The 123,214-nt window shown below is 43.5% G+C and overlaps 3 protein-coding genes across 5 annotated transcripts; all 3 read right to left on the bottom strand.

Moving 5' to 3' along the window:
* Positions 1–2,175: 2,175 nt before the first annotated feature.
* Positions 2,176–20,196, bottom strand: QRFPR (pyroglutamylated RFamide peptide receptor). Its single transcript, XM_038769192.1, is given in 8 exon segments — positions 2,176–2,495; positions 4,194–4,291; positions 8,752–8,955; positions 8,957–8,985; positions 9,183–9,195; positions 12,087–12,129; positions 17,630–17,682; positions 20,183–20,196. Coding segments are annotated over 8 exon segments (774 nt in total).
* Positions 20,197–28,533: 8,337 nt separating this feature from the next.
* ANXA5 (annexin A5) lies at positions 28,534–99,717 on the bottom strand. 3 transcript variants are annotated; one of them, XM_038769182.1, is made up of 13 exons: positions 99,647–99,717; positions 61,291–61,329; positions 54,415–54,499; positions 51,571–51,665; positions 49,108–49,221; positions 46,930–47,023; positions 44,800–44,879; positions 44,209–44,268; positions 37,122–37,215; positions 36,112–36,207; positions 33,857–33,915; positions 30,278–30,400; positions 28,534–29,123 (listed from the first exon to the last, which is right to left on the bottom strand). In XM_038769182.1, the coding sequence occupies exons 2-13, from the start codon at positions 61,297–61,299 to the stop codon at positions 29,061–29,063; spliced, it is 972 nt and encodes a 323-aa protein (XP_038625110.1). In that variant the 5' UTR covers positions 61,300–61,329; positions 99,647–99,717; the 3' UTR covers positions 28,534–29,060. The 3 variants fall into 3 exon arrangements, with proteins under 3 accessions (XP_038625110.1, XP_038625109.1, XP_038625111.1); XM_038769181.1 differs by lacking the exon at positions 99,647–99,717 and adding an exon at positions 62,629–62,793; XM_038769183.1 differs by lacking the exon at positions 99,647–99,717 and adding an exon at positions 62,629–62,793 and having other exon boundaries at positions 46,930–47,020.
* Positions 99,718–103,890: 4,173 nt separating this feature from the next.
* Positions 103,891–104,170, bottom strand: SMIM43 (small integral membrane protein 43). The gene has a single exon (XM_038769184.1). It carries the CDS (start codon positions 104,132–104,134, stop codon positions 103,943–103,945), a length of 192 nt encoding a protein of 63 aa, XP_038625112.1. The 5' UTR covers positions 104,135–104,170; the 3' UTR covers positions 103,891–103,942.
* Between the last annotated feature and the right edge of the window lie 19,044 nt (positions 104,171–123,214).

Below are 123,214 nucleotides of genomic sequence, written 5' to 3'. Positions count from 1 at the left end.
GGACAGGTGTCAAGTCATCAGAATGGAGTAAAGCTAGATACACATCATTAACAAAATAAATAGAATAGTAAATATGTACAAGTAAAATAGAGTAATAAATCTGTACAAACAAATATATAGGTGTTGTGGGGAGGGGAAGAGGAAAAAGGGGACTCAGTCTGGGAAGGCCTCCTGGAGGAGGTGAGCTCTCAGTAGGGCTTTGGAGGGAGGAAGAGAGCTAGCTTGGCGGATGTGCGGAATGAGGGCATTTCAGGCCAAGGGGAGGACGTGGGCCGGGGGTCGACGGCGGGACAGGCGAGAAGGAGGCACAGTGAGGTTAGAGGCAGAGGAGCGGAGGGTGCGGGCTGGGCTGTAGAAGGAGAGAAGGGAGGTGAGGTAGGAGGGGGCGAGGTGATGGACAGCCTTGAAGCCGAGAGTGAGGAGTTTTTGCTTGATGCGTAGGTTGACTGGCAGCCACTGGAGATTTTTGAGGAGGCGAGTAACATGCCCAGAGCGTTTCTGCACAGAGATGATCCAGGCAGCACTGTGAAGTACAGACTGAAGTGGGGAGAGACAGGAGGATGGGAGTTCAGAGAGGAGATCGATGTAGTAATCCAGTCGGGATAGGATGACTTGTACTTCCCAAGCGCTTAGTACAGTGCTCTGCACACAGTAAGCGCTCAATAAATACGATTGATTGATTGATGGATGAGAGATTGAACCAGAAAGGTAGCGGTTTGGATGGAGAGGAAAGGGTGGATCTTGGCGACGTTGCGGAGGTGAGACCGGCAGGTTTTAGTGACAGATTGGATATGAGGGGTGAACGAGACAGCAGAGTAGAGGATGACACCAAGGTTGTGGGCTTGTGAGATGGGAAGGAGTTGTTAAATGAAGCAACTCAGACAAACCCTATTCACAGTGTTTCTTCAAGAGCGTACCTCCAAAATGATGAAACAAGCCGGCTAAATAAGCACAACCATTTCTAAAGAATATTTGTTGCTACCAGCCTAAATAACAGTTTAAAAGAATAGATCAAGGACCCATAGGGTTGGAAGAGCAAACTCTGATTCTGAGAAGGTAAGTGGTAGAAGGAAGATAGTTTAATCAAGTTGGACCAGAGGTTTTCCCTGAGTTTTTACCCAAGAAGCCTTCTTGAGGGTCTCACAGGGAATCATACTCTCCAGGTTAAGAAACACTAAATAAACACTACTTTCCAATTGAATACACAAGCAGCGTTTATCATTTCTCTAAGACCACAATCTAAAATTATCATCTACAGAGACATTTTGGGAAATCAATCATTACAGTTTATCATTACTCTCAAGATCATTTCAATATCAAAAAGTTGGAACTTGCAATTATATCTAATGCCCTAATGAAACAAGCCAAATTTGCTTCAATGAAATTAATGTCTTTTTTGTAGTGTGAATTGCTCGGTTTCAAACAGAGGAAAAGACGTACTTTTGTGGGAGTTTGCCATTAGCTGCTAGAACACAAAAAATAATTTTTAAAAAACCAGATCAACCTATTTAGCTCAGAAATTTGCATCCAACTGTGGCACCAAAGGAGCTTGGAGTAACAGTGCGATGGATGCCCTGCTTGAGGGAAGCTTACACTTATGATTCATCCAAATGCTTCCTCAGTATATTCTTTCCCTTATGATTCATCCAAATGCTTCCTCAGTATATTCTTTCCCTGGAAACAAATTCCATATGCTTACCATCTGTGTCAAAAAGTATTTTCTTTTAACTTGAAAACTACCACCTTCAAACTTCAATAGAAGATGTCACGTGAGGGAGCTTGCCCTGTTCACATTCTTTGCAATTTTGTAAACTTCCAACAGGCCCCCACTTTGCCTTTGTATTTCCCAGCTGAAAATTAATAGGTATTTCAGTTCATCCTTAAAGAACAGGCTCCATTTAAAAGCCCTTCTCTACCTTTACCATCTCTATTATTTGCTTTCTACACTATGGCCACTAAACTGCACAAGGTATTCCAGGTGAGGCTATAACATGGTTTTGTGTAGAGGAAAACTATCCTTCATTTCCAACTCCTTTCAGTAGCAATGATTCCCTTCAATATCAATTACACCCAACATTTTATCAGCCTTTTTTCCTACTGACTCCCACTAGGCTAATGGTTTGAAGGAAAATTTGACTGACTCCAAGAGCTCTTTTCTGAATCATAACGGACAGCTCAGAGCTCATCATCCTGCAGTTGTAGTTTGACGTCAGTATTGCCACCACTAAATGTTTCTCTTCTAGTCTCCTCTTCAGAGTTCTGCCTCCTGGAATAGCTAGCCTTCTGTTGCATCCCATTAATTCCCTTATTTCCAAGTCTTGTCGGAAATCGGTCTTCGTTCACAATGCAAAAACATATTGCAGATAGGAAATTTTTTTAAAAGTTTTCATTCATAAATGCATAAACAATGGGATTACAGATGGAATTGGAAAATCCAATGATTTGCACAATGCCAAGAATCATCTTGATTGTATCATATTCATTTTCCAAATTATCTGGAAAAAAGTTGTTTTTAGAACATATGTCTATCTCAAGCACAATATCTTTTCTTCTTTTCTATAAAATTATATGTAAAGCAAAGAGGTGTGAATATTATCTCCTAGAATGATCATTCCGGGCTCACAGAATAAAACACACCCATAGCTAAATTTAAGAGTTGGTAGCACATGTGAGCCTAAATTTACAAACTCTCCTCATTGGATTATAAACTCCTTGAGGGAGATTCCATGTCACTTAATTTTTCTTTCCGATCATTTAGTTCGGTGCTTGCTTAGCGCGCAGTAGGCATTCAAAAAATTCGATTGATTGGCACAGGGAAGGGGACTTATGTGTAGCATAAAAAGATATGAATGTGCTCTAGAAGGAAAAGAACCATCAAGGCATGCCAAATTATAACTATATCAATAGGTCTGCCCCTACTCCCACCCGGGACATGCAATCCCAAGAGGTGTGTATCTCGGGTCATGATAGAGTCAGGCACGAGTACAATGTAGAAAAGGTCCAGAAGGGCAAGTTTCCAAGGCTCACTCTCGGGCTGCCCTCTGGAGAGCAGCGGAAAGGCTAGCTGTGCACCCTTAACAGGAACCTACATTCCTAATAATAATAATAATACTGCTAATTACGGAATTTGTTAAGCACTTCCTATATGCCAAGCTACACTAAGTGTTGGCTTAGATACAAGATAATCAGGCCCCACATGGGGCTCACAGTCTAAGCAAGAGGGAGAACAGGTATCAAATCCCCATTTTCAGGTGAGAACTGAGGGACAGAGAAGTTGTGAGACTTGTGCAAGGTCACACGGTAGGTAAGTGGTGGAGCTGGAATTAGAACTCGGGGCCTTTTACTCCCAGGCTCGGGCTCGCTCCACCAGGCCATGCTTTGCATGTAGGCCTCTGCACCTGGCTGCCTCTCAGGTAGAGGTAGAATCTGGGATAATCTGAGAAGGAGATACTGAGAGTGGATGGAGGGAGGTTCACCCCTCTGCTCGAAAGAAGAGGCCAAATTATCCCAGCCCTGGACCTAAGTGGAAGAATAATAATTGAGGTATTATTAGTTAAACACTTACTATGTGCCAGGCACTGTACTAAGCACTGGGGTGGATACAAGCAAATTGGGTTGGACACAATCCCTGTCCCGCATGGGGCTCACAGAACTGAGCCAAGCATTTCCAACTGCCTGTAGTTAAAGCTGCCACACTTCCCCACTGATAATATCTAGGTTAGTTGCTCTAGTAAATGTTCCGAAACAAGGAAGTTGCTAGGTATCAGGAACACAAGCCCTAACAGAACTATAAAAATCTCAGCATATCAGACATAAAACCCACTCCTACTCCATCCACAAGGACTGTCAGGTGAATGCATCTGGCTCAAACCAGTATTTGTGACAAATAGGATCAGACAGATCTCAGAACTTATATCTTTCCCTGACAGGCTCAGGTAAACAGGCTGAGAAACTCACCCAGATGAAAACACGTGTTTGTTTTTCTTTTGAAATTATTTCTGTCTGGGTTAAGTCTTTAACTAAGTTTTGTCAAAACCTAGATCCTGGGGGACACCCTTCTTGAAAATAATGAGAAAGAGCTATTGTTAAATATTCCAAATTTCATTCCCTACAAACATGTCCTGTATATTAAATCATCTGTTGGTTCACCAAGGAGAGAAACAGATCTGGGAATTAAAGTGGCGACTGCTCACTGTATTCAGTCATCATGTGAAAGACATGGAAAGGAGCCCAGCCCACAGCAAACAGCACCATCACAGTTACCATCATCACAATCACTCGCTTTTTCTTCCTGGAATTACACGGAAAAATTTTAGGGTGACACCTTGTACTGAATGTCTTATTAACACACCAATAACATATGTATATCGATTCCTCAGCAAGATGAAAATGTTAACCCCAAGCTCTCATCTGCACATTTAAAAGCATGCACTGCACAGCTACAGAAACCCAGGTGGCAGCTACATCATTTTCCAGTCTACAGTTACTTCTGATTTCCCTTCTTGGGAGTTCTGATTATTATAATGAAAGTCTAACCTCCACTGGCTTACAGCGAATGAGTTATCTGTTCTAAAAAATTTGATATCAAGAAGAGAATGAACAATGAGTGTTATTTCTAATCGTTCCGATCACCTTCATTAGCCAACATTTGCCATTAAAAAAAATCCAAGAAAAATATGAAAGCCTCCTAGAGGGTAGTTGTAAATGCTGCAAGTCACCTTCTCTGTTTTATTATCTACCAAGGTATTTGGATACTCATGGGCTCACTCCTTTTACCCATTTCAAATAAAAGAGTAAGCTTATTCCTGTAAACGAACTGCTTGAAAGTGTGAGAAATTTCCTTCCAATTCCACTTCATTCAATTTCTCAATTGCTTGTTTCCTTCACTTCAAAAAACAAAAAAAATTCTTCCCCATTACCTTGAGGACCCTCTCCAAGCTTTCTATATTGGGTTTCATTGGTTAGTGCACAAAACAAAGCTCACGACTAATTTCTAAGGGAAAGGTTTGTCTCATGCTTCTTACCTTCTAGCCCATTATTTCTACATCACAGCCCTGTGCTTGTGTCAGTGGCTACTGCACTGCTCTGATCCCTGTGTGGCTTGGGATCCCCTTTGATGCCAAGATTTTTTCTAGTTGTGCCTGCACTATCAGGATGCCCCATTTCATATCTGTGCTGCTATGAAGTACATAATCCTGAACCTGATCCCTATTATAATTGCCAATTTTTCCAACCTGTCATAATAGTTATTTCCTGGGTAATTTACCCCACCCATATTTGTGGTATCATTAGCAAATATTTTCAAAAGTTTTTTATATCCACCTCCTCATTTTTCCCTTTACCTCTCAATATGGCCCTGCTGATTGCCTAATGAAATATTGCCAAACTGACCTGCTTCTCTACCAACTAGCAAATGTCTACAGTGCCTGGAACCTCTACCTTCCCGACTCCAGCTCCCCAGGTCCTTTCAAATTACCCCAGTTCCACTATGGCATTTTGAGAAATGAAGACTAACTACCACCTCTAAATCCAAAGCTTCATATCAACAATTCTCTGGTTCTCAAAGCCTCAACATGAGGTAGAATTGTGAAATAAGAATTCACAGGAACAGAAAGAGGACAGTTAAATGAATTGGCTTGTCCAATGAGGAATGTCAGTGACAAAGCAGGAGACTGAATTTTAGAGACCTTGGTCCAATTCTATTTTCTAAACCACTGAATGTTCATTTTTCCTATTCTGTCCCTGTAGTTTTTGACTCATTGGTCTGATCAACTTTTAGCAGTCCAGCATATGACTAGCCATATGCCACCTGTAATTATATTTATATTAACGTCTGTCTCTCCTTCTAGCTCACTGTGGGCAGGGAATGTATCTATATTGGTATACTGTTCTCTCCCAAGCACTCAGTACATTGCTCTGCACCCAGTAAGCGCTCAAATACGATTGACTGACAGAGATGCAGATATTTAGACCAATCACAGCCCCATTTAGAGTGTCTACAATAGACAAACTGCTAAAAGCTCCAAGAGAACCACTGAGAAAAGTCAACCTGCTGCTGAACAACCACTGTGAACAGCCCTTAGTTCAATCCACTGAAAGGGAAATCACTGGGTTTTGGGGTTATTTGCAATATTCCAGGTCCAGGATTACAATCTGTCCCCTAATGAAATATCAATGAACTAAACCTGCTTCTCACCTAATTAGGTATCTGGGGCTGCTGGAACCTCTACCTCTCCAGTTTCCACCCCCTCTTTCCGTACCAACTGCCTACCTCCATCCTGAGGCTATTCAGGATGTAACAAAGTAGAGAGACAAAAATAAGAGACTCAAAGCATTTCAAGATTTCCAACAGGATGTAAGCTCCTTTAAGGCAGTAATTGCGTTGTACCAACTCTTGTATTGTACTCTCAAGTGCTTATTACAGTGCTCTACACACAATAAGCACTCAAATACCACTAACATTCTTCAGATCTGGCAGTGAAACAGGTGGGCGATCCTCTAGATTGCAAGCCCACTGTGGTCAGGGAAATCATCTACCGTTACAGTGCACTCTCCCAACCACTTTGTACAGTGCTCTGCACACAGTAAGTACTCAAATGATTGATTCTAGCACTGCTGCACATACTCAGCCCAAACACAGTGTTCATGTACATTAGTAGATCTTTCAATCATATTTATTGAGCACTTACTGTGTGTAAAGCACTGTGCTAAGCACTTGGGAGAGTGAAATATAACAATAAAAGACACATTCACTGCCCACAAGGAGGACTGCCCATACAAGATCCTTATCCAAAACAGAGGTTTAATTAGGAATAACGAAAGTTTCTGATGTGGACATAGTAGTTGAGTTGCCTTAGGCAAATTCCATCTTTGCCTTTCCTGTCTATAAATTGGGGATCCTTCCTACAGAGGGATAGTAATTATGAGGATAAATGATGTAACAGGTACAAGTGAGCTTTGAAAGTAAAAGCCCTATTTTAATATGTCATCACAATTCATCTGCTCCTAATATTTGGGGTTACTGCAGGATATAAACTCATTCATGGAAACGGAGCAATAAAATCAGACTGGCCTAGTTTTAAGTGAGCACATGGTAAGAAAAACCCATTTCTACAATTTACTTTTTTTTATAAAATGGTATTTGTTAATTTAGGATAAACTCTTTACATATCATGGTATCAAGTGAGCCTCCCTAAAACTGGAATACCCTTGGGGTCTTCCCCATTCTGTCTCGAGTTTTAATGTGGTGAAGCAGCAGCAGGGGCTTAGTGAATACAGCACAGGTCTGGGAATCAGAAGGACCTGGGTTCTAACCCCAGCTCCGCCACACTGCTGTGTGACCTTGGGCAAGCCACTTCACACCTCTGGGCTTCAGTTACCTCATCTGTAAAATGGTGACTAAGACGGAGTCTTCTGTGGGGCAGGGACCATATCCAACATGATTATCTTGTATCTACTGCACCTATATCTACCTGCCTGGCACATAGTAAACTCTTAACAAATACCACAATTATAATTAGTGCCTGCCCCTAAGCCCCATTTTAATGGTAATCAAACAAAAGCCCAGGGAAGTTCACTAAGCGCTAGGGTAGATACAAGATAATCATTCATTCATTCAATCGCATTAATTGAGCGCTTACTGTGTGCAGAGCATTGTACTAAGCACTTGGGAAGTACAAGTTGGCAACATATAGAGACGGTCCCTACCCAACAGCGGGCTCACAGTCTAGAAGGGGGAGACAGACAACAAAACATATTAACAAAATAAAATAAATAGAATAAATATGTACAAGCAAAATAGAGTAATAAATACGTACAAACATATATACATATATACAGGTGCTGTGGGGAGGAGAAGGAGGTAAGGCAGGGTGGATGGGGAGGGGAATGAGGGTGAGAGGAAGGTGGGGGCTCATCTGTAAAATGGCGATTAAGATTGTGAATCCCACGTGGGAAAGGGACTGCATACAACCTGATTAGCTTGTATCTACACTCAAGTCAGACACAGTAGCAACCCAGCTAAGGGTCCAGTGGAACAAAGCCAGCAGCAATGGGAGGGGTATTGATTGGTTTTTTAATTCAATTCCTTTCCCTTTGAGCTGCCTGACAACAGCCATGGTCGAAACCAAGTTCATTTCTTTTAATGCCAATATGTTAGATCTTCAAGGAATGCCTAGAGCATTTACAGCTCTCCAGAGCTTGGATGACCCCCGATATTGAGTATACAATACTTTCAAAATACAAAATGGACAGTAGGGGACACTGCAGATCAAGAAATAATAAAGGATTTCTTTGCATAACTAAGAAATCCCTAGGCATCCCAAAGAAAATACAGGAATTTAAAAGACCTGACACTATCATTCCTAGATGAGAACAAAAGTGACCACAGATATGAACATTTTTAACCACCTACGGATAGACAGAAAGAGCCTTGGGAAGGTCCAAAAGTTAAAGTAATAAGAACTTAATTTTTTTTTTCAAAATTTCAGATCAGAAGTTCCAATTTCAAAACGGAACTTCTGTTTTGCTTTTTCATGCTCACGGTCCTGTTAGGTTTACTTGTGCAGCTCCTATAATCCTCAAAAGAGTTCCTACGGCAGACAGGTATCAGTCTTTGACCTGAAGTCTGCAGCCTGAATTACTTTTAAATTTAAAACCCTAGACAGAAAACTAGGGACTCTGAGAACATCAGTTTCCTCCCAATTAACCTGAAAGTAATGTAAATGGAGGTGATGATGTTATCATACACACCTGGATATTTTAGACATTTTATTTCCATGAATGGTCTGAAGTACTGAGGCATATCCCACTCTTTTCTTTATCCAGAGTTCATAACCAATTTTACTATACAGCAAAAGCATCAACACAAGAGGAAGGAGGAAGAGTATGACATGGGTAAACGTAGTATAGATCTTCTGATGAACAGGACTGGTCCACTCTTCCAAGCAGCACACATTCTTTTTCATATAAAAAGTCATACTTAATCTTCAAAAAAGTATCAGAAGTCATGAAAACTGTACAATATATGAAGGTTAGAGACCAGAAATGAACCCTATTTCATTACCATAATGATTTAACCACTTGCACATCCCTCTGATGGCAAAAATGATTCAAGCATGACATCCTCCCTCCCCTTCTCAAAAAAACAAAAAAACTCAGTAGAGACATATTTTCCTGGCAACTTCAACAGTCTTACTGTAAGAAAATTGGCCTTCTGAACACTACCCTCTCCAAGTTCCCTACATTGGTGTTTCTCTTTTCTAGTTTTGATGTCTCATTCCTGAAATTATGGACCTTTCTTTTCCTCCAGAGTATTTCATTGGGGAGATCTTTAGATCATATGGGCAGTCCGAAGATAGCCAAGATGTATAGCAGATAACACTGCAGTGCCTGGTTTATTGTATCACTCAGCAGAAGTGAACAGATCTAAGCTTGGCTTATTTTGTTCTCAATAAAATACAAAAATTACAAGCTTGTTTATTCTCTGCAGCAGTAATACATTTAAAGTTTAGCATTAAGTGATACACTACATATAAAATTACTAATACTATTACATCTATGAACACTTTTGCTCCACTCATATGGAGTTTTCGCGACACGAACCCACAGTCTCAAAGTTAGTTGGCACAGGATTAAATCACCAATATTGTTGAGACCAAGCTATAACAAGTTGTCATGAAAACAAGCTCAGTAGGTATCAGAGCCCTACAATTGATAAGAAGCTCATGAACTAGATCACAATGATTGGCTAGTTGAAAAGAAGCTTCTAATCCTAAAATTCCCAGGAAGTCTCAAACTGTGGTCAGATGGGCACTGGTCAGCAAAGAACCAGAGTCATTTTGATATCCTGAACACTGTAAAAATGTTTGTAACAGAGCAACTGATTTGCTAAATGTACTCTTTGAAAGACCTTTCCCATTTTGCATATAATGACTGTGGTATTTGCTAAGTGCTTGTTATGTGGCAGGCACTGTACTAAGCTCTGGGTTGGACACAGTCCCTGCCCAACATGGGGCTCACAGTTAATTCCCACTTTGCAGGTGAGTAGCAGGCATCGTAAAGTGAAGTGATTTGCCCAGGGTCACACAGCAAATAAGTGGTGGAGCCAATATCAGAACACAGGTCCCTCGGGCTCCCAGGACCATGCTCTTTCCACCAGAATATAACATTTACTACATTAAAAGACAATCATAAGTGCTTAATTTTTTAAAAAAAAGCTAAAGCACAAAAGTGTCAAATATTCCCTCTGGGTAATAAGATTAAAAGTTATAAGCATCAACAAAATTGTAGCCATTTCATCTATTCTAACAACAATTTAAAAAAAAAAGGAATCTTTGAGAGCCTTCTCTCACCTTACAGCCCTGGTGCTGTATATATGTATATATGTCCTGTATATATGTTTGTACATATTTATTACTCTATTTATTTATTTATTTTACTTGTACATATCTATTCTATTTATTTTTTTTGTTAGTATGTTTGCTTTTGTTCTCTGTCTCCCCCTTTTAGACTGTGAGCCCAATGTTGGGTAGGGACTGTCTCTATATGTTGCCAATTTGTACTTCCCAAGCGCTTAGTACAGTGCTCTGCACATAGTAAGCGCTCAATAAATACGATTGATGATGATGATGATGATGGTGCTAGTATCTTTATTCAGATAATTCCCAACCCACCATCACCAAATCCTGTACTGTACTAAAAACCTGCATAACATTCTGTGAGGCCCCAAGGAATAATGCAAGGTTAATATTTCATTTCATAAAGAGGGAAGGATGAAATCCAAGGCGTAAAGTGTCTTGCTTTTTCCTTCATCTATAGAAACAGAATAATATTTGGTGGAAAAGATTTAGTTTGAAGATGAAGTCTACCTCTGAGCCAGTGTGTCAGAGTTCTACACAGAGCCCTTATTGGTTGTCTGTCTAGGAGGAAGCCTCAATGGAGGAATTATATGGAGAGAAAACGATTTATGTATGCCTGCATTTGCATGACATGTGAACTACAGCCACTGAAATGTGATGTGTGACACGAGAGAAGTGGACGTAGAAGAAATCTGTAGGAACTCATGTAAAAAGGAAATCAGAAAGAAAGTTTATGTGCCTCAGGAGTAGGCAAGCTAGGGAAAAGTTCTCTAGACAACACAATCCCAAGTGGCCAAAAGACAGGATTTAAATTTAAATGTGGGTCCCATCAGGTTGTAAACTCCTCTTGTGGTCAGGAATAGTATTTTCTACATTTATCATGTTCTTTCAAGCACATATTACAGTGTCCTGGACACAGTACGTGCCCAGTGAATACTACTGATAATTGATTTTAGTGGGTGTGAAAGATGGAATGGAGTGATTAAATACTCCCTTAGTCAGCATCAGTCACGCTCACATGAAGCAAGTTTCATTCTGAAGATAAGGTTTTGGTGAGAAAATCCACTCGGGACCTGAATCTGGCCAAGACAAAGGCCAATCTGGCAAAAGCAGAGACACAAACAAGACTCCCATTTTGGAGAGCCACACACTATCTGAACCCAAAGCCTGTAAGCCCAAGTTTTCCACATCCTGTCCTTGTCCCCACTGCCATCCCAAGAAGTTCCATCCCTGATTTCAGGAAAAGCACTGGGAGAGAAAGGGACCTGTTTATCTCTTTCAGGTAGCATCTCTCAGTCAGGAAGATCCAGACAGTTCGAGGCATCCGCTTGGCCTTATTGCAAAAAAACACCTTATTTGCCCAACTCCATCATGTCGCATGTCAATGCTTACCTGAGAAATCACCACCAGAAGTACAAAAGCAAAATCCCCTATCTACCACTAAGAAGTCAGGCACCATAAGATAAAGACAAGTCTGGTGACTGAATTACGTTAGATAAGAATTTGGGGATTCAGTACTGTACCTTTTTTTTTTTTAACATTAAAGCCTTCAGAGAACTCTAGACTTTTGGGAGATATCTGACCCATCAGAGAGCTACACTAGCACTTAGAAATGTTGGAGAATCCCCTGTGAAATCATTCAATTTACCCAATACTTTTTAGTCTGAATGCAGAAAACTGTGCTGTCAAAATAAGATTTTTCCATCACACTGTATCTCCAACCTCTACACATACCACATGGGAGATCCAACAATAGCTGCCACCAGCCAGACTGCAACCAGAAAGCCAGACGATCATTAGGCAGTGATGCCTCCGTGAAGTCTTTCAATCGTAGTTATTGAGTGCTTACTATGTGAAGAGCCCTGTACTAAGCATTTGGGAGAGTACTATATAATAGAGTGGGTAGGCATGTTCCCTGCCCATAACAAGGGGGAAGACAGACATTAATATAAATAAATTATGGATATGTACATAAGTGCTGTGGGGCTGAGGGAGGGGTGGATATATACCTTGTATAAAAAAAGTAGAGAAGCAGCACGGCTCAGTGGAAAAGAGCCCGGGCTTTGGAGTCAGAGGTCATGGGTTCCAATCCTGGCTCCGCCACTTGTCAGCTGGGTGACTTTGGGTAAGTCACTTCACCTCAGTTCCCTCATTTGGAAAATGGGGATGAAGTCTGTGAGCCCCCCATGGGACGACTTGATTACCTTGTCTCTACCCCAGCACTTAGAACAGTGCTTTGCACATAGTAAGTGCGTAATAAATGCCATCATTATTATTATTGTCACTTCACTTCTCTGGGCCTCAGTTCCCTCATCTGGAAAATGGGGATTAAGTCTGTGAGCCCCCCATGGGACAACTTGATTACCTTGTCTCTACCCCAGCACTTAGAACAGTGCTTTGCACATAGCAAGTGCTTAATAAATGCCATCATTATTAAGTCACTTCACTTCACTGGGCCTCAGTTCCCTCATCTGGAAAATGGGGATTAAGTCTGTGAGCCCCCCATGGGACAACTTGATTACCTCGTCTCTACCCCAGCGCTTAGAACAGTGCTTTGCACATAGCAAGTGCTTAATAAATGCCATCATTATTATTATTAAGTCACTTCTCTGGGCCTCAGTTCCCTCATCTGGAAAATGGGGATTAAGTCTGTGAGCCCCCCATGGGACGACTTGATTACCTTGTCTCTACCCCAGCACTTAGAACAGTGCTTTGCACATAGCAAGTGCTTAATAAATGCCATCATTATTAAGTCACTTCACTTCTCTGGGCCTCAGTTCCCTCATCTGGAAAATGGGGATTAAGTCTGTGAGCCCCCCATGGGACAACTTGATTACCTTGTCTCTACCCCAGCACTTAGAACAGTGCTTTGCACATAGCAAGTGCTTAATAAATGCCATCATTATTATTATTAAGTCACTTCTCTGGGCCTCAGTTCCCTCATCTGGAAAATGGGGATGAAGACTGTGAGCCCCCCATGGGACAACTTGATTACCTCGTCTCTACCCCAGCACTTAGAACAGTGCTTTGCACATAGCAAGTGCTTAATAAATGCCATCATTATTAAGTCACTTCACTGGGCCTCAGTTCCCTCATCTGGAAAATGGGGATGAAGTCTGTGAGCCCCCCATGGGACAACTTGATTACCTTGTCTCCACCCTAGCACTTAGAACAGTGCTTTGCACATAGCAAGTGCTTAATAAATGCCATCATTATTATTATTAAGTCACTTCACTGGGCCTCAGTTCCCTCATCTGGAAAATGGGGATGAAGACTGTGAGCCCCCCATGGGACAACTTGATTACCTTGTCTCTACCCCAGCACTTAGAACAGTGCTTTGCACATAGCAAGTGCTTAATAAATGCCATCATTATTATTATTAAGTCACTTCACTGGGCCTCAGTTCCCTCATCTGGAAAATGGGGATGAAGACTGTGAGCCCCCCATGGGACAACTTGATTACCTCGTCTCCACCCCAGCACTTAGAACAGTGCTTTGCACATAGCAAGTGCTTAATAAATGCCATCATTATTATTATTAAGTCACTTCACTGGGCCTCAGTTCCCTCATCTGGAAAATGGGGATTAAGTCTGTGAGCCCCCCATGGGACAACTTGATTACCTTGTCTCTACCCCAGCACTTAGAACAGTGCTTTGCACATAGCAAGTGCTTAATAAATGCCATCATTATTAAGTCACTTCACTGGGCCTCAGTTCCCTCATCTGGAAAATGGGGATGAAGACTGTGAGCCCCACGTGGGACAACCTGATCACCTTGGGTCCCCCCAGCGCTTAGAACAGTGCTTTGCACATAGTAAGCGCTTAACAAATACCAATATTCTTCTTATTATTATTATTATTGTTAGGAGGAGGGGTCTCCTTCCAGGAACTAACTTTCCTGTCAGCCTGGGCCTTCTCAGGAGGAAGCGCCTTATATGGAGCGGGCCGGCGAGGGGGCGGGGCTTGGGTCGGCCGCAGGCCAATCAGAGAGCGTGGTTCGGCGGCCGTCGCGAGGCCACGCCCCCTCGTCCCCCGCCTCGCGGCTTCCCGCGCGAGGGCCCGTCATTCATTCATTCATTCATTCATTCCATCGTATTGATTGAGCGCTTACTGTGTGCGGAGCACTGTACTAAGCGCTTGGGAACATATAGAGCCGGTCCCTACCCGACAGTGGGCTCACAGTCTAGAAGGGGGAGACAGAGAACAAAACCAAACATACTAACAAGGTAAAATAAGTAAATAGAGTAATAAATACGTGCAAACATATATACATATGTACAGGTGCTGTGGGGAGGGGATGGAGAGGGGGAGGAGGGGGGAGGAAGGAGGGGGCTCAGTGTGGGAAGGCCTCCTGGAGGAGGTGAGCTCTCAGTAGGGCCTTGAAGGGAGGAAAAGAGCTGGCTTGGCGGATCAATCAATCAATCAATCGTATTTATTGAGCGCTTACTGTGTGCGGAGCACTGGACTAAGCGCTTGGGAAGTCCAAGTTGGCAACATATAGAGACAGTCCCTACCCAACATCATCATCATCAGTCGTATTTATTGAGCGCTTACTGTGTGCAGAGCACTGTACTAAGCGCTTGGGAAGTCCAAGTTGGCAACATAGAGAGACGGTCCCTACCCAACAGTGGACTCCCAGTCTAGAAGGGGGAGACAGAGAACAAAACCAAACGTACTAACAAAATAAATAGAATAGGTATGTACAAGTAAAATAAATAGAGTAATAAATATGTACAAACATATATGCATATATACAGGTGCTGTGGGAAAGGGAAGGAGGTAAGATGGGGGGATGGAGAGGGGGACGAGGGGGAGAGGAAGGAAGGGGCTTAGTCTGGGAAGGCCTCCTGGAGGAGGTGAGCTCTCAGTAGGGCCTTGAAGGGAGGAAGAGAGCTAGCTTGGCAGATGGGCAGAGGAAGGGCATTCCAGGCCATTCCCCCTTTTAGACTGTGAGCCCACTATTGGGTAGGGACTGTCTCTATATGTTGCCAACTTGTACTTCCCAAGCGCTTAGTACAGTGCTCTGCACACAGTAAGTGCTCAATAAATACGATTGATGATGATAATGATGATGATGAGGGCCAGGGGTCGACGGCGGGACAGGTGAGAACGAGGCACGGTGAGGAGATTAGCGTTAGAGGAGCGGAGGGTGAGGGCTGGGCAGCAGAAGGAGAGAAGGGAGGTGAGGTAGGAGGGGGCCAGGGGATGGACAGCCTTGAAGCCCAGGGTGAGGAGTTTCTGCCTCGTCGTTTATCCCATCGTATTTAATAATAATAATGATGGTATCTGTTAAGCGCTTACTGTGTGCAAAGCACTGTTCTAAGCGCTGATGACAACGATTCATCCATTCAATCGTATTTATTGAGTGCTTACTGTGTGCGGAGCACTGTACTAAGCGCTTGGGAAGTCCAAGTTGGCAACATATAGAGACGGTCATTCATTCAACCGTATTTATTGAGTGCTTACTGTGTGCAGAGCAGTGGACTAAGCACTTAATACGTTCGGCTCAATCATTCTCCAGCTGATAAGTGGCGGAGCCAGGATTAGAACCCATAACCTCTGCCTCCCAAGCTTACTATGTGCAGGGCACTATACTAAGCTCTTGGGAGAATACAATACAACAGAGTTGGCAGACATGTTCCCTGCACACAATGAGCTATTTTCCATTAGCTGCTAGGTTTTGCTACTAGAGCTTGTAAATAATGGCATTTATTAAGCACTCACTGTGTGTCAAACTGTTCTAAATGCTGGGGTAGATAGAAGTTAATCAGATTGAACACAAACCCTGTCCCACATGGGGCTCACAGTCTAAGTAGGAGGGAGAACATGCATTTAATCCCCATTTTACAGTTGAGGAACTGAGCCACGGAGAACTTGAAGGATTTGCCCGTGGGCCCACAGCGGACAAGTGGTAGATCCTGGATTAGAACCCAGGTCCTCTGACACCTAGGCCCTTGCACTTCTTACTAGGCCACACTGCTTCTCCAAATGAGCGAGACTGTCAGGTGAGGGTCTATAGAAAGGTGGCATTTTTTTAAAAATTAGGCAGTCATGTCTTCTAAAGTAGCTTCTGATGAGTCCAGAAGTCTCCCTGAATGAGACCTTCAAGTTCCTCAACTGTAAAATGGGGATTAAATGCATGTTCTCCCTCCTACTTAGACTGTAAACCCCATGTGGGACAGGGTTTGTGTTCAATCTGATTAACTTCTATCAACCCCAGCATTTAGAACAGTGTTTGACACACAGTAAGTGCTTAATAAATGCCATTATTTACAATCTCTAGTAGCAAAGTCAAGTCACTTAACTTCTCTGTGCCTGTTACCTCATCTGCAAAATGGGAATTAAGACTGTGAGTCCCATGTGGGACATGGACCGTGTCCAACCTATCTCATATCTACCCCAGCGCTTAGTGCTTGGCACATAGTAAGCCTTTAACAGATACCATAAAAAAAGGAAAAAGGTGTTGACCGATCAATCAATCGTATTCATAAATAAAAATTATTTATTTATTTATTTTACTTGTACTTATCTATTCTATTTATTTTATTTTGTTAGTATGTTTGGTTTTTTTTTTCCTCTGTCTCCCCCTTTTAGACTGTGAGCCCAATGTTGGGTAGGGACTGTCTCTATATGTTGCCAATTTGTACTTCCCAAGCGCTTAGTACAGTGCTGTGCACATAGTAAGCGCTCAATAAATATGATTGATTGATTGATTGAGAGCTTACTGTGTGCAGATCATTGGACCAAGTACTTGGGAGAGCACAATATAACAGTCGGCAGAAACTTCCCTGCCCACAATGAACTTACAGTCTGGAGGGAGCTAATTCTGCTGTCTTAGGCTAAGGATTTGCGATGTAGATTTTTTTGGCTTAGTGGCAGCCCGAACAAGGGAAACGCTAGGGAAGCTTTTAGTTCTTCTTGTTTTGCAAAAGGAAAAAGAGCAGAAGGCACAACAACAGCTGCTGCCACATAATCCTGCCAGATCTCTCCGAATCCGAGCCACCAGAATCAAGACACTCACCCGGACTCCCAGCCTCTCTCTAGCCCATGCATCCTTTGGGGACTCCCTGCAGCCATCTGAGCAAGGGCAGGGCTGAGGGTTTGTTTGTTTGTTTTTTTAAATGGCATTTATTAAGCGCTTACTATGTGCAAAGCACTGTTCTAAGCGCTGGGGAGGTTACAAGGTGATCAGGTGTTCTACTTGTGGAAAGTTGCAAACACAGTTTATGAATCAACTGTCATTAATTTCTTGAGGTAGACAGGGGTGATTGCCAATCGATTCCTTTCGTCTGTAAGGTGCAGGTGTTATTATCAACAGCTGGGCCCTGGAGGCAAAATTTTCTCAGTGCGGTTTCAGTTCCAGAAATTTTGGAAAATTTCTCATCTGCCCCAAGGAGAATTGGCCTCTGGCAATGTATCCTTGAGTTCCCTTCATCATCATCATCATCAGTCGTATTTATTGAGCGCTTACTATGTGCAGAGCACTGGACTAAGCGCTTGGGAAGTACAAATTGGCAACATATAGAGACAGTCCCTACCCAACAGTGGGCTCACAGTCTAAAAGGGGGAGACAGAGAACAAAACCAAACATACTAACAAAATAAAATAAATAGAATAGATATGTACAAGTAAAATAAATAGAGTAATAAATATGTACAAACATATATACATATATACAGGTGCTGTGGGGAAGGGAAGGAGGTATCCTATTTATTTTATTTTGTTGGTATGTTTGGTTTTGTTCTCTGTCTCCCCCTTTTAGACTGTGAGCCCACTGTTGGGTAGGGACTGTCTCTATGTGTTGCCAATTTGTACTTCCCAAGCGCTTAGTACAGTGCTGTGCACATAGTAAGCGCTCAATAAATACGATTGATGATGATGATGATGAAGGAGGTAAGATGGGGGGATGGAGAGGGGGACGAGGGGGAGAGGAAGGGGCTCAGTCTGGGAAGGCCTCCTGGAGGAGGTGAGCTCTCAGCAGGGCCTTGAAGGGAGGAAGAGAGCTAGCGATTCTTTCATTATAGACTAGCTTCCATTTTCAATAATTCTATTTATTTATACTGATGCCTGTTTACTTGTTTTGATGTCTGTCTCCCCGCTTCTCGACTTTAAGCCTGGTGTGGGCAGGGACTGTCTCTCTGCTAAATTGTACTTTCCAAACATGTAGTTCAGTACTCTGCACACAGTAAGCGGTTAATAAATACAATTGAATGAATGAATAGCAGGTGCAGATAATGGGTAATCTTAGTTGTGATAGTTTTCAGGCTGAAAAACAAACCCATCACAGGAAATGATGAATTTCACCCAGGAATTTGTGTTGATGACTGAACTGGTCCTTGGAGTAAACTTCCAAATCAAGAGTGTAAGCTACCCAGTAGATTGTAAAATTCTCCACTAGGTTGTGAGCTTCTTGAGGGCAGGGATCATGTTTACCAATTCCACTGTATTTTCCCAAGTATTTAGTAAGGTGCTCTGCTCTCAAAAAGCACTCAATAAATCATTAATCATTAATCATTTTTTTTTACTCTTTATTTATTTACTTAATTTATTTGTACATATCTATTCTACTTATTTTATTTTGTTAGTATGTTTGGTTTTGTTCTCTGTCTCCCCCTTTTAGACTGTGAGCCCACTGTTGGGTAGGGACTGTCTCTATATGTTGCCAATTTGTACCTTCCAAGCGCTTAGTACAGTGCTCTGCACATAGTAAGCGCTCAATAAATACGATTGATGATGATGATTAAATCCTGTCTGTTCTACTTTCACATCGCTAAAATCAACCCATTCATCACCATCCAAACTGCTTCTTTGCTGATCCCAGCACTTATTAACACTAACTGGACTACTGCATCAGCCTCTCGCTGATCTCCCTGCCTCCTGTTTCTTCCCACTCTAGTCCATACTTCATTTTGCTGTCTGAATCATTTTTCTAATAAATGGTACAGCCCTCATCTCCCCACTCCTCAAGAACCTCCAATGGTTGCCTATCTACCTCGGCATCAAATAGGAACGGCTTACCGCTGGCTTTAAAGCACTCAATCAGCTCACCCCCTCCTATGTTACCGCGCTGATTTTCTACTACAACCCAGCCTGCACGCTTAGCTCCTCTAACACCCACTTACTCACTCTACCTTGATCTTTTCTAGGTCACCGCTGGTCCCCTGCCCAAGTCTTACCTCTGGCCTGAAACTCCCTCCCCCTTCACTTACAACAAACCACCACTCTCCTCACCTTCACAGTGTTATTAAAATCACATGTCCTCCGAGAGACCTTCCCCACCTAAGCCCTCCTTTCCTTTATTCCCTCTCCCTTCTCCAAGGACTATGCACTTTGGATTTGTCCCCTTAAGCACTTGATATGTATCCCACCCTCAGCCCCACTGCACTTATGAATGTATCAGTACTTTATTTTAATGGCCATCTTCCCCTCTAGTCTGTAAATTCCTTGTAAGCAGGGCACATGCCTACCAGCTCTTATGTCTTGTACTCCCCTGAGTGCTTAGTACAGTGTTGTGTACACAGTAAGTGCTCAAGAAATAAATACGAGTGATTGATCTTCGCTGGACAGTTAGAGATTGTTGTCCTTCCATCATCATCATCATCATCAATTGTATTGAGTGCTTACTATGTGCAAAGCACTGTACTAAGCACTTGGGAAGTGCAAATTGGAAACATATAGAGACAGTCCCTACCCAACAGTGGGCTCACAGAGAACAAAACCAAACATACTAACAAAATAAAATAAATAGAATAGCTATGTACAAGTAAAATAAATAAATAAATAAATAAAGAGTAATAAGTAAGAGTTCCATCACTTCTGCTTTACCTTCGTATGCCCATTTCGACCGCTTGCAATGTACCCTGTGCCATCTAAATGCTCACTCTGACGAGATGAAATCAAGGCCACAGCCCTTCCACAATGGGTAACCCGATTTAACCAATAGTGCAATTTCTGAAAACACCTTCTCGATGGACAGTTCCCACTGGATGAAGATCTTAGACAGACGGGCTAAAGGCTGGCCGATAAAGAAGCCCAGCGCCCACCACTTTTGACCGCTCCGAGAAAGCGTCCGCTCTGGCGCTTCAGTGAGGAACAGAAATTCCCCGGGAAGACTCAACACTGACTCTTCAGGGGAACAAGGACAGATGGTCGGTAGTGACCTAATGGAACAAGCCAGGAAACAGGAAGTGAAAACCTAGGCTTCTTTGGAGAAACAGAGTAAATGAAGATCCTGAAGTCCAAATCTGGATTATGTATTGAAGTGACTTTTGCCGCCTTCGCTGCTGTACCGAGAAAAGCTTAAGACGACAGCACCACCTCCTGGATTTAGAGCTCCTGGAAAAGTTAATTCAATGAATCAGGTAATAATAATGATGGTATTTGTCAAGCTCTTACTATGTGCCAAGCACTGTCACAGTTCCTGGATCCCAGGCAGAAAAACTCCTTTCTCCCCCCAGACTCGAGAACAGTAAACTCGGCCCCTTAGGTTTGATCACGATGGGCTCTTTGAACCCAACCCATGTCTCCCCCTTCTAAACTCTGGGCCCATTGTTGGGGGTCCGTCTCTATATGTTGCCGACTTGTGCTTCCCAAGCTCTTAGTACAGCGCACTGCGCACAGTAAGCGCTCAATAAATACGATTGAATGAACAATGAGGCAATGTGGTCTGGGGCAAGGTTTTCAATCTGTTTTCTAAAATGCACCCAGGTGATCTCATGGCTTTTCAATCATATTTATTGAGTACATAGTATGTGCATAATACTGTACTAAGCGCTTTGGAGAATGCACTACAACATCATTGGCAGACATGTTCCTTGACCACAACGAGCTTACAGTCTAGAAGGGGGAACTGACATAAGTCTTTCTGTGTTTCTGGGCATTTCTGTAAGCTTGCTGTGAGCCGGGAATGTGTCTACCAACTGTTATATTGTATCTCCCGGACACATAGAACAGTGCTCTGCACACAGTAAGCACTCACAAATAAAATTGATTTTCCTCCCTTTCCCTACAGCATTTATGTACGTAACCATCTGTATTTTATTTTAAATAATAATGATGGTATTTGTTAAGCACTTACTATATGCCAAGGACAATTCTAAGTGCTAGGGTAGGTACAATGATGATGATGATGGCATTTATTAAGCGCTTACTATGTGCAAAGCACTGTTCTAAACGCTGGGGAGGTTACAAAGTGATCAGGTTGTCCCACGGGGGGCTCACAGTCTTAATCTCCATTTTACAGATGAAGTAACTGAAACACATAGAGGTTAAGTGACTTGCCCAAGGTCACATGGCAGACAAGAGGCGAAGTGGGATTAGAACCCAGGTCCTTTGTCTCACAAACCCGTGTTCTTTCCATTATGCCATGCTGCTTCTCCAGTTGTCTCCCCTTCTAGTCTGTAAGACCCCATTGGGCAGGGACCGTGTCTATAGACTCTAACATATTGTACTCTCCCAAGCACTTTGTTCAGTGCTCTGCAAACAGAAAGCACTCAATATATACCATTGATGGATGGATTACAATCGATTGCTGTGAATTAAAATAACCACCCAAACTAGAAAATCATTTCTATAATTCATTCCCCCAAGATGGTCGTTATCAGCCATGCTGTACTGAATGCTCAAAATTTGAAGGGAAAAAAGCACCCAAGCATCTTAATGAAATTGATTTTTTCTTCCAGCAGATGCAGTTTCAACCATCACCAACTACGATTCTGTTAAACCTCTCCCATCCATACCAAACTTTTGAAAGAACATGTTTAGAATAGGAAAGAAATGAGTCTCCTTTCTTCCTAACTCTCGGTATGTGTCACGAAAGTAAACAGTAAGTGACTCATCTAGCCTTAATCTGATTAATCTCAGCCTTCAGATTGAGATTCTTATAATGATAATAATAATAATGATGATGATGGTGGTATTTGTTAAGTGCTTACTATGTGCCAGGCACTGTGTTAAGCATTGGGGTAGATACAAGATAATAGGGTTGGATGCAGTCCCTGTCCCACACTGGGCTCACAGCCTGAATCCCCATTTTGCAGATGAGGTGACTGAGGCACAGAGAAGTGATTTGCCCAAGGTCACACAGCAGACAAATGGTGAAGGCAGGATTAGAACCCAGGACCTTTCAACTCCCAAGCCTGTGATCTATCCATTAGGCCATGCAGCTTCTTACTGACTGTATATATGTTTGTACATCTATACATGTATGTATATATGTGTATATATATAAACATACATGTATGTATATATGTTTGTACATATTTATTACTCTATTTTACTTGTACATATCTATTCTATTTATTTTATTTTGTTAGTATGTTTGGTTTTGTTCTCTGTCTCCCCCGTTTAGACTGTGAGTCCACTGTTGGGTAGGGACTGTCTCTATATGTTGCCAACTTGTACTTCCCAAGTGCATAGTACAGTGTTCTGCACACAGTAAGCGCTCAATAAATACGATTGATTGATTGATTGATTGGCTGGGGCCAAATGAGAGGGAGAAAGAGAAAGACAGTGTTGAGTGTGGGGCTCAGAACAGCTTTGTATAGTTTGGATGGGCGGGGGTCTTTTACACTTTAAGAAAATCAGACTAGTGATGCTGCTCTCTTTTTTATGGTGTGTGTTAAGCGCTTACTGTGTGTCAAACATTGTTTTAAGTGCTGGGGTAGGTACAAGTTAATTAGGTAGACAGTCTGCATGGAGATCACAATCTAAGTAGAAGGTAGAAGAGATTCATTCATTCATTCATTCAATCGTAGTTATTGAGCGCTTACTGTGTGCAGAGCACTGTACTAAGCGCTTGGGAAGTACAAGTTGGCAACATATAGAGGCGGTCCCTACCCAACAGCGGGCTCACAGTCTAGAAGATGAGATAAGAGATATCTAGAAGATAAGAGATATTTAATCCCCATTTTACAAATGAGGAAACTGAGGCACAGAGAAGTGATTTGCCCGAGGTCACACAGCAAGCAGTCAGCAGAGCCAGGTTTAGAACCCAGGTCCTCTGAGTTCCGGGCCCGAGCTCTTTTCACTACCCGACGTGCTGCTTCTGGGTGATTTTTGTGATCGTTTCTGGGTGCTCACTTTTCTCATCGTCTTCCAGTGCTCTAATCAAAAGAGGCATGATATGGAAGTAACAAGTGTTAAATTAATTGCATTTATTGAGCACTTTCTGTGTGCAGAGCACTGTACTAAGCACTTAGGCGAGTACAAGATAACAGAGTTAGTAGACGCGTCCCCTCCCCACAATGAACTTACAGTCAAGAGACCGACATTCATATAAATTATGGATAACGTACATAAGTGCTATGTGGCTGAGGGAGAGGTGAATAAAGGGAGCAAATCGAAATACAAGGGTGACGCAGAAGGGAGTGGGAGGAGAGCAAATGAGGGCTTAGACGGGGAAGGCCTCTTGGAGATGTGCTTTTAATAAGGCTTTGAAGGTGAGGAGGGCCATTCATTGTCAAATATGAAAAGGGAGGGTGTTCCAGGCCAGAGGTGGGACATGGGCTAAAGGTCTGTGGCGAGATAGACAAGATCAAAGTGAGTAGGTTGTCATTAGAGGAGTGAAGGGTGTGTGTACTTACGGTGAACGCATGGAATAGAGAAAGTTTAAAGACCACACTCTACACATTACATTCATTCATTCATTCATTGTCGTATTTATTGAGCGCTTACTGTGTGCAGAGCACTGTACTAAGCGCTTGGGAAGTACAAGTTGGCACCATCTAGAGATGGTCCCTACCCAACAGCGGGCTCACAGTCTAGAAGGGGGAGATGGACAAGAAGACAAAACATATTAACAAAATAAAATAAATAGACTAAATATGTGCAAATAAAACAAATAAATATTCATTCATTCATTCAATCGTATTTATTGAGCGCTTACCGTGTGCAGAGCGCTGGACTAAGCGCTTGGGAAGCACAAGTTGGCAACATGTAGAGACGGTCCCTACCCAACAGCGGGCTCACAGTCTAGAAGGGGGAGACGGACAAAAGACAAGACAGATTAACAAAATAAATAGAATAAATATGTACAAATAAAACAAATAAATATTCATTCATTAATTCAATCGTATTTATTGAGCGCTTACTGTGTGCAGAGCACTGGACTAAGCGCTTGGGAAGCACGAGTTGGCAACATATAGAGACGGTCCCTACCCAACAGCGGGCTCACAGTCTAGAAGGGGGAGACGGACAACAAGACAAGACAGATTAACAAAATAAATAGAATAAATATGTACAAATAAAACAAATAAATATTCATTCATTCATTCAATCGTATTTATTGAGCGCTTACTGTGTGCAGAGCACTGGACTAAGCGCTTGGGAAGCACAAGTTGGCAACATATAGAGACGGTCCCTACCCAACAGCGGGCTCACAGTCTAGAAGGGGGAGACGGACAAGAAGACAAGACATATTAACATATTACATCCTACGGGCAAGAGAATTAGGCTTCTCCAGAAGCTCCCTTTCCTAAGCCAGGACAATCAAAGGACACACCCAAAAAAGAGAGACTGCTTACATTGCTTGCTGCCCTTCTGCATCCCAGATCTGTGAGAGGGGAAAGTTGTGCTCAAACGGGAGAGGCAACGTGGCCTAGAGGAACAACATGAGCCTCAGTGTCAGGAGACCCAGGTTTTAATCCCTGCTCTGCCTACTGTGTGACCTTGGGCAAGTCGCTTAGTTACTTTGGGCCTCGCCATCCTCATTCTGGCATTGGAGATGAGATTGTGAGCCCTTTGTGAGACAGTGACGGTATCCAACCTCATAACCTGTATACCTGTATATATGTTTGTACATATTTATTACTCTATTTATTTTACTTGTACATATCTATTCTATTTATTTTGTTAGCATGTTTGGTTTTGTTCTCCGTCTCCCCCTTTTAGACTGTGAGCCCACTGTTGGGTAGGGACTGTCTCTATATGTTGCCAACTTGTACTTCCCAAGCGCTTAGTACAGTGCTCTGCGCACAGTAAGCGCTCAATAAATACAATTGACTGATTGATTGATAACCTTATAGCTTCCCTAGGGCTTAGCAAATAGTATTCACTTACTAAATGCCATGATTGTTATAAAATCATCATCATCATCAATGGTATTTATTGAGCGCTTACTGTGTGCAGAGCACTGTACTAAGCGCTTGGGAAGTACAAATTGGCAACATATAGAGACAGTCCCTGCCCAACAGTGGGCTCACAGTCTAAAAGGGGGAGACAGAGAACAAAACCAAACATACTAACAAAATAAATAGAATAGATCTGTAAAATAAATAGAATAGATATGTAAAATAGAATAGATATGTATTCTTAGGTAGTACTTTGTACAGAGTAGATGCTTTGTAATTGCTGTTACCTCTCCTAGTACTGCTTCTCTAATTAATCATTGTAATCCTGGTATTCGTTAAGTGCTTACTATCTGGCAGACACTGTATTAAGCACTGGGGTAGATACAGGCTAGTCAGGTTGGACACAGTCCCTGTCCCACATAGGGCTCACAGTCTTCATCCCCATTTTCCGGATGAGGGAACTGAGGCAGAGAGAAATGAAGTGAGTTGCCCAAGGTCACCCAGCAAGCATTTGGCAGAGCCAGGATTAAAAACCAGGTCCTCTGATTCCCAGGCCCGGGCTTTTTCCATGGCTCTAAAATGGCTCTAACCTTGCACAAGACAGGCCAAATGGCCCCTGCCATTCAAACTGGAAAGCTGTGCACAAGAGCCAGAAAAGCCTGTCTGAAACCTCATTTCGAGGAATACTGAAAACTGAACCGTAATAACAATAATAATAAAAGCACCATACGAAACGCTGGGGTGGATACAAGAAAATCAGGTTGGACACAGTCCCCGTCCCACATGGGGCTCACAATCTCAATCCCCGTTTTACAGATGAGGTAACTGAGGCCCAGAGAAGTGACTTACCCAAGGTCACACAGCGGACCTGTGTCAGGGTCAGGATTAGAACCCATGACCTTCTCACTCCCAGGCCCGTGCTGCTTCTCTCAACCTGTTTCACTTCAACCAAAGTGGACCGAAGATTGGAGGAAGCGTATTCCTTTAACTTTCTAGGAACTCCATTTCCCGGAATCCTCCAGAAAAGGGAACTTTATGAAAGAAGCTGGGTCTGGCCAACAGGAGCCTAGAAAGAGTTTAGCCAGTCAACAAGGCAGAGTGTGCTTTTAAATCAGAGGTATTTAACCTTCTTTTTCCACTTGGCTCTCTGCTTCCTCAACATCACTGAATTGAGTTTAAGCCAGAGCACGTGTGCTCCAGCCCACGCAACCTTTGTAATCACCATCATTTTTATGAGCAAGAAAGCTTGTGTGATTTTTGAAGTGTGATTACCAAAGCTTTGGCAAATAGTGAAGAAATCAAGTTTGGATTTAATTTTCCTCTCCCCTGTTGCCTTCTCTGCATAAATCTAAATTCCCATGTGGCTTGAGAATGTCTGAAGCCACCATGAATTCTTTGATTCCCTCCCCAATTAACCCAGTTTGACCCGCTTCGCAAAACACCACCTGAATTACAGCCCTAATCCTGTAGTTTGGAAACATGAAGCATTTTAAAAAGAGTCCGCAATTTAACAAACTGGCATGCAGTGTAATGAAAGAACCTGGTAAGGCAGAACTCAGGCCCAAGAGAATTGAAAAGGAAAATATGACTGGGACTTGATGTGTGTGAGCTAGGCAAAAAAAATGTGTATACCAACCCTGTTGAACTGAACTCTCCCAAGCATTTAGTACAGTGCTCTGCATACAGTAAGCACTCAAAAAATATGATTGATTGATGAAGAATAGCTAATCTTTTAACAGTGGGAAGTCCCAAATGCTCTTCCGAGAGAGCTAAAGCTGGCATAGTTTCTGGCCAGCCCACAAGCTACCACTCCAATGTAGGCACATAGGGTGGTGTGGAAATATGAAACAAAAGATTTTTAAAAGCCCAAAATAACAGTAGTTATTTTTGCAAGAGGAAAATGGAATGATGCAAGCAAACGGAAAGAGGAAAAAGCCAACTAGAATGGGAAAGTTCAAAGCCAGGAAGTTGGGAAATACTGAAAAGGTAAATTGGAGATGAAAGAAGGCTAGTTCTTCCAGGAAAACGATTTTCCCCAGGCACTGATAAAACAGAAAAAAACCCAGAACAGAGGGAACAATAAAGATGGGAAATATAGCAAAACCAGAAAACAGAATAGGGACAGGTACTTTTCTTGTCAAAGGATTAGCCCCTGGTATTGCTGACTGAGCCTGCTCTAAAAGCACTGACCCAATTCTCTGCCATCTTACCCTTTAAAGAAATCCCCACATCTCCACCCCCAGCTCAAGACTAGTGATTTGCTTTGGCTGTCAATCAATCAATCAATCAATCGTATTTACTGAGCGCTTACTATGTGCAGAGCACTGTACTAAGCGCTTGGGAAGTACAAGTCGGCAACACATAGAGACAGTCCCTACCCAACAGCGGGCTCACAGTCTAGAAGAGGGAGACAGAGAACAAAACCAACCATACTAACAAAATAAAATAAATAGAATAGATATGTACAAGATAAATAAATAAATAAACATAGTAATAATGTCAGTGGTGCATTTTCAACTCCCTATCCCAAAGATTGCCAAAAAACAATCTGCCCTTTAGTTTGTAAGTACTCTAGCCTGCTGCTCCTCAGGCAGAAAGAGCTCAGCAATGGGAATCAGGAAACCAAGGTTCAAATTCTAACTTTGCTAGTTGGGGAATGCTTACAGCGGGCCGGGCCATTAGTGGTGAGGGTATCTCACCACCTAGCATGTTCCCCAAGGTGAACAAGCCCAAGTAGGAATCCTGATAAAGAACTGGCTAATGTGGGTGGCGAGTTAAGGAATGGTGGATGGGGCGACTACATCCCGGGTTAGGATGCTACAGCACAGCACTGGCAGTATCCTGTGGTCCCGATATATGAAATTGTCCCACGATGTGGTAGCCCCCCCACCCATACACGGACTCACTGTCCTCGGTGCCTCAGCGAGAGCATAACTGGGGGGGATGAGGGGTGTAAGCTGGGCTCTGCAAACCATTAAGACGAAACTCTTTTCCTCGCTTGACATAAGGTCTCAGGCTTGAGGCTTATCTGTTGTTCCAGACCTCAGCTTGAAAGAGACATCACCGTCGATCCCATTGCTTGGGGAATCAAAGCGCAGACAACTGAGGGTGAGGAAAGTGTCTATTTTTATTTACACTTCTGGCTGTATCCGTTGTCCTTCTGCACACAACTTGACTAAGGGCACAGCCAGGAGGTCACGATTTTAAAGCTATATCTTCATGGTTAGTGATTTAACATAAATGAAGTAAAAAAAAAAAAGGTTGAAGCCAATAAGGATTATTTTTTACACGGAGTTTCTTCCGCTCGCTTTCATGAGCCGAACCATGAACGTGCCCCTCTTCCAGGCATGCCTGTAAGTGTCAAGGATTATTTCAGATTCCACGGACAGCGGGGCAGACAGACCTCAACACGGAGGGGAGTTGGAGCCGGGAGATTGACATGATTTCGACCACACGTTCTCGCTTTTCCTTTGAATCATTGACATGCTAGTGTGAGTGTAATTTAAGGCAGGTCAGGGCGCACTAACATACAAAAACGGCAGCTAATCATGCTGGAAGGCAGCAACGCGGGGATGGGAGGTTGGCGGGGGTGGGAAGGGGAGGACCAGAGGGGACCCTTCCGTTTGTGGGCAGCGTTAGTCATCATCTCCGCCACACAGCAGCAGGAGGGCCTTCTTGTAGTCACCAGATGTATCATTCTGCAAATCCAATCCAGAGCATTAGCCACTGTGACTCACAGCTCCACTGGCCACAAGAAACTCCCCATGACCAGTTACACATACCTGACCTGTTTAGTCTCCAAACAGGAAATCCAAATGGATGACTCAGGTCGGGAGTTTATTGAAGAAATTTCGCTCCAAGTGATTTATTTATAGCCTTCCGCTCCCCTACCACACCCTCCCAAAGGGGCAGTGCCAACACAGGCCCCGCCTAACCCGCGTAACTTGGTCTTCCTCGTAACGGCAGGAAAAAATCAGGTAACCCACTTATCTTCCAACTTCATACTAAATTCAGTCTGGTTTTCTGGGCTAAGATATGGGTCTCCTACCTCTCTGCCTTCTCTCTAATAGATAGGAGAAAGCCATGATAATCAGTGTGGGCTTCAACCAAAGAAAGCTAAGTAGACCTTATACATGGAACCTCAAGAAAAGAAATTCGAAATATTGGGCGTGGGCACGACAAAACCACAACTTTTTTTCCCTACAATATATAGGAATTCTGTTTAAAGTGGACTGCCTTTTTTCCTCCTATAACAATTCATCCTGAATAATAAGTTTGTTCCTTGGCCCTTGGATGAAATAGGATGTATTCAAAAAGCAAGCATACTTTTCCCTATAAATTAAAGTTCAAGGTGATTTAATTCCACAGACAAAAAAGCACTCTAGAAATTATTTAATGCAGGGGAGGGAGGATGAAGAGGGAAAATCCCCCACTCAACTTCAAGACTATTTAGCATTTCGTATCTTTGAAAAATGTCCCTTCCCCTTAAATTTTGTAATAAAATGTAAAATATGTTTATTCAATAATACAGTGCCACATGACACTCCTTCTTAAGAGTTTACCTGCCTGACACTTATGAGGAGGGGGACTATTGTTGTTCCAAGGGAACCCAGGGAGCAGCCCCCATCTAACCCCAACAGAGCCATAAAGGAAAAGGGGTGACTTCAGGCAAGATGCTATTTTCAGGGTGGCTTTAACAAATATTTCTTTTTGAGCTACGTTATCTTAACCAGAAATCTAAAGCTTTTCTAGGAATGAAATTTGGGAGGAAAAAAAGAACAGATGACCATCCCCCTCTAGTCACATAGACTTGGAGGTTTTAGCAAATCAGATTAAGGGGAGATTCTGTTACCTGAATCATAGAATGAAGGGAGGTTGCAAAGTTCTTTCTGAATTCGTGTCTAATGTTAAAGAGATCAATTTCACTTCTGGAAACCATGATTCTCATGAGAGTATGATCATCCGTGCCGGCTCCCTTCAAAAGAAAAATGCAAATTAAACAGTTTGGATTTAATATGGGGGAAAACCAGCGACCAAGAGTCTGTGCACTTAAATGGTTTTTGTTTCTAATGCAAGCAAAGGTTTTTAAAGGTTTTTAGTCGAAATGTTTTGAATCTACTTGCCAGAATAAATGAAGTTTTAAAAGCAGGATTTTTCCACCAGGAGTCTTAAAATTGCCTTGATTAAAACAGAAACTCCATCTTTTCAATAATAATTATTATTATGGTATTTAAGCGCTTATTATGTACCGGGCACTGTACTAAGCACTGGGATGGACGTAAGCAAATCAGGTTGGGTACAGTCCCCGTCCCACATGGGGCTCACAGTCTCAAGCTCCATTTTACAAATGAGGTAACTAAGGCTTAAAGAAGTGAAGTGACTTGCCCAAGGTCACAGAGCAGACAAGTGGCAGAGCTGAGTTTAGAACCCATGACCTTCTGACTCCTAGGCTCATATGCTCTATCCACTACGCCATGCTGCTTCTCTGAAACTGTATGTTCTAGGCTCTTTGAGCAACAGTGGAGCACTGCTCCCTTCAAGGCCCTACTGAGAGCTCACCTCCTCCAGGAGGCCTTCCCAGTCTTTTAGACTGTGAGCCCACTGTTGGGTAGGGACTGTCTCTATATGTTGCCAACTTGTACTTCCCAAGCACTTAGTACAGTGCTGTGCATACAGTAAGCACTCAATACGATTGACTGATTGATTCCCAGACTGAGCCCCTTCCTTCCTCTCCCCCTCGTCCCTCTCCATCCCCATCTTACCTCCTTCCCTTCCCCACAGCACCTGTATATATGTATATATGTTTGTACATATTTATTACTCTATTTATTGATTGACTTATTTTACTTGTACATATCTATTCTATTTATTTTATTTTGTTAGTATGTTTGGTTTTGTTCTCCATCTCCCCCTTCTAGACTGTGAGCCCACTGTTGGGTAGGGACTGTCTCTATATGTTGCCAACTTGTACTTCCCAAGCGCTTAGTACAGTGCTCTGCACACAGTTAGCGCTCAATAAATACGATTGATTGATTGATTGCTGAACCTCCGCTTGACTGTGGTTTAAACTTGAGTACAAACTACATTATCTGCAATAAGTTGAATAGCAATAAAACCAGTGCAACAAATGATGTCTTTATGACTTCTGAGACACCATGTGGTAATATATCTATAAAGCTTTTCAAACCTCCCTTAAGCCATCACAGGGTATACTCCTAGAATTGCTCAGTACCACTATTTTTTTTTAATCAAAATATGGTTTAGGCTTAATCACACTGTACTGTGAGGCCTGTGGTGGCCTAGAGGGAAGGTAACAGCCTTGAAAGGCTGGAGGCCTGGGTTCTAATCCCCTCTCTGCTATGAAAACTAAAAAAAATTGTAAATATACTGGAGTGTTTAAAATAAATCACCTAGGAGGGCTGAGATAAAAATTTCAGCACTTAGAACAATGCTTTGCACATAGTAAGCGCTTAATGCCATCATTATTATTATTACTCACTATTCAAACGTACAAAACCTTGCAGAACAATGCAGTTTGGAGGTTGAAAAAAGTTTTCAAATCTAAGCATATTGTAAAAGTGTACGTGAATGGCAGTAAGTGGATGTGTCATCCTTTGAGCCCTAAGATTGGCAGGGAGGCAGCACACAGGTGCCCTGATTGGTTGCTGAATAAAAGGCACAAAAATTTCCAACCAAATGAAATGTAACTTCTTTAAATATTACACAACTGCATTACACAATTCCATAATTTAATTATATTAACAATGTGAATTGCAGTATTGTTTGTTGTTATTAATAACAACTACCCAAAAGAAGGCTGGCCCTTTAAACTAGAACCTCGGAAAAGCATGATTATATATATTTAGTCAGCAACTGAACAACTGAAGCATTAGAATTACTTGGCACTTTATAGCCATTTTTGTTGTCTAGTCAGAACAGCTGCCTTCTCCATTTGAGTAATTTTACAAAGGCATACCGAGATAAAAGAAAATTCTAAATTACCATTTAAATTTAATGTTATCTGGTTGCATTTTGGCTTCTGTTTCATAGCCAAACTCTTCACGCTACTACAAAAATGTAATGACATCGCATAAATTAAATTTAGCTACATATCTAAAGTGGAAGAAGTGATTATATAAATGCAAAATATCATTACTCTCTTTAATAAAAGTCCTCTAAGAGTAAAAGAGGTATATGGTCACTTTTGTTTCAACGAGGGGATTTTGTTCTTCAACAAACTGGTACTACCGTTAACTATTGATTCAGTGGGAATTAATGGGTTATGGAATAAGCAGTTTGAAGATAACACCACTGACCGTTTTCTAAACAAATTCCTATATTATTATGTCCATCGCTGGTAGAATTCCCTACAGCGTTGTCACTCAGTGTTATTTTACTGTATTAAATACTGTAGAGTTGCAAAATCACCCAGCAACATAAAGTACTGTAAGGTTCAGTACACTAAGCCTGATGCAGAGACTGGAAAGTGTAGCAGCATCAAATGTCGACCGACACCATCTGCCTCAAAATGACATTTCTTCCTACCCTGAACCTGGTGGATTGTGTTATCCCAGAACCGACATCCTGTTGTGGCACGAACAATCCCTAATACTGGTCTCGTCTTAAGACCAAATCGTGTAATGGGACCACAGGTTATTCCAAAATAGACTCACTCTAGCTAGGGAAATGATTTTTCCTCTAATAAAGAAAATATAGGTTGCACATCAAATTCAATGGCACTAACCTCCTCTAAAACTGTCGTCAGAGGGAGAGGACCTCTAATCTCACTAGCAGAAACAAATCCTGCCAGGGCTACTGTGTCTGAGCAGGTGGAAAGAACTTACTGCTGGGAAGAGGCTGGGGCTGTTTGGAAAACAGATAATAATAATGATGGTATTTGTTAAGCGCTTACTATGCACTAGTCGCTGTACTAAGCGTTGGGGTGGATGCAAGCAAATCGAGTTAAACAGTTCCTGTTCCACATGGGGCTCCCAGTCTCAATCCCCATTTTAAAGACGAGGTGACTGAAGCCCAAGAAGGGAAGTGACTTTCCCAAGGTCACACAGCAGACAAGTGGCAGAGTTGGGATTAGAACCCATGACCTTCCGACTCACAGGCCCTTGATCTATCCCCAAAGAGCTCCCCTCTTCGGGAGAGGACTCACAAACTGTAAACCCCTTCCCTAAGAGAGAACAATCAACCACCTCTACCCTCCTTTGGGGCTTGGCTGAACGGCCGGTTTGTAGAGCTGGCATGGTTGGTGAAGGCCAGACAGTAAAGCTTTAGACTGTGAGCCCACTGTTGGGTAGGGACTGTCTCTATATGTTGCCAACTTGTACTTCCCAAGTGCCTAGTACAGTGCTCTGCACACAGTAAACGCTCAATAAATGCGACTGATTGACTGATTGATTATACACAGAAAAATACGTACCTTCATAGCGTAATAGAGCGTTTCCGCAAGGTAGGCAGGTACACTTCGAACCGACTTCACTAGCAAAATAAATAATTCAGTGGTTACTTGCTACTGAAATAAACTTGAGCAAAGCAACTGTATTAACTAGAACCTGGAAGTTTCACTTGAAAAAAGTCAAACCCGTGCCTTGGGACTTTCACTTGCATTCAACTGGAATTCCCCAAAGCTACAGCTCCTGGGAGAGGACAATACAGCAGTTTCGTGTGTGCAAACACAGGTGAGCCCGTTGTTGGGTAGGGACCGTCTCTATATGTTGCCGACTTGTACTTCCCAAGCGCTTAGCACAGTGCTCTGCACACAGTAAGCGCTCAATAAATATGATTGAATCAATCACCCACACAACTGGAGTGTTTAGCGCTTACTATGTGCCAGGCACTTTACTAAGTGCTGGAGGGAATACAAGCAAATCAGGTTGGACCAAGTCCCTGTCCCACATCAGACTCACAATCTTAATCCTCAGTTTTACGGATGAGGTAACTGAGGCACAGAGAAGAGAAAGTGACTTGCCCAAGGTTACACAGTAGACAAGTGGCACAGCCTGTTCCACCCAGTAGGCCATGCTGCTTCTCATAAGGTGGGGTGAGAACCTTAAGTGCCCAGGGAGTGAGGGCTCAAATGCTTAGGTGTCAATTAGAGGGGGGAACAGGGTGGGGAAAGAGCAGGTCAGGGAAGGCTTCATGGTGGAGGTGTAATTTTAGTTGATTTTTGAATCATTTGTATTGAGCGCTTACTGTGGGCAGAGCACTGTACTAAGCACTGAAGATGGGGAGAGTAGTGATCTGCCAGCTGTGATGGAGGACGGAGGTCCAGACAGGAGGGAAGGCGAGAGCAAGGGACTGACACGTCTGACCAGAGCGAAGCACAGGAATTCATCTCTCCTACGAACCTGTAAGACCTCCTGTGGACTCTCAGGTGAGGAGAGGCTTCTTGTCAATGGAGCCTTACGTTCCTGCGGAAATGTCATCAAGCTACGGTACCAGTACTGGGCAGGACACTGTCTTACTTAGGTGGAAGCCCAAGGATAGATATAGAGGGCTAAGCTTTGGCCACCTGGACTCCAACTGAAAAATCCCCTTAAAAAAGAGAAAACCCACAAATTCTGCCTATTGATTTTATCTTTAAATTTCATTTTTGCCTGGATTCCGAAGCAATCTAATCCCCGTCCCTTTTTTGTTCCACGGTATTTGTCAAGTGCTTACTATGTATCAGGCACTGTTCTAAGCACTGCTGTAGATACAAGTTAATGAGGTGGGACACAGTCCTTGTCCTACATAGGATTCATAGTCTAAGTAGGAGGGACTGAATCCCCATTTTGCAGTTGAAGAAACTGGGCCACAAAAAAGTGACTTGCCCTAGGTCATACAGCAGGCAAGTGGGATTAGAACCCAGGTTCTCTGGCTCTCAGGCCCGTGCTCTATTAACTAAGCCTTAAATAAATATCATTACTACTACTGTGAAGAGACCAAAATGAATCAACTCCTGAGTGTCAGACTGGATTCTCAGGGACTCACAGGTTTCTCCAAATGATGGTCTGGATAGCACTTCTGCTTGCTCATCGGAAGGCAGAAGCAAGGAAATCCTGCTGCAGGACAACTATTCAAAGCTCCCACACTGAACTTCTGCTAGATTTTATACCGTTTAATAGCAGGACTCATTTACCTGAATTCACTGCTCTTTATTTCCCTGGCTTGCTCTGACCCCAGAATTCAAATTCTCCAGACCATCCTTCTTTGAAACAGCTACCTTCACGTTATCTTCCCACTTTCCAAAGACATTCTTTCTCCAGTGCCACGGGCAACCAGCCATTATCAGAGCTGGAATAAAGGGAATTTAATAGAAGAAGCAGAAGACTGCAAGGGCAAGGAGCTAGTGGTTTGACAAGGACAGGGTTTAAAAAAATCTGGGATTAGATTTCAAAGCCCCTTGGCAAGAGGGCGACCATTTGAATGCACAATAAAACCTCAATCCAAAATCTGGTTTCAATGGGAAACATTTTGGTTTGCCCTACTTGCAAAGCAGCGTATTAACTAACACCCGCAGTTAATGGTACAGTGTTAGATTGTGGAAAATGAGAACCCAGATGACCCTACTCTTGGTCAGGTTGCCGAGCTATCTTTTTTCTGAAAAGGAAATAACTGTGCTATTTTCCTATGCTTTAGCCTTACTGTTCTTATAAATACTGTACAGCCTGTAAGATTATATCAGATACCTACCAATAGCCAGCAGTAGCTGCTCCAAATTACCAGAGGTTTCCCGGTCAATGGTTTCTTCAATTTGGAATCCCGAAATGGTCATGTATTTGTCAAACACTGAAAAGCAATAAAACTTAGGTTTCAAAAGGGTAAATATGGCTCTTTATCAAAAGAGTGACTCAACGGTTTAAATCACAGGTACGGACTTGATGACTGACCAGAAACATCCTGGACAGTACTGTTTAACGTTGGTTTTGAATTTCATCACTTTTAGCCATATAATGATTGGGAAGGACAGTGCTCTGCAGATAGTAGTGCTTAATACCATTAATACTATTAACTATGACTTTGAAGAAATTATTTTTTTATATAGTATTTAACCACTTATTATGTGTCAAATATTGTTTAAATCACTGGAGAAAACACAAGTTTATCAGGTTAGATACAGTCCCTGTCCCACATGGGGCTCACAGTTTCAGTAGGAAGGAGAATGGGCACCAAACTTTGGGTCTCCTCACTCATGAATTCCTGCGGACAGTTGTGTTTTAGGGACTCAAACTAAAGGTGTCTCCTGATCATGAGGCTTATTTTGCCTAAGGACTGATTCATGCTCATTCACACATATGAAACTTATTTCCAGTCTATTTTTGAGAGTCACTAAGGAACCACCATGACATACACACATTTTAACCATGTCCCATATTCCCACCCAGTTTTCAAAAATATGAAATGTAATTTTCTTCTGTTTACTTTCACCAAGAAGGTAAAAAAAAATTATTGAAAAGAGGCACACTTTGTTTTAACAGAGTAGTAAAAAACCCAAAGGGGAACATTGTTAGGCATTTTTACGAAAAGATGAACTCTTCCGGAGGACTTGTGCAGTATGGATTTAATCAACAGAACAAATTAAAATTACTTGAAAAGTCAAGATTCAATGCAAGCAAGAGAGAGAAGAGAATGTAATGGGTACATTAATCAGTCAAGACTTTATCAAACAGAAGTTTCTGTCCATTTTACACGTCTCTACTTACCCTTTCTTAAGTGAGCCACACTTCGAGTTCCCAAAATAGTGATGAACTTTTCCTCATCTGTTCCCCATTTCAGTTCACCAGCTTGAAACAAATCCTGTTAGAATTCCAGTCAATAATACACCATTATTTCTGTCATATCGTTTGCAGGTTACTTTGACAGCATCTGAGGGGGTTTTTTCCTCCATATTAATTTTTAATTCATCACTTACTAAGTCTCACATTTCCCACTCCCAAAGTTAGCACTCGGGGAGATTGCTAATCCAGGACACGCCACAAAATGGTGGCACAATGGACTGACGTAACAGAGCAATGAGTCTAAGAAAACTGTCCTAAATTCAGTCACACATCATCAGTTTAGCTGTAACACTGTTAAATTCCCCTACCGCCTCCATGCTCCCACCTCCTCAGCCATGGAAGTGGACAGCCAGGGGAGGAAAAGGGGACACAAAGGAAGAGAGATCTCCTAGAATCCCCCTTATGTGCTCCTGGAGGGGGTGAGGGGTGGGTGTTTCTCCACTCCCACCGCCTCAAGCTGCTAGTACGAGAGGCAAGCCAGCAGGAAGGAAGGGGATTTAATGCTTAGGTTTGTGTTGAACATTATCTATACACGGCAGAAAGTGTAAATCCCGTTTACTTTTTCCATCCATTTACATCTGGGTCTTAGAGCAAGGTTAATCACAACAATAATGGCCACATTGAAAATGCTGCTCAAGAATGACTGAATATGAGAGACAATCAATCAATCAATTGTATTTATTGAGCGCTTACTAAGTGCAGAGCATTGTACTAAGCGCTTGGGAAGTACAAATTGGCAACATACAGAGACAGTCCCTACCCAACAGTGGGCTCACAGTCTAAAACAGGGAGACAGAGAACAAAACCAAACATACTAACAAAATAAAATACTAACTACCAATGTTATTATAACCCTGAAGAAAAGGTTAAAGGTAGTCCCAGCTGCCCCGTCTGTCTACCCTCCAAAAACCTCTATGTTGTTGAAGACAAATGATTTATATCCTATAAAAGCTGAGAATGCTGCAAATTTGTGTCAAGCTAGGAGGAGAGTTTTGCTGAAGAAAGAAAAGTAGGAAGAACCTGGTTTCTAATCCTAGCTCCATCACTTGCCTGCTGTGTGACCCTGGGAAAGTCACAATTTCTCTAAGCTCCAGTTAACTCATCTGTAAAATGGGGATTAAGACCGTGAGTCTCACCCTGATCGGCTTATATCTACCCCAATTCCCGGCACATAGTAAGGGTTTATATACCTTTTTTTTTTTTAATTTGAATCAACTGCCTATGCCATATCCGGCTTCAAAGAAACCCTATACAGTCAGTCCTGCCACAACACGTATTATTACCACATTATTTAGCTATGAAGCTATTAGGAGTATTAAGGAGCATTTGTCAACCTGTTTTGATATAGTGTAATGCGGTGTTGCAGGAAAGAGTTGTGCATGTGTGATGTGATGAACCCCATAAATACTACATTGTGATTTTTTGTTATGGTGAGAGTTTTGTGAGACCACAATCCCTGCATTATAAAAGAACTGGGTGCACCTCATTTCTGTGCTCAGTCCCATGTAGCGTTACAGGGAGGGGTATGCAGGAGTAGAGAGAAAAAGTTTAAATAAATTCCTCAGAAAGAGTGTGAAATAAAAACAAAAATGAAACCTTAACCAAGTCTCATGCTATCGGGGTTGTTTTGGGGGAGGAAAGGTTGGCATTGTCAGTCAGTCCACTTCTGAATAAAATCATAAGCTTCTGAAGGCGCCTTAAATTACTATTTTAAACTACTGCCCAAAAAGGTCGAGATATAACACACAGATGGCAATTGCAAAGTGTAATTTCAAAAGGTTGATGCCTTCCTTTGCATTTCTAAAATAAATCTGCCAGATGTTGCCAAAAGATTGAGTGACTATACATATTTTTAATCTAGCAAGGGAAAAGCACCACCTATGATTTCCATTATAATTATGGAAAAAAAATCACCAATACAGAACCTCTCCAATGTCAGGACTAATTTATTACAGCCTGGTGCTATAAACTACAGTTTCATCTTGTAACAGTTTAAATAACTGCACTCATGTTTCACTCTTGATGAACAGACTCTGTAACAGTCACTAATAGCACATATTTACCACGTGGGCACAGCGCATATGTACAATGGCAAAAGGAAACGTCATATGGTCAAGACTTTTGTTGTGAGTAACAAACCACATGGTTTAAAAATAAAAATAAATTTAGACTAAAAAAATCTACAACTGAACCCTTAGTCTAAATTCAAGTGATTTATCTTACAGGGAATGATTTTAAAAAAATCAATTTTTACTATGAATTAAAAAAGGGTTGAGAGCAGCTACCGTGATAATGGATATAATTTTTTACATGTTAAACAGGAAAATTGTTTAATATTGTGGGAATTTGTAAATTGGTTATAAAATAGATTGACTGAGCTAACCCAGTGCTTAGTACTGTTTTGTCAAATACCATAACATAACGAATACCATAATCATTAGAATTATTACTTTCTTGTAAACGTAACAGGGACTTTTAAACTATGACAAGGCCCTTCAATCAATCAATGGCATTTACTGAGTATTTACTTACTGTGTACTGAGAACTCCACTAAGCACTTGGGAGAGTACAGTACAGTAATGTTGACAGACATGGTCCCTGCCCACAAGGAATTTACGTCTAGAGGGGAAGACGGGTATTAAAACACATTGCAGATATGTGCATAAATGCTGTGGGCCTGAGGATGGAGTGAATATGAAGTGCTTAAAGGGAACAGATCCAAGTGCATAGGCTATGCAGAAGGGAGAGGGAGCAGGGGAAGTGAGGGCTTAATCAGGGAAGGCCTTTTAGAGGAAATTTGTGATTTTAACAGGGTTTGAAGGTGGGGAAAATGGTGATCTGTCATATATGAAGGGAGAGGAGGATCCAATTCGCCTCGCGGAATAAATTTTACATAAAACTCAGGCTTTCCACCCCCGGCCTCTCTCTCCTCTCTCAACGCGCCAATTACTGAACGAATCCATCTCCCCAGACGACGGGTGACACCTCCCCACAGCACTTGTGTATATTTGTACATACTTATTACTCTATTTTCTTAATGATGTGTACATAGCTATAATTCTATTTATTCTGATGGTATTGACACCTGTCTACTTGTTTTGTTTTATTGCCTAGACATCTCCCCCTTCTAGACTGTGAGCCCGTTGTTGGGTAGGGTCCGTCTCTATATGTTGCCAATTTGTACTTCCCAAGTGCTTAGTACAGTGCTCTGCACACAGGGAGTGCTCAATAAATACGACTGAATGAATGAAGGAATCCAGGCCAGAGAGAGAATGTGGGCAAGGGGTCGACAACAAAATCAAGGTACAGTAAGCAGGCTGGCATTACAGCAGCCAAGTGTGTGGACCGGGTTTTAGTAGGAAATCAGCAAGGCAAGGTAGGAGGGGGAGGGCTGATTGCCTTAAAGCAGAATCACTACAATATCTTCAATACAAAAACTGCAACTTCAATAACTACAAAGTATGCTTTCTTACGGGTGCTTATCTGAACTGAATGACACACCTCAGCGTACCAAATTACAGAATTAAAATACCTGGTTAAAGCATTCCTCTGTTCAAGAGGATGAAAACCGTTCCTATGAAAGGGTCCCTTTAGTCTTTTGAGTTCACTTTCACAGAAAGAATCTGAAACTCCAGATTGCGATAACATTCCTGCTGGCTTTTCGGCATCACGTTACTTTCCTTTGGGCTATTTCCCCAAACTAGTCTGGCTTTAGTGCAAGAATTTTCAAAAAATGACCCCTTTCCAATGCAGCCGAGTAATCCAAAATAAATTTGAGTGAATTAGGAGGAGTCACAAGTGCTTTTCCAGGAAGACCGTGGCCTGGCTCCGACCTGAGTCTCTGACCTGAATCACAGCAGAGTAATTGGAGCAAAGCGCACGACCCAGGGCAGCAATTCTAGACATCCTCTAGATTGACAGCTCATGGTGGGCAGGGAACATGTCCACTGACTTTTGTTGTACTGCACTCACCCAAGCAGTTGGTACAGTGCTCTACACACAGAAAGCACTCAATAAATACCACCGATTGAACATACGCTTTGGGCAGCTGGGGGAAAGGAAGGATGTTCCAGCCAACGGGAGTTCCGCCTCCCAGTGAGAAGTCTTTCCCAAACCAGAGCAACCTATGGCCCAAAGATGCCAGCGCTGTTCCACGCTCAGTATTCTGGGCCAATGCACCCACTACATCCACGATAGGGTCTTCTTTAGCACAGGTGCCAATGCAGTTTCACTGCTCATCCATTTCAGCTCAGGCTTTTTGCCAGCCTGTAGTAAAGGAGGCTCACTTGGGCCATGTTCCAAACCAAGCAATTTCCCTTTCCTAATTTTTCTGGTGGTCCCTTAAAATGAACTCACAGAACACCACCATCTTGAACGGATTCAAAATGCTGCTTTTTCCACCCAAGAGTCTCATGTTGCCACAGGATCTATGTTCATCCCCTGCTAGCCTGGAAAGTGCCCTCCCTTTCTGTTGGTTCTAGTTTGGCAGCTGCACCTACTCAGAATTATTCTAATGGGGACAACTGCTTTTGATTTGTTGGTACCGAGGCAAATCTGGTGATGTCCTGATCATCTCTGGCAAATTAACTTTGAAAATCAGAGCCGTTAAACCCATTTGCTGAAAAACTGGCCCAAACACTTTCATCTGACAAAGGCTGGACCATGCTGATGAAATGCTAATAAAGTCCAAAAACAGAAAAAGAGAAGCGAGGCGCCTCAGACGATCCTGTTGATAGTGGAAATGTACTAGGTTACCAGCAAAATGACCTAAATCTCATGTAGAGTTACAAGAGCCCGGGGAGACACCGAGAGCAGGACCTTGGCAGCCAGCCCTCCGAGAGGTGGGACTGGAGTGAAAATGGGGGTTGGTTGGGCGACTGATGGGCCTCCTTACCCTTCGGCCTCTTTTTCGTCACAGTCCAGCTTCTCTAGGGGGAAAAGCCCTTCAGCAGTTGGGAGCGGGTTATGTCAGTCGCCACCTCCCAGCCACTCAGAACCCTTGGGAGACGGCAATTTGGAGGTACAATTTTATAGGAAGTGATGACTAGAACTGTGCCAATCTTATTAAGTAATGTCAGACTGTCTGTGCCTCATTTATATAAAACCAGATATGAAGATAGATCAGGGAAAGCACCAGCCTGAACAATCTGGACTCTACCAGTTCAAAATAGGAGTCAGTAATATGAAAATAACCAAGCCGTCCTTCAACATCCAAACCTGCCCGAACTTGCTGCAGAATTTAGGAATACTTATTTGAGCCACTCTCTACCCGTAGACTGGGAGGCAGTGGCAGCCCAGCAATGGATCTCAGGGGCTGCAGGAGAGAAATGCTCACTGCAGTAGGGATACAGACCTCTGTCACTTCCAGACCAAACTAATACAACTGGTTCTTTTTGTGATTTCCCTCAGAAGTCATCTAGAGCTGCTATTCCTGGTGACCCCACCTATGATAGCTGATTTATGGCAGTCAGGGTGAGGACCTGGTAATGTCTAATCCTCAAAATACCTTTAGGCCAAAGGGATTTTTGCAGGGATTTTTCTAGTCCTTCCACCTTTCAAGTGGTTCACCAGGTGGTTCTGTGCTGGAAGTCCATACTTATTAAGTAAAAGCTGCATTAAGCAGAGAAAGGGAGGAAGGCCAGAAAAATAAGGGACCACAACAGTTATAACCTTGGAGTTCCCTCCTCTAGGTATGAAGTGACCATACATGAATCACCTACTGAAAGTACGATGTTGCTTACTCTCACAAAAGCCCAGCTCAATCATTTGAGATCTCTATGCTCTTGGAAAGAAAGGTGTACATGCTATAGATCAACAAGGGAAAAAGGATTACTATTCAAGGGGATATGTGTAGGGAAAGGAAGAGGAATGAATTGAGCTCTGCTTTCTTTAAATTAAGGAGTAAGAATGCTTGTGCCTCCAACAAAAAAATATGATCAGAAAAGTTCCATAAATAATACTCAGGGTGCTCTATTTGGTATTTGTCATTTGAAAGGAGGGTATAACTTTTGACTGCACAGGAAACTTTCAGAGAGAAAGGACCTGGTCTACCCAAAATAGGGAGAAGAGAGAAAAGGAAGAGATGGGGGTAGGGAGAGGAAAATGGGAGGACCAGGAAAGGGGTAAGAAAGAATGGGGAGGAGGAAAAACAAAATAAATCACAAAAATTCCTTGAGTGGTTCCCATGTATCCACTGATTTAACATTAGAAACAGCCCAAAGGACTGTCTGCTGTACTTCCTAGATACCAAAATACCATTCCCTCACTGTTTGCAAATGAATATTTCTAATATTTTTCATATTGTGCTTGAATTTTCAAGGTTTCCTTCCCCCTGAACATGCAAGTGTATTGTTTAGTCCCATATCTTAGCCAAAAACCACTTAAGTACAAAGTTGCATTTCAAAGCAATCAAATGAGAATATAAGCCTCCACTAACAGTTCAATAAAGGAAGTGCAGAGACACTGCCTTCTTCCAGATATAGCTAGAGTGGTCCAATCTGTAATGGGATATCATTTACCCTGCATTACCTTATGCCTACTCCTCCCTTTTTCCTGTTTAGGAAAGGAAATGCAGAGACACCGCCTTCTTCCAGATATAGCTAGAGTGGTCCAATCTGAAATGGGATATCATTTACCCCTGCATTACCTTATTCCAACTCCTCCTTTTTCCTGTTTAGAGAACTGACGCAAGAAATTCCATTGCTTGCATCTCAATATTATTCAGAAACTCCAACATCTGGCTTCTTGGAAACTTTGTGGGCAGTGTAGTAGATCTGCTACATTGTCATTAAGTGATACATTAGGGTGGGGTCCCCTCTGTCAAAATGCCTCTCCCAGCTGGGGAAATGTAGCTCTACGGTGGCCTTGCCAAAGTCTACACAGCTCTATCCCACAAGAAGAAGCCATATGTTGGTAAGACTGTAAAAGAGCTATTTTGAATGAAGAATTTCCATGTTCGTCCCTCCTCAGCCACTTTAATTTGTTCTAAATCAAGAGACTAAGCTCCACCCACCTGAGCATCCTGTTCGACTTGAGCATCGTCATCAACTGCAGAATCGAGGTCTCTGTTAGCCTAAAACCAGTTCACACTGTTAGAGTTGTGGGGACATTTACATTTAAAATAAAGCATCTTCTGGTACTTTTGTTGGGGTATGATTTTCATCAATAAAATGGTCAAATGGTCAATATTTTAATATTTACAAGATCAGTCTCTTCCCTGAAACAACCCCCAGACACACACACACACACACACACACACACACACACACACACACACACACACACACACACACACACACACACACACACACACACACACACACACACACACACACACACACACACACACACACACACACACCCTCCCACCCGCCCGAGCCCCTCTGTTCCAATGGGTATATCTTGAATACTGGGAAGTCATATCACTACAAAACAGCCACAGATTAAGTCAGTACTATTCTTAATTCCTTCTAATAAGCTCTGAAAAATAAATTTATCCAAGGACCTGAAAATAGCCCTTAAAATGAACTTTAGCAAAAATAACTTTATTTTTTCTACAGAGTGGCCATTGTTCTAATTCTCCCCAAAAAACACTAAGTTGTACCTGGAGCAGGACCACCAACATCCTCTGATAATACCCAGAGGTATCTCCTGTGACATCTTCTTCCAAGTTGGAGCCATACTCTACAACAGAATAATCTCATATTAACCCATCATAGTTCTTTTAATTGGAAAGCATCACCACCCTTCTCATTACTAAGGCAGAAGAACAGAGACTTTTCATTGTATGAGAACATGTAACCTGTTCACCCCAGCTTTGGGAAATTTAGACTCCCAAAGGGTGGCTAAATGAGAAGACAAGAGATGAAAACCACATGAGACCCAGATTCAAGTTGAAAATTGATTTCCTTGCTCTCCACCTAGCACACTTAGTGGGTACTGAATGCTGTCTGAAAAAGCTTTCAATCTTTCCCTGATGCTACTGGAATCAGAATGCCCCTTCAATGTAGTGAATCACAAACCTCAATGAGAAACGTTATCCTCAAAACCACTTTCAAAGTCTTTATATTTTTTAATTCCAGTCCTCATCCCTGTGAACTTGCTTCCCTCTGCCCAAGGGTCTCAAAATGCTTTCTAAGACTTTCTAGATGCTTTCTAGACTTTCTAAGCATATCCCACTTCCCGCACAGAAAAGATTGCACGACTCAGAAGCACATAGGGGAAATGGGAATGGCATTGGTTCCCTCTCTACTTCCCTGAGTTGGCTCATGGGCAGTTGCAACGGAAGGGAGGAGGGATACCAGCCAGAGGATGTACTGTCATCAGGATCATCAGAAGTTTTCAACAAGAACAAGAAACAGTAGGGTCATCAAGGTGGCAGCAGCAGCAACACAAACAGCCAAGTGGCTTCTTGCTGAGCTTCCCGTCACAACCAAACCTTCCTGGGATCCCATCAAGAAGCAGAGGACCAGCAGCAACCAGAGCAGATAAAAGAAACTACTTCTGCTGCCGCTACTACCACTGGCTCTCAGCCTCTGCGGTGGAGGCCCTGCAAGAATCAGCCCCACAAGCAATTCCTCCTCCTACCTGCTCTTGCTTCTCCATGACTGGGGTGCGGTTCTTCCAATAACCAATTTTTCTTCTAGTATCCTCTCTCAGTAATACAGCAATAGCCAACCACTGCCTCCTGAAGGATGGATGGCTAGGAGCCTAGATGTAACCACGTGTGTTGAGTCTCAAACCACGGGAGTTAACCAGGTCTTGGAGTTCTGTTCAAATTACTCTTCTTCCTCCCCTGAGGGAAGGGGAGATCAGTTCGGACACTGGGAAAGATGGGGTGGCTAAGGAGATGCAGCAGAGTAGGGGAAGGCTTGGCACTTCCAAAAAGCATTCTTTTGAGGTGGACTAACCTAAGTGCCAACAACCCTTTGCACTTATCCCTAAGCACTTCGATAACTCACCCCAGCCCAACAATACTTCTGTAAATATTCTTATACTCCAGAATTTCCCCTGTTGGTAATCTATTTTAATGCCTGTCTCCTCCTGTAGACTAAGTTCCTTGTGGGGAGGGATCATGTCTATCAGCTCGATTGTATTGTACTTTCCCAAGTGCTTACTGTAATGCTCTGCACACAGTAAGTGCTCAATAAATACCATTAATTGGCTGACTGACTGATTTAGGAGTTAATATTTGGGAAAAGTCCGTTTTGGGCTAGGAAGTCTGATCTTTCCCCAGGCACCTGCTTCTCTGGGACCTGAGAATCAGACTCGGATTCCTGCACTTTCTCTTGTACCAAAGCGCACTTCCACATTCTAAAATGTTTCCCCGATTTTGTTCCCTTGACTCGGGTCAGTCTCACAACAGGATTCACACTGAAAGCATGGAAAACCAAAGATAATTATCGTGAGCAGTTCCTTTAATGGTATTCTAAGCTAAGGAGTAGCTGGAGCAACCAAATTTTAATAAAAATTAATTCATCGCTTCAACAGTGCTCCACAGAGGTCCACATCTCCACTTTTCATGTGTTTTCTATATTTTTGGAATAGATTCTGCGGCCTTCTTACTGAAATTATTCAGTGCTACTTCAACCTCAAGTGTTCCTTAAGAATCACTTTGCTCAAATACCAAAATGAGATTCTAGAATGAGCAGAGAATGAAAATTTAAACAAAGTTAATGGTACACTGAGGGGAAAAAGAACCAATTGTGGTATTACCGGAAATAGGCAATTTTACCTTCTTCATAAGCTTGTTTTATTTCCCTCAGCTCCTCAGGAGTTCTGGAGGCAAGAATTTCTGTTAGCACTTTTTCATCTGTCCCCGCTCCCTGCTTAAAGAAATGGAAAAACAGGAAAAGAAAACACACATCAGCAAATGCAACTAAGAAAAATCTGTTCATTTCTTATAACAATGCTAAATACTTGCAAAAAAAGTAATGCGTTCTCTTTTCTTTACTATGGCTTTCTGAAAATTTTACACAGCCTTCTCCTTTTCTTTTCCATTTACAAGTTTTGACCTGTAATGCTTGCCATTTACACAACACCCTTCTTTTTCAGAGTTCAAATACTTAAACCCATCCAGATCCCACATTTCATACAGAAACTAAAACAATAGGCCTGAGTTTCTGACAACTGTATAATTACTTCATAAGTGCTAATTCTGAAGGTACATAGAAACACTGTAGCTCTCTGCAAAGAACTCATTTTGAAAATACCACATCTGAATCACTTCCCCTTGAAAGAGTGTCTAAATGTCTAATTCCTACCTATGTATTATTTTGCAGAGCCTAGTACAGTGCTCTTCACACCGTAAGCACTTAATATACTATTTACTGCCATTACTTCTATAATTAGAACTAAGTAGGAAATCTTCCTGATTGGTAGTTCTTAGCCAGCGGCATTCTGGAAGGTACAGATCAACCTCAGTAGAACTGCATTAAAAATCTTAACCACCGTCTGCTCATCTCTCTATATCTTTTCTCACTGATATCAACATAAGGAGCTGTGTAAGGAATTCACACCACAACAAGGTCTAAAATTTAAACATTAGATATTTTGTCCTTCCAATATTTATACAAAGGGATTTACTTAAAACAGTCCCCATTTTAAGAATCACATGATGAAAAAGGGAAAACTGCTTTTTCTTTAAAATAGTATTTAAGTGCTTACTATGTTCCAGGCACTGTCCTAAGCACTGGGGTAGATATAAGCTAATCAAGTCGGACAAAATCCATTTCCCACGCAGGGCACTCACTATTAATCCCCACTTTAGAGATGAAATAACTGAGGCACAGAGACATTAAGTGACTTGCCCAAGGTTACACAGCAGGCACATGGTGGAGCCGGGATCAGAACCCAGGTCCTTCTGATTCCCAGGCCCGTGTTCTATACACTAAACCAGGCTGCTTCTCTCCACTTTATTACCAAAAATGACATACCACAGACATGTGTTGCTTATAAATACCTCATTTCTTAGCCACCCTCTCTCTCTCCTACTGGGCATTTTAATAACATGCCCCTTTTAAATATTGTAAAGCAGTGTTAGTGCTGATATACAAAGAATTCATAAAATTGTATCTCTTTTCTGTAATAATAGCTTACAAAAAAGCCAAGCCTTTACTTGTTGTAAATGCTTTCAAATTGTTAATCTGATTAACAGATTAGACTGTCTACAGTTCAAATAAAGTACAAGGAAAGGCTTGTGAGTCAAGTAATATATTTACACTCAACCCAAGTGTCAACCCAAGTGTTTAAAACACGATAAATTTATCCAGAGACTTAACATTCAAAATAAACATATAAATCATAATCCACATCTAGAGGTTAAATGTTCCTGAAATACTAGTTATAGCTTGATACAATTTAAAACTGACAAGTCATTTGCATTCAGGCTAAAAACTCGTTGATGATTTCTATTATTTTGGGGAATGGAGTAGGAAGAGATCTGGAAAAACATATCCTTACTTGCAAATTTATTTCAGTTTTCACTTCTTAAACCAAAAAGGCTGAGGAATGTTTCTCTCCCATCTGCCAATTTTTATCTGTTTACACATCATCTTCCCCCTTCCTTAATACACACAAATCAGTATCTACCCGACTATATTAAGTCCCAATAAACTATCAAGGCAGATAAATTATAAAAACTATTAAGTGGTTCCACAATAAATGGGGCAGAAAAAAGACTGCAATCTTTTCATTGATAAGCACTCATTAGTCATGTTTTCTCCCTCTTCCTCTTAAATGCCTTCCACTTCCCATCTGTCTTCACCAAAATAAGAAACAAATTTAGTATCACTGTAAGATTCGCTATGCATTTGATTCGCTATGCATTTGTATTAACCCACAACAATATCCATTAAGAAATGGTGTACATTCTTTAAAGAAAAAGATGCTATAGCGTCTCTTACTCTTTTACCTTAAGAGCATGCTTAAGTTCGTAGGCATCGTAGAGCCGAGACGGTTTCATCAGGGCCACGATCAGTTTTTCAAATTTGCCGGTCAGTTCTGACTTCAGGTCATCCAGAAGATCCTACCTCACAGAACACACACAATACCAAAGTTTAATAGCAGAACAGCAGTTTTATGCAGGAACCCTTTAATGTGATCATTTTAAATGAGTGTACCTTAATAGTTATTTGCAGTATATTGACCGATACTAAATCTAAGTTCTAAGTTCCAGCAAATCAGGAGTTGAGAAGGTTCAGCAAGAGATCTTTTTTTAGATTAACGGTCTAGTTCAGCCTGCTGGTTCTGGGCACCTTTTTGTGAATGCTGGGGTTTTAGACGTTGTGTTCTCTCCACAGAGTGCTCGAGTCACTGGGACAGGGTTTGATCAACTATTCCCTGAGGCCCAGGTGACCAGATACATTTATTTTCTCAATCTCTTGGTCTCTCTCTCTCTTTCCCCCTCATCATGGTCAAGCGAAATCAGAGGTACTAGGGGCAGTGACGGCTTGGTGACAGCTTCCTTCACATATGCCCGCTCACACACCTCCCCTGACTCTTGAAGGTCCAAAACCCAATGGGGATGAGGAGCTCTGTCCCTGATCCCTCACTTCCTACATCTGGAACACAGCACAAAAGGGGACTTTAAGCCACTTAGAGCCGGCACTGGTTAGCTCTTCAGATTCCGCTTGCTAAATGTGAACATTGTTCAAAAAGCGGAGGTGGGTATTTTGCTCTAAAGAACCAAATCAGAGAATTAAAGCTGTCAAGGTGAAGTTAAACCCAGTTGATGATTTCAAGACTGGTTTTCAACCATCTCACAAAGGCATTTTCTCAGACTCCAAAATCTATTTAATCAGTGCTTCATGTGCCTTTTAGAGAAATGGTATTTTAATCAATGAATGATTACTACCTGTAGTGTCTTCTTTGAAAAAGGGCAGTGCTATACGTCTGTTTCCTCTTTTCTCTGAATCTGACATTTGTCTGATGTTCTCTACCTGGGTAAAATCGGTGTGTCTTCTTTACATGTGTCCCTTCCTAATGTTTCTGCTTCTCTGTGGGGAAACAGGAAATTCTGTCTCTACCCTCCCTTGCTGCAGTTACATGGCCTCTCTTCAAAACAGAACTAAAGCAGTCCAATGAGGCTTTCTTAATCACTGGGTAGAATAAAAGATTCCCATGAGATCAAAACCTACTTCCTCTGCAGAACTATGTGCAAACAAAAACCTTCACCTCTTTCCTCCCTCAAGTAGGGGCAAGATGGAGTCAATATCAACAGGTTAGGTTAAATCAAGTTATATTAATTCATTTTTCTCCAAGATCTACTATATAATCCACTTATGTGTACAAGAAGCTGGTTAAATAAGATTTGAAGGAGAGGCTGTGTTTTTCCACCTGCTTCAGAGAACTTCGGATGTGAATTTTCACAGCAGCTTCTCAGTGTTATAAATAAGAATAAACGTACGTTGGCTCCATGCACATTTCCACTTTATTTAGAAAATAAGTCTGGTCTTAGTTTCTTCTCCCACATGGGTCAATCAAATTAAGAGACAAATCGGTGAGCTGAAAGTTCATTCGCTAGAGCCGATGGACTACACAGAAATCATTACATAGACACACACATTGGCGGGGGGAATCCAAAAGTGTACATAAGCAAAAAGAATATATGAGAAAAATTTCCAGAATCCACCTGTTTAACAATGCAAACATGTGCACCCTCACATTCAAGACGAAGACTGCATCAGCTGAATTCCTACCGGTTGAGCTCATGCAGACAGGAATTTGAGGACCCTGAATTATGTCTTCCCACATGCCCATTAACTGGCCTGGGGCCGGCCATCCAACAGCTACTTCCCACTGATGGATGGCTGACTGCCAGTCTCCTGCCCTGGCAGAAGGAGCTTCCAGCCTGGGCTGGTCTTGGTTGATCAGGGTGATACCTAAGTTTCTGGCCTGGATGGAAGCTAGCCTTATCTGTAGAGTGCCAATCCCCAAAAGTGTAGCGCTGGAGGCAAAGGTAAGAGCTACTCCATGGACAATTTAGTCTAAAAAAAATCCCCCCCCCGGCCCGCCCCCACAGAAGAAAACGACTGACCTAGAGTCACTTCATGCTGGATGAACAATTAGACAACGTGGATGAAAGACAAGCTTTGAAGAGGCACCACTCTATGGCAATCGCTGGATCGACATTGAGGAAAGACTCCTAAGTAAAAAGCATGGTTGCCAAAACACCAACAAATAAGGAAAAACCAAAAACGGATGGCAAAGGAACAGAAGCCCAGAATCTTATGGGTATCAAAAAGCCTCCAAAATCAGGGAGGAGATGAATGGTCATTTTTCAAACAGGCCTCATATTTTGCAGTCACTGTCACATTCTAATTTGGGATTTAAGGTGGGGGGTGGGGGGGTGGACAGCACATGTTTTCCTCCTTACCCGGCCAAACAGAGTTTTAAAGGCCCCTGCAATCTCTTGGCGCTGAGTATTGCTCCGAGCTGTTAGGAGAGTCAGGATACTCTCTTCATCAGTACCTGCAATTCATTGAATTCAAAGTTCTGTTACACTTCCCAAGTCTCAGAGAAGCAGAGTGGCATAAGCATTTTGAAAACATCCTCTCAGTTCACATTCCCCTAGACTCTTCCATTCACTTAATTACCCCGAGGCTCAGCTCCTAATCACTGCCCTCATAATAATAATAATAATAATAATGATGGCATTTATTAAGCACTTCCTACGTGCAAAGCACTGTTCTAAGCGCTGGGGAGGTTACAAGGTGATCAGGTTGTCCCACGTGGGGCTCACAGTCTTCATCCCCATTTTACAGATGAGGTAACAGGCACAGAGAAGTTAAGTGACTTGCCCAAAGTCACACAGCTGACAACTGGCGGAGCCGGATTTGAACCCATGGCCTCTGATTCCAAAGCCCGCACTCTTTTCCACTGAGCCACGCTGCTTCTCATACCCTCATGCCATGCAATTAGATAGAAACTTCATGGGGCATAAACAAGAGACAATCTTCTATATCTGCATATTCCCAAACCTTGGATTACCCAGTCAGTAATAATAATAATAATGATGGCATTTATTAAGCGCTTACTATGTGCAAAGCACTGTTCTAAGCGCTGGGGAGGTTCCAAGGTGATAGGTTGTCCCACAGGGGGCTCACAGTCTTAATCCCCATTTTACAGATGAGGGAACTGAGGCCGAAAGAAGTGAAGTGACTCGCCCAAAGTCACCCAGCTGGCAACTGGCGGAGCTGGGATTTGAACCCATGACCTCTGACTCCAAAGCCCATGCTCTTTCCACTGAGCCACACTGCTTCTTCAGTAGCAGATAGAATATAGTCAGTTTTCCCAGCCTGGGTTGCAGAATCAGGGAAAGTTTTTTGCTAAACAGGGACAGGGACTATGTCTAAACTGATTAACTTGCATCTATCCCAGAATAATTATTATGGAGCTTGTTAAGCACTTGCTATGTGGCAAGCACTGTTCTAAGCACTGGGTAGAAACACGGTAATCAGGTTGTCTCCTGTAGGTCTTAAAGTCTTAAGAGAAGCAGCGTGGCTCAGTGGAAAGAGCACGGGCTTTGGAGTCAGAGGTCATGGGTTCAAATCCCAGCTCCGCTAACTGTCAGCTGTGTGACTTTGGGCAAGTCACTTCACTTCTCTGGGCCTCAGCTACCTCATCTGTAAAATGGGGATTAAGACTGTGAGCCCCCCGTGGGACAACCTTATCACCTTGTAACCTCCCCAGCGCTTAGAACAGTGCTTTGCACATAGTAAGAGCTTAATAAATGCCATTATTATTACTATTATTAGTATTATTAAAGTCTTAATCTCCATTTTTACAAATGAGGTAAATGAGGTAATTGAGGCACAAAGTTAAGTGGCTTGCCCAAGGTCACACAGCAGACGTGGCGAAGCCAGAATTAGAACCCATGTCCTCTGACTCCCAAGCCTGTGCTCTTTCCATTAAGCCACGTATTATATAAGAAAATCAGACTGGACATGGTTCCTGTCCTTCATGAAGCTTACAGTCTAAGGGGAGGGAGGACAGGTAATGAATCCCCACTTTACAGATGAGAAAACAAAGAGAGAGAAGTTAAGTGACTTGCCCAAGGTCACACTGCTGGCCAGTGGTACAAGCCAGTATTAAAATCCAGGTCTCTGACACCTAGGCCTATGCTCTTTCTATTACACCATGCTGCTTCCCTGATCCCTTCAGCAATTTTAGCTGATCTTAAAGGTTAGGAGGGGCGGTGGAACGGCAGAATATAGGGGAAGGAAGGTAGCTAAAAGAGCCACCCTTTATCACTGTGTAGAATTAATCTCATTATATGAAAATTAAACCTGCTGGGTTTTCTGGACCAAACTTTGAACTAGCTTTCCCTGCTCCTCCCACTCCTTGCCTCAGACCTGGCTGTTAATTGCACTGAAGGCCCACTCCTCTGATGGATAACGGATACAGAACAAGCCTGGGAGTCAGAAGGACCTGGGTTCTTATCTGCTGTCTGACCCTGGGCAAGTCACAACTTTTCTGTGCCTCAGTTACCTTATCTGTAAAATGGGGATTCAAACTGTGAGCCCCATGTGGGACACGGACTCTGTCCAACCTGATTAGCTTGTATCTACCCCAGTGCTTAGTACAGTGGCTGACATACAGTAAGTGCTTAACAAATACCTAAGGGGAAAAAAAACCTCTCAGAATGGACCAATCAGCTGAAAATGAAAAATAGCAAGGATGATATGATGGGGATACTATGATCCCTAATCAAATATGTTGCAACACAATAAAGGACAATCTTTCTGTGGGCACCATGTAGACTGGACTGTCGGTTGCCTAATGGCCTCATCAGCCATTAAGCGCTTAGTACAGTGCTCTGCACACAGTAAGCGCTCAGTAAATACGATTGATGATGGTCAGCCACACAAGCTCCCACTGGTAAATTCATAATCACTGCATCATCTCAGAATTGAAAATACAATGCTAGACCCTTTCCAGTGGATGTCATTTCAAAAAGAGACCTAAATGCCAGTTGTTATGGTTCAAGGATGAACAAAAACATTTTTGCCAAATCAAATTTTCCAAATATATGTAAAATACCTGCTTCACATAATACAGTGCAATATATATAGGGGGCTTTTATTTTTCCAACGTATAGGCCACATAGAAGTTAAATGACTCCAAACCCAGGTCACCTGACACCTAACCCTGAGCTGTTTCCACTAGAGTACAATGACTCCTTTAAAGAGGAAGGAATTGAAATAAGGAAGGAGCTTACCGAGTCCTTTCATTGCTTTCCGAAGAGTCTCCGCATCAGCTCTGGCATCAAAATCAGGGAAGTTAGTCACAGTGCCTTTTGTTACCTAGGGAAAAGACATGGTAGAGTAGGAGGAAATAAGGTTACTAGGATAAAAGTAGGATAAAAATAAGGTTACTAGGCATTCCCCGGGCCTGGAATGCCCAATCCCTCTGCCCATCCGCCAAGCTAGCTCTCTTCCTCCCTTCAAGGCCCTGCTGAGAGCTCACCTCCTCCAGGAGGCCTTCCCAGACTGAGCCCCTTCTTTCCTCTCCCCCTCGTCCCCCTCTCCATCCCCCCGTCTTACCTCCTTCCCTTCCCCACAGCACCTGTATATATGTATATATGGTTGTACATATTTATTACTCTATTTATTTATTTATTTATTTATTTTACTTGTACATTTCTATCCTACTTATTTTATTTTGTTGGTATGTTTGGTTCTGTTCTCTGTCTCCCCCTTTTAGACTGTGAGCCCACTGTTGGGTAGGGACTGTCTCTATGTGATGCCAATTTGTACTTCCCAAGCGCTTAGTACAGTGCTCTGCACATAGTAAGCGCTCAATAAATACGATTGATTGATTGATTGATTGATAAAACACGGACAACTAATGGAACAGGAGAGCACATCAGGAAATGAGATGCATAGCCCAGCCGCTCTCCTGTAGGGGCCATAATTATAAGAGTCACACTTCTGAGCTGCCTAGAGCCAAATCACGTCTGGACTGGAGACCAGAAGTGAATCACAAGAGTAAGAGTGAGTCACAGAGGCTAAAGGCTCGGTCAGGTCATACCTCTAAACCCCCAACCTCCGCCAAAACCCAACTGCTCTCTCAATCTGGATGACTCACAATAGGGCTTCCCCTACTTCTTTTAAAAATACTTTCACAATTTACTTCCCTCCAGGGCTGCTTCTTTGCCAGCCTGAGTTATTCTTTGCCCCAGTTCTTAACACTAGGATTCCAGCCTCCTTTGCTCTCATTAAGAATTCCACCTCTCTGCTAGCAATGATTCTTTTTAGAGGCAGCTCTCCTAATCTCTTAGACAATATTTAGCCTAAACCCATCTAATTTATCCTTTTACTAGGTCCTTGGAAACAATCCATATCTCCACCTCAGTAAATTTTTGGTAAACTGGGCAAAGATTTTGGTAAACTGCATGAAAGATAAAAGATACCAAAAGAAACACCAAAGTATCAATTCATGCCCAGTGACAGGTGTTCAGATTAGCTGCATTCCCAAAATATTCCCCTAAGCATTTCCAAGTGACTTTCAGGAGCCTGATGGACAGGAGAGATGAACCCTGGGCATTTGCTGGAAGAGAGGGAGGAAAACAGGACTTGGGAAGTGAGAAGTCACTACAAGCACAATTAAATGGGGAATCATTCAATGGTAATTATTGAGGGCTTACTGAGTGCAGAGCACTGTATTAAGCACTTTGGAGAGTAAAATATAACAGAGTTGGTAGATACGTTCCCTGCCCGCAACAAGCTTCCAATCTAGGGAAGAGTTGGGTGGGGTTGGTAACGAGTGGCCCCTAGGTTGGGCTGGATATGCCATACAGATGGGTAAAACCAGCTGGGCACACCATGTTCTCCTCCATCACTGTTTATTTCGGGTTCAAACAAAAACAACCCACGTCAGCCTCACTGGAATGAAAGAACTAAGAATTATTTCTAAGAACTCATGGGAGGAGGAGCACACTACAGTACTTTGTTTCCAAATATACAAAGCCAATATTTCCATATTCAATAGCCTCTTCAAGCAGAGCTTTTCTAGGACAAGTGTCCATTTCACAAAGGATTTCCCCCAGGAATCAGGCTGAGATAATACTGCAACTTGGTCTGTTTCCTATCTCATCCCCACACAAGAGATTTCAATTCAATTCTGTGACTCCAAAGCATGAAAAACAAGTGGGAAAAGGAAACGTGGTACGAAACACAATAAATCTATGATCTGCCTAATGGCAGTTACATCCTCTATTCTATCTACTAACCTTGGCATTATCCTCAACTCAACTCTTTCATTCAGCCCACATATTCAATTTGAGAAACCCAGAAGCAGCTGGATTGGTTCAGGGTTTCCCCTAAACCCCAGACAAGTCTGCTTCCCTCCCATCACTGTCTCCCAACACAGTGACCACTTTAACTCGGAACAGTAGGGGGGAGTCAATTCCTTGGAGATTGGGTAGACCCTGCTAAAACGGTGGAAACTTAAAATTAAAAATCCTGGCGGTTCAACCTTCACAAAAATAACTAAATTCCAGCCTTTCCTCTCCATAGAAACTGCTATTATGTTGATCCAAGCACTTATTCTATCCTGCCTTGTCCACTGCATCAGCATCCTTGTGACCTCCCACCTTCCGTCTCGCCCCACTCTAGTCCTAACTTGACCTCGCTCGACCAGATCATTTCTCTAAAAAAAAAAAAAAAAGGTCAGTCCACATCTCCCCATTCCTCAAGAACCTCCAATGGTTGCCCACCCACCTCTGCATCAAACAGCAACTCCTTTCGATTGACTTTAAAGCACTCAATCAGTTCTCCCTTTCCTACCTCACTTTGCTGATTTCGGTCTACAATGCTGCCTGCACACTTCATTCCTCTTAATGCCAGCCTACTCACTGTACCTCAATTTTGTCCAGTTCACCGCCGAATCCTTGCCCTCGTCCTTCCCATGGCTTGGAACTCCCTCCCACTTCATACAAGACAGACCACGCCACCCTCCCCACCTTCAAAGCCCTATTAAAATCACATTCCCTCTAAGAGGCCTTCCCAGGCTAAGCCCACATTTCCCTCTCCCTTCTACTTGCCTAGTACTTAAATCTAGTCCCTTTAAGCACTTGTTTTCCACCCCACCCTCAAACCCTACAGCACTTATTTTAATGTCTGTCTTCACCTCTACGCTGTAACCTTCTTGTGGGCAGGGAAGGTGTTAATCCACTCTGCTGAACTGTATTCTTCCAAGTGCTTAGAACACTGCTTTGCACACACTAAGTGTTCAGTTAATACAACTGATCGACTCTCAAGGTGTCAGATTCAGAGCCAAACTGAAAACCATTCATTCAAGATTGAATCCCTTTTGCCAAAATAAAGTACAAAGCTTGCCCCTGGCTGGCTTCATTCAGTCCCCACAATGAAGCATTCAGGGACTCAGTCCTTACTGATATAAAACACAATAGTGTGTAAGGAGATATTGCTTCACAATAAGAATTGGAGCAAAAACATGGATTTAAGCAGGGTCTGTAATGAGTCAGAGGATGGACTGGGTGTTCTTTCCAAGGTCTTTAATACCAGAACATCACATGCCCACTCCATCGCAGGAAGATGCTCTCTGCAGGAGAAACCCCAAAGCAGCTGGATTGGTTCAGGGCTTCCCCTAAACCCCAGACAAGTCTGCTTCCCTCCCATCGCTGTCTCCCAACACAGTGACCACTCTAACTCGGAACAGTAGGGGGGAGTCAATTCCTTGGAGATTGGGTAGACCCTGCTAAAATGTTGGAAACTTAAAATTAAAAATGACCTGAGGGAACTGGAACTTTTGGAAGAGGGTTGGGAGGGGAAGTAGTTTTTGGATTATGGGTCGGAAGAGCCACCATTCATTCGTTCATATTTACTGAGCAATTACTGCATGCAGAGCACTGTACTAAGCGCTTGGGAAGTACAAGAAGCTAATACACTTCTCCGGTTAACATCTCAACACGACTTAAGTCACCCCCAAGGACCTCTATATAATAATGGCACTTGTTAAACGCTTACTATGTGCCAAGCACTGTCCTAAACTTAGTTTCTCTAACAGACCACACCTTGAAAAATGAAGTTGATACCATCTAAAAGAGAACACCTTCATGCGAATAATGAAATTTCATCAACATAAATAATTATTGCTGGGCAGAGCTCCTTTCATAATATTTGAATAATGACATACTAATATTATTACTTAAGCCTAGGCATTACCATGATTTATTTAAAACAATATAAGTAGGTCACCCTAACGTAATGCCTTAAAGGCTTTTGATTCTTTCCCACAATTGAGATGAAAACCAGGTAGAGGTCCCTGGTGTACATTTACTCAGTGGTATCAACAAATGCTGCTGCCGTAGAAACAGGTGGAACGGTAACACAGCTGGCACATCCATACCCCATTCCTCCAATTACAACAGCAGCGCACACTGAAGTGGGGAGCTGGCACAGGCCCCTAGGAGCCATCTGATTACGGTGACTCTTCAGAATACAAAGAAAAGATGGTAAAGCTATATCCCTGAATGAAAATGCAACCTTTTGCCCAGTGAAACTAAATAACCTAATGAATAAGTTAAGTGACACCTGAGCTTAACCCTTTTCCTCAGACATTTCTGGCCTTTCACTACTGTTCTGGATTAAAATAAAAGGTTTCGGGGCCAGGGAATGGGGAGAACAGATCTGGATCTCTCTTCCCATGACTATGCTGCGAGTAGGGCAGTGGTGGTAGGTATCCAAGGTGACCAATCAACCAACAATTATTTCTCAAGTGCTCACTTTGTGCAGAACACTGTAGTAAGCACTTAGGAGAATACCTTATAATGGACATGACATCTGTCCTCGAGGAGCTAACATTTATTAAATAATGGGCACAGTCATGGCACTTCTAACCTTTGATGGGGTTGGGGGGGTGAAGGGATAGGAGCACTTAGGAGGTAAAAGGAAGAGACATAGCAGAAAGGGGATTAAAAGGTTCCTAGGCTGGGATGGCTTTCTCCCTAGCATACCTATCAATCAATCAATTGTATTTATTGAGTGCTTACTGGGTGCAGACCACTGTACTAAGTCCCAGACTAAGCCCCCTTTTCCTCAGCTCCTCCTCCCTTCCGCATCACCTAAATTCACTCTTTGCCCTCCCCCTCGACACAGCACTTCATTCATTCATATTTATTGACCGCTTACTGTGTGCACAGCACTGTACTGAGCGCTTGGGAAGTACAAGTTGGCAACATATAGAGACGGTCCCTACCCAACAACTTACGTATATATGTACATATCTATAATTCTATTTATTTATATTGACGCCTGTTTACTTATTTTGATATCTGTCTCCCCCCTCTAGACTGTAAGCCCCATTTTGGCAGGGACTGTCTCTATTGTTGTATTGTATTTTCCAAGCACTTAGTACAGTGCTCTGCACACAGTAAGGGCTCAATAAATACAACTGAATGAATGAATGCTAAGTGCTCGGGAGAGTACAATATTGAATTGGTAGACAGGATCCCTGCACACAATGAGCCAGCCTAAAACCCAATACAGTTTTGGGGGCTATGTCCTCAAATAGTATTTACACTCACAATTCTTACAATTCCTCATTAACTTCTAACAATTGCTATTACACTTTGATCATTCTCACCATTCTAACCATAGAATAATAATGCCTCATTCTAACTTACTAACTCTGAAACCCTAAAACTCACTTTCATTAACATGTGAATGAAATTACATCGCTTTTTTTATATGACTATTCAAAATAAGAATGCTTGCTGGATTATCAGGCTTTACTTCCAAACTAAAAGGAACTGATTCGAAAATCTCAGACATCAATGCACAAACACCCACAGTAGATAAGAGCAGTCGAACTCCAAGCAAAAACTGGGAATCTAGGCTACTCTCAGTGTGAATTTTTCATGTCCACCACCAGTCTTGCTATCAAAAACAGAAAAATCCACCTTTTGGGAAGAAAAAGTAATTTCATTAAAAAATTCCTTTCATTGTGAAGCAAAATGAAACCAAATTTCTATTTAAATAACAGGAAAACTGATTTTCCTTTTGTTGAGTTTTGTTCTTAGGTGGGGGAAGGATATGGAAACAATCGAATGATTGTATAAACTCAATGAACTTACCAAACTTTTAGTAACAAAGTTCTGTAGACTTTGATTAGGTCACATTTAAAGCAACGCAATTAATTTCTATTTTGATACCTTGCCATAAGATTCTATGTAAGAGGGCATGTTTTCGAAACTGGGAAAAATCGGTTGCCAAGTATGCGAGGCTGATAAGACAAATAAAATTTGTTATTGCAGTGGATTTTAAAATTACTAATGGATTTAATCATCTTACAACAATACTGAATATCCAAAAAACATTATCATGAATGAAATGTTATTTTTACATTTATCGTTGTCACCACAACTTGAAAAGAGCAATGAAAGTTAGTACTATGCAACAAACGACTGAATGAGAGGAAAAGAAATTCAGACTGCTCGAAAAGTTTGCTAATAAACAGGATTTTTAAAAAATAAATGCAAGCAGCCTGTGGGAAGAGTTTATACTTAGAGAATAATGTACCTTTTTCAAATAGAATGGGAGAGGATAATTTATTTTTCTCTAACAGGAAAAAGTAAATACCCACCGAGTTTTAAAAATACAGGAAACTTGGTTAAAAATTAAAGCAAGTTAGAGGAAAATATTCAGCTCACACGCCAATGATGAGCTGTTCTGGTTTTTATTTCTGCCTTTTTTTTTAGAATTTGGGAGGGTTCATTCTTACGGAAAAAAACCAACTTAAAAAAAAAACCCCACCCAAGAAGGAACTAGGGGATAAAAGCTTTAAACAACGTCATTGCCTACAGCACTGAAACTGTTCTGCCTAGTGTAGCTGGGATTGGAGTCAAACCACCAGAGGAAGCAAATCCTAAAATGAAAAGTTTAAATCACGAAAACACAAAAGGGACGAGCAAAAATGAGGCTCACTAACTACTTTTCAGACTTGTTTTACTCCACGGCCTCATTCTTTCCCAGATAGGAGTGGGTAGAAGAACTGGAAATAAAAACTTTTTAAACAGTTGATTTTTTTTTTTTCCTTCAAAATACCAAAAGTTCCCGAGGTCGAACATTACCTTTGCCATGGTGAAGTGTCAGGTACGCGAGGAAAGGGGCTGCAAGAGAGGAGACGGGTGACCGGTTAATCGCTGGTGTCTGTCCCTCCCAGACGATTCCCGGACAATTCCCAACTTTTCCTCTGCCGGCAGGAACCGCTTCCCGCAGACAGGGCCGCTCAGGGCGTTGGGATCCAAAGCCGTCGTGGCAAACAGGGGCGGGGGGAGGGAGGGAAGACGCAAGAGAAGGGGGAGAGGGAGGGAGGAGAGGGAGGAGAGGGAGGGAAGAGGGAGGAGAGGGAGGGAAGAGGGGGAGAGGGAGGGAAAAGGGGGGAGAGGGAGGGAAAAGGGGGGAGAGGGAGGGAAGAGGGAGGAGAGGGAGAGAAAAGGAAGAAGTTGGGGAGAGAAGAGCGGGAGGAGAGGGAGAGAAGAAGAAGTGGGGAAAAGGGGAAGAAGAGGAACGGAGAGGGAGAAAAAAGAGGAAGAAGTGGGGGAGAGGGAGAGCAAGAGGAAGAAATGGGGGAGAAGGAGAGCATGAGAAGAAATGGAGGAGAGGGAGAAGTGGGGGAGAGGGAGAGACGAGGAAGAAATGGGGGAGAGGGAGAGCAAGAGGAAGAAAGAAATGGGGGAGAGGGACAGCAAGAGGAAGAAATGGGGGAGAGGGAGAGGAGAAGAAAAGGAAGATGTGGGGGAGAGGGAGAGCAAGAGGAAGAAATGGGGGAGAGGAAGAGGAAGAAATGGGGGAAAGGGAGAGCAAGAGGAAGAAGTCGGGGAGAGGGAGAGCAAGAGAAAAAAATAGAGGAGAGGGAGAAGTGGGGGTGAGGGAGAGCAAGAGGAAGAAGTGAGGGAAAGGGAGAGAAGGGGGGAGGGAGAGAAGAGGGATTAGTGGGGGAGAGGGAGCGAAGAAGGAAAAGTAGGAGAGAAGTGGGAAAGGGGGGAATGGACAAGAAGGGGCTAAACAGGAGTGGGAAGATTTAGGGAAGGGGGTGAAGGAGGAGAGGAAGAGGCTGCGGAAGCAGCGTGGCTCAGTGGAAAGGGCCCGGGCTTTGGAGTCAGAGGTCATGGGTTCAAATCCCTACTCCGCCAACTGTCAGCTGTGTGACTTTGGGCAAGTCACTTCACTTCTCTGTGCCCCAGTTCCCACATCTGTAAAATGGGGATTAAGACTGTGAGCCCCCCGTGGGACAACCTGATCAGCTTGTAACCTCCCCAGCGCTTAGAACAGTGCTGTGCCCATAGTAAGCGCTTAAGAAATACCATTATTATTACTGTTATTATTCTACCCCTTCCCGGCCCAGTCCCGGACACCCCCTACAAGGCCCCCATTGCGGTGGCGGTCCTGCTCGGGGGGCCACTCACCCGCGTGACAGGGCGAGTTTGTCCCCAAACTTGGTCCCGACGAGGCCCGGGGGTGCGGAGGGTCCGGGGCGGCGGTAGGTAGGTGGGTGGGTAAGTGCGAGGTGAGTCGGTGTGGTGTGGGGAGGGATGGGATGGTGCGCTGGGCTCCCCTCGGGCCGCCCCCCTCCTCCTGCCACGCCCGGCCCGCTGGGCCCAGCCCGCCTCCTGCGCCTGCGCCGGAGACACCGTCAGGCCCGCACTGGAGGAGGAGGAGGGAGGGAGGAAGAGGAGGAGGAGGAGGAGGAGGAGGAGGAGACCAGACCCTCGCCTCCTTAGCCGTGAGGCCTGCTGTCCCACATCGGGCACGGCACAGCTGGGCGGCTGCAGCTTGGCTCGGTGGAAAGAGCCCGGGCTTGGGGGTCAGAGGTCACCGGCTCTAATCCTGCCCCCGCCACTTGTCAGCTGGGTGGCTTTGGGCAAGTCACTTCACTTCTCTGGGCCTCAGTTTCCTCATCTGGAAAATGGGAATTAGGGCTGTGAGCCCCACGTGGGACAACTTTCGATACTGTGGACCACTCCCTTCCCCTCAACACGCTCTCCAACCTGGGCTTCACAGACTCTGTCCTCTCCTGGTTCTCCTCCTATCTCTCCGGCCGTTCATTCTCAGTCTCCTTTGCGGGCTCCTCCTCCCCCTCCCATCCCCTTACTGTAGGGGTTCCTCAAGGGTCGGTTCTTGGTCCCCTTCTGTTCTCTATCTACACTCGCTCCCTTGGTGAACTCATTCGCTCCCACGGCTTCAACTATCTCTACTCTGATGACACCCAAATCTACATCTCTGCCCCTGCTCTCCCTCCCTTCAGGCTTGTGTCTCCTCCTGCCTTCAGGACATCTCCATCTGGATGTCTGCCCGCCACCTAAAACTCAACATGTCCAAGACTGAACTCCTTGTCTTCCCTCCCAAACCCTGCCCTCTCCCTGATTTTCCCATCACTGTTGACGGCACTACCGTCCTTCCCGTCTCACAAGCCCGCAACCTCGGTGTCATCCTCGACTTTGCTCTCTCGTTCACCCCTCACATCCAATCCGTCACCAAAACCTGCCGGTCTCAGCTCCGCAACATCACCAAGATCCGCCCTTTCCTCTCCATCCAAACCGCTACCCTGCTGGTTCAATCTCTTATCCTATCCCGACTGGATTACTGCATCAGCCTCCTCTCTGATCTCCCATCCTCCTGTCTCTCCCCAATTCAGTCTATACTTCACGCTGCTGCCCGGATCATCATTGTGCAGAAACACTCTGGGCATGTTACTCCCCTCCTCAAAAATCTCCAGTGGCTGCCAGTCAACCTACGCATCAGGCAAAAACTCCTCACTCTCGGCTTCCAGGCTGTCCATCACCTCGCCCCCTCCTACCTCACCTCCCTTCTTTCCTTCTACAGCCCAGCCCGCACCCTCCACTCCTCTGCCACTAACCTCCTCAACTGCGCCTCATTCTCGCCTGTCCCGCCGTCGACACCCGGCCCACGTCCTTCCCCTGGCCTGGAATGCCCTCCCTCTGCACATCAGACAAGCTAGCTTTCTTCCTCCCTTCAAAGCCCTACTGAGAGCTCACCTCCTCCAGGAGGCCTTCCCGGACTGCACCCCCCCTTTCCTCTCCCCCTCCCCATCCCCCCGCCCTACCTCCTTCCCCTCCCCACAGCACTTGTATATATGTTTGTACAGATTTATTACTCTATTTTACTTGTACATATTTACTATTCTATTTTGTTAATGATGTGCATCTAGGTTTACTTCTATTTATTTTGATGACTTGACACCTGTCCACGTGTTTTGTTTTGTTGTCTGTCTCCCCGCTCTAGACTGTGAGCCCGTTGTTAGGTAGGGACCGTCTCCATATGTTGCCAACTTGTACTTCCCAAGAGCTTAGTACAGTGCTCTGCACACAGTAAGTGCTCAATAAATACAATTGAATGAATGAATGGATGGATGAATGAATGAATGAAACTTGATTACCTTGGATCTCCTCCAGCGCTTAAAACAGTGCTTGGCATGTAGTAAGCGCTTAACTACCAATATTATTATCATTACTTGTTTTGTTTTGTTATCTGTCTCCCCTCCTTCTTGTTGGGTAGGGATTGTCTCTGTTTGCGAATTATCCTTTCCAAGCGCTTAGTAATGATAATTATGGTATTTGTTAAGCGCTTACTATTCATTCAATTGTATTTATTGAGCACTTACTGTGTGCAGAGCACTGTACTAAACGCTTGAGTAAATACAAGGTAATCAGATTTTCCCACGTGGGGCTCATAGTCTCAAGCACCACTTTACAGATGAGGTAACTGAGGCACAAAGAAGTTAAGCAACTTGCCCAAAGTCACACAGCTAACAAGTGGCGGAGTCAGGATTAGAACCCATGACCTCTGACTCTTAAACCTGTGCTCTTCCAACTAAGCCAGGGTGCTTCTCATATGGTCATATGCCCGCAACCTTGGTGTCATTCTCGACTCTGCTCTCTCATTCACCTCTCACATCCAATCCGTCACCAAAACCTGCCGATCTCACCTCCGCAACATCACCAAAATCCGCTCTTTCCTCTCCATCCAAACCGCTGCCCTGCTGGTTCAATCTCTCATCCTATCTCGACTGGTCATAGTAGGGTTCTCTGTACACAGTCAGTGCTCAATAAATACGACTGAATGGATGAATGAGAATCGCAGGTCATTTTGGAGGGAGCCCAGGGCGGTGCGTGAGGAGATGGATCTTAAAACCCCCTGAGGTGGGAACGCTGGTTGTGAGGTACTTCAGCTGATTCGCTCCAACTACTGGGCCCATCAATCAATAGTAAACGGTGTTATAGTGTATTTTCCCAAGCGCTTAGGATAATGCTCTGCACAGAGTAAGTGGATCAAACTGAATTATTTATCGAGCACGTACCACGTGCGGCACATTGTGGGCACCCCCAAGAGACTGGCATGTTCATGGCAGCAGAGAAGTGGGGCTCACTCGCCATTTCCCGCATTTCTTGGGGCTTAAACACTTTACTCACCTTAGTTTCTCTGAAATAGTTCTCCCTTAGTCTTCCTCCTAATTCTCTGGCCAATCAATCAATAGTTTATATTGAGTGCTTACTCTGTGCAGACACTGCACTAAGTCCTTGGGAAGGTACAACAGAGTTAATAGACATGATCTCCATCGTCGAGGGGCTTGCAATCTAGTGATCCTTCTCATTTTCAGGGTCTAACTCACCACCGGCTTCCTAACTGGGGGGGTCCTGTAAGGTTCATTCATTTCATTCATTCATTAAATCATATTTATTGAGCACTTACTGTGTGCAGAGCACTTGGGGAGTACAAGTTGGCAACATATACAGATGGTCCCTACCCAACAATGGGCTCACAGTCTAGAAGGGGGAGACAGACAACAAAACAAAACATGCGGACAGGTGTCACGTCATCAGAATAAACAGAAGTAAAGCTAGGTGCACATCATTAACAAAATTAATAGAATAGTAAATATGTACAAGTAAAATAAATAGAGTAATAAATCTGTACAAACATCTATACAGGTGCTGTGGGGAGGGGAAGGATAGAGGGCAGTGGGGTTGGGGAGGAGGAGAGGAAAAAGGGGGCTCAGTCTGGGAAGGCCTCCTGGAGGAGGTGAGCTCTCAGTAGGGCTTTGAAGGGAGGAAGAGAGCTAGCTTGGCGGATGGGCAGAGGGAGGGCATTCCAGGCCAGGGGAAGGACGTGGGCCGTGAGTCGACGGCGGGACAGGCGAGAACGAGGCACAGTGAGGAGGCCAGTGGCAGAGGAGCGGAGGGTGCGGGCTGGGCTGTAGATGGAGAGAAGGGAGGTGAGGTAGGAGGGGGCGAGGTGATGGACAGCCTTGAAGCCGAGAGTGAGGAGTTTTTGCCTGATGCGTAGGTTGACGGGTAGCCACTGGAGATTTTGGTTCTTGTTTCTCAATCTACATTCACTTCTGTGGGGAACTCATCTGCTCTCAGTACATCAACTACCCCCTCCTATCCAGATGATGCCCCAATCTAACTTGTTAGACCCAACTTCTAGCCTCTGCAGTATCACAATTCCTTTTACTTCCAGGACACCACTATATTCATTCATTCTTTCAATTGTATTTATTAAGCACTTTCTGTGTGCAGAGCACTGTACTAAGCACTTGGGAAAGTACGACACAACAATAAACAGTGACATTCCCTGCCCACAACAAGCTCACAGTCTAGAGGGGGAGAGACAGACATCAATACAAATAAATAAAATTACAGATATATAGTAGGTGCTGTGGGGCTGGTGTTGGGGGAAGAGCAAAGGGAGCAAGTCTGGGTGATGCAGAAGGGAGTGGGAGATGAGGAAAAGTGGGGCTTATACCTTGCTTCCCTCAGGAAGTATCATAGAAAGGAAGGTGATCATGTGAGGTCAGCTTCCCAAAAAATTCAAAATGAGAAAAGTGGGAGGGGTTTGGTGGAACGAGAAAGCTTTTTTTCTTCTTGAAGAGTTTTTGTGCATTTTTCTCTTGTTGCGATTGCCTGGATACGCATTTAAATGACCTGCCATGTGCAGAAAATTCCTCTCTCAAGAGTTACCACTTTACTGCCTCATGCAACAACCAACCTAATACAGAGTCACGAGTTCCTCTGATTACAAAAGAGGCTAATTCTGTCAGCTTTCTACAAGTTTCCTGAGTGAAGTTGGATCAGAGTAAAAAAGAAAACTGTCTTGTGAGCAACCATACCCTGTGTCAAGTAGTAAAGTTAGACATTGTCCCTCTAAACCAACACAGTTCTACTAGCATAAATGGGTTTAAAATAGTTCACTTGAGAGGTCAGCATAGTTTAAACTAGGGAGTGAAGAACAGGGTTCAGAGTAAAGCAGTCTTCTTATCCTGGCTCTCCTGTGCCTTTGACAACTCTTATAACATTTCTATGCCCCAGTTTCCTGTAATAATCAATCGATGGTATTTTTTGAGTGCTTACTGTGTGCAAGCACTGTACTAAGATCTTGGGAGAATACCATAAAAAAGAGTTGGTAATCCACAACGAGGTTACAGTCTACAGGGGGGAATATAGCTGTCACTTCACATGAATTCCTTGGGGACTGCCTAGTTGCCCATAAAGCACTACAATAATGCAAAAATCTGTATAAACATCACTATTTCTTGATGTATATCCTTAATTACTCATGCGCTCCCTCTGGTTGGAAGAATAAGAACAAGTTGAAGCAATACAGAAAATGTTTCTTTTCTGATATAAGAATGCCCACCTTTCCCGGGAAGTCAAAACTGACGAAACAAGGAAAAGATGCATGACTCAAATTGTTTGATAATCTGCAATGAATGCACTCCCGCATTCCTGAAAAAAACCACACGGTAGTAAGGGGTAGGGGAAAGTTTTGCAATCTATCTTCAGAATGAATTTGCACCCAAGAATGTGGGGTTTGCATTCTCATAAAACTTTGTGCTGTAGTACTTGCCCTTTACTACTGCCGCAAACCAGCAATTTCTCCCAATAATGCAGCATCTACCATGCCCAAACAGGCTCACATTTTTTGTAAGACCATTCCTCAGTTCCCTAAAAGCATTCTAGCCAAAATATGCATTGAATTGATCAATGGTATTTATAGAGTGCTTACTGAGTTGAAAGAACTGTACTAAACACTTGGGAGAGCACAACAGACTTGATAGACACAGTCCCTGTCTACAAGGAGCAAAACACGCATTATAACAAAACTGGGTGCACTAATTGTAAAAGGTTATGTGTAATCTATATAACTTCTGAAATTCCTGATTTACAAAGGCAACAGTATGAATTGAGTACCTGCAGCATAGAAAGCACCACATGAGGCAAGGGGCAGAGGAACTAAGTTGAACATTCACACCCCGCTTTCATGAAGTTTACATTCCAATAAGGGAAACATACTCACAAAAAGGTCATAACTAGACAGAAATAATAAAATGTTGCCTTATGAAAGGCTGAACAAAGAGTGGGGGATAAAAGAGAGTGATGAGGTGGGGGTGAGAGTAAATCCTGGGAGCATTATTATTATTATCATTTTATCATAGTGATGCTTACTATGTGCCAAGCATTATATTAAGAGCTGGGGCAGATACTAGATGAGCAAGATTAAGCGCTTAGTACAGTGCTCTGCACATAGTAAGTGCTCAATAAATACGATTGATTGATTGATGATCAGGTTGGACACAGTCCCTGACCCATAAAGGGCTCAAAGTCTAACAAGGAGTGGGTAGTATTTAATCCCCACTTTACAGATAAAAGTACAGATCAAAAGCCAATTTTAAAGAATCGCCGTTCAGGCAAATGTCCCAACTTCCACAACCCAGCCAGAGAAACTTGGGAGGTACTGGTTCTGTCAAGAAATGTCAGTCGTTCATTCATTCATTCAATCCTATTTATTGAGCACTTACTGTATGCAAAGCACTGTGTTGAAACACTGTACTACGTCCTTGGGAGAGTACAACGTAACAATAAACAAATGAGGAGGGGTATTAGTGGAGGGGGAAATGAGTGGACTAGGAAGAGCTAGAGAAGTAAGGAGAAAATGCAAAAGTGTGTATGAGATTGTGTATGGGGGTGGATGGCTGGAAAATTTTTATTTCTGAAAAACAGATTACCCCTCAGTAAGGTACTAATTTCACCACAAATATTTTATGAGGTGGGGCTAATGTCAACCAATACTGTTACCCTCTATTGCTAAAGGGAACTGCTGGAGTAAATGGTGTATTCACAGCCTTGGGCAGTTAGTGTGAGGAGGATTCAAGCTGAGTTTGGAAGGGAAGACTATGGTTTGGCAGAGAAATCTAGGGGTCCCGGGAGGCAGGAACTGGGAATCAGAGCTTCCAGGCAGACTTTACCCCAGAATACCTGAAACCCTAGGGTCTGACTTGGAAGCCCCCCTGAGGATAGCAGGCCATGAGCAGGCCATCCCCCTTTTAGACTGTGAGCCCACTGTTGGGTAGGGACTGTCTCTATATGTTGCCAACTTGTACTTCCCAAGCGCCTAGTACAGTGCTCTGCACATAGTAAGTGCTCAATAAATACGATTGATTGATTGATTGATGAGCAAACACTAGTGGGCCCAGTGGTTAGAGTAGAACTGAAGGGCATGATGACTTGCTTTCACTCCACAAACAGACAGCTCAGAACATTAAACAAAGTTTTTACATTAGAAAAGGGAGTCTAAATAAATACTTCCAAATATTTGCCCAAATGATCTTGCGAGAAAACTCAACCCCAGGACAATATCAGTCACTCAGGCAATAGCCCACCAAATATCTCTCGCCATCCTCCCCAATTTGCAGTCAACTTGCAGGGCTGTTCTAATCTGAAACCCTGTTCCATGCTGCAAAACAGCCAGAGAAAGAAAGGGGTGTGTAAATCCTGGCCTGCAGGAAGGCAGTAAGGCTGGGCCAAATTCTCTGGCAGCGAGCACAGTGGGATGGAGTCAAAATTCACACTGCTCATGACTCATACTTCAGGGAATTCCAAAAGGAGGGGGAAAGAGGAGGAGTTTTTCTGGCTACATATGAAGGAGATTAGAGGGCAAAACACACTAACAAGGACACCAGTGTGTCCTGAAATGAAATCCACAGCTCACTGCTGTTATTTTAACGGAGGGCCGTGCTTAATGAGGCTCTATGAAAAAGAGGATATATTTTGGATCACCCAAAAGTCAAGAAGAAAAGGAAAATTGCCATTAAAATTAATCAGAGCCTCACGACTAAGGTGGGGGGGGGGGAGGGGAGGGAGAATGAAAAAAATTAGAAAACATAAGAAGTCTCAATGGGTTAACAGGCATGATAAGCATAGAAAGCTCTTGAAAGAATTGTGTTCTTACCAAGGAATACATCTGTCATTTGTACACATCAGCATGGGGGCTTTTGGATAGCAAGGATCATAGTTCAACTTGCAGCTGTCATAATAAGTAAGCCATGAGGATATAGTAGCAGAATTCACCAGACGTTTATTGCATTTATAAAATAATATTTGCTCTACAAATATCTTGGGTATATTTACATTCACATGTGCCAAATTAAACTAAGCAGTACTTAATACGATAAAGCTTCCTTTCAGTTATACAGCTGTTTATAGCACAGGAGACAGGATAGGTATTCTGGTCCCAAATTAAAACAACTCATTTACCACGATAACAGAGATCAATCAATCAATCAATCAATCATATTTATTGAGCGCTTACTATGTGCAGAGCACTGTACTAAGCGCTTGGGAAGTACAAATTGGCAACATATAGAGACAGTCCCTACCCAACAGTGGGCTCACAGTCTAAAAGGGGGAGACAGAGAACAAAACCAAACATACTAACAAAGTAAAATAAATAGAAGAGATATGTACAAGTAAAATAAATAAATAAATAGAGTAATAAATATGTACAAACATATATACATATATACGGGTGCTGTGGGGCAGGGAAGGAGGTATGATGGGGGGATGGAGAGGGGGATGAGGGGGAGAGGAAGGAAGGGGCTCAGAGAACACATATAAGGGAGCAAATTAGCAGACTACAGAGTTTTGGAGATGTTTAAAAAGAGTGCATGAGTTGAAGCATTCACTGCCTTTATTTTCCAGGCCAAGATTACAGTAATTTATTCATCCAGTGGTACTTATCAAGTACCTACTGAGCAGAGCAGTATACTAATTGAGAGAGTAAAACAGTCAATCAATCAGGTCCGCTTAAGTGTTGGACTAGACAAAATAGCAGAGATGGCCAAAATGCACAAAGATATCGATGCCCAGAACCAAAAACTCCATTCATGCATTCATTCATTCATTCAATTGTATTTATTGAAAGCTTACTGGGTGCAAAGCACTGTACTGAGCACTTGGGAGAGTACAATACAACAACACACACATACAAGGCAAGAAGGCTGCTGTGGATGAAGTTCAAAGAGTGGGTCTCATCAACACAGATTACAATGATCAAGACAGTAGGTGTGCGGGATATGTGACATCACATATGACAGATCACCACTCTCACCTTCAAAGCCTGATTAAAATTCCATCTCCTCCAAGAGGCCTTCCCCAACTAAGCGCTCATTTCCCCTACTCCCTCCCGGTTCTGCATCACCTATGCACTTGGATCTGTACCATTTAAGCACTTGATAGTCACCCCACACTCAGCCCCACAGCACATATGTACATATCTTTAATTTCTTTTAATGTTTATCTCCCCTCTAGACTGTAAGCTCCTTGGGGGAAGGGAACATTTTTATCAATTCTGTTATAGCGGAGAAGCAGCATGGCCTAGTGAATAGCACGCGGGCTTGGGAGTCAGAAAGACCTGGGTTCTAATCCCTACTCTGCCACTTGTCTACTGTGTGAACTTTTAGACTGTGAGCCCACTGTTGGGTTGGGACTGTCTCTATATGTTGCCAACTTGTACTTCCCAAGCGCTTAGTACAGTGCTCTGCACACAGTAAGCGCTCAATAAATATGATTGATGATGATGATGAACTTGGGGGGCAAGTCGCTTTACTTCTCGGGGCCTCGGTTACCTCATCTGTAAAACGGGGATAAAAGCGTGAGCCCTATTTGGGACAGGGCTGTGTCTGACCTGATTAACTTGTATCCACCCCATCACTTAGAACAATGCTTGGCACATAGTAAGCACTTAACAAGTACCATCATTATTATTAAATTGTACTCTACTAAGCATTTAGTACAGTGCTCTGCACACGGTAAGCACTCAATAAATACGACTGATTGATTTGAGTGTTTCTCTGTGCAAAGTACTGTACTAAGTGGTTGGGAGAGTATAATAGAGTTAATAGATATAATCCCTGATTTTAAGGGGCTTACGATCTACTAGGGGAGAAAAACACTACGATAAACTAAAAGTGGAGGAAGCAATTGCATATAAGGCTATGTACATAAGTGTTGTGGGAGTGTGGGTAGAACCGAAGTGCTTGGGTGGGGAGTGGGACCAAGTGCACAGGTGATGCAGTAGGGAGGGAAAATAGGATGGACGGGTGAAAGCTTAGTCAGGGAGGGTTTCCTGTCGGAGATAATAATAATAATTTTGGTATTTGTTAAGCTCTTACTATGTGGTTTTAATAGGGTTTTGAATCAATCAGTCAATCGTATTCATTGAGCACTTACTCTGTGCAGAACACTGTACTAAACACTTGGGAAAGACCAATATAACAGAACTCTGGTAGACACATTCCCTGTCCCCAGGACCTAATGGCCATGGCAGGAGGTTGCTTCGGCATTAACAGCCTACTCTCCCTCAAACGTTATTTGTTCATTACTTGCCATTTTGCCATCTTTATGGGGTTATACTCACATCTAACTCTTCCCATCCCTACCAACTTGGTTTCATTCATGAACTTAATTCTTTCTATTCCATCATCCAAGTCATCAATAAACACTTTAAACAGTAACAGTTCATTCCAAAAGGAGAGTTTATTCACTCGGGTTAGTGTTAATAAATGTCACAAGTCTGGGCAAGCAGCTCAAACAGTTTGCAAAATGGTTTGTATCACCATCTATGGTTCTCAGAGTCAAAGCCTCCAGCAGTTGAGTAATAGAACTAAACTTACATTCAGTCATTCAATGGTATTTATCAAGCGCTTACTGTGTGAGGAACACTGTACTAAGTTCTTGGGAGAGTACAACAGAGTCGGTAGACATGATTCTTGCCCCCAAGGAGTGTTGAGTATCACAGAAGCTCTTAGAACAGTGCTTGGCACATAGTAAGCGCTTAACAAATACCATCATCATCATTATTATTATTGTTATTAATCAATCAATCAATCGTATTTATTGAGCGCTTACTATGTGCACAGCACTGTACTAAGCGCTTGGGAAGTACAAATTGGCAACACATAGAGACAGTCTCTACCCAACAGTGGGCTCACAGTCTAAAAGGGGGAGACAGAGAACAGAACCAAACATACCAACAAAATAAAATAAATAGGAAAGAAATGTACAAGTAAAATAAATAAATAAATAAATAGAGTAATAAAGTAATAAATATGTGTTAGAAGGATTATTAGATTATTTAGATTAGATTAAATTATTAGAAGGAAAGAGTGCAAAAATCTCAAAATGGAGCATGTGGATAAAAGCATAGAATGCTGAAGGGAGCTTTTTTTTTATCTTTTTTGGGGGGGCTATACCATTTATATCTATTAGCCTGTTCGATAAATTCAGTTATCCTGCATCTGTACACAGAAATACTTGGCATGCTCTTCCTTAACCTGTCATTTATTGGGGAACTCAGTGCCCCAGGGTTAACTTTCAACTTGAAAGGCCAACTGCCATCTACCCTAGTAGTAACGGTATTCATTAAGCACACACCGGATGCAGTGCACTGTACTAAGCCCTGAACTGTCATCTCAAACATCAGAGGAATTAAGTACAGATATGTTGTTCACCGTTCTAGAATTAGTGCCCCAAAGAAGTGGTTTTAAAAAGCTTATGAGCAGTTGTCAATAAGCCTATGAACGCATGTGCATGCACCTGTATATATGTATATATGTTTGTACATATTTATTACTCTATTTATTTATTTATTTATTTATTTTACTTGTACATATCTATTCTATTTATTTTATTTTGTTAGTATGTTTGGTTTTGTTCTCTGTCTCCCCCTTTTAGACTGTGAGCCCACGGTTGGGTAGGGACTGTCTCTATATGTTGCCAATTTGTACTTCCCAAGCGCTTAGTACAGTGCTCTGCACATAGTTAGCGCTCAATAAATACGATTGATGATGATGATGTGCCCCAATTTCATTTATTTCACCACTGACCCCTTTCCTACATCTTCCCTCTGGCCTGGAGCTCCCACCCTCTCCACATACAGGCAGACCACCATTCTCCCCACCTTCAAAACCTGATAAAGCTCATATCTCTTCCAAGAGGGCTCACTCTCCCTTCTGTGCATTTATGCAAATCCATGAATTTGGATCTGTGAACGTGGGGCATTTGATATTCACCCCACTCTCAATCCCACAGCACTTATGTACATATCTATACATCATATATTATACATTATTTATACTAATAATTATGGTATTTCAATCAATCAATCAATCAATCAATCGTATTTATTGAGCGCTTACTATGTGCAGAGCACTGTACTAAGCGCTTGGGAAGTACAAATTGGCAACACATAGAGACAGTCCCTACCCAACAGTGGGCTCACAGTCTAAAACGGGGAGACAGAGAACAGAACCAAACATACCAACAAAATAAAATAAATAGGATAGAAATGTACAAGTAAAATAAATAAATAAATAAATAGAGTAATAAATATGTACAACCATATATACATATATACAGGTGCTGTGGGGAAGGGAAGGAGGTAAGATGGGGGGATGGAGAGGGGGACGATTTGTTAAGCGCTTAATATGTGCCAAGCACTGTTCTAAGCACTGGGGTGGATAAAAGGTTATCAGGTTGTCCCACAAGGGGCTCACGGTGTTAATCCCCATTTTATAGATGAGGTAACTGAGGCACAGAGAAGTGAAGTGACTTGCCCAAAGTCACACAGCTGACAAGTGGTGGAGCCAGAATTAGAACCCATGACCTCTGCCTCCCAAGCCTGTGCTCCTTCCACTAAGCCAGGCCGCTTCCACTATATTTATACCTATTTATGTATATTAGTGTATGTCTTCCCCTCAACTGTAAGTTTGTTGTGGGCAGGGAACGTCCCTCTCTCCATCCCCCCCGTCTTACCTCCTTCCCTTCCCCACAGCACCTGTATATATGTATATATGTTTGTACATATTTATTACTCTATTTATTTATTTATTTTACTTGTACATATCTATTCTATTTATTTTATTTTGTTAATATGTTTGGTTTCGTTCTCTGTCTCCCCCCTTCTAGACTGTGAGACCACTGTTGGGTAGGGACTGTCTGTATGTTGCCAACTTGGACTTCCCAAGCGCTTAGTACAGTGCTCTGCACACAGTAAGCGCTCAATAAATACGATTGATTGATTGATTGATTGATTGTCTGCCAACTCTGTTGTATTGTACAGCCTTACCCCTGCCTCAGGGGGATATCCTGAAGGGCTTTTTTTTTTTGTTCAGTTCTTTAAAGGAATCTTCAAGTTCCTCATTCATACGACACATATTCATTCAATTGTATTTACTGAGAGCTTACTGTGTGCAGAGCATAAGAAGATATGTTTTCGATAAGCCAAACCGTACTTTCTAGATTTCACTGAGCATTCCATGAACATTAGCGAAATGAAAAGTCTTAACAGCAAGGCCAAAACTCTCTTCAGACCCACTAATGTTGAAAGATTCTGTGATGCAACAGCATGTATGTAAGTGACGAGTACAGCCAGGCCAAAATTACAACTGAGACAAGAGGCTTTATTTCTCCCACTCTGGAAGTCATAGCACTGGAGAGGGTTCCAGCGGTGATTGCTTCCTATAAGTGATTTTTTGGTTTAAAGCCATAATCGATTGAAAGTTGGACATTACCGGCAGTGTCTTCCCCTCCTCTGCGAATGCTGTTTTATTGGAGAACTTTAATGGAAACGTAGAGAGCGTAAAGAGCGCATCCTTGAAATAAAGTTTCCCAAGTAGGAATCAAACCATTTCACATTTTCCATAATAGCGTTAAGAAAACAAGATTTCAACATAGAAAGTGACCTCAGGGAGGAAACATATTTTCTAAGGCAGTGTGTGTTTTCAATCATCCCAAGGCCGTTGTAAAGACTGAGATCACAATCTGATAAGTATGGGACTGGAAATGGACTGAGTCAAAGCGGATTCTTCATATCAAGAGATAAAAACTTGAACTATAGTCTAGATATTTTTCTTCTCTATTACTATAAAGGACAGGTATCACTTTATCATATCGATCACAGCAGCGGTGGGGCACTTGCGCAAGCGATGGCCTGTCATAAAAGTCACCCAAAAGCTCATTTTTTTCTCAAGCCAAGATTTACAGTGTGGTCTAGTGGAAAGAGCACAGGACTGAGAGTCAAGAGACCTGGGTTCTAAACCTTGGTGCAATATTTGCCTGCTTTGTGATGTTGACCAAGTCACTTAACTTCTCTGTGCCTCAGTTTCCTCAACTAGACTGTGAGCCCACTGTTGGGTAGGGATCGTCTCTATACGTTGCCAAATTGTACTTCCCAGGTGCTTAGTACAGTGCTCTGCACACGGTAAGTGCTCAATAAATACAATTAAATGAATGAACTATAAAATGGGGATTCAATACCTGTTCTCTCTCTACTGTAGACTGGTAGCCCAATATGGGGACAGGGACTGTGCCCTGGATCTATCCCAATGCTTGGCACAGAGCAAATGTTTAGCAAATACCACAACTATTAGCTCAAATACACTGTGTTCTCCTATGGTTTAAGTGTCATTCTCAAAAAGCCTCATTTGGAGGGAAAATCATGCTATAGTAACTACTGATTTGTTGCCTAATGGAAAGAACGAGGGCCTGGGAATTAGAGGAACTGGGTTCTAATCCCGGCTTTGCCAGCTGCTTCCTGTGTGACCTTGGGCAAATCACTTAACTTCCCCGTGCCTCAACTTCCTCATTTGTAACACGGTGATTCAAGACTCATTCTCTGTCCTACTTAGATTGCAAGCGCCATGTAGGACAGGGATTGTGTTCAACTTGATTAACTTGTATCTCCCTCAGTCCTTGGAACGGTGCATGACACACAGTAAGTACTTAATAATTATTATTATTATTATTGAATCAGTGGAAATTAATGGGTTAGGAATAGATGGTTCAAAGATACCATTAATTCAATCATTCATTCAATCGTATTTATTGAGCGCTTACTGTGTGCAGGACGCACTTGGAAAATACAATTCGGCAACAGATAGAGACAGTCCCTACCCAACAACAGGCTTACAGTCCAGACAACAGACATTTTTTTAATGCAAATTCATATATTATTTTTAGGCCCATCATTAGCAGAAGTCTTTGCATCCCTGACACTCACTAGTATTTTACTGTATTCAATACCGTAAAGTTGCAAAATCACAAAGGAACACAAAATACTGTAGAACAGGCTGAGGCAGGGGCTGGGAAGCAAGGCCACACTGCCCTCTGAACAAGGCCACGTGGTATATACACAACAGTTTCTTACTAACCACAATCTTCTTAACAATGATTATGACATTTATTACGTCTTTCCTCTGTGCCAAGCATTGCTGAGGGAGATACAAGATATTCAGATCGCATACATTCCCTGCCCCACAACAGGCTCATAGTCAAAGATGAAGGGAGAACAGGTATTTTGTCCCCATTTTACAGATGAGAAAACCTGCACAGAGAAGTTAAGTGACTAGTCCAAGTTCAAACAGAAGGAGAGTGACAGGGCCAGGACTAAAACTTGGGTCACTTGACTTTGACTCACAATGCCAATGTTTTATACACTGCCTCCATGGCATCTTGCCTCTTCTGCCAGCTTGTGGATTGTTATATTATAAAAGATTCAGGTTGTGGGAAGAAGGTTCTGTTGTACTTCCATGATGCTACATCCAAATTGTGCACGAAAATATGTGTCGTAGCAAAACTGACTACTCAGAAAACAACTGAAAAAACATGCAATTTTATTAAACCGCAAGGCTAACAAAGCCCTCCTGCTGTTCTTGAAAAAGTTCATTAAAACAGTTTTGGTGACTGGGCCTTCCCCAACTCTGTTGGATGACACTGATTTCTGTATGATTTGCTCACAGACCCTTGGGGATAATATTCACCCACCAGAAGCCTCAAACCAATGACGGAAATAATCTGTTCTGAAAACCTGGTTGCTAATTAAAAGACTAAAGAAAACAAACTGAGGTTGTCTGGCAAATAAAGGAAAGTTCTCCTCAACCTCTTCCATGATGTGTACTTGAAAGAGAAGTTTAAAAGAGAAGGTCATTACTGAAAGGACTTTTCTAGAATGGAAAACTACTTTCTTCAGTGAGCCTAGTTACTGCAAATTGGTTTTGGCAATCATTTGTTTGAACCCTACGACATTACTCAAAGTAAAAAGGACTCCTTTAAAACGGCGAGTGTGTAAGGAGTGAAATATGGTGGGGAGTGAAGAAAGGCAGGTATTTCTTAATCAGTCCCATCAGAAAAACCATTAAATCTTACTGACCTAGAATCTACGGAAATATTTTATTTATGGTCAAAAGGGAAAACTCCCCTGGGTTTTATTTTTGTTTGGTTACAATAACTAGGAAGAAAAAACATTGGCCCCTTTCCATTTTTCTCTGAAGTTTTTAAGCTTTTTGAAAAGTTCATTTCTCCCTCTCCTCTGGAGCCTCGCATTGCTAGCATAGTCTGGAAGAGGAGGCTCCGAGCCCGTGGCTTGCATGGGATCCAGCCTGACATATTTTCTAGTTTGCAATCCCTGGAGGAGGCTGCAGTGGTTTGCTAGAACCATCCCAACTCCCTAAGGGTAGCCTGAACCAGCAATACCCTGTTTTGAGCCAGATTCCCTCCAGGAAGCTCTGGGGAATCAAAGCAGAGTCCTAAAGCTGCCCTGAACCTAGAATACCTCAAACGTTATCGGGATTCACCTTATCGCCCGATTCCTAGTCCTGTGATCTTGAGTCGGCCAGTCCTAAGGAGTACAGGGCATCCTTGGCAATTCTAGGATCCCTTGCTGCATTGAGAGGGTGAGGAGCAGACCCATCCTTACTGAGAGAATGGAGCACAGGGCATCAAACCCGGAAGAGGACCTGTATAGCAAGAGAGCTTACAGAGTGCAATTTCCAGCTTTAAATCACTCCCCCTTCACTGAGCCGATTCCAATCAATCGTATTTATTGAGGGCTTACTGTGTGCAGGGCACTGTACAGGGCGCTTGGGAGAGTGTAAACAACAACAGACACATTCCCTGTCCACAGTGAGTTTACAGTCTGGGGGGGAGACAGGCATGAATATAAATAAATAAATTATCACCCCGCACCCTCCGCTCCTCTGCCACTAATCTCCTCACCGTACCTCGTTCTCGCCTGTCCCGCCATCGACCCCCGGCCCACGTCATCCCCAGGCCTGGAATGGCCTCCCTCTGCCCATCCGCCAAGCTAGCTCTCTTCCTCCCTTCAAGGCCCTACTGAGAGCTCACCTCCTCCAGGAGGCCTTCCCAGACTGAGCCCCTTCCTTCCTCTCCCCCTTGCCCCCCTCTCCATCCCCCCATCTTACCTCCTTCCCTTCGCCACAGCACTTGTATATATGTACATATGTTTGTACATATTTATTACTCTATTTATTTTACCTGTACATATCTATTCTATTTATTTTATTTTGTTGTATGTTTGGTTTTGTTCTCTGTCTCCCCCTTTTAGACTGTGAGCCCACTGTTGGGTAGGGACTGTCTCTATATGTTGCCAACTTGTACTTCCCAAGTGCTTAGTACAGTGCTCTGCACACAGTAAGCACTCAATAAATACGATTGATAATGATTGATTGATTGACATAAGTGCTGTGGGGCTGGGGGTGGAGCTGGTGAATAAAGGGAGTAAGTCAGGGTGACCAGACGAGAGTGGGAAAAGAGGAAACGAGGGCTTAGAGAAGGCCTCTTGGAGGAGACATGCCTTCAATGAGGCTTTGAAGGTGGGGAGAGTAACTGTCTGTTGGATATGAAATGGGAGGGAATTCCAGGCCAGAGGCAGGATGTGGGAGAGAGGTCGGCGGTGAGATAGACTGTTAACTCTGAACAGCGCCATGCCTGAGGTGTCTCCTATCCAGTAGGATGTCATAGGTTCTGCCCAGACAGGATTTCAACGGGGTGAACAGCAGTTTGCCCAGAAGCCGGTGATGTGCGTGAGCGGTTGCTCCTGCCCTTTCCAGCCATCCAACATAGTGGCATCTCTGAGGAGGCCTATTCACCCAGAAAGGCGGGAGTGGGTGTGGGACCCGGGATAGTTGCCCCAACTGTTCCCAACCTTCCAAACAATCCGGCCAGGACAGGTGGGTGGCTGAGCTCCTGCATTCCCACAAGCTCCCTGGGGAAGACCTGGGTTAACTGTTATTTCTATTTCCTGTCGACATTTCACCAGTGGAAAGCCAACCCTGTGTGGCTTACAGTCACCAGAATCACTGTATCTGGCGTGTGACTTTCAGCTGTTGGCAGTTAATCATATCTTCTGCTCCCTTTCAGTAACTTCAGTAACTGAAAGAGCCTTTCAGTAACTTTCTAGCAGCTCTTGAGGATGAGAGAAGGGAAATGAAACAAAAACAGTTCAGATTGAAATATATGAAATTTCCTCTGCCACGGAGCCCTGTATGGAACACCAAGTCTTGCCTTGAAATGGTTCTATTTTTCAAATACCAAGGACCTCACTCAGAAGGCCAGAGAAACAAAATCTGACAAACAATCTCCAGCAGAGTTTGAATGTTGATATAGCCTAGAAATTCAGGTAATAATACCCAGCTCCTATAGCAAACAGCCTCATCTTCTTCCCCACATAAAGTGTTCTTGGGCAGGAACATTATATTTTGATTGGCCTATCAGTCACCCTTAGAAAAAGTTTGGTTTGACAATTTGATGATGCTCAGCCCCTTAATGAGAGAAAGTAACTAGGCAACAGACATCATCTAGTTTGGCCTAAAAACAGCTGGAAAAATGTATAAAACTGGGCTCTCATAGCAACTGAATACCATAGTTTATAAGCTTATTTCCCCTATGTCAAGGCAAAGCACCTCAGTATGACTGCTGAATTGATCTGGATCTTAGATCTGGTGTCATTTTTAGTTGTTGTTTGGAAAGACAATTAAATAGTTGGGAAAGATGCGATTGCCTGGATGAGTGGACCATTTTTCCATTGTTTTCTTTCTTACAATTGAATTCCCCTTTGAACTGACATCGTATTAAAGTGAGACTAAAGTGATTCTACCCAGCAGCTCCAAGGATAATAAAATTCTATGGAGACATTTAGTAAAGATAGACACACTTGATTTTAAATAGCTCATTAAATCGCAACACCCTGAAACTGAAACCTGATGAGAAGGGGAGACAGGGAAAAAAGAAGTGAGGGAGGGAGAAAGAAGATGAAGGGAAAACAGAGGGAGAAAGGGAAGTATAGAGAGAGGGAGGATGAATGGGAAAGGAAAGAGGGGGACTTAGTAAGGAAGGGAGAGAGGTGGGAAAGAGGGAATGAAACAGAAATAAGAGAAAGTAAGTGGTTTTGTGTGTGTGTGTGTTTACACACACATTTCCTGGACATCAGTGACCCAGAGGGACTTAATAAGGCTGATATCCCACGAATAGCAAAAAATGGAATCATTTATACTGTAACTTCAGTTTTCAAAAATATGAAATGTGTATACATGACTCATTTTGAAACTAAACTCTTACTGCTTTTTGAGGATTAAAAATAAACTCAAACACTCTCTCAAATAGAAGCAGCCTTAGAGAAAGTTTCAGTTGTCCAAGATCCCTATTTGAGGACTCTGTTTACAAGCAAGAAGCTTAAAATTCTTATAAACCAGAGAAGGAAAAATTCTAGGTTTGCAATAAAACATGGAGAGATGGCTTGGTTCAATTTTTCAGAGGAAAATTACCTTTGGTCTAAAACTAACATACTGAGCGTGATTTTTTTCAGAAAGCTGTGTGCCAGGTGAAACAGGGAGTTACAAATATGTATATTAGCCCACACAAACAAGACAAATTAGAGACAAAAACATAAGTACTAAATTAAAAAAAAAACATATTTTTGCACATAAATACCTATTGAGAAGCAACATGGCTTAGTGGAAGGAGCACGGGCTTTGGAGTCAGAGGTTGTGCGTTCTAATCCCTGCTCCGCCACTTATCAGCTGTGTGACTTTGGGCAAGTCACTTAACTTCTCTGTGCCTCAGTTACCTCATCTGTAAAATGGGGATGAAGACTGTGAGCCGCCCGTGGGACAACCCAATCACCTTGTAACTACCCCAGAGCTTACAGCAGTGCTTGGCACATAGTAAATGCTTAACAAATACCATCATTACTATTATTATTATTGAAAGTAACTGCAATAAAGCACATAGGAGAGATAGCAAAGGCTACAAGACAGAAAATATGGTATCCTTTTTCCCAAATTATGATAACAAAGGAGTCTGTTTCTTCTTCCCTTTCCTTCTTTCCCTCCTTCTTACTCTTCCTCCCACTATATATGGGGAGAGCAAGCTTACATACCCATAAGCTGGAATGAAAAATGTCTCTCTACACCTAGAGCAAAACTTATTCTGCCCTTCCTCCCACCCCCTGGTTTCCAGGGTCACTCCAGCAGAGAAAGCTTTTTTTCTTGAGGTGGGGGCTCTGGCCCATCCATCCTGTGCAGGAGAGATGAGTATGGTTAGCCCCCCTCCCTTGGTTAAGCCCATCAATATTTCATTGTGGTGAAAGCCCATTCTGATCAGCATTAAGGTGATTACACCCCCAACCTCTGGAAACTCAGGAACACTCTTCAGTCACCTCTTGGGGTGATCCCTCACAAAGTCCGCCGCAGCAGTGCCTTTCCCAATACCTCCTAGACCCCATTTGAGATGAAATGGTAGTAATAATAATAATTTAAATAGTTATGGTATTTGTTAAGCACTGACTATGTGCCATGCCCCTTACTAAGTGCTGGGGTAGATACAGGATAATCAGTTTGGACATAGTCCCTGTCCCACATGGAGCTCACAGTCTAAGATGGGGAGTGGGGGTAAATCCCTGTTTTACAGGTGAGGAAACTGAAGCATAGAGAACTTAAAGGACTAGTCCAAGATCACACAGCAGACGAACGGTGGAGCTGGGATTAGAACCCAAGTCCTCTGACTCCCAGGATCGTGCCCTTTTCACTAGGGAAGTATTTATTGAGTGCCCACTGTGTGTTTTCTTGCTTCAGTATGGAGTTCAACGAACGAGTCGGTGAGCAGCAGTGTCCTGCTTTGTGAAGTACCCTCAAAGTTCTGGACACATTTACGGCTGAAGTGACCACAGCAGAGTGCCAATGATGTCCCCAAATGCCGTAACTCAGCAGAAGGTTGTCTAGGTAACTGTTGCCAGCCATTTTTCAGGATTCCCGTTGGATCCATCCACTTCACAAAATGGCCAGGGTGGCTCATCAGTCAGAAACCTTCACTCTGATGACCTAACCCAAGCAGGCATTTCCCTACTTGCAGAACTAGAACCCTGGTCTCCTAACTCCCAGAGCTGGATCCTTTCACATGATCAATAGTCCTGGACCAAATTATGTAAATAGATAGAGAATAAACAGCAAACAGCAATGAGAATAAACAGCAAGAACAACAATCAATCGATCGGATTTATTGAGCGCTTACTGTGTGCAGAGCACTGTACTAATCCCTTGGGAGAGTACAATATAACAGAGTTGGTAGTGACAATCCCTGCCCATAACGAGCTCACAGTCTAAAGGGACAACATGATTTGGACGGATTCAGGCCACCGACTGCTTTGCACAAATGTCCATATTGATGTTTCTCAATAAAACCTCATCAAAAAGCCTTAGGACCGCTGCCAAGATTCTGCTGCAATGAGAATATATTTGCAGACACGCTGGAAAGAACAGATCTGAAACACAAGGCAGAAGTGAGCATAGATGCACATTTCCACTTGTTCATCAACATCATAACACATTAACAGGAAAAGAGGAAGAGAAATGTCAAATCAGTCCAGAAACATTTCAGCTTATGGCAAGAAAAGCAAGAACGAGAGAGGATGGAAAAAGTGGAAGAATGCAAGATTCTCTGTAGAGAAATAAGGAAAAAACTGCAAAATGATTGTGAGGAATAGAGAAGCACGCTAAGGGCAGTTGTTAACCATGAAGGTCTGAAGGTGGAATGTGACAATTGTCTGAAACAGTGCATTCTGACAGCATTAAAGGACAAAATCAGAAAGGAGGATTAATCCGAGTAATGTCGGTATCTGTATCATGGGTGTTTATTGACAGTAATAGACTATTACTCTATTTATTTTACTTGTACTTATCTATTCTATTTATTTTATTTTGTTAATATGTTTTGTTTTGTTCTCTGTCTCCCCCTTCTAGACTTTGAGCCCACTGTTGGGTAGGGACTGTCTCTATATGTTGCCAACTTGTACTTCCCAAGCGCTTAGTACAGTGCTCTGCACACAGTAAGCGCTCAATAAATACGATTGATTGATTGATTGATGGATTGACAGCATGCTTTAGGCAGAGCGCTATACTAGGAGCTTAGGGAATACATAGAAGAGGTGAAAGTCACAATAGCTGCTCTCAAGGAACTTACTATTTAATTGGAAAATGAAGAGCCCTCATGCAACTGTATAGCACACACAGCATCCAGGGTAGCACATAAAGAATCTACACATAAATAACAGTATAATGATCATTTTTGAGCAACTACTAAGTGTAATGTACTGCACAAAGTGATTGGGAAGAACAAGCTGTGAAGCATTGTTAAGCTTGTTATGGAACATGTCTGCTAATTTTGTTGTACTCTCCCAAGCACTTAGTACAGTGCTCTCCATATAGTAAGTGCTCAATAAACATGATTGATCGAGGAAATTCAGATCTCTCTCTGACCTTGTCCACTGTTATCTGCTTCATTTTGGCCCTCTCCACTGCCTGACAACAATACTTTTTCCAAATTCACTCCCATCCCCTCTGCCCCCGCCAGCTATCCCAGACATCTAACTCCTTTCTCAAACCTCCTGTCCCCCAATCCCCACTACCTCTCTCCCCTAATGACCTGGTTACTCACTAACAAAATTGAAACTATCAGGCTTTATCTCCCTAAAAATTCCCCTGCTCCTCTCCAATTCCCCACCTCCTCTTCCACCCTCTTCGACTCTGTTCCCTGCAGTAACTCAAGATGAAATCTCTCACCTCCTTTATAAATCTATCCCCTCCACTTGTGCTTCTGACTTCATTCCTCTAGCGCTAAACTTCTCACTGTAGCGCCAGCTTACCTGTCTCCATGCCAACCCCTATCCCACAACCTGCCTCTGGCCTGGAATGCCCTCCCTCCTCTAATCCGCCAGACACTTCTCCCCCAACTTCAAAGTCTCCCCCATCTCCCTCCTACCACTGCTCTCCAAACTTCTTGAAAGAGTTGTTTACACCCACTGTCTCCATTTCCTCTCCTCCAATTCTCTCCTAGATCCCCTCTAATTCTCTCCTGGATCCCCTCCAATTTGGCTTCTGACCCCTTCACTCTCGTAGAAACAGCCCTCTCTAAAGTAACCAATGACTTTCTTACCAAATCTGATGGCCAGTACTCCTAATCTACTCCTACTCCATCCTAACCCTCCTAGACCTTTCAGCCGCTTTTGACACCGTAGACCACTCCCTTTTCCTAGTAGCGTTATCCAACCTAAGATTTACTGACACTGACCTCTCTTGGTTCTCCTCCTATCTCTCTGACTGCTCATTCTCAGTCTCTTTTGCTGGCTCCTCCTCGGCCTCCACCCTCTGACATTAGGGGTCCCTCACGGCTCAGTTCTAGGCCCCTTCTATTCTCCATCTACACCCATTTCGTTGGAGAACTCGTGCTCTCACGGCTTCAGTTACCATCTCTTTGCAGATGATTCCCAAATCTGTCTCGAGCCCTGACCTCTCTCCTCCCCTGAAATCTCACATTTCCTCCTGCCTTCAAGACATATCTACTTGGATGTCCCGCTGACACCTCAAATTAGACATGTCTAAAACTGAACTCCAAACCCTGACCTCCCCGATATTTCCCATCACTGTAATAATAATAATTATGGTACTCGTTAAGTGCTTACTATGTGCCAAGGACTGTTCTAAGCACTGGGATAGATACAAGTTCATCATCATCATCATCATCATCAATCGTATTTATTGAGCGCTGTGTGCAGAGCACTGTACTAAGCGCTTGGGAAGTACAAATTGGCAACATACAGAGACAGTCCCTACCCAACAGTGGGCTCACAGTCTAAAAGGGGAAGACAGAGAACAAAACCAAACATACTAACAAAATAAAATAAATAATCAGGTTGGACACAGTCCCTGTCCCAAGTGAGGCACCTATTCTTTATCCCCATTTTACAGATGAGGTAACTGAGGCCCAGAGAATTTAAATGACTTGCCAAATGTCACACAGCAGATATAGGTGAGGGAAGGATTAGAACCCAAGTCTTCTGATTCCCAGGCCTGTAGTCTATTAGCTAAGCCACGCTGCTTCTCATACAACACCACTATCCTCCCTGCGTCACAAGCCCATAACCTTGGCATTGTCCTCGACTCATCTCTCTCATTCCACCCACGTATTCAATGTCACCAAATCCTGTCACTTCTACCTTCACAACATTGCTAAAATCCGCCCTTTCCTCTCCATCCAAACAGCTACCATGCTGATCCAAGCACTTATCCTATTCCGCCTTGTCTACTGCATCTGCCTCCTTGCTGACCTCCCAGCCACCTGTCTCTCCCCATTCCAATCCATACTTCGCTCAGCTGCACGAATCATTTATCAACAAAAACATTCCATTCATATCTCCCCATTCCTCAAGAAGCCCCAATGACTGCCCATCCACCTCTGCATCAAACAGAAACTCCTTACCATTGACTCTAAAGCATTCAATCAGCTCGCCCAAACCTACCTCACTAATTTACTAAAGCCCAGCCCACACACTCTGCTTCTCTAGCACCAGCTTACACATTTTTTATGGTATTTGTTAAGCACTTACTATGTGCAAAGCACTGTTCTAAGCGCTGGACATTGTGCCCTGATCTTGTCTATCTCATCACCAACCCCTTTCCCATGTCATTCCCCTGGCCTGGAACTTCCCTCCCCCTCCATATACACCAGACCAATACTCTCTCTACCTTCAAAGCATTACTAAAGTCACATCTCCAATTAAGCCCTCTTTTCCCTGGCTTTCTCTCCCTTCTGTGTCATCTAGGCACCTCAATCTGTGCATTTATGTACCTATCTTTAAATTACATATTATAAATTACTCATTTATTCATATTAATGTCTGTCTCCCTCTCCAGGCTCTAAGCTCGTTATGGGCAGGGAATGTGTCTGCCAATTCTGTTAGCACTTAGTCTTCTGTTCATAGTAATCCTGGTCAGAAGGACCTGGGTTGTAATCCTGACACGGCCACTTGTCCACTGTGTAACCTTGGGCAAGTCACTTAACTTCTCTGAGCCTCCGTTACCTCATCTGTAAAAAGGGGATGAAGACTGTGAGCCCCAAGTTGGATGGGGACTGTGTCCAACCCGACTCACTTGTACCTACCCCAGGGCTCAGTGCGGTGCCTGGAACATAGTACACATGCCACAATTACAATAAACGCTTAATAAATACAATTGATCGGCTGAACAATACCGGATGGGCTGGTTATTTTTTAAAAGGTATTTATTAAGCACTTACTATGTACCAAATACTGGGGTCGATAGATACAAGCTAATCATGTTGGACTCAGTTCATGTCCCACATGGGGCTCACAATATTAATCCCCATTTTACAGATGAGGTAACAGGCACGAAAAAGTTAAATGACTTGTCCAAGGACACCCAGAAGACAAGTGGCAGAGCCACAATTAGTAACTGCTGGTTAAGTAGTCCTAATTCCCAGGCCCATGCTCTATCCACTATGCAATGCTGCTTCTATGTAACCAGCATCAGAACAACAGATAGAAAATTCTTCTGACAGATTGCAGCTTAGTAACTGAAAGAGTCCACTAAGTATCCCAAGGCTCACTGGGCTGTCTAATGCCAAAAGCTCTTCAACCACAGGGAGAGATGACTTGCACCCAGGAGAACAGAATGATAAAATGTTGATTTTCAATTATGGAGAGATGGGTGATAATAACTCAAATACCTGATAACTTTACTTCATTCTTCTTCATGATAGCAGTCTAGTAACTTTTCTCTTGAAAACAGAATCTAACCATCTATATGTGTGACTTTTCATTAGAAGCAGAGCAGCCTAGTGGAAAGACCACAAGCCTGGGTTCTAATCCTGGCTCTGCCATTTATCTGCTGTGTGACCTGGGGCAAATCATCATCATCATCATCATCAATCGTATTTATTGAGCGCTTACTGTGTGCAGAGCACTGTACTAACCGCTTGGGAAGTACAAATTGGCAACATATAGAGACAGTCCCTACCCAACAGTGGGCTCACAGTCTAAAAGGGGGAGACAGAGAACAAAACCAAACATACTAACAAAATTAAATAAATAGAATAGATATGTACAAGTAAAATAAATAAATAAATAAATAAATAGAGTAATAAATATGTACAAACATATATACATATATACAGGTGCTGTGGGGAAGGGAAGGAGGTAAGATGGTGGGGATGGAGAGGGGGACGAGGGGGAGAGGAAGGAAGGGGCTCAGTGTGGGAAGGCCTCCTGGAGGAGGTGAGCTCTCAGTAGGGCCTTGAAGGGAGGAAGAGAGCTAGCTTGGCAGATGGGCAAAGGGAGGGCATTCCAGGCCCGAGGGATGACGTGGGCCGGGGGTCGATGGCGGGACAGGCGAGAACGAGGCACGGTGAGGAGATCAGCGGCGGAGGAGCGGAGGGTGCGGGCTGGGCTGGAGAAGGAGAGAATGGAGGTGAGGTAGGAGGGGGTGAGGTGATGGACAGCCTTGAAGCCCAGGGTGAGGAGTTTCTGCCTGATCACTTCACTTCTCTGTGCCTCAGTTTCCTCAACTGTAAAATGGAGATTAAATCCTACTCCCTTCTACCTAGACTGTGAGCCCATTTGGCAGAGGGACTGCGTCCAGCTTATCTTGGATCTACCCCAGTGCTTAGCACTGTGCTTAATACTATCCACACAATACTTTCCACTAGTCAAAGAACTCTATACATGGCAATCAAATAACCTCAAACACTGATGACCTGGTTGCAAGCACTACCTGACCAAAACAAAATCTGGTGGAGTCAGGAGGGTTTGGTGTTGGTGTAAAAGATTTCTTTCATTGTGCTTTCTTAAAGTGAATCCTTCTACACTCTTTTGTGGACCAGTATTTACTCCCCAGAGTTACTTCCAAACCTAATACCCCACCTGGTGGCTGCAAGATTTACATAAGGACTAAAGCATTTGCAACTTGTACCTGATGAATCCACCCTCAGTCCATCAGTAGTATTTATTGAGCAACTTCTGTGGGCTTTGTACGGTAGTAAATGCTTGGGAGAGTACAACAAAATTAGTAGACCTGATCCCAGCCCTCAAAAAACTTACAATCTACTGGGGGAGACACACTAAAAATATAAATTACAGATAGGAGGAAGAAATAGAGTATATAAGACATGTATGTAAGTGCTCTAAGGGTGGGAAAGAAAAGTTCGGTAACACACCCAAGAGTGTTTATTGAGAGCTTTACTGTACGCAAAGCACTGCACTAAGTGGTTGGGAGAGCAAAACCATTCTGCACTGAGTGTTTTTAATTCTCCACAGAAAGTTTCTGGAACACGGAAATCACCCACATTAGATAGAAAATCATCATCATCATCGTCAATCGTATTTATTGAGCGCTTACTATGTGCAGAGCACTGTACTAAGCGCTTGGGAAGTACAAATTGGCAACGTATAGAGACAGTCCCTACCCAACAGTGTTGAGGTTTACCGTCCCAATCTCTAAGCTTAAAGGGTGCTTGAAAACACTGAGATAGATTTCCCAACAGCAAAACCTGAGCTCTGCGTAATGGCTCTGATTCGGCTGTGTGAAAAATACATTCCATATTTTTCTTCCCGCCTCGACCCCAGCCCTTGATGCTATTCTCCATCTATGTGCATTCCCTGCCTTTCCCCAAGAAAACACTGCCAATCTCAGCCCCGGTATTTAGCTGTTTCTTGCCCATGAAGCAAAAGGAAAAGGTTAAAGTAGATGAAGAATTTGAGAGACTGATGACAAGGAGAAACGGTTGGAAGGCAACGAGACAGGGAGGAATTAAGTTGAAACTTTTCCTCCCTCTCCCTCACTCCTTCCCCATGTTGGACTGATCAACTGATCATCCAGTCAATCAATCAATCAATCAATGGTATTCACTGAATGCCTGAGGGCAAAGTACTATACTAAGTAAGTACAGTGGGAACAATACACATAGTCACTGCTCTCAAGGAGCAGTCAATCTAATGGGGGAGACAGAAATGATTTACAAATAGTGAGAGTGGTAGGGAGAATAATGTTATCACAGGTAGTAGTACAAATGGGTCAGTATGAAAGAGCTGAAAAACTGATGGAAGACTAAAGTCCATTCCTCCTCCTATCTAGACTTCCCGGAACAAATCTTATCACTTTCCTAGGTGCTGAGGGCACATTACTGAAGAAACACTTCTTCCATTTTGGGATAGGAAAGCAGAGGATGGGAAGCGAGGAGACAAGATCAGGGAGCAGCAGAAGAAGTGAAGAAGAGAGAGGCCGGTCAGAAGCAAAGAGTGCCCAATGTTTAGAACTGGTTTGCACTTAATGTGCCTTCTTGAGGAGTTAAGAGTTTCACTCTCCTTTTTTCCAGCAATCTCTTTATTGATTTGGAGATTTGTCAAACCATGGATCAGTCCTGTGAAGTTACTGACTAAAGCCTTGAGGCATATTTCGTTTCTCTGGCATGTGAAACCGGGGACAGCGGTGAATTAATTCTTTGTCTGCTGGCCCTGGGGTACATGTTTCAAGAGGCTCCTCTTTCTTCATAGATGTTACGTTTGCTGATTCCATGTCATCCTAAAGTGGCCAATTCCGCCTCACTGTCTCAGCTTCTCAGCCCACACAGGAGCTCTGCTTTGGCCCCCGTGCCAGGCTGACACTGGCCAAGTACAGACTGAGAATTCACTTCAGGCAAACCAAAGGAAATGTACAATGTAGGTCTTTGTTAGGAGGTTAAAATTCAAGGTGAGTTGTAGCTTGACTGCACGAATGGTAAACTAAATTATCCTCTTATAAGAAAAAATACAGTTCATATAAGTGTGAAGTCTGGAGAATCCAAGCATAGGAAACAAAATGTCAAAACGAAGTCTCAGAACTGCTTACTGCAGAAGAACGCAAAGGGAGACAGTGCATGAAGCGAAGGGTTTCAATTAACAATGGGGAGCTGAACTACTGACCCACACTACACCAGTTCTGTATGGGGGTTGTGGCAGGGCTGTGGTCACCAGAAGTCAATCAGACACAAAGGGGATGGGGTTGGGGGGCAGGATGGAAGTCAATCATATTTATTGGGCCCTTACTCTGTGCAGAGCATTTAATAAGCACTTGGGAGACTACAGCATAATAGACACAGTCACTGTCTACAATGAGCTTACAGGCTAGAGGGGGAGACAGACATTAATGTAAATAAATACAATTATTTATATGTACATAGGTGCTGTGGGTCTGGGAGAAGGAATGAATACAGGAAGTAAGTCAGGGCGACACAAAAGGGAGTGGAAGAAAAGGAAAAGAGGGTTTAGGCAGGGAAGCCCTTTTGGAGGAGATGTGCCTTCAAGAAGGTTTGATAGGGGAAAGAATAATTATTGGATATGAAGAGGGAGGGCATTCCAGGCCAGAGGCAGGATAGGGGCAAGAAGTCAATGGTGAGATGGACAAGATCGAGGTACACTGAGAAGGTTAGCAGTAGAGGAGCGAGGATTAGAGGATTAAAATCCAAGTCCTCTGACTGCTAGGCCTGTGTTCTTTCCACTAGGCCACGCTCCTTCTCTAAATTCACACTGAAGTATGCTCCTCTTGACTTAAGCCCTGTGCATGCACACAATCATTTCTCCCAACATCATATCACGCCCTATCCAAACAGATGCATGCGGTCAAAGAACGGTCCCTAATTTCCCAACAGGTTTCATTCAAAATGCATAATGGAAACCGGCAGTAGGGAAGAACTGACTGTACATTCATCCATTTGTTCTACTGTCTCCCCATTAGATTATACAGTTTCATCACCATCATCATCAATCGTATTTATTGAGCGCTTACTGTGTGCAGAGCACTGTACTAAGCGCTTGGGAAGTACAAGTTGGCAACATATACAGTCCCTACCCAACAGTGCTCCCCATTAGTTCTGACACAGTGGAGCTTAGTCAGGTTCGTGGACACTGATTGTGTTATAAATGATGGGGAGAAGAAGTTATAAGGCAGTAGGACAGGGAGGAATTAAGTTAAAGCTTTTCCTCCCTCTCCCACACTCCCTCCCCATGGTGAACTAATCAACCCATCAACCAACCAAGGTCTACTGTCTACTGACAAGGCCTGTCCCGCTCGAGTTGTCCAGAGTATTTCCCCCACAGCATTTCTGGATCCATCCCCTCCACCCAAAAGGCCATCACCCAGGTCTAAGGACTCATCTATCCCGGGGAGATTACTGATCAACCTCCCAATGGGTTTCCCTGTCTCCAGCCTCTTCCTTCTCCAGTCCCTACTTCACTCTGCTGCTTAGGTCATTTTACTAGAACGTCATTCTGCGTATCTCTCCACTCCTCAACAACCTCCAATGGTTGCCTATTCCTCCCCACCTCAAGCAGAAACTCCTGACCATTGGCTGTAAGGCACTTCAACAGCTCTTTCTCCTTACTTATCCACTATCTCCTCCACGACTCCCAGGCTAACAACGTGGAAGCAGCATGGCCTAGTGGATAGAGCACAGGCCTGGGAATCAGAGGACCTGGGTTCTAATCCTCGCTCTGCCACTTGTCTGCTCTGTGACCTCGGGCAAGTCACTTAACTTCTCTGGACCTCGATTATCTCAACTGTAAAATGAGGATTAAGACTGTGAGCCCTATGTGGGACAGGGACTGCGTCCAACCCAATTATCTTTTATCTACCCCAGCCCTTAGTATAGTGCCTGGCACATAGTAAGCACTTAATAAGTACCTTTAAAAAAAAGCTAACCCACTCACAGTGCCTCATTCTCACCTCTCCCATCTCCAATACTTTGCTCATACTCTCTCACCTGCCTGTAACTCCCATGCCTTTCAAATCTGCCAGACCACGGCTGTCCCCAAATTCAAAACCCTTCTGAAATTCCTCTTCCTCTACAAGGCAATCCCCTGATTTATTTTCTTCTCACCAGGTCATTTCTTCCCACCCACCATCTCAGGACTTAAGCACTCACAGCCATCAGGGACACTTTTTGTTCATATCAATTTTCAATCGATGGTACTTACTGAGCCCTTTCTATGGGCAGAACACTGTACTAGACACCTGGGAGAGTACAACAGAATTAGCAGACATGTTCCCTACACATTTATAATTAGCTTATAGTCTAAAGATGAGCTTATGTACTCTTATTTATTTACCAGGCCATTCCATTCTCTTTCCATTTTATTCCTCTCAGGAATTTATTCTGAGGCTGTCTCCATCATTAGGTAAACTCCTTGAAAGCAGGTATCCACACAACGCTTACTTCTGTACTTTCTCAAGAACAGTGTTCTGTACATAGTAAGTCCTCAGTAAATATTACTGACGGGTTGAATGCCTATGTGTACAGCCCTGTACTTAGACTACTACTGAAGGAGTGGGTTAGACACAAGGCTGTTTCCAGCCACTTAACCAGACGAATAGTGATCTCTGCCAAGAAGCTCCCCTATGTACCACAATAATAAAACCAAGGATTGAAACATCTCTAGAAAGCATTTTCAAGGTACTGATTTGTTCTCTGTTTTCAGGCCCAGAATGGTACCCATTTATAACTTTCACCAGACAGTTTTGCCCTAATTTCCTAATGACATTTCATAATTTGATTGATCTCAATTAAGTGTGATGGTTTTAATCCACTGTGGATTTCCACAGCACATATGATCTCGAGAGCTAATTTCAGATATCGGTTCAGTGCTGCTACAATCCCTTTGTGCTCAAAAAATGAACACAAATTGCTCATTTCTGCTGCTCTGTATGCCTACTTCCCTTCTGTTATGGTTCTGTCTCAAAGGTTGCCACTAGCAAACAGCTGTTAAGAGCCACTCAGGCCCGGTTCTCCGTGACCTGCTTGAACAACACTGGCCTACTCTAAGTCGGTCTCCACCACAGTGGTGGGAGGATGGGGAGGGAGGGAAGGGGACGGAGGGGAGGAGAAGGATCTGTCTCCTAATTCCCATCCAATCAGGCCAAACCAGACCACACGTAACCAACTCAATCCCTGGCAGCACAGTCCCCAATCTCCACGGTTTGTCTGTGCCACCACTGCCCAGTATGACAATAGACTACAGGGGATTATTGCCCCCCCGCCCCCCCATTTATGGGGTGACAGTGGAAACTGTGCTTGGAGATTAACACTGTGAGCCCCATACGGGACAGGGACTGTCTCCAACCTGATTTGCTTGAATCCACCCCAGCTTTTAGTACAGTGAGCGCTGAACAAATTCCACAATTACTATTATTACTTGCTGCCTTTCCTCAGCTGGGCATCAGTGGCCACCTCAGGTGGAAGCCGACAGACTGGGAAGCAGGGTGACCTAGTGCAAAGAGCACGAGCCTGGGAGTGAGAAAGACCTAGGTTCTAATCCTGGCTCTGCCACTGGTCTGCTGTGAGACCTTGAGCAAGTCACTTTATTTCTCTACGTCTCAGTTCCCTCAACTGTAAAATGGGGAGTAAGTCTCTGGGCAGACCCAGGTGGCGGCCTTGGGAGTGATGTGGCTCCCATGGTGTTCAGTGGAGCGGAATAATTATACCTGCCTTCTCACTGAGGGAAAAGAAAAAAAACCCAGATTGGTGAGCCGCTAATCTGATGATGCACACCTAGCAAATTCAGCATCCAGCGCAGTGGTATGAAGGTAAAACTCAAACAAAAAATAAACAAATAAGACAAAGACTACACAAATACACCCAGGCAGTGGCAAAGATCAACCGACTGGAAATTATTTTAGATTCTTGAGCTAAGACAAGTGCTCTGCCTGCCCTCGGAAGGAAACAACATCGCCTGTTTCTTCTCCTCCCCACTTTGCCACAAATACTCCCTGCTGCTTGCTGATGCTTTGAGTTGCTCCTACAAAAAGGGAGAAAAGTAGCCAGTGGGGAAATAAAGGAAGCCTAGAAATGGCCTAGTTGAAATATGTAAATTGGAGGGAAAAAAATCCTAAAAGCTCAGATTAGCCTTATTCTTGGATCAACATAGAGAGAAGGTAGAGGGGCACTCCAGGTTGGTACAGATTAGGAGACATCTCTCTTTTTCTTCCTCTCAATAATAATAATAATAATTGTGCTACTTAAGTGCTTATTATGTGCCAGGCAATGTTCTAAGCACTGGGGAAGATACAAAATAATCAAGAAGAACATAGTCCCTGTCCCACGTAGGGCTCACAGTCAATCTTACAGATGAGGGAACTGAGGCACAAAGAAGTTAAGTGCTTGCCCAAGGTCACGCAGCAGACAAGTGGTGGAGCCGGGATAAGAATCCTGGTCCTTCTGACTCCCAAGCCCATGCTCTATCCACTAAGCCACACTGTTTCTCTACCTCAAGAAATGAGGTAAACAGACATCTTAATAGCAATCAAAGGTAGGAGACAATACAATCAGGTGCTTCGTGGAAGAAAGAGCTAGAAGACAACAACCCACACTTTCAAGCCTCTAATGAAGCAGCGGGACTAGATGACACTCTCCAAATAGCAAAAAACCCTGATATATAGTTTCCAGTGTGGAAAAGGAATCGTAAATGAAAGACTGACTCGCTTTCCATCCCTTAATTATCCATTTATTAACTCTAAACTAATTTCACTGAAAACATCCCAATTAACTGTCCAATTATAGAAACACACTATATCAATCATATTTATTGAACGCTCACTATGTACAAAGGTCTCTACTAAGTGCTTGGGAGCGTACAATATAACAGATTAGTTAGACATGTCCCTGCTCACAAGGAGCTTACTATTAGAGAGAAAATCATTTTCATTTTATGAATTTCTTTTTAAAAAGATAATGCAAACAAACATTTTAAAGTGCTACTTATTTAGCAGCCAGGACATAGGAAAGGAGCAACATGAAGGAAACAGCAGGACTCATCAACCCTAGAGCTGAAATAACATGTCAAGGTTGGTGATGTGGCCCTAGCTGTGGCATTTTTGTTTTGCTTAGTCCCTAAAATGCAATGCACAAAACTCAACTCCCCTGGGGCAGGCACCCTTTTGGGTGCATATCCAAGAACCTTCCAACCTCCAAACTCTGCCATAGGCACCTCTGAATTTCATCAATCAAGTACAGCGCACTCACACAAACCCAGACTTCGCAAAAAGTGCTAGTTAAGCTACGATCTGTGAAAGAAACTGAAGGTACAGGAATTGGTAGCAAAATAAGATCTGAAGACCACCATCGACCAACAGAAAGAACGTCCCCCCTCTCCCCAGCCAGAAAGAGGGGCAGGGTCCTTGACGTATTCTCTTCCAGAGCAAGTAGTAAACAGGTTTACTGGCAGAAAGACGGTGCATGGTACAGCCACTGTTTCAGGAGACCCTAGGATCGCTGCATCTCGTCATATGTTGATCAAGACAACAGAGAAACCCAAAGAAGCTTTGGTCTTATTCGATGGAAGAGCTGAAGTTAGTAGCAGTAGTAGTAGTAATGGTGTTTATTGAGCACTCTACACTCAAGACATGTTTCTTATCCACAGGGTTACTCCTGACCAGGAGAGAGAGGCAGAGAACAATTTCAAACCAAGTCAAGGGAAGGATGGACTGTGCTACTAATTATGATTAGGTAAACATGGATTGCCAAAGAAGGGTATAAACAAGTTTTGCCTTCTCTCAAATGGAATATTCTTTGGAAAAGGCATTTTTCTATCATTAACATATATTAACAGATAACGTATATGTTGATTGACATATATCAACTCTGTCATCCCGTAAAGACTCACCTATTCTGATTCTCAACAGGAAAGTGAGACTTCCATATGAAAGAAATGAAGAACTCATCGGAGGATCTGTAAATACCTGGTGAAGAGAGGTAGCAGACGGTTCCCCGTACCATGTCTCCCAACCGACGAACTGCCCAGTTCTTTGAAATGAATAAAACCTGCTCCTTGGTGGCTGCGATCTCATTTTCAAACCGATAAAGACGGGATCGGTAACACACCTCAGCCTGATTCTGTCTGTTGGGTTGGACTAGGAGAGACACGACAGCGTATCTCTGGAGTGGAAACCTCCCAATTGGCCCCAGTTGCCAAATGATATCTCTGCTCAAGATCCTGAGTTAACGGATCAGTCGATCCTCCTTATTGAGCGCTTACTGTGTGCAGAGCACTGCCCATGGGCAAAAACAATATTTAACCCACATGAAACTAGTTTTATAAAATGTTTTGCCTATCCAGCCTGACCAACATAGCAAAGAAGCAGCGTGGCCTAATGGATAGACCACGGGCCTGGGAATCAGAAGGACCTGGGTTCTAATCCCGGCTCTGCCACCTGTCTGCTGTGTGACCTTGGGAGAGTCATTTAATGTGACTATGCCTTAGTTACCTTATACGTACAATGGGGATTAAGACCGTGAGACCCACGAGAGACAGAGATTGTGCCCAACCCGATTAGCTTCTATCTACCTCAGTGCCTGGTACAGCGTCTGGCCCACGGTAAGCATTTAACAAACACCATAAAAAAAAGAAGAGAAAGCACAGCCCCTTCAGATGATCTAGAAGCTCAGGCAGGGTGAAGCATGCTTGTGGCCAGCAGCTGTGGCGGGATGGTCCACAGCAACAGCCAACAACAGAGGAAAGTGCAGATGTAAATGTTTTCCTTTGTTTTGGCTTTTATCTCTGGCTGATGGAAATTGAGCCCAAAAAAGAAAAAGAATTTAAATGAACATTTATTCCTCTTCCTCCCCCTCCCGCTCTGAGTCTGGTCGACAATGAGATGCAGGCAGCAGGAAGAGAGGCCTCCTCCTTGCAAACCAAGGGATCGGTGGGGCAGGAAGGGCCCAAGCAGTATTCTCTACCCACTGAACTCCCAGGCCAAAGTTCATCATCTCCTACCTCCCTGGAGTGCGCGCACATATGTGTGTGTGCGTGTTTCAATCATCTCCTGCTTGTGTGTGTGTGTGTTGTTTTTGTCCTCTTGATACAATTGTAGTTTCGGCTGTGGTAAGGTTGTAGTTGAAATAGCTGCAGGAAAACTCCCGGAGGGGAAGGGGTTTCTTCTGATGGCCTCAGAGGACTCCATATCCTCACAAGGGTCGTGGGTCTGACTAAAGGTTCAGTGTGTGTGAGGCAGGGTGTGGGAGGGGAGGGGGAAAGACTCATGGGCTCTGGAGAAACTCAGTCTGGATGAATGTTGTGCACCTCTCCAACAAGGGCATCAACCTACCCAGCCTAAGCCTCTAAATGGGAGTTGGGGCCTGACCATCAGATATTCTCTACAGCTAAAGCAGAAGTTTCTATAGGAAAATTCTATCTGGCACAGTAGGGCAGACACTACCCTTAAGTCACTGTGATTTACCACTGTTTAACTTGTACAACAAATTAGAGGCTAGATCTCCAATAGCAAAGCAGAGCAAAGAATTGAGAAAATTAGCTGATACGCACACACACCCACACCCACACACACCCCACCACCCCCACCACCCCCGAAACAAAAATAGTTTTTCAGCTTGTTGATCCAGCCCTAATTCCCCTCTGGATGTAGAATATGGAAAACCTCCACGAATGTTGCCAAAAACTATTCTTGCCCTCAATTTTAGGATAATTTGCTTGAGATCTCATAGTGATTTTCTAATAATCAATCGTATTTATTGAGCGCTTACTGTGTGCAGGGCACTGTACTAAGCGCTTGGGAAGTACAAGTTGGCAACGTACAGAGACAGTCCCTACCCAACGGTGGGCTCACAGTCTAAAAGGGGGAGACAGAGAACAAAACCAAACATACTAACAAAATAATGACATTAGGGTTTTTAACTGCAAATTTCATTTAAGGGCAAAATTAATCCAGGGTATTTATTAAAGTTCAAAGCAGAGGATACTGAACATATAATCATTCATTCAGTCGTATTTATTGAGCGCTTACTGTGTGCAGAGCAAACTTCCCTAAGACCACTAGTGAATTTTACATCAAAATGGTGTTGGGTGTAACCATTTTACCCAGTACACCCAGTTCTCTTATAATGTGGGAGTCACATTCTTGCAAAACCTAATATTAAGGAAGACTCGCGCTTTGGTACTCACCCGTGTCGGATGCTGCACACGTGCAGACTTGCGCAGAACCGTTTCTTCCCGGCACCATGTCGCACTGCATCCAAAACAAGCTCGTGTTGATAGGAGGACATTCCCCAACTCCCTAACAACATTCTAGACAAAACGCGAACAGAAAACATACATTACGGCAGAACCAAGTGTACGGTAAATGGACACGTTATATATAGCATATCATCTTTCTGAAGCCGCAGAATTGACACGCTGAACCCAGTAGACTTCACATCTGCGCTAATCGACATCCAAGCATCCATTCTTTAGCAAGGGAACGAAGAGACATATCTGGTACATTTCTGTTCCCAGAAAAGACGTATCACAGCATGCTTTGGGTAAATTTGATTTCTGTCGTATTCTTATCCTGTGGAAAGGCAACAGATGGCAGGAGTCCTGCCTCTACAGCTGTGCCTAAAATTCCAGTTCAGACAAGGGAATCTACTTTATTAAACAACTTAGATGTTGCAGGTGTGTCTGTGATGTCGTTCAACGTAAATGACTGCCTTTCCAAAAATAACTGCAGGTATATTGCACTTATGTATTTGGAGACGATCGCAAAACAGCGCTCAGGTTTTTCTAATGGAATCTGGCACGCTCCATACTCATGAAAATCACACATTTAAATAAAGCCATCACAGTTAAAATGAAATATACTGCGGTTGATTTTAGGCAATTTATTTTGTATGTAATTCCATTCATCTTCTAGCACTGCTGAGGAGTGGGTGGAAAGTTAGTAATTCGTTATTTCAGAAAACATAAAGAAATGTAATGACGCCACACCTCTGTAGCACAGACCTATTTTAAAATATTTCAAGAGGTTTCTGAAAAGTCTCACAAATATCCATAAGGTCTTTAAAATAACGTTGTGCACTTACGGGTAATGTATTAATTTACCAATTACCCATCTCATGTAAAAGTATTGCTTCCCATCTTCGTAAATAAATACTGAGAGTTATACAATTCCTCCCACTCCAGCAGAGAAATCTGCAAAGTCTATATCAACTATATCACCATGAACCCCTCCAAAATTCTTATCAGCCCAGGGATTTAGGTGCCATACACAATAAGTGGCATGCGTTTCAGCTGAATTCAGAAAATGGATATTTAAAATCTTTGCTAATAGAGAAATCTGCAAAGTCTATATCAACTATATCACCATGAACCCCTCCAAAATTCTTATCAGCCCAGGGATTTAGGCGCCATACACAATAAGGGGCATGTGTTTCAGCTGAATTCAGAAAATGGATATTTAAAATCTCTGCTAATGCACTCTGAGATTAGAAACCACTTGTTTCACTAAATCTACACTGATAAATTGTTTGGCTCCTATACTTTCTGCCTTCTCTCTCCCCTAAAATGTTCTCATGGGAGATTCCGAAATATTCAAATATTTCAGCCAGGGTGATTTTCTTTCATGAAACATACAGATAATTTGCCTTGGTTCTCTACTTCCCTTTGATGCCTAGGTTCAACATTTGATAATTTAAAAGATTTCCAAATGGACTTTGAGAAACCTCCCTCCAACCCCCCACCCAGGCTTCCTCTCCCCTCCCATTGCCCTAATGAGGTACAGTTCAAATTCTTGCCATGACAAGTGGACGGTCTCTCCCACTATAAAAGATTTACACATTTTCATTCCTCCGATTCAGTGATCCTCCCAGGGTAATGAACGGCAACATATGATAACCTTTCATTCCACGAATCTCTCACTGTTCTGCCAACAAAGTAAAAATCTGAACACCTAAATCTTCTAATTTCCACGTCTCGAATCAGCTAAATTGACCTTGGGGGCCTGCATCGCCGAGGATGGCTACTAATCTTCCCACTGAGGGACCCTGAATCACAATCACAATGAATCCTGAGGGACCCTGAATCACAATGAAAAAGATCCATCTCTGTTCTCTTAAGGCAAACCTGAACCGTCTCACTGAGTCTCCTCTCGCTTTCTTCTTGTTCTAGTTGTTTAGAAGAAAAGGGGAAGACTTACTGGGTCCATGTCAAAAGCCTGGAAGATCAATCCTTGTCGACAATTTTCAAGACTAAAATTAGCCAGGGGCCACGGAGGACACACAGATGAAATCATTTAATCAAACATGTAACCCACAGACATTTCCCCTCTCTATCCTTGAACACTCTGGACATAACTGCAAGTCAGGGGCCCTGGGTTCTAATCCTGGCTCTGCCATTTGTCTGCTGCATGACTTTGGGCAAGTCACTTAACTCCTCTGTGCCTCAGTTTCCTCATCTGTAAAACAAGGATTAAATCCCCATTCTCCTTCCCAATTGGGCTGTGAGCCCCAGGTGGGCCAGGGAGGGTCTGACCTGATTATTCTGAATTTACCCCAGCTCTTAACACCACGCTCGGCACTTAGTAAGCATTTAATAAATACCGCTACTATCATTATTACACCGCCACCCTCAGGGTCAGTCCAGCATATGGCACTTCCAAAAATGCCAACTCCATGGGAGTGATAGAGGCTGGTGCCCACGTGGTGCTTCCAACTGTAGGATGAAGCCACTGCTTCTGAGAAAGGCTGAAAGGAGTCCAAGAGTTTCGGAGCAGACCTGAGAAAACCTCAAATCGTGTCTTTCTGACCCATTAGATTCTTTTAGACTGTGAGCCCACTGTTGAGTAGGGACTGTCTCTATCTGTTGCCAACTTGTACTTCCCAAGAGCTTAGTACAGTGCTCTGCACACAGTAAGTGCTCAATAAATACGATTGATTGATTGATTGATTAGCTCTTTGAAGCCTGCCTTTCCCCTGCCTCTTACCCCACCACTCTATTCTGGCCCTGAAAATTAAAACTAAAAGGTGGCACCTATGGGCTCTTCGCCATCCTCACTCTTACTTTATGCATACCTCCACATAACCCCCTCTCCTCAAATTCAACTCTCCTTCCACCCCCTTGCCTTGGCATGTGTAACTCCGGCCCCCTTCCCGCCCCCCACAACACACACTCCAAACACACCAGCAGGATCTATACCCAATGCACTTTACAGGATGCCACACCCTCCTCCACCCCCATGCAAACCCCTTGTGGGGGCTGGGAACCTTCCCATCCTTCCCCATCACGAGCTCCAGCCGAGGGTACCAACCTTCAAGGTACCATCCTGCGAGGTACCAATCTAAAGGGAATCAACCTGCAAGGTACCAATCTGCAGGGTACTAACCTGCACGGTCCCAGTCTGCAGGTTACCAGCTTCCAGGGCACTACGTTGCAGGATACCAACCTGCAGGGCACAGGCTTGCAGGGTACCAGCCTGCAGGGCACTAGCTTTCGGGGTACCAACCTGCTGGTCACCAGCTTGCAGGGTTTCAACCTGCAGAGCACTAGCCTGCAAGATACCTACCTGCTGGGCACTAGGTTGCAGGGTGCCAACCTGCGAAGCACAAGCTTCCAAGGTACCAACCTGCAGGGCATTAGCTTGCAGGGTACTAGCCTGTAGGATACCAAACTGCAGAGCACTAGCTTGCAGGGTGTCAATCTGCAGGGTACCAACCTGCATGGTACCATCCTGTGGGGCACTAGCTTGCAGGGTGTCAATCTTCAGGGTACCAACCTGCACGGTACCATCCTGCGGGGCACTAGCTTGCAGGGTGTCAATCTTCAGGGTACCAACCTGCATGGTACCAGCCTGCGGGGCACTAGCTTGCAGACGACCAACCTGCAGGGCGCTAGCTTGCAGGAGACCAACCTGAAGGGCGCTAGCTTGCAGGGTTCCAACCTGCAGGGCACAAGCTTGCAAGGGACCAACCTGCAGGGCACCAGCTTGCACGGTACTAGCCTGTAGGATACCAACCTTCAAGACGCTAGCTTGCAGGGTACCAACCTGCCAGGCACCAACCTGTGGGGCGCTAGCCTGCAGGCGACCAACCTGCAGGGCACAAGCTTATACGGGACCAACCTGCAGGGCACTAGCTTGCATGGTACTAGCCTGTAGGATACCAACCTGCAAGACACTAGCTTGCAGGGTATCAATCTGCAGGGTACCAACCTGCAGGGCACCACCTGTGGGGCGCTAGCTTGCAGGGGACCAACCTGCAGGGCACTAGCTTGCAGGGGACCAACCTGCAGGGCACTAGCTTGCAGGGGACCAACCTGCAGGGCGCTAGCTTTGCCGGGGACCAACCTGCCGGGTACCAACCTGCAAGGTGCCGCCCCTCTCGGCTGATGCTTCGTCCCCGGCTGGGGGCCGGTCCCGGGGCGTCCGAAAGGAAAGGAGGACGAGGAGGAGGAGGAGGAGGAGGAGGAGGGTAGGGAGGCGAGGGAGGGTCACACGGCTTGCTCGCGGCAGAAGCCCCAGGGCTCCCGGTGCAGGGAGAGGCGGCCGGGCTGCAGCGCCCCGGCCGTGCTGGCCACGGAGTTCTTCAGCTGTTTGATGACCACGTAGAGGAGCAGGAAAAGTAGGAAGAGCAGGAAGAAGAAGAGAGCCAGGTAGAGCAGCAAGTTGAGCTCCCACTCCATGCCGGGGCCCGGGCCGCTGCCCACCACGGCTGGCTCTCTTCTCCTCTTCTCTCCTGTCCTCTCCTGTCCTGTCCTTTTCTCTCCTGTCCTGTCCTGTGTCCCCTCGCCCCGAGCCCAGCCCCGCGGGCACGTACCCCCCTCCCCCGCCCCCCAGCCCCCGGGAGCCTCTTGGTGCCCCCGGTGCCCCCCGGTGCCCCCGGCCCGGCTCCCCGCGCCCCAGTCCTCGGGCTCGGCAGCCGAGGGTCGGGGCCGCGGGGCTCCGAGGCAGAGGCAGAGCCGGCGCCCAGTCCCGCACCGCCGCCCCGGAGAGCTGGCAGGAGGAGGAGGAGGAGGAGGAAGGGGACCGTCTCCTCCTTCTTCTTCTCTCCTCCTCCTTCTTCTCCTCCTCCTTCTCCTCCTCTTCCTTCTTCTCCTCTTCCTCCTCCTTCTCCTGCTCCTTTTCCCTCTTATTCTCCTTCTCCTCTTCCCTCTTATTCTCCTTCTCCTCCTCCTCCTTCTGCTCCTCCTTTTTCTTCATCTCCTCCTCCTTCTCCTCCTCCTCCTCCTTTTTCTCCTCCTCTTCCTCCTCCTCTTCCTCCTTCTTCTCTTCCTCCTCCTTTTCCTTCTTCTCCTCCTCCTCCTTCTCCACTTCCTTCTTCTCCTCTTCCTCCTCCTCCTCCTTCTCCTGCTTCTTTTCCCTCTTCTCCTTCTCCTCCTCCTCCTTCTGTTCCTCCTTTTTCTTCATCTCCTCCTCCTCCTCCTCCTCCTCCTCTTCCTCCTTCTTCTTCTCTTCCTTCTCCTTTTCCTTCTTCTCCTCCTCCTCCTTCTCCTCTTCCTTCTTCTCCTCTTCCTCCTCCTCCTCCTCCTGCTCCTTTTCCCTCTTATTCTCCTCCTCCTCCTCCTTCTCCTCCTTCTGTTCCTCCTTTTTCTTCATCTCCTCCTCCTTCTCCTTCTCCTCCTCCTCCTCCTTTTTCTCCTCCTCTTCCTCCTTCTTCTTCTCTTCCTCCTCCTTTTCCTTCTTCTCCTCCCTTTTCTTCATCTCCTTCTGCTTCTCCTGCTTCTCCTCCTTCTTCTTCTTCTTCTCTTCCTCTTCTTTTTCCTCCTCCTCCTTCTCTTCTCTTCCTTCCCTTCCTCTTTCTCCTCCTCCTCTTCCTCCTCATCCAGGAGCACCAATGGGCCAGGACCGTGGTCCATGCACCCGGGCCGCCTCTCCTCACCTTTGCAGAGAAGTGGGTGGCCCACATCCAGGAACCCTGTGCCGGTAGTTCAAGGTCAAGTCCATCAATCAATCAATGGTAGTTTTTGAGTGCTTTACTAGGTGCAGAGCACTGTACTAAGTGCTTGGGAAAGTACAACAGAATTAGCAGACACGTTCTCTTCCCATAATGAGTTCACCCAAAGGCCAGAAAATAGCTGGTTAATGGGGTAATAAGCTAATGAGCGTTTCCTTACACAGTAAGGGCTCACTAAATGCCGTTGATGAAGATGAGTCAGTGGCATTTAGTGAGCATTTACTATGTGCAGAGCACTGTACTAGACATTTGGGAGCAAACAATACAATAGAGATGATGGACATGTTCCCTGTCCCAAGGAGCTCAGGGTCTACAGGGCGAAACAGACATTAAAATAAATCAATTCTGGGTCCATACATTCCATGGCAGGAAGAATTGTCCCAGAGAAGAAAACAGAAAGCGAAAAAGAAAGTCAGAGAGATATGGAAGGCTACAGAGATAAAGACGGTGACAGACACAGAGATCCAGGCAGAGAGACACAAAATATTATTATGGTGTTTGTTAAATGCTTACTGTGTCCCAGGCACCATACAAAATCCTGGAACTCTTTGGGGGAGTCCTCGTGAGTGAAGCTTCAGACCCAAGAAGCAATGCACACAACACTTGTCTCCACCTGAAACCACTGTCCTGAACAATCCTCAAAGAGATCAATCCAATGGCATTTATTGAGCGCTTACTGTGTACAGGCACAGTACTAAGCGCTTGGAAGAGTACAATAAAACAGAATTAGCAGAAACAGTGCCTGCCCATAACGAGCTTAAGGAAGAGCTTCTGGAAGAGAAGACAGACATTAATATGAATCAGTAACATGTAATTTAATGATATGTACATGAGTGTTGGGGGCGGGGCAAATATCAGATGTCCAGAGGTCACAGATCTCAGTGCATAGACCACAAAGAAGGGACAGTGTATATGTATATATGTTTGTACATATTTATTACTCTATTTATTTATTTATTTATTTATTTTACTTGTATATATCTATTCTATTTATTTTATTTTGTTAGTATGTTTGGTTTTGTCTCCCCCTTTTAGACTGTGAGCCCACTGTTGGGTAGGGACTGTCTCTATATGTTGCCAATTTGTACTTCCCAAGCGCTTAGTACAGTGCTCTGCACACAGTAAGCGCTCAATAAGTATGATTGATGATGATGATTGATGATGACAGTGAGCTGGGGAAAAGAGGGAGTAATCGGGGAAGGCCTCTTGGAGGAGATATGACCCTAATAACACTTTGAAGGTAGAGAGAGTGGTGGTCTGGCATACGTCGAGGGGGAGGGAGTTCCAGTATAGGGGGAGGAGGTAGGAAAGAGGTTGGTGGTGAGATAGATGAGATGTGGCACAGTGATTAAGGTGGCACTAGAGAAGTGGAGTGTGTGGGCAGGACTGTAGTAGGAGATGGGTGAGGTGAGGTACAGTGGGGCAAGCTGACTGAGTGCTTTAAAGCCAGTGGTAAGGAGTTTCTGTCTGATGCAGATGGGGACAGGCAGCCATTGGAGATTCTCGAGGAGTGAGACACGGACTGAATGTTTTTGTTGAAAAATTGTCCGTCCAGCAGAATGAAGTATGGACTCAAATGGGGAGAGACAGGAGATTGGAAGGTCAGCGAGGAGGCAGATGCAGTAGTCAAGGCAGGATAGGATAAGTGCTTGGATCAGCATGGTAGCAGTTTGGACAGATAGGAAAGGATGGATTTTAGCAATGTTGTGAAGTTAGCACTGACAGGATTTGGTGGCAGATTGAATTTGTGGGTGGAGTGAAAGAGATGAGTCCAGGACAACGCCAAGGTTAAGGGTTTGTGAGATAGGGAGGATGGTGGTGTCTTCTACAGTCATGGAAAACAGTGGGAGGAAAGGGTTTGGTTGAAAAGATACAGAGTTCTGTTTTGGACATGTTCAGTTTGAGCTGTAGACAGCACATCCAGGTAGAGATGTCTTGAATAATAATAATTGTGGCATTCGTTAAGCACTTACTATGTGCCAGGCGCTGTACTAAGTGCTGGGGTGGATACAAGGAAATTCATTTGGATACAGTTCCTGTCCCACATGGGGCTCACAGTTTCAATCCCCATTTTACAGACAAGGTAACTGAGGCACAGAGAAGTAAAGTGACTTCCCCAAGGGCACAAAGCGGACAAGTGGCAGAGTTGGGATTAGAACCCATAACCTTCTGACTCCCGGGCTCTATCCACTAGGCCATGCTCCTTCCCTAGGCAGGAGGAAATGCAAGATTGCAGGGAAGGAGAGAGGTCAGGGCTGGAGATGTAGATTTGGGAATCATCAATATAGAGATGGTAATTGAAGCCATGGGAGTAAATGAGTTCTTCAAGGGAGTGGGTGTAGAGGGAGAATAGAAGGGGACCTAGAACTCAGCCCTGAGGGATTCCTGCTGTCAGAGTGTGGGAGGCAGAGGAGGAGCCAGCAAAAGAAAATGAGAATGAGCAGTCAGAAAGATAGAAAGGAGAACCAAGAGAGGACAGTGTCTGTGAATCCAAGGTTGGATAAAGTTTCAAAGAGAAGCGGGTGGTCTACAGTATTGAAGGTCTAGAAGGATTAGAAGAGAGTAGAGGCCATCAGATTTGGTGAGAAGAAGGTCCTTGGTTACCTTAGAGAAGGCTGTTTCTGTGGAGTGAAGGGGTCAGAAGCCAAACTGGAGAGGATCTAGGAGAGAACTGGAGGAGAGGAAGTGGAGACAAAGGGTGTAAACAATTCTCTCAAGAAGTTTGGAGAGAAATGGTAGGAAGGAGATGGGGTGATAACTAGAGGGGGCCGTGAGGTCAAGGGTGGATTTTTTTTTTTAGGATAAGAGATGCACAAGCCTATTTAAAAGCAGTGGGGAAGAAGCCATTAGAAATTGAGCAGTTGAGGATGGCAGTCAAAGAGGGAAGAAGGGATGGGCGAATGTTTTGAAAAGATATAAAGGGATGGAGTCAGAAGCATAGGTGGAGGGGGTGGACTTCGAGAAGAGGTGAGAAATTTCATCTTGAGTTACAGAGTATATAGGGAGAGTCGAGGAGCAGGGGGATTGAAGAGGAGTAGGGAGATTATAGGGATGATGCCAAGATAGCTGCTTCAGATGTCCTTCCCTGCCCTTGGGAAAGCCCTCAGTTTTTTATTCTGGATGGAGCCATACTTGGGCCAATCTCCAGTTTCCCAGTTTTCACATGATCTACCGTCCCTCAGATTTGTCATCTTAGACATCATCTATTTTGGCCTGAGAATACATCCTTCAGCCAAGCCTGCTCGCTGTCAGTCCTACAGCCTGACCCACTCCTGGTTAGTTGATCTAAGGCTTTGTCTCTCTCCTTTTCATCTGGTTGGTCTCCTTTCTCCTTTCCCCAAGCTAGCTTTCATTCTCCTGTGTAAGTTATCTCCTGCTAAAATATGAAGACAGAAGTATCCTAACACTAATGTCTTCCTTCATGATGGAGGACCGGGAGAAAGCTAATCACTTACATACGCAAGAACAAAGCCATTTAGGTCTTTTATGATAAACAATATCCTTTTACCCGAGCAGCATAAAAGGATTTGTAGATATTAACCAATCAATCTCCAGACCATTTATCTTTGAAATTTGTATTTAAAATTGAAATTGATAGCCTATATCATTATCGTTTTGTTTAAAAATCACATTCCTTAGATACTTCCATCGCTTTATTAGCCTCTGGCCATATTTATGGATATCACAGGACGGTCCCTGCCGTATCGCTAACAACTGATAAATGACAGAATTAAAAACAAAAACTCTTACTTTTTCTCTTTAGCAGACATTTTAAGAAAACTCTCAGAAACAGAGTTTTTAGGGCAAGTCGCTTAACTTCTTCGTGCCTCAGTTCCCTCATCTGTAAAATGGGGATAAAGACTATGAGCCCCCATGTGGGACATGGACTATGTCCAACCTAATTAGCTTGTACCTATTCCAGCACTTAGTACAGTGCCTGGAAAATAGTCAGCACTTAACAGATACCATTGAAAACAAAAAATCCAACACCCAAGCACCAACTGCGTATATCCTTTATTCCCTGCACCCCTGGCCACAGCTCTAAGAAGTTTTCTTCCTCTGCTGCTTATTTTATTCTGAAGTCAAAGCACAAAGGACTCTATGGACTAACAGTACATCTCAAGCAGCATTGTCTTCCTTGCTGTAACCATCCTCCCTCCCAGCGCTTAGGACAGTGATTTGCACATAGTCAGCGCTTAATAAATGCCATTATTATTATTATTATTATTATTATTATTATTATTAGGACCACCAAATGGAAAATTAGAATAAATTTGCATTATCCGAAGAACTTGTAAGGAGAACACAGCCGGTCATCTTTGTGACTCGCCCAAGGTCACAAAGAAGGCCAGTGGCAGAGACAAGGTTTTCTTTTCATCTTTCTCCTCATCAGCTTCGCATTTAGTTTAATGGGCTTGAGTATCTAGGTACCATGATGTTTGGCATCCTGGAAACATACAGTGGAAATTTCAAAGCATTCTTTTATCAGCACTTAAGGGTTAAGGGGACAAATTTAGTTCAGTGAAAACGAACAAGGCACTGATTTTAAGGGAAATGCTCAGGGTGTTAGTGTAGCTGGTGGCATTTGAATGTTAATATTCCTTATTTTGCTTTTCGTTTGCTCTTTCTTGAATATTGTTGGTTAAAGTGATTGCTACTATAGTGACTTTAGTAAAAAGAACCTTCAGGATATTTGGGGAAACAGATTTTTCTTGCTGGCTGATGCACACCTGGGTTCTTGGCAAAAGGCGATTCATAATCATCTTCTTTTCATTTGTTGCAAAAGCAAGGGCAGTAGCTATGCTTTCTCAAGGTACACTGAAAGAATTACCATTTCCCTACCCCAATTAACTGGAGAAGGAACTGTGGCTTACCCGTCCTGAGAGAGGGTGTCAAAAAAACTTGGGCTTGCAACCATCTTACACACTGCACCTGTTATTGAGACATTTCCAATTCTTGAGTTTTGCTGCATCTTGTGTATCTTATTGGATGAGATGATGCCATTTGAATAATATCAACTTTATCGGATAAGATGAGTTTCATTCTTTACTCAATCTCAATCCCTAAAATGCTCTGGAGCAACATAATGTCATTGCACAATTAAATAACTTAAGAACTTGAGAGATTCTTTTAAAATTCAAAAGAGTTGGGTTTTTTAAATTTCTTGCCCTTGAAAGAAAAGCTTTTCAACAGATTGTTCATCGAGTTTATTTATCTGGCCATATTGATTTACTTCAAACTAGAGAAGTTCTTTAGTAAAGCATTTCAATTACTCAGCAATTGACACCTGATTATTTTACATTTTAGTTGGTTAGTTGGTACCAAAAATCGTCCTATAGGATCAGTGAGCTTTTTGATAAAGAATAAAGTCTGCTCTTTATTCTTTGATAATCAGTGGTGATACCATGTTTGTAAAATAGCTTCATACATAAAGGATGTTTGTTTCTAGAGCAATTTTGCGGGCGATGATTTTTTAAAAATAGCCTTAAGAAATTAAATTGTGTAATAAACCTTGCAAAATATCAAGACTCTATTTTCAATTATCAAGTTATGCAGGGAATCAAATACAGTAAGTGATTTTTCAGATAAAACGACGTGGATACAAGATCATTTCTTGAGTTTTCTAGTATATTTAAAAGTCAGTTCAGACTAATCGCTTTTAAGATGGAATATTAAAATCTAAAAACAAGTTCTAAGCCATAGTTTTATGAATCTGTTCCCTTTAGTGTGATTTAGGTCTATAGGATGGAACAATATTATTATTATTTTTGTATTTATTAAGCATTTACTGTGTATCAAGCACTGTATTAAGCACTGGGGTTGATACGAGTTAATCAAGTTGGACAGTCCCTGTGCCACATGGGATTCACAGTCTAAGTATGAGGGAGAACAGGCTTTGAATTCCTATTTTACATATGAAGAAACTGAGGCACCCCATGTTCAGTGACTTGCCCAAGATTCCACAGCAGTCAACTGGCAGATCCAGCATTAGAACCCAGGTCCTCTGAGTCCTAGTTCCATGATTTTTTCACTGGATCAGGCTGCACCTTAATAGTTGCATAAGATTGTAAGCTCCTTGAGGACATCTTCCTAAGTGCCTTGATTTCAGTCCTCTGTATGCAGCAGATGCTCAGTAATTACAGTGCTTGCTCCAAGATACTAATAGACTGATTGCATCCCTTACTCTAAACCAATCAATCAGTCAGTGGTAATTTTTTGAGTGCATACTGTGTGCAGAGTACTATACTAAGTGCTTGAATACACTTAGTACAGAATAGAGGTGGTAGACACATTGCCCCCCCCCAACAAGGAGCTTATAGTCTAGAGCCTCTAAATCAGGTTATTTCTCTGTTTCCTCTCCAAGCTTCAACATAGCTAGCATCAATTTCCAAAATGTGCCCTTAGGCAACATTTATTAGAGACTCAAAGCTTTGCACCTAAGACTTCCTTTCCGTTCTCGTTCTCTCCCGCCTCCTCCTCATCCTTCTGAGCCAGAGTCCTCACCTAAAATGAGTTCTCTAGAATATAAGCTTGTTGTGGGCAGGGAATGTGTCTGTTATATTGTTATAGTGTACTCTCCCAAGTGCTTAGTACAGTGCTTTGCACATAGTAAGTGCTCAATAAATACAACTGATTGAATAACTAATTGATCTGAGGCTGGCAGGAAACAGCAAAGTGCCCTTTTCAGACTTAATGCCACCAACTGCAACACTCTGTCCCTTCTGGGGAGACTCTGTCTCCAGAAAATTTGTTCAAAGATGGTTCAAATCAAATTCCTCCACCTGAAGAGTCGGTTGCTTCAGGGTACTCAGTCTTCCTTAAGTTCTTGGGTCCAGTTGGAGATAAAGAACTGAAGAGAAAAAACGGGTATTTGGCGGTAGAGTGCACTTTACAAAAACTGAGGTGTTATAGACCCATATTTCCAAAAGTGAAGAGTTGTATGAGGATGGGGCAGAGGCAGAGCTAAATTCTTTGTTTACTGGGGATGGGAGGGACAGTGTGATTCTTACCTTCAGGGTAACGTGACCTGGGGGGATTAGGACATCAGGATATTGAGTATTTCCTGGAGCTGGAAGAGTCCTTAAGTGGATCTAAGGACTTGGGTGTCTCCAGCCTCGCCTGGAGCTGGAATACCTGGAAAAGATACAACACCACAATGGATCCCCAGGGAGATCCAAGGATCAGAGGAGGGGGGCTGTGTCAGGTGAAGAGGCCAGCAGAACCTCCGCAGTCTGCTCTAGCCAGGGCTGGGCTCCTCACTGTCACTTCCCACCCCCTATCACCCCAGCAAAGCTCTGCCCACTAGCTAGAAACTCCCCAAATCAGACCAGGCCGTGTAGCTAGCAGGAGCTCAACTCTGAGGCTGGAGGGACTGGAACACACAGTCCTCTCTTGAGCCAGACTGAGAAGGGGAGGATTGAGCTGCCTTGGCTGGCGGGAGAGTTGTCCGGAAGAGTCGGGTGAGAGAGGTGGGTTAGAGATGTGTGTTTATTCTTTTATGAGTTTGTTTTATATGGGGAGAAATGGAGTTTACATAGGCTGATGGGGAAACTGGCAGGCAACTCAAATAAACCATGTCTTCAGGGCAGTGCATCCGTCTGGAGAATCTGTGGATTTGTTCACTGGGGACCCTGGCTAAATAATTCTAACCCAGGCCTGTCTTACTGTACAGATGGAAAAGTGTCCATGTACTCAGCTACTGGGTGGAGTTGGAGAAGCAGAACCAAGGCCCAGAAATCAGAATTCCTCCTTCTCTTATCTTTTCTACCCTTGTTTCCTTCTTTCTCTTCCTTCTACACCGTGGCTTCCTGTCCTTCCTGTCTAACTCCATGGGGAGAGGGACCATCCACCTGCCTGTAACACGAAACAATCGATCAATTGTATTTATTGAGCGCTTACTACGTGCGGAGCACTGTGCTAAGCGCTTGGGAGAGTCCAACACAGCAGAATTAGCAGACACATTCCCTGCCGATAATGAGCGTACAGTCTGGGACTGGGGGGGAGAACATTAATATGAATAAATAATTTACAATAAATAATTTAAAGATATGTGCATAAGTGCTGGGAGGTGGGAGTGGGGTGAATATCAAATGGCCAAAGGTCACAGATCTGAGTGCATAGAAAATGCAGAAGGGAGAGCGAGCCGGGGAAATGAGGGTTTAATCATCATCATCATCATCAATCGTATTTATTGAGCGCTTACTATGTGCAGAGCACTGTACTAAGCGCTTGGGAAGTACAAATTGGCAACATATAGAGACAGTCCCTACCCAACAGTGGGCTCACAGTCTAAAAGGGGGAGACAGAGAACCAAACCAAACATACTAACAAAATAAAATAAGTAGAATAGATATGTACAAATAAAATAAATAAATAAATAAATAAATAAATAATCGGGCGAGGCCTCTTGGAGATGGGACCTTAATAAGGCTTTGAAGCTGGGGAGAGGGGTGGTCTGGTGTACGTGGAGCGGGAGGGAGTTCCAGGCAAGGAGAGGACATGGGAAAGGGATAGGAAGCATGATAGATAAGACTGGGGCACAGTGAGTAAGCTGGTGCCAGAGGAACAGGGTGGGTGGGCTGGGCTAGAGTCGGAGAGTAGTGTGGTAGGAGGGCAGAAACACTGCCCTCCACATCTAGAGAGTTGTCCTGCTAGGTTGTGCCACAGACGTGATCCAGGGGGCTGGGGATGGGGCGGGCCCAACTAACTACTTCCAAGAATTCAGGCAGTCAAGCTGGCAAGAGTCAGCAGGACCTGGCAGAGGCAGTGCAGTCAGGAGAGCGACCAAATGGGACCACAATTTCCCCTGCCCCTTTTTCTTTTAAATGTATTTGGTACGCCCTTACTATGTGCCTGGCATTGTACTAAGCGCTGAGGTAGATATAAGCTTATCAGGTTAGATATAAGATCAGCAGGTTAGGCACAAGATAATCTTCCAGGCCAATAAAAGTCTAAAATCCCTCAGTCCACTCTGGGGATATGCTCAAATTCCTGCCGTGAAGGTTCCAAGTTTATCTGTCAATCATCATCATCATCATCATCAATCGTATTTATTGAGCGCTTACTATGTGCAGAGCACTGTACTAAGCGCTTGGGAAGTACAAATTGGCAACATATAGAGACAGTCCCTACCCAACAGTGGGCTCACAGTCTAAAAGGGGGAGACTTTTAGATCAGTAGTGTGTATTGAGTGCTTGCTTCATGCAAAGCACAGAACTAAGAATTTGAGAGAGGACAATTCCACAGAGTTGGTAGGCATGAACCCTGCCCACAAGGAGCTTAAGTAATCAATCAATCAATCATATTCATTAAATATTTATGGTCTGCAGAGCACTAAGTGCTTGGGAGGGTACAATACAACAGAATCTAGAGACACATTTTATCAGTGGTATTTACTACTGTGTGCAGAGCACTGTACTAAGCCCTTGGGAGAGCTGATTACAACAGAGTTGGCAGACGTGTTCCTGGATCACAAGTAGTTTATAGACTATAGAGAGGGAGACAGACATTAAAATAAATTACAGATATTTACGTAAGTGCTGTGGGGTTGAAGATGGGATGAATAAAGGGTAAAAACTCAAGTTGTAAGGGTGATGCAGAAGGGAGAGAGAGTTGGGGAAATGAGGGCTTAGTTGGGGAGGGGCACTTGGAGGAGATGTGATTTTATAAAGGCACTGAAGGTCTGTCTGTTGGCTGTGGGGGGGGAAGTTTCAGGCCAGAGGCAGGACGTGGATGAGGGGTCATCATCATCATCATCATCATCATCAATCGTATTTATTGAGCGCTTACTGTGTGCAGAGCACTGTACTAAGCGCTTGGGAAGTACAAGTTGGCAACATATAGAGACAGTCCCTACCCAACAGTGGGCTCACAGTCTAAAAGGGTCAGCAGTGATATAGTTGAGACTGAGGTACAGTAAGTAGGTTGGCGTAGCTTGCAGTGTAGAGGACCCCTGTTGCAGTGTAGAGGACCCCTGCTCCTCAACCTTTCGTCTTTAAGGCCCAATTCAAATTGCTAGAACCCTCTAGGGGAAATGATCCCGAACAACAAATTATTGGGCTTCATTAAACACTAAATGTTGGGAATAAGAAGGTGGAAATGTCACTGCCTGTAATACTTCCACCTCCTATTATAGAGCCGGTTGTCTGGAAAGATAGCAGCTGAGGCAGCTGGAGCCAAAGGATTCCTGTTATTAAGGGAACCGGCATTTTATTGAATACTGTAATAAGTAAACTCAGAAAGTCTTCTATGTCTAGGCCCGACCAGAGAGACAAATAAGCAACTGGAGCTTCTTGAGGCCAGGGGCTGTGGTTTTTATATGCATACCTCTCTGTAAGGTATATCATGAACAGTCAATAATATGAATTGAATTCTTTGGAATTAACCACAGTATTAGGGCTGAGTTGAATTTTTTTAAGATTAATTCCAAAATCCCAGAGTCATAGTAACCTACAGTCACCTTAAGTATTTATTTATACTTGTCTTCAGTGTTTATGTACATTTGTATATTCAGCTGCACATTAAATTGTTTATTTTGAGTCCACTATTTGTAAATTATTTTTATGTCTATCTCCCTGGTTAAGAGTGAAAACTCTGCGGTCAGGGAACATGTATTATGCTTAGGCCCCAAAGGCTTAGTACAGTGCACGGCATCCAGTGAACACTCAATAAAGACCATTGTTAATGCTACTACTATTTAAGGTTAACTTAGATTCTCTTCATTTTAATTTCTCTGAATTTTAATTTCTGAACCACATCTGGCACCTGATATGGCCCTTAGTCGGAACAAGTTGACCGGAACTCACGTCAGCCAGAAAGTAAAAACTAGATCTGATGATGAAAGAAAGAAGCAGCCTGGAATGACAGCTTCTTGGCTGGGAAGTTTGCCTAAAAGGAAGCAGACAGCTTGCAGGGAGAGTAGTTGCTTAGTGACTTGCTTTATCTCTTATTCTTTCAGGAGCAGGAGATCCCCCAAAGCAACCAGTTCAGAGGTACATTTTAAAGCCCCTCCTGGAGAGGAAGGCATTGCCTTTGTCCACTTGGACAAAAGGACTAATTAGTGAATCAATCAGTGGTATTTACTGAGTGCTTATAGTGTGCAGAGCACTGTACTAAGTGCTTGGGAGGGTACTAAGTGCTTGGGACAAGTTCTCTGCCCACAAGGAGTTTACAGTCTAGAGAGGGAGACAGACATTAATAGAAACAGATAAATTACCAGTGTGTACAGAAAGGGGAATTCAACCCACTGAAGCAGCATGGCCTTACTGATGAGGTAAATGAGACCCCTAACATCTCCATCTGGATGTCTGCCCGCCATCTAAAACTCAGTATGTCCAAGACTGAACTCCTTATCTTCCCTCCCAAACCGTGCCCTCTCCCTGACTTTCCCGTCACTGTGGATGGCACTATCATCCTTCCCGTCTCACAAGCCCACAACCTTGGCGTCATCCTCGACTCCGCTCTCTCGTTCACCCCTCACATCCAGTCCGTTACCAAAACCTGCCGGTCTCACCTCCGCAACAGCGCCAAGATCCGCCCTTTCCTCTCCATCCAAACCGCTACCTTGCTGGTTCAATCTCTCATCCTATCCCGACTGGATTACTGCATCAGCCTCCTCTCTGATCTCCCATCTTCCTGTCTCTCCCCCTTCAGTCTATACTTCACGCTGCTGCCTGGATCATCTTTGTGCAGAAACGCTCTGGGCATGTTACTCCCCTCCTCAAAAATCTTCAGTGGCTGCCAGTCAGCCTACGCATCAAGCAAAAACTCCTCACTCTCGGCTTCAAGGCTGTCCATCACCTCGCCCCCTCCTGCCTCACCTCCCTTCTCTCCTTCTCCAGCCCAGCCCACACCCTCCGCTCCTCTGCCGCTAACCTCCTCACTGTACCTCGTTCTCGCCTGTCCCGCTGTCGACCCCCGGCCCACGTCCTCCCTCTGGCCTGGAATGCCCTCCCTCTGCACATCCGCCAAGCTAGCTCTCTTCCTCCCTTCAAAGCCCTACTGAGAGCTCACCTCCTCCAGGAGGCCTTCCCAGTATGAGCCCCCTCTTTCCTCTCCCCCTCCCCACCACAGCACCTGTATATATGTTTGTACAGATTTATTACTCTATTTTACTTGTACATATCTACTATTCTATTTATTCTGTTAATGATGTGCATCTAGCTTTTTTTCTGTTTATTCTGATGACTTGACACCTGTCCACATGTTTTGTTTTGTTGTCTGTCTCTCCCTTCTAGACTGTGAGCCCGTTGTTGGGTAGGGACCGTCTCTATATGTCGGCAACTTGTACTTCCCAAGCGCTTAGTTCAGTGCTCTGCACACAGTAAGCGCTCAATAAATACGATTGAATGAATGAATGAATGACAGAGAAATAAAGTCACTTGCCCAAGGTCACACAGCGGACAAGTAGAGGCAGCAGGATCGGAACTCAGGTCCTCTGATTCCCGGGCCTCTGCTCCTTCCATTAGGCCATGCTGCTTCCCTGGGGACTATGATGGGACTATGGAGATGGAGGAAAACAGGAGGAAGTGGAGGAGGGAGAGGAAAAAAACAAAAACTTCAGAGCCTGCATAGGAACTGTGGTGCTCATCTGTCTCCTCACATGCCTGACTGAATAGGAGTCCTAATGACCTGGAAGTAAAGAACCTAAATGAACTGGTGATTGTGCAGGGTCAGGGATTAGACTGCATTTGTGTTGGGTTTATTTGCTGAGGTTTTACGTGATTGAAGTTAAGTCTTGCAGAGAAGGTAAGTTAGACTGCACTTGTTTGGCACTGTACCTAACTGAGCATCTTTTCTTAGCATCTTTAGACCTATATAAAAATAATAATCAACCAGGACTGTCTCTTTTCTGGCAGCTGGGGACTACCCTGTGGTCAGCAAGAGGGAGCTGGATTATTATGTGCATTAGTCTACCTAAAGAAAAACCAGTACATATAAAAGAGAAACAGAAGCACAGTTCCTTCAATAGTACAGAAGCATTGTTAGAATCAGATGTCAGATGTCGTTTGTAATTCTTTTACTAAGTATTTGGTTGAATTTTATTCTCCCTGTGGTTTTTTAACTCTTCTCTAAATTCTGAAAAATGTGTACAGGAAGATTTTGATCTTAGAATTATTTGATCACATTATGCATTTGTGTGCAGGACTCACGATAACACTTTCTCTTTATAAATGGAAAACCTAGAAAATCAAGAGTTCCTCTAAGCACTATAGATATTGTGAAGCATTATCTCTATGCCCCAGCGGAAACATGACTGACAGAGAAAAGAAAGTGCAAGTGACACTACACAAATCACTATAGTTTGTTCCTCTAGGCAGGCTCTCATCATTAGATTATCTAAGCGAGCACTACTGTAAATCTTAAAAGCACCGCATAGATACTTTTGTACTTACTATGAAGTGTTCATTCACATAAGTGTACATATGCAACCCCAGAGTAGTGTGGAGAGAAGCTGAGGTGCTGTTCAAGTTTTGCATTTGAAAAGAGAGTACATTTTCCTGTTATGGCTGTGAAAATAACATTTTGAAATAGAGCATCCTTTTTTTCAAATTGAGAAATTTGTTGAGGGCTGTTTTAATTTCAAGGACATAGTCAATTTCTGAGTTGCTTAAAATAACGAAAAGAGCCTTTTTAACATTAAAATACATTTTTTTCTGTTTAAAAACAGCTTCGTGAATTTTCTTCTTTCTCCTAAGGCAAAATGTTATATTTGAAGAGACCAGCAATGCATTTTAGCCGAAAAGGGATACTTTAAACCAAAAAGATAAAAGCAGCTGAAAAGGGAATTTATAGCAGGAATGAATGTCATTAAAGTGCTGTCAGGAATTACAGAGCATGTGCTCACTCTTGCAATCACTAACTTTTTAACGTCATTTCCCAAACATTTGCTTTGCGATGATCATTAACAGTTCTTTAACATTACCGATCAAATTCTTTGCCCTATAAACTATTCTCAATGACTTAATGGTTACGTGCAGAAACGACCTATATATTAACACAGTGCAACCCAAATTCAGCTAGTTTACGTAATCAAAAAAAAAACAACAGTGTGGATCACTAAATCGGGCCTGCACCTGCCCCAATAGCCAAATCCAAGTTTGCTCCGTTATCAGAATGTGTTATCAAGACTTGATTATCTCTGGCTGGAGGCCATTCATTTTGGTTCAGATTGTTTTACATGGCTCCCACAATTTAAAGCCCTGTTTGTGCTTTCATTACACAACATGTCCTATGCACAATAGGAATTGCTGGCTCTCAGGACATCCTCTCCCTAACAATGGGCACTGAGCCACATTTTCTTGCTCAGGAACTGGGCTGTGCTTTCTGATTTTACCTTTAATTTCCATCCTCCTATAATCATTTATCTCCTGGCAGCGCACAGAGGATGGGCCCTTTCACTGGAACCGGCCAGCGATGACTCCACGTTGCCAAGTAAGATGCCAACACCATGATCTATCTCCGTCTGCCAACCATCCCTGCATAGTGCCAGCTGCTCTCCTGTTTTTCCTTAAGGCAATAGAGATGGCAGTTAGGGAGGGGGGTAACCACTCCAAACTCACACCTTTCACTTTGCTCATAGGTCCCTCTGTCACTATAGTCATGCTCTTAATCTTCAAACCACCCACTCAGCTGTCTGTGGAGCTGAGGGCCTATGTGTGTGCTACTGGATTTATTACGGATGGAAGAAATTCTTCCTTGGGAGAGTTTCCTGCTACTTAGTGGCCGAACGGAACCAACAGCTGGTTGGCCTGCCACCCCACTTCCAGGACTTTCCCTCTTCTTCCAAGGTGCACATTCCAGTTTCTGAGAGTATTTAAGCTTCAGGTTGGTGTGTGTGTATGTGTGAGAGAGAGAGAGAGACAGAGAGACAGACAGAGACAGAGAGACACAGAGAGAGACAGAGAGAGGCTGGAGCTGGATAGGAATATTTTTGCATATATCTTTTTTGGTGAATATTTGGGGAAATGATGGTGGTGTTTATGGGTTGGGAGTTCAGGTTACACGTTCATTTATGTGTCTCAAGCATTGATCAGGGAGATTGCCCTGCTTGGGAGAAAATTACTAGTGTTAATGATAATGATAACCTTCCCAGGCCTTCCCAGACTGAGCCCCTTCCTTCCTCTCCCCTTCATCCCCCTCTCCATCCCCCCCTCTTACCTCCTTCCCTTCCCCACTGCACCTGTATAGATGTATATATATCTTTGTACATATTTATTACTCTATTTATTTATTTATTTTACTTGTACATTTCTATTTATTTTATTTTGTTAGTATGTTTGGTTTTGTTCTCTGTCTCCCCCTTTTAGACTGTGAGCCCACTGTTGGGTAGGGACTGTCTCTATATGTTGCCAACTTGTACTTCCCAAGCGCTTAGTACAGTGCTCTGCACTTAGTAAGCGCTCAATAAATAGGATTGATGATGATGATGATGATGAATGATAACCGCATTTATTGAGCACTTTCTGGGTGCTTCCTTTGTCTTATTATTACAAGTATTAATAATAACAATAACCGCATTTATTGAGCTACCTGTTTTGTCACCTGTCTACCTGTTTTGTTTTGTTGTCAGTCTCCCCCTTCTAGACTGTGAACCCATTGGTGGGTAGGGGCCGTCTCTGTATGTTGTCCATTTGTACTTCCCAAGCGCTTAGTACAGTGCTCTGCACACAGTAAGCGCTCAATAAATACGATTGAATGAATGAATGAATGGGAGGTCAGGATCTCTCCTTGTTATGGGCAAGGAATGTGTCTGCTAATTCTGTTGCATTGTACTCTCCTAAGCACCTAGTACAGTCTGTCAGTGTTTTGCTTATAGTAAATAGTTAATATGGCTCATTGATTAGGGCATGGCAGGTATGCACTAAGCATACAATTCACCGTCCAGCCAATCAATAATCCAACAAATCACAGGCCGGGGAATGGCCTAAGAGTCAGGCCAGCCATTGAGAAAGGCTAGGGTAGGACCTCATCACCTAGAAAGGGACCAAAGCCTACAGCAAATACACAATTTACCCTCACAAACCCCTAAGGTTAGTTTCCTGAAAGTCCCCATAGTTTATGAAAGGTGTGTTAGGGGGTCTACCACTTCAGTCATCTACAAAGTCTCATTTTCTTAATGGACTCATTATGGACTCACATAGAGGCTATGATCAAAGAAAAAACACTATAATTAAAAAAAACTGGGACTGGATGTTAGCAGCTTGAAGCATTGCAAGCCCCTTAGTGTGAAGAGTATAATACGAGGAGTCTCAAAACCACGGTTAGGAAAATAAATGAGAAGCAGTGTGGCTTCCGGGCCCATACTCTGTCCACTAGACCACGATGCTTTCTGTGGAATTTGAAAATGTGTGAATTGGAGAAAATTGCTTGTTGTGGGCGGGGAATTTGTCTGTTCATTGTTATATCGTATTCTCCCAAGCGCGTAGTACAGTGCTTTGCACACAGAAAGTGCCAATAAATACAACTGAATGAAATGAATGAATGAATGAAGGTAGAGGTGGAAACAAAACAGGGTCAGAGAAAGAGGAAGAAGTTGGCCAGGGTTCCCAGTGGTGGGCTGGAAAAACACGAAGAGCTCGAATCCTTCAATCACTCTTTCCCCTTTCAAAGCTCTACTGAAGGCACACCTCCTCCAAGAGGCCTTCCCAGACTAAGCCCCCTTTCCTGAGAAGCAGTGTGGCTTAGTGGAAAGACCCTGGGCTTGGGAGTCAGAGCTCATGGGTTCTAATTCCGCCTCTGCCACTTGTCAGCTGTGTGACTTTGGGCAGGTCACTTCAATCAATCAATCAATCAATCAATCGTATTTATTGAGCGCTTACTGTGTGCAGAGCACTGTACTAAGCGCTTGGGAAGTACAAGTTGGCAACGTATAGAGACAGTCCCTACCCAACAGGGGGCTCACAGTCTAAAAGTGTGACTTCACTTCTCTGTGCCTCAGTTACCTCACCTGTAAAACGGGGATGAAGACTGCGAGCCCCACATGGTACAACCCGATCACCTTGTATCTACGCCAGTGCTTAGAACGGTGCTTGGCACACAGTAAGTGCTTAACAAATACCATCATTATTATTATTATTATTATTATTTCCTCAGCTCCCCCTCCTTTCCACATCCTCGACTCGCTCCCTTTGCTCTCCCCTCCTCACTGTCCCACAGCACTTATCTAAGTATATACATATATATTTACATTCTATTTACATACATTGATGCCTGTTAACTTGTTCTGATGTCTGTCTCCCCCCTCTAGACTGTAAGCCCATTGTGGGGAGGGATTGTCTAGCTTTACTAATAATTATGGAACTTGTTAAGCGCTTACTATGTGCCAAGCACTGTTCTAAGTTAAGCACTGGGGTAATAATAATAATTATGTTATTTGTTAAGCACCTGTGTGCCAGGCACTGTACTAAGCGCTGGGATGGATATAAGCAAATCGGGTTGGACACAGTCCCTGTCCCACGTGGGTCTCACAGTCTTCATCCCCATTTTCCAGATGAGGTAACTGAGGCCCAGAGAAGTTAAGTAACTTACCCAAAGTCACACAGCAGACAAATGGCGGAGCTGGGATTAGAACCCACGATCTCTGACTCCCAAGCCCGGGCTCTTTCCACTGAGCCACACTGCTTCTCTATTACTGTATTGTACTTTCCAGATGCTTAGTACAGTGCTCTGCAATCAATCAATCAATCGTATTTATTGAGCGCTTACTATGTGCAGAGCACTGTACTAAGCGCTTGGGAAGTACAAATTGGCATCACATAGAGACAGTCCCTACCCAACAGTGGGCTCACAGTCTAAAAGGGGGAGACAG

This window comes from Tachyglossus aculeatus, chromosome X5 (genome assembly GCF_015852505.1).
Source record: "Tachyglossus aculeatus isolate mTacAcu1 chromosome X5, mTacAcu1.pri, whole genome shotgun sequence".
NCBI lineage: Eukaryota > Metazoa > Chordata > Mammalia > Monotremata > Tachyglossidae > Tachyglossus > Tachyglossus aculeatus.
Note: the sequence above shows the minus strand (reverse complement) of the source record. Positions and strands in the feature narration are given on the sequence as shown.

Bases quoted from the DNA above. Each gene is read 5' to 3' on its own strand.
- SMIM43 (XM_038769184.1), bottom strand. From the start codon at position 104,134: ATGGAGTGGGAGCTCAACTTGCTGCTCTACCTGGCTCTCTTCTTCTTC.
- ANXA5 (XM_038769182.1), bottom strand. The intron at 37,216-44,208 runs GTGGGTGGAGCT...GAATTCTAACAG, and splicing joins AAGTCGAACAGGATGCTCAG to GATTTGTTTCAAGCTGGTGA. The intron at 30,401-33,856 runs GTACGTATTTTT...TTTCTTTTGAAG, and splicing joins CGCTCTATTACGCTATGAAG to GGAGCCGGCACGGATGATCA.